Source organism: Sinohyriopsis cumingii, chromosome 19, assembly GCF_028554795.1.
Source record: "Sinohyriopsis cumingii isolate HCF-2022 chromosome 19, ASM2855479v2, whole genome shotgun sequence".
Taxonomy (NCBI): Eukaryota; Metazoa; Mollusca; class Bivalvia; order Unionida; family Unionidae; genus Sinohyriopsis; species Sinohyriopsis cumingii.
The window spans coordinates 52,998,113-53,142,291 of NC_142979.1; the positions used below are offsets into that span (position 1 = coordinate 52,998,113).

Sequence of the window (144,179 nt, forward strand, 5' to 3'; positions counted from 1 at the left end):
ATGGTTTCAGATAATTATCGTACGATATATTAAGCATGCAATTGCTATGTACAACAGTAGTCTTATAAAAAAAAATATTTTTTTTAACGATTTTGTTATTAATTTTTAATTCATTTACTTCCAATGCAGCATGAACGTAAGCCAGATAAAGTTAATAAAGATAAAGTTATATACTAAATACATTAGCATCCTTTGGAGTGAATTTTCTTGTACATGAATAAGTTCTTGAGCAGCTTTAAAATTTATTTTTATTATTTACTGAAATAAAACACAAAGGTTATTACTATACGAACTTGAACTATTATTATAAATATTGTCTATTGCAGTATTATGTATGTAACTTTGAAATTTCATATTTTTGAGAATAATACAAATCATTTTAAATAAACATATTACTTCAGCTGAAACATATTTTTTGCCAAATGCTGCGTGTTTGTTGCAGGTTAGTGTGGAGTCATGTCACGTTATTTGGTAGACGGAGCGATCTATCAACACGAGTAAGGTCAATTCCAGACACAATTACATTCCCTTCAGTTAAATGTTCACCGTTTTTTGACTCTGTCTTCCCAAACATTAGAATGGCTATGGATTTTTATTATGTCTATTAAAGAGAATTATGAGATTCTGGAAATGTTCGGGTTATAAACTTGCAGAAATTTGTATTGAAAAAAATCAAAATGTCTTAATCAGGTCAAATCGTGTTTTATTTTGTGGAATTAATGTCTCCCATACATTAGTTAAATGAAGGATTAAATAAAATATAGCCAAAGCGGATTGCTATTACAAGGGAAGAAATTATGAAAACACGGCGTATTGTGAAAAGCATCCGATATAGGGTCAGTCAGAGAAAATGTCCTATCCTCTATAGTCACACTTTGGTATATGAGAACACAACTGCATGTCAGCCGTGTGATGGTTTCAATATTAATTTACTATCTATAGATAAGTACATTTGTAGAGGTAAACCGTATACGCTCTATATGCTTTTTTTTACCTGACGAAAATGCTTACACATGACATGCACGATAAAATTGGGGAAACGTGTTAGGTCAATCGCAAGGAGAGATGATACCATATATCCCTAATCATGCCATGTATACCTGATTCATATATATTTTATCTGATGCGCGTCACGTGACTTTGAAGGGAGTAGCCTGTACTTACGTGTACAATCCTTGTTGTCTTAAATACTGTATATAATGTAATAAAACATTAAATGCAAAAGGGAATACATATACTATCAAAATAAATCGTCGTTTACTATGCGCAAATAAACCTTTGATTAACTCCAATCCAATTTAGTAACTTGGTTATTTTTTCATGCAAGCTATGGAAAAATATAATTATATGTAACAGCAGATGCATGATTTTTTACTTAAGTATTAAAGCAAACTCCGAGCGCTTGTCACATCACTAATGTAAATATATATTTCAAATAGTCGTAACGTGATTTTGAGTAACTTGTTACAAGGTTAAAATTTACGTGCCGATACACCAATATAAACAAATTATTATTTTATACGAATTCTGTTTTTTCTCTCTTCTTTTTAAACACAAAGATAGATGTATCGTTCCCTCTGTTTCAAGACATTCGTTTGAACTAGTCTGAACTTTTAGAGTACATATACATTGTACCATTAAAGACATTGTCACATCTAACGAATGCTTATTTTTTATTTTGATCCATACCGACATGGTCTTAATACGTTCTAGCTGCATCTAAATAATCAGAGTCTTTAATCAATATATTTCCCAGGTATACCAGGTATACATTCTTCCTTTCTTTTGTCAGAATTTTTTAACCGCGTATTTTAGTTTCATAAACTGACATCATTTCAAAATTGAAATAATTCCATACAAACTCAAAATGGTATTTTATAACTTTTAAAAAGCATTTACAAATTACAATTTAAAACGGTCCATAGTTGACTCTTTAATGACCTAACATCTTATCGCATAGCCCCATGATGTGCCAATTCGATCGTGTTAAGTATCGGCATCTGTTAATTCCCTGGATCGTGACAATACAATATTTTTTCTTTAAAAATCTGACTAGTAGATGTCCATGGATAATTTATTATAATGAATTCCAAAATAATTGAAATGATGGTATTATTGTTTTGTTGTTTGTACTTTTTGTACCATGTTATTACTGATTTTAATTTACAACCTTGACTTATATAACAGTCGTATGTTACGTGTTTAGGCTCTAATAAAGAGTAACAAAAGAAAGATTGAAAACAAAAAGCTTTGAAAAATATAACAAATAATTTATTTCCCTAGAAAAACGATGCAAAAATGAAGAAAAAAAAAAGAACTTACGATTTTAAGAATCGTTGTTGTTGTTGTTGTTGTAGGGTTTAACGCCATTTTTCAGCACACGATAGGCTATACATGGCGGCCAGTATTAATGGTGGAGGAAGAACCGGGAAAACCCCAGAAAGAACCACAGACCCACGAGAAGCTACTGGCAAGCTTTCTCACATACCCACATTGGCTGAATCCGAGACTCGAACCCACGCAGACAGAGGTGAGATGGCAATGATCCGTAACGGAGAGCGCTTTAGACCACTCGGCCACTCGGGGCTCCATTTTAAGAATCAAATCCAAAACTAATCCAAGAATAATCAACGAATTCAATTTTAGAAGTCCTGATAATGAAATGTTCTAATGAATTCAAGTTCGAGTCCCGACGAAAAATCCAAAATGGAAGGAGATGATATATGCTGTATCTTTTATAGTATATATGTGTCTACGGTTCTTTGCTGATTCACACACAATATTCCGGTGTTTGAATTTCCGAATAAAATTTAAAGAAATGTCTTTGTCCAAGAATCCTGTATGAGCACTCAACTATTTTCAGGAAAAGCATTAATCTTTTAGAATCCAAATAATTTGAATAAAAATTAAATATAACTCGAAACTGGTCACAGACACTTTCCAGTGTAAACTAAAAGCCCAAATGAGAAATATCTCTCTAAACATCACTATTAAATCTAACAACAGAGCAATTTCGGAAAACCCAGAATTGCGAAATAGAGGCTGTTTACATATAAAGTCACGTATTCCCAGTATGGCCTTGACAAAAAACCAATAATTTTACTCTAAGAATAAGATAAAAATAGAAAGTTGTTTAACTGACTCACTGATTTCTGAATCAAGTTCGGGAACTCGGTCAGTTTTAAGTGTTTATAACTGAACAGTCAGGTCAAACTAATTTCTGGAAAATATCAAATTCCTAGTAAACAAAATTACATTACTTTGACATGTAATGAAATTTTAAAAAAAAAACGATTTTAAAACTTACAAACAATTAAATTAATTTAAATATAAATTAAATCAATTATAGGTAACAGACAGATTCTCATATTCCATCATTTCCATATTTGTATCACTTTCCAGTTTTTATAACACTCTTTATCTTCATGTATGTATCCACTGACAGAATCGATAGTGTCTGGAAATGAAAATAGTCTCTGAGAATAAACTATTGAATTGGCTTAACTGTATGCAGACAATAATTGAAAGGAATGATTATTTACTGTGGGCAAATAAATCTCTTAACTTATAAGAGTTACTGTTTCAATACAACAGCGACGCGAGCAATTGTTTTAAATTCAAAATCTACTCGTACCATTATGTTATAGACCAGCAGATACGCGACGACAGAATACTGATGTTGATATACCAGGATCGTCAGAGAAACACAGTCGTGTACTATATGATATTGTGTTAGTTCCTGTAAGTGTTGTTGAAAGTGTGCTAACCGTGACGGAGTCAGGGACAAAACTATGTGGACTCTAGAATATGCTACAACGGTTCATTCATCTCATTAACTATTTCTGATATAAATATTTGGATTGTTGATGATCGTATCGAATGGTCAAATTTAGTTTATCTCGCAGTGTCTCGAGTCAGAAGAATATTTCAGCTGCGGAGGGTTATCATAGAATTTACAGAAAATAATAATCAAACGGATGCTGACAATAGCGATGATGTAGTAAAAAAAAATGGTTATAACGTTTGTGATAAAGAAAGTAAACGCAACATTGATTTCGATGCTGAGTTTATCATGACATTAAAACAATGACAGAATAATCATTGTGCCAGTTATAACGCAGTAATGTTGTGGCAATATTCAAATAATAATCCAAGACAAATTTCCGTAGACAGAATTAATAGTAGTCTTGGTCACACACGCGAAAATGTAATGCTAACCTGTCTTGACTGTAATCGACGTCGATGTGCTAGTTTACAAAAGTGAAATCGGTGGTAATTGTGTGTCTTCAGGAATTACTTGTAATTGTTCACGTACAAATTTACGTTGAGGAGCAGTTGAATCTAGTATGTAGATTGCAGGTCAACCCTTAGATCTTACCACGCTGAAAACTGTATATGTCGTAATGCTTCAAACATGATCATCCGCTCTTTTTTGCCACGTTCAAATTCACTGGGTTCATATAAATATCGGACAGTCACGTTATCTAGTACTGGTTGTTTTGAAAAGTAGTCATGTCGTTGTATTGGTATATGTTCTTTTTTGTAATCGTATTAACGGATTTTATAGAAATCGCACGAGTAATTTCATTATTTAATGCAACTATCACACATGGTAATCTTGCAACCCATTCGCGAGATCTCATATCTTTCTGAATTATTTACTTTGCATATTGTTATCCAAATAACCGCTCAGCAAGTGTTTAATTAATTGCCTTCCGTACTCGACTGATTCTGACATTATATTTTTTCATCAGAGATGATATTGCACCAAGAAAGTCAGTGCCATGATCAGCTAGTAATAAATGTGGCCATCGCAAGGGTCCTTGTTGATAAATTCGTTCATTTTAGTTGATAGCGGTTCTGCTTCTTTATACCTACTTGCAATGTCAACGACAGTTAAAGCGTATTTGTATGTACGTGATTGGCGTCTACCAATTTTAGTAGTATCGTGTGGTAAAAATAAAATATCTGCTTGATGAACTTCATTAGGAGTGTTGACATAAAAATGTGCATAATGATATTTTAGGTGATGGTAGATACATTTGCCATATTGCCTGTCGCGCCAACCTATTTGCGGCAACAGAACGGGTAACATTTGCTGCATCAGTGAGTTTACTAATCGCTGATCCAATATCCTCTTGGGCTATTATAAATCGATTCCATTACTGTAAAAATCGGATGATTAATTAACGGCCCCTAATAGTTGTTAATCTTTCATGGCCGATCTTATCAACCAATTAGCTAATGATTCTCTGAAAGATTTTTTTCTATGGAATTTTACGAGTGAATCAACTTCACATCTGCAAAATATCATTGTTGTAAATCCTTATGTTTATAAGCAATATCATGAACGTGGCATGCTTTAACAATCGCATTTACTGGATACTCTCCAGGTCCTGGTTGATCTCTCTCGTCATGTCGGATATCAAATCCATGACCACAATAATTATATATGGGAAGATGTTCTTCTCCTGGGTATTTAGCCCATGGAGCTCCTGTTAATGTTCATAATGAAGCAGCAATATCACCACTTGTTTTTCTTGACTTCTCAAGGGCGATAATTTATTTTTATTTGTAACACATTTTACACATTTACCTGCAGTGCACGCTTTATTTTCTATTATTATTGTTGTTAATCCAATTGTGGGGGTGGATGTTCTACATCGAACGCAATACTGATCCATATTATTTATCATATTTGTATAACATGGATGTCATTGATTTCTCAGCGACACGAAAGCAAGAACCAGAAAAACTTATTTCAGCATTACTGAATTTCATCAGAATGATAATAATAGGTCCATCTGGATCTGGTAAAACACAATTACTGCCTAATGTGATAATGAGATGGATCAAGTGGGATGAGTTATGTTTAGTGGCACCATACGTAGATGATCAGAAATGCTACGATGTGCTTAAAGATTTTAATGAAAGTACAAAATTTTTGGAAGAGGAGGGTAAAAAAGCCCCATTTGTAGATGACCTCGATGTATTTATTAACAATCTCGTAGATAACGACGATGTGATGCTGGACAAACAATCAAATCCAGCTCGGATAATTTCTCGAGGCAGACACAAAAACACCTATGTTATATATGTTACTCAGCGATATAAACAAAAACCTAAAGCGATCAGAGACAACTGTAATAATTTAGTTGTGTTTAATGGAGTCGATGAACATACTCTGTGAAACATTCATCAGACTTGGTGTAGTGGGGACATGGACATGATCAAGTTCAAAAACTTCTTTCTAAAAGCTCAATCTACCCAACACGGATTTAAAACAGTCAATTTACGTGATCATCGATCAGGATATCGTATAGGTCTTGATAAAATCTTTGGCTGAGAGACTGGTATAATAATGATTTAATTAATCACACATTACAGCAGCAGACAAGATGCGACGTAAAATGAGTGTCCGACGGGTGAACAAAACCACGCATTAAAATTTAGAAAAATACGAACCCAATTAGAGAAACTGTCGGTTTAGTTAGAAGCTTCGGTTTTGTGTTCTATTTTTCATTTTCGTAGGAGCTTTATTTTTCAAAAATGGACCTTGCAGCAAGTGGTCTGTTCACCCTCTCTGCTGATATTGGAGACACCGTTGTTGTTGTTGTACGGTTTAATGCCATTTTCAGCACAAGATAGATAATACATGGCGGCCAGTATTAATGGTGGAGGTAGAACCCCGGAAAACCCCGGAAAGAACAATCCACATTGTCCGAATCCGAGACTGGAACCCAAGCTGATAGTGGTAAGATGGCAATGATCAGTAACGGAAAGCGCTTTAGACCACTCGGGCACTCAATGCCCTTGCAGACATCGTAACTATATGATTTAAAACTGTTAAAGATAGGTTAAAAATCCAAATCACACACACACACACACACACACAATATTTTGAATGAAATCCTAAATAATCCTAATTGTCCTATCAAATATCCAAAGTTTAGAATATTCTGAATGAATTCAGGTAGTCCTTAAAGTGCAAAAATCATTTTGAATATGCTGATGACCAATTGTCTTGAATGTAATGATGTACCAATAGTCTGCAGTGATATAATTCATATTGTTCTTCAAATCTCATAAAAAAAGTTGCGATAAAGACTAAGAAAAGAAGAACAATCAGAGCATTTATACGTCTTTGATCATTAAAAAGAAAATAATGTTCTGAGATTATTGATGATGTTGCAAGCCAGAACTGGATCTATTTGCCATGCCACCGACCATGATAACGATGCAAGAATCTCACTGGGTTGGATTTCATCCTTTCTTGTGTTTGATAGCCTCAGCCTCCATCGAATTTGAAATCAAAGGACAGACCGAAGATTACATCTAAATGAATAGCACAGATGCTGCTGCTAGAGTAGCTCCAGTCAACAGTTTCATGCATTCCTGTTCGGAGAAGTGGATTCGTATTTGAAAAACAAACTGGTCAGCATGAATATTCGCCCGTACCGAACGTGCATATACAAAGTATGGACGTACGGAGAAGACGCCAAGAACACTCGTCTAGATGCTTGCGCAGTATGTAATGTTGACAAGCTGGAGAAGTTCAACAAGAGCACAGTTTAGAACTGATAGATAGATTGCATTTAAACATGTGGTTTCAAGACAAGTACCCGCTAAACGGAGTGGACACTGAATCGAAACAGAACTGCATTCCATTTGGTTACTTAAGTCAGACTCTACGTGCGGGGGATCCGCTTTGTGAGCATTCGATTTCACTCTTGACCAAAGCAGCAAGAGGTACATTTCCTCTCCTTAATATCCGATCAACTTCGTGTAGAACTGCAGTTTGCAGAAGCTCTTCTTCCTGAGAACACAGCGAACGGCATCTTGTATGCTGTAGTTGATAACATGATGGAAATCAGCAGCTTGATAGAAGCGATTCTAGACTGTTAGAAGCAATGGAAGAATATTATCCTTCTTTGGAATGCGGAGCCTCTTTGGAGATGGGCGACGAGGACGCTTTGAGCCAGAACAAGAAAAATAAAATGTTACAGAAAAAAAGGATAAAGAAACAGGCATGATGTCGAGATGGCCAGAACAAGAGAAACATTTAGTCTCCTGTTTTGATATGCGCCTGACTCAATAATTACAGCGTTAACCTAGGAACATTGTTATGGATGTCAGAACGATGATCTCGTCATATTCAGCACAATAAATGTATGGTGATAAGCCAAGAAGAAAATTTGGAGGAGTATCTGGATGACGCTTGGGGCCTCATATCGAACGAGAACTTGTTGCATCAGTGGTATAAAGACTTGCGTGACTATTTCTCATCTCCATTGACCTCTCCGGAGATCCAGCGCATCGACGATATCTTACCACAGATCGGATACGCAACATAAAACTATTTACCCGACAGAGATTTTCTAAGAACAGGTCAGGATTGAATTGATACTTATTATCACAAGTGAAAACAAAATGGATATCTGGAGACTTCATTACCTTCTGACACACAGTTAGTACACAGCTTCTTGGAATCCTGTCGTGTGCGCTTAAGATAAATTTCCTCATTGCAAACCTACATACATTCAAGCTTATGTCATCAACACCGACAACAGACATTAACATGGAACACATTGGGTGATCATCTACTTTCCCAACAATCACAGTGTCGGCTATGTTGATTCTTATGGATCCCCGCCGTTGGAAGACGACATCATCGACTTTATGAGAAGAAATGCAAAGACGACTCGATTCAATATTGTGCAATTACAAGGAACAAATTCCATGGTGTGTGAACAATATTGTGTGTCTTTCCATCATCAACACAGTCTTGGATGTCCCTTAAAACATTTAGTGTTTATTTTGAAAGTGACTATTCTAGAAACTGATATAGTAGAAATATGGTTTTGTAAATATTATAGTTATCTTTTGTCTTTAGCTAGGAAACGTAGCGTGCATCAATGGCCAAATGTTCAGTGGAAGTCAAGTTTGACTCGAAAATGTTGTCAATCATGTCTGAAAATAAATTGTTGACTTGTTAATTTGTATCTGATACGTTTCTTGTTTGAATGAAAAGGTTGCACGTTTTGAAACCTGGCGTGTGTTGTTCTTCTACTGACACTGGTATAATATGTGCTCTTTCACCTATCTCTATCCCTCTGGGTGATGGTATTAATGGCGATCCCTCAAAATCGTAGAGATGTTTTCATCGCGTCCGCGCTTCAAGCATATGGAGTGGCAAATTTTCCAGCGACTTCAAGAAGGAGCAACCGGCGCATCCAGCGAAGATAAGCGACTGGAGTACTTGCAGAAGTTCACTACCCCAAGTAATACAAATTAAGCAGAGTGGTAGCAGCCCGCCGACCAGATAACAAGAATAGATGGGCGACCATAGCATCATGCCTAGCAGCTAGCCGAGCAGATCAACAACAGTATGAGATACCGATTGCATTGAAAATTAAAACAAGGTAGGATATAAAATTTTGATAAACCTTCGGGTAAATAGTATTATGTGCTGTTTGAAATACTCCTACTTGTCTATATTAACCATATTTCTTATATATTTCTATCCTGCCCCGCATTAAGTTTTCCAGTGATACGTCTAAAATACATAATCAAATATATATTTATTAAATTATCTGCTACACAGAATTATTCCAGCACTGGTTACGCTTTACCACTCACATTGTTCTAGCTCTGGTTATGCTTAACCACCCACATTTGCTTATCATCGTTATCTAGTTTTGGCGCCAAATTCCAATATAGAATATTATAGTGAACTGAAGTATGCACATTGTGAAAAGTGGTTCCAAACTCTAAACGGGCTCAAGGAGTCAGACTAGCACTAATCTGGTCGGAATTCTTGCAGGTTAACAAGGTTCGTGTCAATTACTGTAAGAATTTTAGCCACACTAGCAAGGAACACTGCAACAGTTGCAACAATATTGAGTTCAATTAATTCACAACAGAGAGTAGAAGTACATAATTAAATTAAATAGTGTTGCATACATTAGATTAACTATCCTGGTAACTAAGTAACTATGTTAGGGAAATGTCCCAGCAAACCCAGGCATAGAAAGTCAAGGTGATACCTATCAGGCAAAACATTAGGAAAACTAATAGCATCCTTCAAAATGGCAAAAAGTTCAAGCCCAAGCAATGCAAGTAGTGGCAGTATCGACATTATTAGTAGTAACAGTAACCACACCAACCACAAACAGCCCTAGCAACACTCCAATTAGCCTTTTTCTCATGCCTTCTTTGGCCAATTCCACACCAGCTCATGTGTGAAAGAGACATTTACCCCTACCCTTTGTTTTAATGCAATTATACCATCTACATCTCACTTGCCGTCCTAAACGTTGACCCCTCTCTCCTCCTCCCCAATGACAGGTGACCCACTAATCATATTTCTTGACCACAGCTGAATCTACGGACCGGAAGTGCTAGACGATACTATACCAATGACAACAATACTCAGTTATTACGGAGGTGGAGCACACAATCGAACTGACAACAGACGACGACAGGAAACAAATGATTAATGACAACATTAACAGCACTCAAGGGCACTGCAACAACACAAGCTTAGGTGACTCCATAACGACAACAACATCGATTGCTGACACAAACGGAACACCATTAGAAGAATTCAGAACTAGACCAATCACGGAAGCAACACGACCTGAAAGAAACCAAATTATTGTTGGAAATCATTTTGAAAATCTGAATGAACTTTGGGTAACTCCCACGAAACAACCACCAATCTAGATCAGGATACCACGTCAAGAAGTAAGTAGAACTATCAAACGTACAATACACGCACACCATCACCGAGGAGATGACAGAAACATCGACTGTGATCAAAACAACCTGCAGTAGCTGTGCCTTGACAACTAGCACTTCATGCGCCGCTGTTTTACAAATCCAGAAGACTCAGCCAGTAATTGTAACCAGGACTCCTCCATCACCGTCAACTAAGAACTATTCAAACCCATTTCCAACTCAATCATAACGGGATCTTACTCAGTCAATAACTATAATTGTACATTGAGAGAGAGAGAGAGAGAGACAGAGACAGAGAAAGAATAAACTCAGACAAATAAGAATATGTCAAAGCACAGTAGGCAAAAGCAACGTCTCCAAGACAGCCATACACCAGGACCATCCAAGGTTCATCAACATATTTACCAAGAAGAACAGTTATGTAATAGACAACTTAATAGCAAGTCTAGATGAAGCTTTCTAGTAAGGTAAGAGACCAAGAAAAAACTCAGGAACATCTATAGTACAGAAAACAGCCATACCATACAAGCCTTAAACATATTCCACTAGTCAGAACCCCGTCTAAACTCCAAAACAAATAACAGCAAAAAACCAAGACAGCATAAATATGCCAACCAAAACAGAGACGACAGAATGAAGCGCTCACATCCATCTAAAGATAAAGAAAAACATGACCAGCAACATAAACAAACCTTTCATTTAATAGAACATACAATCTTTATCACTAGAAATACTACATTCATTAACGTGAGCAATCGAAGCATTGCCGGAGACCTTACCAATGCCCATGGGGTAGAATTTCAAATGAAAAAAAGGCCAATTCGAACTATCTCATCATGTTGTACAGCTAACTACTGCAAGTGGCGAAACACACGGAACTGGAGGTTATCGCAACAATTAAAGTGTATATAACTAGACACAAGTCGTTGCCAAACGGAAAACCGAAAAACTGAACAAATACTATCAAAGGATCTAGTATATAACCGAACACGAGAGAAAGCGACACCGAGAAAAAGCGATCACAATATAGAAATATATTTCCCACAACAGTCATGAAATTGAAAGAAAATCATAATCACAAAGGTATCAAAGAACTTACAGAACTCATACGAATATAGAGCCAATATATCAAAAGCGTACAGGCTTATGGGATAAAAGTGGGTATGTGACATCTACAACGCTGCTTGAATAAAAAACCAATACCATTACTTGTAAGATTAGGACCACGTAGTGGTTGTACCAAACTAGAGGATTATAAAAACATGCCACGATTTCACTGGCATGTGAGTAGTTAAGTGGGCCACTATACATACAATGGAAATTAGCATTACGGAGACCCCTGGACGAATATACGTACAATGGAAATTTAACATGGCGAAAAATCGTGGGTTAATATACGTACAAGGGGAATTAACATGGGAAAAAATTGTGGGCCGATATACGTACAAGGGGAATTTAACATGGGGAATAGAGTTTGGGGGTTGTTTAGGGACAAAGGGGAATTGAATATGGGATTTTTTTTTTTAAATTTTTTTTAAAAAGGGGTAGGCAATGGAAAGGCTATCTCTTTTCGAGAAATATGGCTGGCCCTGAAAAGGGCCTTTGGGTTTATGTTAATGTATTCATTAACATAAAGGGTACCGCATTGGTCTTCTTCTTGTCCTTAGGCTACGTCTCACTGTTGGTCCGTAAATCAGCACTCTTTTCAGGCATCCTTGTCTTTCAACGTAGATCCTACGTATCCACAGGCTGGTGTTTGTCCTGTGAACAACGGTCCACTTGGATCGGACATACATGAGCATGTCCGTCCTAAACATCATGGAAGACACAAGGGTGGATGACTCAATGAGCGGGTACAAACACAAACACACAAACACAAACACACAAACACAAACACACAAACACATACGCTAAGAAACAATAAACAAAATCCATAATCTACTATCCACACAATCGTACGTGAGCGGTTACAAAACCCAAACTATACTCTCCACATACGCTAAGAAACAATAAACAAACCCATAATCTACTATCCACACAATCGTACGTGAGCGGGTACAAACACAAACACACAAACACAAACACACAAACACATACGCTAAGAAACAATAAACAAAATCCATAATCTACTATCCACACAATCGTACGTGAGCGGTTACAAAACTCAAACTATACTCTCCACATACGCTAAGAAACAATAAACAAAATCCATAATCTACTATCCACACAATCGTACGTGAGCAGTTACAAACACAAACACACAAACACATACCCTCGCACTATGAAAAAAGAGTTAGTGTTTATAATCACACTACTCTACCTACACACACACACACACATTGGCAAATCGATCGTTATTTCTTTTCTAGAGTATTGGGTAGCCCTTAAAAGGGCTGTTTTTTTTTAACTCCAGATGCACCTATCTAATGGTTGCACCTTCCTGGCCTGGCGCCACACACGCATCTTCTTCCCCAGTCTCCATTCACCTTTCTTCTGTGGAGCGCAGAGGGAGGATGATTCGCTTCAACACCCCAATCCTCTGTCTCGGGAATATTGTACGACATCCTCTCTTCTAGTTTCTTTTCCTCCTCTTCCCTCTGTCTTCTCTCCTCCTCTTCATTCTTCATTCTTTCCTCTTCTACTATAGCCTCCGCGGCCAGTTCATTTAACAGGCGCCTGACATATTCCAGATGCATCTGGAGTTCAAGAAGTTTGCTTATTCTGCTATTCATTCTTGTGTTGAACAATCAACAAGGGTAGCTAGACTGCCCAACGAGTTTCAATTTATAGTGAAAGCGCGGACGTGATGGAAAACATCCCCCTAAAAACATAAAATTGATCTTACCTACATCATGACCAAAATACAACAACTCGCGCACCTAAAAGAAACACTCACTCGCTTTTTATGCTACCCATCACTATTTTAAAATTTTTTTATAAATCACTTCAATAGACTATCCACATACTCAAAGCAATCCAATCTAACCCCAAATTTACACCTCAAACACCAAAAAAAGACATCATTTTAATCTACTATCCATACCAACTTACTTAACCACTTACAAACACAAACACACAAACACATACCCTCACATTTATTTTAAAAAGAGTTAGTGTTTATTTTCACACTACTCTACCTACACACATTGGCAAATGGATTGTTATTTCTTTTCTAGAGTATTGGGTAGCCCTGAAAAGGGCTGTTTTTTTTGTTTGCTATGGCATTCTTTTTAAGTTTCTAAGAATGCGATGTCCTCTGAGGATAGACTTTCTGGCGATAGGTCTGCTTCTTCGGAAAGAGAAGAAGAACTCTTTGGTGTCGATACGACAATCGACAAAGCCTCTGTCAGCTTCAGGTTGCTGCTGCTGTTGTTGTTGTTGCTGCTGTTGCTGCTGTCTCTGAAGTCTGTACTTCTCCGTCCATTCTTCTTTCTCCCTGTTCTTTCTTCTCTGAAGAGCTCTTCTATCAGGTCTTCAGTGATTTTTAACATTCTCACATTCTCTATTTCTTCTGGCTTCGGTATCAGACTGTGTCTGACCCTATGCAAATTCACGTAGGCTTCGTTGAGTTTAGCTAGTTTGGAACACATCTTCTTAGGAGGATGAGTCGACAATGGATGGTTAGACTGGAAACAACTCCGGTTCTTAAAGTCAAAGCGCGGACGTGAAGGAAAACATCCCCCACACGGTTTTCGAGTCGCAACGTTTAGTGAGTGTCATGAGAGGGATAGTAAGAAATGAAAGAGCATCAATCCAACATTCTTATAGCTAAACAAACCACAAAGGCATTTTTTTTCAAAACACAACATTTTTTATTCAAAAATCACTTAACGCTAAACAACAACTCTAACATTTTTAACAATAATCCAACATGATAACATCAAACAATTTTTTTCAAAACACAACATTTTTTATTCAAAAATCACTTAACACTAAACAACAACTCTAACATTTTTAACAATAATCCAACATCATAACATCAAACAATTTTTTTCAAAACACAACATTTTTTATTCAAAAATCACTTAACGCTAAACTAACAACTCTAACATTTTTAACAATAATCCAACATGATAACATCAAACAATTTTTTTCAAAACACAACATTTTTTATTCAAAAATCACTTAACACTAAACAACTCTAACATTTTTAACAATAATCCAACATCATAACATCAAACAATTTTTTTCAAAACACAACATTTTTTCCACAGTCTCCTCACATTCCATCTTTAAAGTTTCTCCACTAGGTAAAGAGGGATAACAGTCTTCCATGGTTTCTAGTAATCTAGGATGACTTCTCTCAAACTGTTGATTTCTATGGTATTATCGAATTCTGCATACAGGATGACGTTCACCGTTTCATCAGGGTCTCGGTCTTTAAACTGAATTTCCACACGAATCTGGCCGGATTTTATAGGGTGGAAATGTCCCTCGTCGCTGCCTTGGTCTGGATTGAAATCGAAAGCCCACAAAGCGTAGCCTCCTGCATAATCCTCGTACGTAATACCGTGACTGGTATTGGTTCCTAACTGTCCGGTGGCTTCGTACAGGGACAAGTACGATCTCAAGTAATTCTTCTTGGTAAAGTCAGGTTCGAAAGGTCGGGTACACAAGGTCTTGCCATCGCGACTGACTTCGATTTTGGACACGCCAAAGTGTTGAAAGTAGAAAGGATTTTTTTCGGCAGCTCCGTTGAAGGCTGTATTCTCGACGATACCAACGATCAAACGTTTGGGTAACTGTCCTTGGAACAGATGATCTTCGATCATGGATCGCTGTCCTTTGGGAATGGTGAAGGTTTTCACTTCCACGCGTCGTATGGAATACTTGGCAGTCGTTCTGCTCAACGTCTGACTGATGTCGTTTCCCACTTTAGGTAACACTTCCACACGGCGTACGTAGAGTCTGGCTTCTAGGATTTTGGTTTTGTAACCGTCACTATCAGCCATCAAATGGAAAGCGGCACTCCTACGATTCAGTCTCAGGCGGACATCCACCCCGTTCAGCAAATACTTTTCTTGCAGCCACATGTCCAAATGCAAACGATCCATCAGTTCTAAACTTGTGTCGGCTCCCGTGATTCTCTTTCTTCGTTCTACAAATCCATCATTGTTGTCTTTCTTTTCATCAGTTTCCAATATTTCAAACTTGGTAGGTTCGTCAGCTTCCCATACCACACAGGCATTGAGATGAGTGTTCTTGACATCTATTCCGTACGTCAAGAGATTTTCCAGGTAGGCACGATAAGGGTAAGTATCCATGCTGCTACTGACCAGTTTGTTATTCAAGTACAAGTCCACCCCACTGAACAAGGAATGCATGAAATTGTTGACGGGAGCTACTGTTTCATCGTCTATAGCACCTCCAGTCTTATCTAGAATTTTGACTTTCAGGTACAAGTAACTGCTATTCAGATCGATGTAATCTTCGGGCTGTCCTTTGATTTCAAACTCGATGGGAGCGGAATCGGTCAGTGAGGAGACGGGGTGAAATTCCACCCACTGGGATTCTTGCATCGTCATCATCGTGGGGGGCATGGCAAACAGATCCAGTTCCGTCTTGGAACAAGCGCAAGATTCTCGGTGCATCATTTTTTTGTCTCTTTTCTCAATAATCGAAAACGTCTAAGTCTCGAACGGTTCTTCTTTTCTTGGCCTTTCTCGCTTGAAGTCTGGTGAAAGGGTGTTTTCTTCGTCGTCTCTTTCTGCCTTGTCCTTGCTGAATGCCCGACTCGGTAGCGTGCAGGGCATTTATAGGTGTTTCTCGTTGGCCTAAAATGTCTTTGCCCGTTTGCAGCAAGACATTTTTGCCTGCCCTCATGAAGGCTTCTTTAGGGTTTTGTTTGTCGATGATGACATTTTGGAGAAATTCTTTGCCTTGCGTCAGTGCTGCATCTTTCAAGGCGTGCAATCCGCGTGTCACCATCGGTTTCAACACCGGGGCCACCGAACGAAAGGCCGATTTTAACATGTCTCCTAAGCCGTGTCCTCGCTGTCGAGCAACCCCTCGGTACACTGGATACATGACTTACGAATCGTGAGAAAACCGTTTTCGAAAATGGAGTTTCACCGTGACTTTTCCTTTGGTGAATGGAATATTTTGTCCCAAATCTCCTTTTATAGTAATGTTGACCGTGTCCAAATACGACTTACTGACAGGCAAATAGTGAGGATGGACAAATTCGCGGTGGACGTGGTAAGTGTTTCCACCTTCCTCGTCAGTGTTCGTGGCAGAATCCACTTTGAAAGGAATGACACGCAGTAACGGTACGGAGGTGTGTCCCACCACGTTGTACTCCACCACATCGGAGTACACAAACATCAAATTCAGTCCTTGGTTCAGTTCTACCGGGGCACGAAATAACTTGCTAAAAGACTCGTTGTCGTAAACGATGGGTAATTCGCTTTTCTTCATCATGCTCATTCTCAGGTTCATGTCTCCGCCCAACATATCATACAATTCAGGACAAAATAAAATGGACAGGATTTTACTCCGTTCAAATTTCATTAAGAAGCGACGAGCTGTTTTGTGGTACTCCATGGTGACACTTTTGTTAACATGCTCCAAAGCTTTCAGAAACACGGCATTAAACCTGGAGGCTATGGTGCTGACCAAATGTTGACCACTAAAATAATAGCCTGGGGAAATGAACAAGTGATAGGTGGTGTACTTTTGTGTACGGGTTTTCTTGTCATATTTGACATTGCTATCCATCCACTGTTGCAATTGTTCGTCATGAACTTCCACATCAAAAAAATTTTGATTGGGAAGGACATTGAGGATTTGGGTCGGGTGAATCATTTCTACTAAAGCCACTTCCCAATGGGCTTCGTGATCTAAGGGGATGGCTTGAGGTAATTTGGCCGTGTAACAGCACAACGTGTTCTTGGGAAACACCTCCATGGAACTGTCACTGGGTAAGGTTAAGTAAAATTGGTTTTGGTGACTCATAATTCCAGAGTTCTGTGGCTGTCCTAGGGGTTAGTGGACGTCAGAGGCGTGTCTCCGCCCAAAATGGGGTTCTGGTTGTGGTTGGAGTGGTGACTGGCACTGGCACTGGACACAAGGTTCCCGTGGTTCCCGTTCGAGGTGAATTTCAGGGAGGGATTAGGAAGCAGGTAACCGATGCAACTGCTCAATAAAATGGTCCACAATTGTTTGTCTCCTTGTTGCAAACTCAAATTGGCGATGGCTGCCCCGATGACACAATACACCACGAAGATTTGGCAGAAAAAGACGATTTGCGTTTTAGGCACACGTTCTCCACACCACACCCACATTGTTTTTGTAAATCTTGCACAGAAGAACTAGGGGAAGGAGGAGTGGTCGACGTGGCTGCGTCTGTGTGAAAAGGCATGATGATCACTTCTTTTTATAGTCGATGACTTGCGAAGCGTCGATCCAAGAATCAAAACTGGGTGGATATCCTTTCCAACGTACTTTGACTTCTTTGACACGTCGTTTGCCCACTTTACGGGTTCTGCGTTCGAGAATGCTTTCGATGTCGTACACGTCGTCTTCTTTTTTGGTGACACGTTGTAACTCGGGCAAATAAAACGTTCCTTTGAGCACTTCTCCGTTCATGTCTTCCAATTTATAGACGGCAGGATGACGGCCATGCACTCGTCCAGTGACGCGAAACAATTCGGTCGTCCAGTTAGGTAAGTAACCTTTGTCAAAAGTGCGTTTGGTTTTGCCAATGCGCACCCAATCTCCTACGGCCAACTCTCCACTTTTCTTGGGGACAGCCCTCGTCGGGGACGTACCAAACAGGCGCTCAAACACCAACACTTCGTTGTCGGGAGTCACGTCTTGCGGGGCACGTCCAATGCTTCGATGGTAAGATTGGTTGTACGCTTGCACCAGGTGCGGTAAGATGTCGATGTACTTCAGAGTGTGGTGATGCGTAAAATATTTCCACATGCGTTCTTTCAAAGTGCGTTGAAAACGTTCCACGATGCTGGCTTTGGTTTCGGGATTCTCGGTGGTAAAAAAATGAATGTCACGTTTCTTTAATTCTTTTTGGAAAGCTTGGTTCAGAAATTCGGTGCCTTTGTCCGTTTGCCATCGAAGAGGGTGACGACCGCTTTGTTTCAGCACTCGTTGCAGGGCTCGCACTAACTCGCTGCTCGATTTGGAAGTCAAGGGTACGACCCAGGCAAATTTGGAAAAGACGTCGATGACACAAAACAAATATTTGTAGCCACGATTGTAGCTGGCCAAATGAGAGACATCGGCTAAATCGGCTTGCCATTGATGATCGATGCCTTCCACTCGGGTGTGACTTCTGGCAAACTTGCGTCGAATGGGTTTGTGTAAAGTGTAGGTAGCTTGTTCTTGTAACCATCGTTGCACTTGAGGTAAACGGAGACTTTTCAGTCGAGTTTTGGCAGCACGATACAATTTTTGAACTCCTGCATAACCTGCAGGATGGGAGGGATCGTAGTAAATGCTGGCTAAGACTTTTTCCATTTTTTGTGTTGGTTGGTGTGTTAATAAGGCACCCACTCTTGGAGGATGCTACTCTTTTTCTCTTGGGGTATTTTCTTGGATTGCAATGCTTTGCGTGTGCGACCGGCAATAGGTGTTGAAGAGGAGGAGGATGTCTGAGCGGGGGATATCGGTTCTTGTTTCACTTCTGTCTTCACTTCTGTCTTCACTTTCTTTTTCTCTTGTGATGAAGAAGGGGTGGTCATCATCTTTTTAATCCATCCAATTCTGGAGGTAGGTGGTGTTGTTAACTTGCGTACTTTTTCTGGTGGAGTTTGAAACCCTTCTTCTTCTTCTTCTTTTCCTTTTTCTGTCTTGGTCACTGGTACTGGTACTGGTACTGGTGATGGTGCTGAACTTTTCATCAAGGTCTTAAAATCTTTCAGAGTGGGTAGAGCTGTTTCGTCTAAAGCTTTCTGGTGAAAGAGTTGCAGTCGTTGCAAGAGTTGACCGTACTTTTGCGATTTTTCTGTTTCGGACAAATCTTGGCGATCCATCAAGGACTGCAGTTCGTGTTGTAACTGGGACATCTCGCTCAAATGGGGATTGGGAGGCAAATGCGGGGTGTGTTGTTCTTGCCACCGATGGTATTCCATCCATCGTTTGTAAGGCACTAAAGCTAGTTTTCGTCCTTCCATGGGGTTGTCAGCGGTCGATTCTGAGATCTTGGAACTTCCGAGGGTCTTTTTATCTTGCTCCCACCAGTCCTCCCAACATGGTTCCCAAGACTCCTTTCAGTATGGGGCCTAACAAGAGAGGTAAAATACCTCCACGTTGCACTAACATCTTCTTTTTTTGACGAATGGGAATTTTCTTTTGAACCATTTGGCGAAGAACGTGACGATGTTTGCCTAAGCATTGTTTCTGGTGTTTGGACAAAGGGATCGTGCCTTTCAAAACGTTCAAACAACATTCGCACACGGTATCGATGACCTCTTTGGAGGCTGTTTGAATGAGTTTTTTTCGTAGAGGTGGAGAAGCTTTGGACAGGACAGATAACATGTCCCCATGTTTGGCTAAACGTGGTGGCAGTCCTTTCCTTTTCTTTCCTTGGGGTTTTCTGGAGGGTGACATCTTGAGTCTTCAGGAGCACCAAAAAACACTGATACCCGACTTGGTCACAGGCCTTTTTTATACTGGAACGCGTCGCCACTGATTGTCTTGACGTCGTATTAGTTTGAGGACAGGCATGACACGTCGTGCAGGGGTACGTAACGGACTAAATCGAGCCAGTTCTTGCTTGGACAAATCCAGTAAACTTTGTAACATGCCCGATCTTTCTTGAACTTTGATTTTGGGAGAAGGTACTTTGTGAGCAGCAGCCACTGCCACTAAATTGGAAGGTCCTGCCACTGGGGAAGTTCTTTTGGGGGTCATCAACGGAGAAGTTCTTGGTGTGATCAACGTCTCCAAGTACTCTTCAGTTCTGGGTGTCATTAACGGAGAAGTGGACAAACGTGAAGCTGCCGGAGACGCAGTCACCGCCGTGGCAGGTCGTGGTTTGCGAGTGTAAGGTTGTATCCTGGCCGAAGTGCCTCTCTTGCGACTAGTTTTCTGTGGACTTTTCTTTTTCTGGGGGCTTCTTTTCTTTTTCCGGGGTGGTGGTGGTGTCTGGTCAGAGGAGGGTCCTGCCACTGGAGAAGTTCTCCTTGGGGACCTGGTCTTTTTCTTCTTGGGGCTTCGTTGGACTTTTGTCTTGGGTATAACTTTGGGGGCATTAGGATCCCATCTTAAGAGTGAGCGAATGATGACCCCTCCTAGAGTACCGCTCCCTCCAGGTTTCAAAATGATTTGTTTTTTGGTTTGAGTGTCGATGCGGGGATCGGCCAGTTGGACCATAGCGACTTTGTTTCAATCAAAAAAGCGTTTGGTTTGATGAGGAATCTGAATGATTCCTTGGAGTAATTGACGTGCCGTCACCGTGAACCATCGTAAGACTTCTTTGAGACTAGCTTCTAAGACACGAGCTCGTGTTTGTGGATCTTTTTCTCGACTGATGCCATACAAGGCACGAATCAATTTGACGGGAAGATGCGACTGAAGGGACGTCATGTTCGCACTGAGAGTGAGACAGACGAAAAAGGGTCTGAGGTTTTTATAGATTTTTTTATGTGGAGTGAAATGAAGTTGAGGACGGAGACGTGTACAGGACAGGCCCTCCGTCTTGGCACCAGTGGTGAAACAAGTGGGTACGAAATCGCAAATCCTCGGGAGTCGTAGGTTTCAAATCGACGAGTAAATAGGCGTGTGGAGTTTGAGTGGCATCGTCGTACGCCTGAGTCAGCCAAGGCGTTCCTAACTGTTTGGCTAAGACTTGCACTTGCGATTTATCTCGAGGGCTTTTAAACAAGACCACGTAATGCGCATTGAGACTGACGGTGCGATGGGCTTTACTTTGTTGAAACAAATTTTGGGTGATGTAAACGACACTGGCATTACGGTGATGCCCTTTGCGCGTGAACCACAGTTTAATTTCTTCTTCGTCTTCTCCTAACATGTCGTCGAAAATGACCAAATGGGTTAGACGGGAGTCAGAGACGATGCCATCGTCTTCTTTAGGAATGCCTTCCACAAACACGATGGAATCGCCTTGACTTTCTCGCAAGAGGCTGTACGCCGATTGCCACTCTTTGTAACACCACACGATTCGTTGAGGGGGTCGTTGTGCCATTTTACCCCACAAGCAATTTAACATCACTTTGGCAAACGATCGCCTGCCTTCGTTTTTTTCGATGTGGTCTAAAGAGATGCCTTCTTGTGCATAGTATTTCTCTTTGAATTGTATTTGGTCTTCGGGAGTGTGACACCAGGAAGGATAGCCGCTAGCTTCTTGTTTCAGTTTCAAAAAGGCATCCACGTAGTCGGCGAAAATGCCTTTCTGAGTAGGGTCACCCTTGTGGTACTGTTGTGTCTTGGGAAAGTGGCAAATTTCGTACACTTCTAACAGTTGGTATCCCATGTCCAGAGCTTTGAACAATTCCACGCTGACCCAGGTTCCCGTCAAGGCACGTTCTTCCTGGCTGTGATGGCAAGGTTGGTCCTGGTTGCACGTTTCGGCACAAGTACGGCACAAGGGAAACATCAGTTTGCCTTGACAATGGTGAGGTAAGACGGGATGGTATAGGTTCGTGGGAGGCAAAACTTTACACTTGATCAAGCCTTCGTATTGTCGAATGTTTTTCAGGTCGATGTGTTCCGTCAACAATTGCGGGTGCCCTACAGGAAAGCGACAATATTTGCACACGTAGGGATACAGCGAACACACGTCCAAGTATTTGATTTCTTCTCCTTTCTCTTCGTCGGCTTGGTACAGCAAACAGGTGGCATTGGTCCTTCCTCTGTACAAACTATCCCTCGGGTTCAGCGGGTCCATGAACTGGTAACTTTCCACGAGGCGTTTAAACTCGTGATCGGTTTTCAAACGGTGATCGTACTCGTGTTCCCACATTTCCACCACTTGGTATCCTTGCTGTTCTAACTTTAGGCGTCGCTGACAAGTGTCCTGGTACAAGTCTTCCATGGTTCGTTGCAAAAACTGATTTTTAGTGTCACGGTCAGGGTAGCAGACGGGACATCCGTGAAATAACCGTTAAACTCGTAGACGATCTTGGGGTTTTCTAAGTCCCAGCCATCGACCGAATACGTTCCGATGGTCTTTTCGCCTCCTCCGTTGCGGGCATGCTGAATCCATTTGTCTTCCTTGTCGCACAAGTAATGTAACCAACGTAGGGCTTTGACCGAGTATTGACGCTTGACATAGTGGGTCGTTTGAGGACTGATAACAGCCACGGTGTTTTCAGGCATGAATCGTTGGCGGTACACTAAGGAACACGCTTTGGCAATGGTGCAAGCTTCTTTCAAAGGATCGACCCCTCCGTGTTCCATGAACAGTTCTCGAAATTTTCCACAGCAACGCCGTAAAATGTCCACGTCGGAACGACAATACTTTAACATTTCTTCCTGAAAGTCGAAGGGGTCAGAGGAATGAGCCTGGTGCCAAGCGTAGAAAGCTTCTCGTTGTTCGGTACGCATGTTGTCGGGATCGTAATAGTGAGCCTCAGGCAAATGGGGTAGAACGGCATGTTGATTGGCTTCCGTATTGAAAAAGTGTGGAAAGTACCCTTTAGCCATTTCTGTCATTCCAAACGTTTTAGGCATTCGACTCAAAGGCATGGCCAAGTAACTCATCGAATCTTTAAACTGCACTTGTCCCACTTGCATGAAAATGATTTTGGCTCCGTTCAAAATCACTTTAGGACGTTCGGTGCCATGTTCCGTATAGTATCTGAGAAGAAACTGTCCATCGTATCCGGAGAAATTGTGAGCCATCACCGTGGCATGACGATGACAATCTCCGTAACGTTCGATGTCCTCTTGGCTCCACGTCTTGTCGATGGGGTCTAAGACCCATCGGGCAAAATCGGCTAACGTGTTCGGTCCCCGAAAGATTTTTTCACGTCCTCCAGGAATCTTGCTGCAGTGAGGGCAATGACTGAAGATAGGTTCTTGAATGCACTTCTCGCACGCTCGATGAGCCACGCAGAAATTAGGAATGTGAATGCCAGTCTCTTGCATGCATTCGAAATCGAAAAAGATGAAATTGCCTTTCTTCTTGTGACCGTCCTCTTTCTCTGGTGGGGGTTGGTATTTTTGCACGTAGCATTGGTGTTCCAAGTCCACGATGTGGTGACAAATGTGACATTTTTTCTTTCCTCGACATACGTGTGCCTTGGCATTGTTGGTACGTATGCCTTGTCTACACGTAGGGCACAATCTCAGGAGTTGACAAGCACATTTCTTCTGTGAACCTTGTGTTTTCAAATGTTGTTGGTAACAGGTAGGGCTGACAAACGTGCGCAGACAAGTCGAACAAGGCACTGGTTCTTCGCTCAGACAGGGTGGAGAGGCCAAACATCCTGGGCATTTCCATCCACAATGCTTGTGTTGCTCTCGATTATTATAACCATAGTCACATTTCTCACAGTAATATCTGTATCCCAGGAATCCGGTGATACTGGTAATGGTATCGAAATGGTCATCGTGATGATAAACATGAATGTATTTTCCGTCCTTAAAGTCTTGGCCTCGAAACAACAGAGACCCGCGCATTTCTTGAGGGTGCACTTTCAAGGTGTAGCGTGGAGCTAGGGCATCTTGCAATTTTTGCATCTCAGGAATGCCACAGGGTGTGTCTTTGGACAGGCCAGCTTGTTGCAACAGGAGTTCTGCTTCGTTTCGTTGTTTGGCTCGATCGGATCGTTGAATAATGTTCCAGGTTCTTTTCCATTCTGTCGTGTCGTTCTTGTTGGCATAGGTTCGTCCCACCACGATGGCACGGGCTAAACACATCTGGTCATGAGGATTGTGAATTTGGACAAGACTACGCTTAATGCTGCGAAGCTCGTTCACCAATAACATCTTTTTGCGTCCTGTCCCTTGAGGAAGAGAGACGTGGGCCATTTTCAGTGTGGCTTTACCATCGGTGATGTCAAACTGGTCATTAGATTGTTGTACGTGTTGAATCGTGTCCATGATTTTGGAAGGGGTTAGTTCTGCAGGTCTGCTAAACTCGATCCAAACAGGGGATTTCAAACCGTCGTGATCTATGGATAGTGTCAAGCGATCGTCTTCTTTGGGTTGACATTGTCGCTTGAGTGCGGTGAGCAAAGAATCCCACATCTCGGTGATGAACCCTTCTGCTTTCTCCAAGGGTACGTCGGCCTTGAAATCTTTAAACTTCACCGTGTAGGTGTAAGCCGTGGTTCTAAATTTTCTAGAGGAGCGCTTTTCCGTCTCTCTAATGGAATAGTATTTTTCAGGGTTGACTAAGGGTGACGAACTTGGTTTAGAGGTTTCAAATTCTGGTTCACTCATGTCCTCTTCAAAATCACTGGCATGAATTTGTGCCAAGATTTCAGCCCTGGTACGAGGCGATAGATCACGTTTCTGCCTCTTACTTTCTTCTTCTTCTTTCTTCTCGAATGAATGGGATCGTTTCATCTTGAGTGCAAAACGTCAAATGACTCAAGTTTAAACACCATAGACTAATTTATAGTCTTGGCAAACCAGCGTATATAAAAAGGGTGTGTGTCTTGTCCTTTCACTATTCATTTCACTCTCAATCCGAGCACAACGATGGAAGAGACTACCCAGATGGAACGTTTCGTCAGAGCTTTGCGAGGGGTCATTAGAAAATTCTCTTCAGACCAGCCGACGGACTACTCTCCTTCCTTTCGAGATAAAAGTCAAGATACTTGCTATATCTGTCAGAAGAAAGGGCATTGGTCTTCAGAGTGTCCAGACCATCAAAAAAGAACAAAAACAGGGACTAAAAGAGACAAAAGTCAAGATACCTGTTATTATTGTAAAGAAAAAGGACATTGGTCTCCAGATTGCCCAAAAAAGAAACAAGAGGAGTCAGAAGAAAAGAAGGATTCTTCAGAAGAAGAGAGGGATTCTTCGGAAGAAGAGAGGGATTCTTCAGAGGAAGAAGAGGAAGAAAGAAGACAATTCTATTTAAAAGAAGCAAAGAAACAGGAGAAGAAAAGAAGAAGGGAAGAAAATGAGGAAAAAAACGGTGAAGAAATTCAAAAAACAGAGAGACTAAACAAGGAGAAAGAAGAAGTCAATGAACTTTTAATTAAAGTGTTCTGTGGTGAATTGTGAATTGGATTGTAAAAAAGTGGATAAAAGAATACATGAATGATATAAGGTAAGTGTCTTTGAGTTTTGATTTTAAAATAAGAAGCTACACTCACGCACTCATACACAGACACGTACTATAAGGGTAAAATGGGTGGGGTTTATTTTTGAGTTATTGGCAAATTGAAATTGTATTTCTTTTCGAGAAATGTGGGTGGCCCTGAAAAGGGCCTTTTTATTTTGGTGTAGGGGTGAGTTTAACCAATCAACTTTAACTGCCTTAAGCCTTTGCCACGGCCAAGGCCTACTTCTGATGATTGGGTTGAAATCACTAAGGGTGGTACGACAGGCTTAGTCACAGGGTTGGCGTGTTTAGCTCGGGAAGGTCGTATTCTCTTCGGTCGTGATAGAGAAGTCTGATACATTTGGTTAACACTTCTTAACTCCGCTAAAATGTCCAACAGTACCGTGACCGTTTGATTTTCACCCTCTTGTTTCTTTGCTGCTACTTCTTCTTGCTGTTGTTGCTGTTGTTTTTTTCTTACCTCTTCTTGTTGCTGTTGCTGTTGCTGTAGGAGAAAAGCTTGTTCCGCTTCCTTTTGTCGTTGCATAAATTTCTCCAATTCTTCTTTCTGTCTCTGTCTAAAATTCTCCACTTGCGGTAATGAAGAAGGTAACGAAGGTTCCGGAACAAATTCTTGCGAGGTAAGAAAATCCACAAAATCCCAATGTACCTCTTCTGAAAGTAAGTCCGGGTTCCCTTGGGCAGTCTCCCCTGCTGGTGCACCCCAATGGATCGTTTTCTGAGTTTCCGTCATGTTGAATCACTGTCGCATAGATTGACTGCACACAAGCGCTAACGAATCTATATAGACCAACTGACGTCACAGACTACTCTCTTCGGATTGGATGCGGGCTGACTGAATTTTGTAACGCGTGTTTGGATTGGTGAATGAACTCAATCCGTTTCAATCCTTCCTGTACCTATAAATAAGCGCAGTTCACTGCATTGATTCACTTGTTCTCGTCGCTTCAAGATGTGGACCGATGTGCAATCTTCTACGCTTGTGTCTTCCATGATGTTCCGGACGGACATGCTCATGTATGTCCGATCCAAGTGGACCGTTGTCCACAGGACAAACACCAGCCTGTGGATACGTAGGATCTACGTTGAAAGACAAGGATGCCTGAAAAGAGTGCTGATTTACGGACCAACAGTGAGACGTAGCCTAAGGACAAGAAGAAGACCAATGCGGTACCCTTTATGTTAATGAATACATTAACATAAACCCAAAGGCCCTTTTCAGGGCCAGCCATATTTCTCGAAAAGAGATAGCCTTTCCATTGCCTACCCCTTTTGAAAAAAAATTTAAAAAAAAATAATCCCATATTCAATTCCCCTTTGTCCCTAAACAACCCCCAAACTCTATTCCCCATGTTAAATTCCCCTTGTACGTATATCGGCCCACAATTTTTTCCCATGTTAATTCCCCTTGTACGTATATTAACCCACGATTTTTCGCCATGTTAAATTTCCATTGTACGTATATTCGTCCAGGGGTCTCCGTAATGCTAATTTCCATTGTACGTATAGTGGCCCACTTAACTACTCATGTGTAAGTGATGGGGGCACTTTACCACATCCTGCCCACACAAACCGAGATACGATAACTGCGGTGGTCAGCTCAACGGTCGCTGTAAACTACACAACCAAAGATGTGCAAACTGCAAGGAAGGACACCACTCTTAATCAACAGAATGCATCAACTCGATCAGAGAAATTGGAATTATCCTCCTCATGGATCAATACAACTTATTCTACTACATAGCAGAATTAGCAGTCAATAATACCAATAGGGGAACGCACCTGAACAATACTGACACCGCAAAATTACTCAGCGGGAAAAGCAGCGAAAACAGCAGACCACGGACTAAGAAGATCACTGTACCAGAAGGAAAAGAATCCAATATCCCCATCATTGATCTTACAAGAACAAAAAGTAATATGAAAGTTAACAATAACTTATACAATGCCAACAAAGAATGGGAATTTGTGGAAAACAAAAGCAGTGGAAATATCAATCAAGTCTCAACAAGCAATGCAACAAGAAACATGTTGATATCCTTTTTATACCACAACATAATCGTAAAACCAGTAGCACTAAATCAATAGCAGTACTAACAATGTAACACAAGCCGTACTAGCCCAGCAGGTTAGGAAAAGTACTTCTCACTTCGTTCGTAAAACTATGCATCTAATTTTATTAAGTAAATATCATTAACAAAAGGTACTACGAACTAGAAAAACTCTGTAATCATCTGACAATGGAATTGTCGTGGATTAATTAACAATAATCCGGAATTAATTAATTATTAAAGTGCCACTAAGTATGCACCAAAAATCTCATGATTCTCGCTGAACTATTTCAAAACTAGAGAAAAATTGGAAAAATGCCTAGCTATTCATGTTAGCGACTCTATCCCAAATATATCCAGGATATTTCTAAGACAAATTCCAATAGTCTGGAATTACTCGAATATCAATCTTTTATACTTAACACCGGATGATTGCAAATCAAATTTACAATACATGATCAAGGAAGCAACAGTCTAACGTCAATATGAATCTATAGACAAATGGTAAACAACCCAACAAAATACACCATAACATGTGGTGACTTCAATGCCCATAGTGAACAATGGGGAGGTACTCTTCTAGTCAAAAGAGGGAAAATAGCAAAAAAACGGGTCGCTGAAACAAATCTTATAATATTAAACAATGGTGCTTACACGCGAGTTACCGCAGAAAACGGAACTTTATCAGCAATCTATCACTCTATTTGAGCACCCAAAGCTGGCCCAATTAGTCAAGGTGGAGGTGGATCAAATTTAGCACCTTAGGATGTGACCACTTCCCAATAAAAATTACCCTTAATCTGGCCACTCAAACAACACCCACCATCAACGAGCCTACATGGAAACCAAACAAATCCGACTGGGATGAGTTCTGGTTTATCTTTGGTGACCTATCATTGGAATACCTATACGAGGGCAACACACACACACACACACACACACACACACACACACACACACACACACACATATATATATATATATATATATATATATATATATATATATATATATATATATATATATATATTGAAAGTATCACAAGGGCACTTTCCTTTGTAGCAACCAATTTCATCTACAGAACGGGGGGGGGGCCTTATATGGTAGAATGACAAATGTAAGCAGGCACATACAGATAAAAAGAGAACATAATAAAATGAAACACTCCAATCTATTAACCAATCATTTTAAAAAGAAAAAGCAGCAAAGAAGGTCATTCGCACCACCAAAGAAACAACATGGCATAATTACTGAACGAATGTTAACATTAACTGCAATGCAAAGCAAGTATGAGACAAAATAAAGGCCACAAAAATGCAAAGCAGTGCAATCCACACCTAAATTCCCAGACGCCACTACCAACAAAGATAAAGCCAACCTATTATCCTAACGCTTCTTTGGAATGAGTAGTGATTCCAAGCACCCCTTAGGATTCCAGAAGCAATGTAGCAAGGTCACACACAAATACCCCCAACTTGTTCACTGTCCTAGGAACCAAACAATTCGGTTTAAACGTGAATTTTATTTTTCATGAATGCAAAGTGGCATTGAATAAGATAAAAACGGCCTCATCGGGAGAAGATCAACTGGGCTGCGAAAATCTATATAAAAAAATCTGCCAGAAATCACAGAACTTATAATACTAGATCTGCTCAATGGAATCTGGAAAAAAGGAAAACAATACCCAATACTGGAAGCAAGCAATTGTTATCCCGATCCCAAAACCGGGAAAAGATCAAGCAGACTTGATCGTCTACACATCGATCGCACTCATTGACAACATTTGCCAGATAATGGAATACATGATCAAAAACAGGCTAAAACACCATTTGGAGAGTAGGAACCTAATATCACAAAATCAAGGCGGCTTTCACAATGAAAGGTCTATTACAGACCAGCTATTAAGATTAGAATCAAGTGTCGATATAGCAATTAACGCCAAACGGAAGCATGACCGCCACATTGTTTATGTCTTCCTGGACGTAGAAAAAGCTTTTGGTCTATTATGGACCAAGGTCCTTATTGCAAAGCTAAACTATTACGGAATAACTGGCCACATGCACCAATGGATAACTGATTTCCAAACAGGGCGCAAAAATTAAATCAAGAATCGGAGACCAACACTCGGATATTTTCTCATTAGAAACTGGTACCCCCAAAGAAGTTTCCTTAGCCCTGTCCTATTTAAGATCATGGTAAACGGCCTACAACAGTCCATCTACCTACCATGAATAGACTTATCTCAGTTTGTCGATGATAGCGTTATCTGGACAGCAGGTGGTCCATTCAGCGAAACTCTCATTGGTGAGGTTCAAGCGATTCTTATCCTAATTGGTCGGTGGGCTGACAAGTAGGACTTTCCAATATCTCATGGAAAAATCGTGTGAATCATGTTATCACCAAGGTCTTCCAAACGAGGAGACTAATTAGTCCTAATACATGATACCAAAATATCATTCGCTAAAGTGGCCAAATTCTTGTGCATGCTGTTTGATGAACAATGAAAATGGAACGATCATATAACGGAGCTAATCCGGAGTTGCAACTTTGACCGGGACCTCCAAAGAAACTTTAATGATGCTACTTGGGCCGCCGACCAGGAAACACTCCGAACATTATACAGAGACAGGTGTACGCCTCAGCGAGTCTTATTTGCTGAAGAAACTGGATAGCGTCCAATAGAAAGCCCTAAACAGTTTGAACAAGCGAAACACCTCTTAATTTAAGAAGAAAGAATTCATATTAAGATATGCGACTCGGCTATCGATACACTCTATATTGTATCCAAAAGGAATTATCATCGAAAGATGCAATACTCCCTTTAGTCGTTGTGTACCAAATGCACCGGGGGGGGGGATGAAATACAAGATTTAATCATAAGTCCAGGCATTGGCACAATACAAGCAGACTAGATCAAATACACAAACCCAACGCTATGCGTATGTACAATTCACCGTATTAAAACACAGGCATTATAATTTGGCTCAAAAGTAGACCAACCTCACAAGCTAAGAGCAAACATACTTTCAGAAATTGAGGAGAAGTTAATAGTGGTTGTACCTGAAGAAAACATCGAACTAGGAACACGACTTGCAGACAAATTCTTAATATACACAGTATAAATTTGGGTAATAATAACAGCCCTTCAATGGATCAAAAAACAAACACTAGGAAAATGGTGATCGTTAGAAATTCCCCCTCAGTGTAATTAGATCTTTTGAATCAAGTAACTCCACCAGTTGAGACAATTTCATGAAAGAAGCTAACTTCCTACTTAAAACCGAAAGAAAACAATAGAAATTATGTGGGTGCATATTTGCACACCAGGCGATGAAAAACGAGATCAAGCAGCAAATCAAAAACTTCAGGAAACCAACCCAACATCACCTGACTACAGCGTACAGGAAATATATAGTGTCAAAAAGAAGAATTACAGATGGAAACAAGAATAAGAAACAACACATGGGACGCAAAGTGTATTCCATCCGGAGGGAAACCAACAGGAACATGAAAGCCCGAAGCTAACAAAACCAGAAAATGATCAACAGAATAAGGACGAGAAATAGAAAGTAAGCCAGCAGCTTCGAAAAATTCCTTCCAATGAATATAACGGTGGGGTGGACGAATAACTGCCAACATTGCCCAGCACATGAAAATCTACACCATGTCTTCAACATCTGTGCCAAATATCAAGAACAACGCATGATATTTGAGAGAAAGCAGAGGTCAATTGGATCATCAACCACTTACCCTGTATTTTTTTAAAACATCAATTCCAACAAATGAACAACCTACTCAAATATTTTAAGGTTTCTTAAAGGCATTGTGATACAAGGAAATATTTTTGAAATATCACGCTTTCAACGAGAGTCATATCTCGTCTTTTGACAGTTATCCCCCATGGATATTTTACTTGCCACAAATACATAATTACCGTATTTGCTATGCTCATTTACTGCCTGACCCTGTGAAAGGAAACGGACGGCAAACTGCCTGGCGAAGAACGCGAGACACCGGTCCACTTGGGTCTGGATTCGAATGTGAGCGGTCTCAGATCCAGCATCGGTTGGGATGGCATTCCTTGCCTCTTGTACTTCCAGCAGCTGAAAAGATAGTAAATATTAAGAGAAATGTACGTGGTTACTGTCATGCAAGAAGTTAATATTACCAATAATTTAGCAATACAATTAAATGGTGATCAAGTTACCCAACAATAAGAGCCCTCTATCAAGGCAATGCAAACCCTGGACCTCATTTCCATCACTGAATGGAATAAGGCTGATAAACCTTGTTATAGAACATTGTCCCGCTAAACATTATACAGTATACATTTGTATAACAGGCCCTACGGCACAGTGTGGCCAAGATTATATCCACCCGTAAAAATTGGGAAATCATTATTATTCTTTTATTTGTCCCCAATTTAGTCACATAAGGGGGTCTAACACAGCTGAGGACCAGCAGGTCCCGCTGCACAATGCGATGATTCAAAGATAAAGAACATTACGTTAAGGCCCAAAATTAGATGATATAAGTTTTCACAAGGCGGAACTAAAAGTAAATGAAGTCTTACCCATGACCCCAAGTATTAACGTATTAAATATAATTACTCTGGCATAAATTCCAAACTAATTGTCTTCACCGTTTCAACCTTTATTTGTGTCAAAACAGCACATAGTAAATCAAGTCGAAATTATGCCAAAAAGACATTTAGTTTCTGGCCACTATGGAAACAAAAACTTTAACCTCGAAGTTAACGGTACCTTCTGTGAAGTCGGTGCTGCTCTCCTGCCTCCTTCCAGCCTCACCTCGACCTGATATATCAATCGAACAGTGTGCTATGCACACATAAATGCGTAAAGAGGTGAGGTTCCCATCCCCGCTTAAGACTAATTAAACATCTCACCTTGTGGGAATTATATAGTAGTGCATGCCCAACTTAAAAATGCGTCTTTAAAGCAAGCTAAGTAAGTAACAGGCACCAACACAGAAAAACAGTCATACTTAGCGACTTCCTGAGTGTGCTAAGATCCATGGAAAACAGCAACTTGAACACCTGATCCAACATCCTATCAAAATCCAATCTTATTCTCAAAGGCTTAGAACAAGAATACCAAATAGTATGCCAATGTGGACATGTGAGAAAGCTTGCCAGTAGCTTCTCGTGGGTCGGTGGTACTTTCCGGGGTTTTCCGGGTTCTTCCTCCACCATTAATACTGGCCGCCATGTATAGCCTATCGTGCTGAAAAATGGCGTTAAACCCCACAACAACAACAACAACAACCAAATAGTATAATGTTTTATGTGGATACATCCCACATCAAGAAACCACGGAACGAAAGAGCAAAGAAGCTAGATTAAAACTAAAAAAACCAACCTACTCCAACATCGAGTACAGCATACGAAAATATACAACATAACTAGGCAACAAATTGATATTAAATAGCAAACAAACTAAAATAGCAATAACAAAGGACGAAAATTGCACAGTTCAACCAATGATTAACCGAAATAATACTAGACCTGAGCTGAGAAACAATCAAGATTTAAGAATCATTACACGAATAAGAACTGGAGAAAAAAAAAAACTCTTCTGGTAGGCGGTTTGGAAAATATCTTCCAATTAACATCGTAAGGAGAACGAGTTGCCCACATTGCCCAGAAGTAGAAGACCTCACTCATATATTCAGTGAATGCCATAACAACACCACACAGAGGTTAGGTTTTCAAGGAAACTAGTGGAAAATACAAGAACCATAATATACACGGAATTTTGGATGCCATCTTGTAAAAATATAGACCTTACCTATCTCAATATTTTGAATTTCATTACAGAGAGAGGTAAAAACGAAAAATATAGCCAACCGCCCCTTCACTGCTGATACCATTCCAAACGGGCAACCTATTACGAGCCCACTAAACACCATAGCCCTCACATTCCTATGCGCCATCACAAATAATTAACACAGAACTGTCTGACCTTCTGGGAGGGGCAAGGAGGACAGATCAGCTGACGAAGGGCAGGAGAGACTTGGTCACTTTGGTCTGGTTACGCCTGTGTGCGTATTCTGGTCCACCATTGGTTAAAACTGAACTCCCTGCCGATAGTACTTCTGGCAGGCCAAAATAAAAGTAACCAATCATGGCAATGCAACTAGCAACAAGTTTTAAGGCAACGTCATTGCCATACAAGCAAAGCAATACAAATGATGAACCCAAAACACAATGATGAAAGCAACAAAAAGCTATGTAAATAGAATTATGTCATAACTTAGCTATACAAACGAATGGACCGTTACTGTAATATAATCACAAGTCCTAACAGAGGAAAGTCTTGATAGCAGACAAGGCATATAGTAATAAGGTCAAACCAATACTTTAGTCTAAAGAATAACTAAGAATCCTAACTTACGTAATAAGTTGATTACAATCCCAAAACTATCATGCCCAGTCGCACAATGTGGCGCCATTTGAAAACAAAAAATTTAAAGTTCCGTTTCCGCGCTTGTCAAAAGTAATGATCGATAGCTTACACATTTTCAGATCTCTTTTCTGTCAACTTACCTCATCATATCATAACAATTAATGTACAGAGAATCTGTATTCGAAAATCCAGCACGTCATAAGTTAGACTTGTGTAAATGAAGCCATAATTATCACCCAAGAATAATGCATCCTGGGCGGTGGCGTATGCCCGGCTGCCGCACCCCTTTCTCCCTTTGCTCAGCCGGACATAGCAACGAAATAGAAAATAACGCTCGCACTAAGGCAGACATGGGGAGGCTCAATTACCCCTCGTGCGATAAACTAAAGATCCCACGATGTGTGAGGTTAGCCGTCTTACGGGCCTGAATGGGCGCAAGAAACATTAATTCAAAGTCAATCGGTCAGTCTGGTCATCCACCGTTGACTTGTCAACCAGTAACTTGACTTCCAAGTTAAGCCGATCTAAGCTCATGTTCATTTTCATCGTGTTATCGTGTCATGCTAAACCTAATTAGAAGGCCTCAAGACTGTCAGGATGGTAAAAATGGCTCAAAAACTGATAGAATAGATCTTCCATGAAATGGTGAAGCAAAAAGAGGAAAGGTGGTGATTTTCCAAATCGCCATTACGTTTTCAATATTTGAATTATGGTACTTGTGATCGTTGTATTTTTGCAAGAACATACTCAAACGCTTCGGTAGCGATAGCAGATGCAAGAAGACAACGAAAGTTTTGTTCATAGTCTTCTAATACCGCAAGAATGTCAGCTTTTACTGTATCCCCTGGTATTCAGATATTATGCTCACGTGAAAAATTGTCTTAGTTGCTATACCGTTCTTTTATTTACAATTTTAGTTATTGTTGTTGCAGTTGCAACTGGTGGTGGTGGATTCAATGTAATTATGGGTCTCATTAAATTAGGTATGTCAGCCTTTCACATACTATTGGTATGTAAATTACCTGTTGCCATGGAGTTGTTTTAGCTGTGGCACATTTGTCATATTTATACTAAGAGGAGGGTGAAGCATCTTTCTAATTGGGAAAGTATGTCGATGGCTTGTTTTATTGTTTGTATTTTATCAGGATCAAACTGCAATCGCTTCAATCCTGGTTATTATGATCGTTTTCTTTTTTGTTTTATATGTTGTATCTGCCTATGCTTGTGCAGTCACGGGCGTTTGTGGTGTCGATTTATTTCTGCGCGATTTATGGTACTCACGAACAGATCCACATGGCTGGCAACGTTGATTATGCGACCCAGATGCCAATTTGAGGTATGGTCGTGCACCTATAACATTACGGAAAGCCTGTGTACCTGTTTTACGGTACTCTTAATGGCATGTTGTGCCAAAGAATTCGTATTTGCATTTGTTGCATGCTAATGCCATGGAAACTCCTATGCATGCACGCAAGCGTTTTATCTAATTGGTGGAAACACTGCTACATTTCTTAGTTTTATTCTGTTATAAGCTTCTTATTGAAAAACCAGTGTATCTGCCGTTAGCAGAAGTAACACAAACCTGTAAATCGGTCTTTGTGGAACAACTAAGTACGCCTACGTTAGGGTTCTCATAGCGAAATTCTTTGCGGGCGCTAAATAAAATATTTTTGAGAACAAATTCGCCTCTATAACCTCAAATGACCATCAATGAGTACAACACCAATATGAACGTTGTCAGGCTGATCTACGTACCCAATAATATCAAACGTCTTGTAAATTTCATTCACAGTTTTGGGTGGTGGAAATTTGATGATATTATTCGGTAACTTTCTTATACATTTGTGCCGTCTCTCTACTGCTTCGTGATATATTGCTCTGAAAGCTAAATACTGTTGATTCGTGAGTTCGGATTCTATTCTTATACTTGGGGCCTGAAGCATTTGTTTAATTGCCCTGCTCTTGAACATCCTCGTCACTCAGACCTTATCAAAAACGTCACTCGCTTCAGACGCTGTGGGAGAGTTATTTTTATTTTGCGGATGTACTCTTGTATGCACAATATTCGGCAGATTCTTTTCGGTTTTATTTGCCTCAAAAATCTGCCCAAGCTTATTTCGTTCTATTTCTAAAGTCACTCCTCTGTTAACCAATTTATCAATGTGTTCCGTTGAATTTCAGAGAATGCATACATCTTCTTGGCCTCTTTAATAAACACGTATCATGCATTCAAACAATACAGCGATCTCAGTTTCTCTGTCACAATTGTTGATACCCCAGTCATTTGGCATGTTATTCCGTTATTAGAGACCTCCATAAATTCCTTCCATATACTTTGGAAGTCAATGGCCTGGCTACTGATAAACATTTGTTTATAAACCACCGCAAAGATTTCTTCAATTAGACAATATTCACAGCTCAACTATACATTTCTTTTTTGCCAGTACAAAATTATTAGAAATGCTATAGAAACTGTGCAAGCATTTCTGCTGAGAAAAATCAAAACAAAGATTTTTTTGATGCAAAATAGTTACAATCAGTAATACAATCCTGTCTGTAAATCATTATTGATCGAAAACACATTAACTGACACGGTAGATTTATTCACTGCGCTGATCTCACACTGTGTTTATTAATAGGAACGATATGCTTGCCTGACTAAGTACATTCCACAAGATTGTCTACAATCACAGAGTAGTATGTACAAAAGGCTGTTGTTTTGTCCCTATGGGTGTTCTTGGTGCACTTCCATCTGGACGAAACTCTACCACTAACTCCAAGACTGGCTCACGTGACGTGTGCGGACAAAATTAAAAGTGACAAACATGCAACGGGCAAATATGGGCTAAATACCCCACGGGAGTTGAATTGAGGATGCGTGGAACGAACATAAAAGGGGCCAGAAGGGCAAAACACCTATTTATATACTACTTGCAGTTTGTGTTTCGTCCTAGCCGACAGTCTCATGTCTAAAGTAACCTCCCTATTGAAAATAAGACTGCAAGACTTTAATTGGTCATCTTTAGATAGGTCATCATATTTGTATGTATTATTTACTAATTTATTACACTTTGTTTAATCTGTTTTCGTAAACCACAATTAGGGCTTGCGTGAAATGTGATATTGAATGTTTTTACTAAGAAATTATTATTTTAAAATTGTACTATGGTCTCTTACTACGAAACTAATTTCATCAATATCTATCAATCTATATGATTTAAATAATAATGGCGATGTTATATATATATATATATATATATATATATATATATATATATATATATATATATATATATATATATATATTCCCACTATGAAAACAAAGTCATAAGGACAGCATTCTTTTGCATACCAGGGCCCAGCAACGTGGAATGAATTGCCCACTAAACTTAGACACAAAGACACAGTGATCACATTCAAGAATGCTCTCAAAACTCAATTATTTCGACTGCAAGAACAAACTTAAAAACATAATAATGTTTCCCACCTTAAATATTCTCAGCATGTTTTTTGTTTTCTAATTTCATGGTGTTTGTGTGTGTAATCGTATTATTATATGTTTTTTTATCTTATAGGTGTGTCTAATGTTGTAAAGCACTTAGAGCTTCTAAAGATTAAGCGCTATACAAAGTCCTCATTATTATATATATATATATATTCATGAACGTTTTGGTAATAGCGTATATGTTAATCAGTCCAGAATAGAATACAGCTAATACGTAATAAAGCTATCGCTCAATGCATGTTTGGAATGTCTTACATATTTTCATCAATGAGTGATCGACGTGTACACCTAAAATTATATGTGATTTCAGTCACGTGTCAGCATAGTGATATTATGACTGCGTCAGACATTGCTTGTTCCTGGATATATTGCCGTTGAAGGTAGTTTCAACTATAAAATGCCATGAGACATTTTCTTTAGCAGACTGAAAAATGAAATAAATTGGGGTGCTTGCATGGTGATATCGTTCACAGTATCGAAACCTGCTATGAAAAATCGTTTTTTGCCAGTAGATCTGTACAATCGTTCCTTTGTTGATGACAATCAAAGGAAGAAAAAAAACCCGGATACAATTCAAAGAAATAAGACAAATCTGGCGCACAGTGTACTGAAATAAGGCAAAAAATCAGCAGCTAACGTTAACAGTTGGCGCATAGGTTATGAGGAATAAAAACAAAAACACACCGCCCCATTTATTGTTGCGTACGGTATTCAATACTGTTTTATCTGTGTTACAAAACTGCTTATTTATAAACGAATCATGAATGAAAGTGTTCCACTAACAAAGAGTACAGAACGAGCACCTGCATCGATGGCGGAAATTTGTAATGACAGCATAATGATATAGCCAGTTTTGTTGTTTTTTTTAAGCGATGAAGCATTAAGCGGATTTAAACCTGTGATAATGAAATGAAGCTTGAAATATATAATCATTGTATTTGTGAGCACCATAGAGTATGGGCAACAATAACCACAAAATTCCCCTGAGGAAAACTCAATCGGTACCAGATACCCAGGTACTGACTCATTCATTCAATGAATCCGTCATCGTTTTATATTGTCGTCTTGATAAATATATACCGTATAAGTTATTCGGAAAAAATACACGAGGTACTGCAGATCTGAAGGCGAATGAAGCTGACATCAATAAAAATGGCATGTAATATCAGGGCAAGATGGAAGTTTTATGGATATGATAAATATAGTCTTAGATAACCTTTAGTACTCAAATAATACCTGTTATACTGCTTCTTGGATATGTAATTAAGATAAAATAATCTAGGATAATTACTCACTTGCTTAGTCTTTTTCTTTTGTACTTGGCATGGCTCAACTGCTTATGCAACCTTTCATGGTATAGTCTTTTTACTGACATAATCACTTGGTCACCTGTCGATGATGGAATTTACTGGTGGTGTTTTAGTCATTTCAAAACAAGTTAAAAAAGTATAAGACATTGCATTTCTTTCATATACAATGTGTGTTCTCTGTTTTGAAGTATGCCTTCTATTTCCCAGTGTTCATATTTGCATTTAACATTGGATTTAAGCAATACTTTAGAAGTAGAAAATTTTCTGAGTTATTTTGGCCATATGACTCTAAAAGAAAACATTGTTACGGATCACTGCCATCTCACCTCTGTCTGCGTGGGTCGAGTCTAGGATTTGGCCAATGTGGGTATGTGAGAAAGCTTGCCAGTAGCTTCTCATGGGTCGGTGGTTCTTCCCAGGCTTTTCCCATGTTCTTCCTCCACCATTAATACTGGCCGCCATGCATAGCCTATCATGCTGAAAAATGGCGTTAAGCTCAACAACAGCAACAACAACCAAGATTAATTCATTTTTGTTCTATAGAGCCTATGTTAAAATCCCACCTTTATTCTTGTGTCACCTCTTAAGGCATTTAACACTGTTTATAGTAATTAACATTTATTTTGAGTTAGTTTTTGGCATGCAGTTGGTAAAATTGTTTCATTCTTTCTTTGTTTTATTTATATACAGTGCATTGTAATACCAGGTGTTTATCAGCTTATCTTTGTATATACACAGTGTAGTGTAATGCCAGGTGTTTATCTGTTTAAGTTTCTTTGGTGGAATGGAGATGTTATTTTACTTGTAGAAGAAATTACACATCATTCTTGAGATTGAAGCTGTTGATGATTTTGGTTTAGTTTTTATTTTAATGCTGTTGCAGGAGTAAACATTTTAAATAAATTTACATGTACAGTGTTGAAACTTACCATTCTATTTACTAAAACGTGTTTTTTTGTATTGTCGTATTAATGGCTAAGAATTCATTCATGATTTGTATTAAAATAATGAGCATGTGCATTATCCTTTCTATTGATTTGAAAGTGAAGGACTCCAGAGTTCATGACACAGACTCTCAGAAATAGGCTGGGGACTGACTTCGGATTTCATGACACAGACTCTCAGAAATAGGCTGGGAACTTATGAGTTGCATTATTAAAGGGAACAGGACTCATCCTGAAACTGTTGAGAACCCTGATAAATGAGGAGGGTGTCTCTGTTTAAGATCCCAACATTTAATATATCCCAGTCTGTCTGAGTGCACTTCAGCCACATATGCTTCACAGTATTCAGTTGTTAATGTCAACCATTCAGGTAAAAAATAGAGCATCACCCTGACTCAGGGAACTAAGCACAGTATGTGCTGATACTGTTTTCACACAGAAATATACAACAGTAGAATTACAAAGGTGAATTGGGTACAGTGCCTGAAAGAGCATTTGTTTTCTTTTGAATTTGTCTATCTGTTGAAATCTTTTGTGTATACTTAAACCCTGCAGTAACAAAAATAGTTTGAAATACAGTCATCATATCGTGCAGAAATTGTTTTGTCAACAAGGCTAGTGAGGTATCTTTGGATTAGAGCACATCAGTACTTTGACTTCTGTTCCTCAATATTTTCTAGCTTTGTGTCTAAAGAGACATCATTTCTGATGTACAAATTTTCAGCCACTTTCACAGTGTAGTCAAAATTCAGAATGTACACAAGAGAGATAAACTTAAAGCTGCTCATGGTTAACATACAAGTATAGAAAGATAGTTAAAGGATATTTATAAATTATGCAGTAAAAAAGGCACAATACTAAAACATTTCTTTTTAAGACTTGATTGCATTTTGGATTGAACCAACAACCAAAAGTAATGATTATGAATGAAGTGTGATTATCATGCCTTTATTGTATGATATCTCTGTTAGCACTTTGTTGTTTACTGACTGTGAATGAGGTGTGATAATTACACCTTTGTTAGACAGCACCTTTGATGGTATGCCTTTGTTATTTAAATGACTGCAATTGTTTATCTGGTTTTGGTCTGTCCATGATAAAAGTGTTATTATTGAGTTCATTTCCTTGGTGGACCACACTAATACAGTGCTATAACTAGTTAAATGTAAGAAAGGAATTTTGTATCAAAGCCTTTGGAATACGTAGTAATTAGTAATTTGGCAAGGGTAGACATACTGAAATATTCTAACAGAGGAAACTGTGTTTCCAAGAATGTAACAAAAGTCTTTACTGCAATAACATTCTCTATTTACAGTTTATGGGATCTGACCTTGACACTGACTTTAACAAGAACAAATCCAAGAGTACCTGGTTACTGCCTAGGGAAAAATCCACCGATGAACTTGACAAGGTTGATGGTTCATCAAGTCCCAGGATTCCTAAAGTGCAAGTTCCTGTGCCTCTACAGGAGGCCCTCTTTCTGCCAGACTTCCCCAAAAGGGGTGACATAGAGGAACAAGATTTTGAGGTGAGACCTTATGTTCAGATTTTATGTATTGCTACAGCAAAGATTGCTCTGCTTAATTTAAAGGACCAAAATAGAAAAATATCATGGGGTTATACCCATAATAGTCTGACCGAAAAATATTGTGTGGTTATACCCATAATAGTCTAACACAGAAAAATATCATGGGGTTATACCCATAATAGTCTAACACAGAAAAATATCATGGGGTTATACCCATAATAGTCTGACAGAAAAATAGCATGGGGTTATACCCATAATAGTCTGACACAGAAAAATATCATGGGGTTATACATATAATAGTCTGACACAGAAAAATATCACGTGGTTATACCCATAATTGGCTGACACAAAAAAATATCATGGGGTTATGCGCATAATAGTCTGACAGAAAAATATCATGTGGTTATACCCATAATAGTCTGACACAGAAAAATATCATGGGGTTATGCACATAATAGTCTGACAGAAAAATATCATGTGGTTATACCCATAATAGTCTGACACAAAAAAATATGGTGTTATACCCATAATAATCTAACACAAAAAAGTATCATGGGGTTATACCCAAAATAATCTAACAGAGAAAAATATCATGGGGTTATGCGCATAATAGTCTGACAGAAAAATATCATGTGGTTATACCCATAATTGGCTGACACAGAAAAATATCATGGGGTTATGCGCATAATAGTCTGACAGAAAAATATCATGTGGTTATACCCATAATAGTCTGACACAGAAAAATATGGTGTTATACCCATAATAATCTAACACAAAAAAGTATCATGGGGTTATACCCAAAATAATCTAACAGAGAAAAATATCATGGGGTTATGCGCATAATAGTCTGACAGAAAAATATCATGTGGTTATACCCATAATTGGCTGACACAGAAAAATATCATGGGGTTATGTGCATAATAGTCTGACAGAAAAATATCATGTGGTTATACCCATAATAGTCTGACACAGAAAAATATGGTGTTATACCCATAATAATCTAACACAAAAAAGTATCATGGGGTTATACCCAAAATAATCTAACAGAGAAAAATATCATGGGGTTATACCCATAATAGTCTGACACAGAAAAATATCATGGGGTTATACCCATAATAAACTAACACAGAAAATAACTTTTTGTAATTCTTCAGGCACACTATGCTATAACTTACGTTTGGTTCAGAATACTTATAATTTGAATGCCAGACATAATCTGTATTGATATGAACTATAACTTGATGTATTTTAGTTAAAGCCTGGCATAAACTATATTGAAATGAACTATAACTTGATGTATTGCATTTTATTTAATGCCGGGCATAAACTGTGTTCATGTAAAGCATAACACCATATAATAAAGCCCTTAAACTGTATTGATATGAACTATAAAACCATGTACTTCACTTAAAGCTTGGTGTTAACTTTATTGATATGAACTATAACACAATGTACTTTAGTTAAACCCTGGCATAACATGTATTGATATGAACTATAACACCATGTACTTTAGTTACAATGTCTCAGTTACAGGTTTCATCAGTGAAGGAAAATAGTTATTTACTTTCCCTTGAAACAGGTGTAAGGGGACAGAAATTGTGTGCATTAATCCTTTAAATCTTGTTTTCTTATAATTCTTCCCCCCCCCACCCCAAACTGTGCATGAAATAAATTTTGACTAGAATTTACTGTAATGCATTTATCGGTTTTGTGTGGGTTGTTTGGGGGAGGGGAGTTTAAAGAAAACAAAGATATTTTCATCTGTAGTTAAATTTGTACATATTTTTCTAATGTTAGATGGATCCTGTTTTTGTCTGAGCTGAATGTTTTGACATTTACTCTTGCTAAAGACATACTGTCTAAACTTGCTTATAAGTCGAGTCCAACTGTGAACAATGTAGATGCCAATCTACCATCATCTAAGGTGCTGGAAGATCGTGGTCTATGTTGTCTGTTCTTCTGATCACTTATGATAAACTGCATAGATCCAGACATGGCAGCACATTATATGATTGCAGATCTGGGTCTGTAAAGTATGAAGTTGGACTCTAGTTATAAACAATTTTTAAAAAAATGTAAATTCGATTAATAAACTTTATAATGGTGAACAACTAGAGAAAATCTTGGACTTTGGTGGGAATGTGGTTTATATTTTAAAAAATTGACCTAATACTTGAAATATTTTATATTTTTATCTTTGTCTTTTGCTTGATACAGAATTGAACACCTTTACCGCATATCATTTGTTTTATTGTAGTACATTTTTAAATTTATTTGGAAAAGAGTTTTTTTAATATTTTTGGAACCCAGCTTGTTAAAATTGGAATTATATAGCCAGTAAGGTGAGGACACATTGTTAACCCTTTACATACATACATACATACATACATACATACATACATACAGACAGACAGACAGAGAGACATACATACATACATACATACATACATACATACATACATACATACATACATACACACTAACTTACTTAGTTACTTACGGTAAGCAAGCTATTGTTTTTCTTTTGTGGGGCAGATTGTTGACATCATAGCGAAGGGAGCCTTTGGAAATGTTGTAAAGGTGCAGAGGGAAGATGATAAGAAATTTTATGCCATGAAGGTATGGTACTGAGTATCTCTTAATGTTCATCTGTCTTTCTTTCTGTTTGAAGGTATAATATTAAAACAAAGCTTCCTAGTTATGTGTGTGTGTGTGTTTAATGTGGGGGTGACCGAGAAAAGTGGGCTATTGTGCTGTTTTGCTATGTATTTACTATGTCTTGACTTCCATTGTCTGAAGTTGACAAATAACAAGATATGTGTTTAGCTAAAATGCATTTACATGTTTGTTTTTGTTTAAATATTACCTGAAAAATTGCTTATAATCTCACAGATCAAGAATGAATTTTATTTTCACTTGCTGTGTTCTTATTTGACCTCTTGAGTGACTTGAATAGAATTTATTGTTTATCAATGAAATTTTAGATTGCTCTGGTGGCCAGGTGGTTAGAGCTTCTGCCTCGAATGCTGAAGGTTGCGGGTTCGAACCCTGGTCAATCCATATCAAAGAATTGTAAAAATGGTATTAGCTGCTGCCTCACTTGATGCTCAGCATTAAGAGATAAGTGTTAGGACTGGTTGGCCTGGTGTCAGGATAATGTGACTGGAAGGAACATGATGCTACATGTCTGCAGCATGATGCCCCAGTGCTAACTGCACTGCAGCACTGCAGGCATCATAGCAATATGGCTGAAAGCTTTTAAAGCTACATTAAAAAAACAAATCGCAAACACATATTCAGTGAAACTTTGATTTAAAAAACATGTTCACCAAAAATCTCAGGTTAGTGCAAGTGGTGACCCAGTTTCTCAGAGGTTAGCAGGTCATAATGTTTGTGTATACATGCATGATGCTGTTCAGGTAAATATAAAACTGACTACTTCAGATTTGCATGACTCTGATTGTTACAACATAGTTGTAACACCACATACATCATAGTTACCTTATGTACTTGCACATAAGTTGAGTCCAACTGCAGCCTACGTAGACCCAGATCTCTCATCCCATAATGCATTTGGAGATTAGGGTCTACGTTGTTTGTGCTACTGATTACTCCTAAAAAACAGTAGAAACCTAGAGCTGATGGTGCATTGTTAGTCTGCAGATATAGGATCTGTGAAATTTTCAGTTGGACTCATTAGTAAATATATATGGTAGGCTTGCATTTTTGACCAGAATTTACTCCTGTCTGACCACTGATCGAATTGCCATGCTTTTATTTAATGCAATGATTAACTGCATTTTAAAACTAACCTTCTCTTGAAATGAACATTGTAGTTTTAAAAAACATAATTTTGGAAGTGCTTCCGGTATGAGTCAGCGTTTTGTAAATTGTTCAGTAGATAAAGGAAACAGGAGAACTGTGAAGGATATACTGTCCAAAAACAGTAAGTGAAAGGATGTATTATGGATTTATTGCAAAGTTTTGGGTTTTGGATCATACGCTATAAATATTCTTATTGTTTATGTATTTTAGGTGCTCGTTAAGACACAAATCATTGTGGAAAGTGCAATACAGCAAGTGAAAGATGAAGCAGCAATACAGGTAAAATAACAATTTACTAGGATATACTAACTTATATACTTGCATATACATTGTGTGGAAAAGCAAACTGGATAGACCCAAATCTGCTGTCATATTGATGCTGCTGGTACATTATATGACAGCAGATCTAGGTTTGTGCAATTTTTTAGGAGTAATCAGTAGAATAGACAACCCAGACCTATGAGTTTATTATGTATGGCAGATCAGGGTCCATGTTGTTTGCAGGTGGATGTGACTTACAAGCAAGTATATATGGTACCTTGTGATATGAACTTTTTAGTATGTTGCACAGAGTAGGGTACAGCTTATGTTAGAAATGTAATAAAAGCATTTTCTTTTGTTGTCACCATTTATGAATTAAAAGATTTTGTGTTTGTATCCAAACCACTTGCACATATGCTGACAGAAAAGTTTGAATGTTGTATTTTGCAAGGATAAATATTGTATCAAAAAGGTGACTGTGACATACTTGTCACATGCATGCTGTTAAGCCACATGAGTCTGTTCATCACAGAAGATTAATTGACTATCATGTGAATTAAAATTAAAACTTGTGCAATAAAGCCTGAACCTCCCAAAATATATATGATGCATGAATAATTTAAATGGAGTCTAGCAGCATGTTGCTGTGTATAGGGTTGTCTTTTTTGGTTGTGGTAACCAAGGTAATTTTTTGTGTGTTTTGTGGTGGCCTTATTCATGCGTGTTTCACATTACCTGCACACCTAAGCACACACTGTATTGTGGTGGCCTTATTCATGCGTGTTTCACACTACCTGCACACCTAAGCACGCTCTGTATTGTGGTGGCCTTATTCATGTGTGTTTCACATTACCTGCACACCTATGCACACTGTTATGTGGTGGCCTTATTCATGTGTTTCATACTACCTGCACACCTGTGCACACTCTGTATTTTCCATATTTTGTACCAAAAAAGTAGCAAATATGACTTTCAAGTGCCAATCTGATTTTGTGTGAGGTAAAAATACAGAATCTTTGTATTTAGCAAGTACAAAAATAAAGAAAATGAATTACAAAAGCAGCCTGCCTTGGTTAGCTCTGTATTGAATTGATGGGTTGTGTGCAAAACACTCTGCAACAGTACATGTGTAGGGTTTCTTTGTCTTCTGTAAGTAGTGTAAACAAAATCATGGTTGAGAGGGATTCATAAGATGAATTTGAAATGACGTCTATGAGGATGAGAGTTGGCTGAGGAAGAATAAAAAACTACAACAAAAGACGTGAAGAAACAAGTACAGCAGTTTATCACAGCAAACAGCAAGACTTGGCAGACAAGTACAGCAGTTTATCACATCAAACAGCAAGACTTGGCTGTTCATTTCTGCTAGCAGAAAGGGTAATTGTTGTACCTTTGGCAGACTATGTGAAATTAATATTTCAGTTGGGGTGGTAGCAGGAATGTCATCTCTTGCCACATAGAATTGAAGAAGCATAAAGAGATTGACAAGGCAAGGAGAATGACTGTACTTACATCATTTTGTTTAGCTTACAAGATGGTATAAAGATGTGTTGGTGGGCCTGCACTGACTAATTATGGTGGCCATCCTGTGTAACCCATCATCACATGTATACCAATATACTTTCTATGGTGATCAATGCATCAGTAGTCAGTACTAGTCTAGAATGAGATGTAAGTAACCTCGCATCTTGTCCACACCACTGTCAGCATTGCCTTAATTTATGTCAGTCTTCTGGTCATATCCAGTCCAGGGCACAAGATGTAGAAAAAGTGCCCAGCACACAGTTGCTATTTTTAGAGCCTGAGTCTTGATGTAGATGCAAAAGGCACTGGATTTGGTGATCAGTACTCCCAGGATATTCATTGCCAGACATCTGAAGGTATTACCGACTGGCTCCATTGTGACCCACTACAAGCTATGGTGATTTTCCTTTCCCAGATATTTAGTACCCATCCCAATCTCAGAGCCAGCACTTGTAGATTTCCAAGCCACATTTAATTTCCTTGTTACTCTGCCCAATTGTAGATACCATAACAAGATGTTTCTTTGTCACTTCACAACTTGGACTTTGAAGATGTATGTTCAAATCCATTCTTGTATCATTGATCAAACAAGGCCCAGGAAAAATGTAACATTTCACAAATTCACTTCAGAAATCTTCTGGCTTTTGTCTCTTGAGTTCTGTTGACCTTCTGGTCCATTAATGACAACTTATAGAATTCCTGAACCCATTGATTTTATAACCATGAAAGACCGGCTTTCTTTGAAACACTGCAATGTGGTTGAGCCAGTGACATCTTGTACTGCATGAAAAGGCTGCTTAAGGACCCAAGTGTTGACAGGCCTGTCTTCATGCAGTGACCACTCCCATCCGACTTTGATCTGGTCTTTTAGAAACATTCTTCCACAGTGCAGTCCCAGTCTTTGACAGAGATCTTTGAATGCATATACCATATTTGCCAGCCTATAAGATGATACTTTTTGACCAGAAAATCTTAGCTTCCTCTTTTACTCCAAATCGACTTATATATGGATTTTATCATCCAAATTGCTTTATCGTATGTCACATCATTTTTTGTATAGAAAAATATTCTCCAAAAGTATGAAAAAAAAGTGTGCAAAATTTCATTTTGGGGAAGAGATCGTGTATGAAAAAATATAGGACTCCACATTGAGGATTTGAAACAGTTTCTTGATCATCAATATTAAATATGAGATGCAGTTGCAGTAAAGCAGTATGCATTAGTAATATATGTTGTTTGTAATACATTGTTTAAATTTGATACAGGTGCGTTAGAATCAAAAAGTTAGAAGACGAATAACCATGAAAGAGACATATTGCATCGCAATTTTTTTACTGCATCTTATGATCAAATAAAAATGATGCCCCATTAAGAGAGAAAGAGAGATGTATTTACGATTGTACGGTAATCTTTTATTGTTCACTTACTTGATAACTGTGATCATACCAATTAATACCACAAGGTAAGCAATTCCTTCTAGTTTTATCTATCACTTACGTTGTTCACTAATCACGTGGCTTTGTAGTGGTATGTACATTCTAATTAAATATGCAACAGCTGTAGTCAGGTTTTCCAAAGATAACACCTGTCTGAGGGCAAGATTTGGCAGACCAGATCAGATTAGTGAGGCTACCAATAGGGGAATGAGGCTAGCCATGGGTATTATGAATATGGTACCACATAATGAAAGGAAATGCCAGGTGTTACTCATGTAAATTCCTCAACCAGTGACATCTTTTGAACTGGTCGATAGGACTGACAGCAATTTAAAGTAACATATAAGCATAAGCAAAGATCAAAAACAATTGCCGCCTAAGTACAGGAAGAGTCCATGCTCTTGAAAAAAGTAATCTTATTTGTTGGGAATGGAGATCTTGTTATACTTGCAAAGAAAATTAGATGAAATGTGAAGTGGTCATTCTTGGGATTTAATCAAGTAAATGGAGTCTTTATGGATATGACTATTGTGAATATTCAAACCCTGAAGGGGTATGGTATGTATTCTCATAGTTTACATTTACTATTTAATTTATTATTTTTTCTCTCTTTGACAAAAGCTCCAGCTAAACAGGGGCAGTAAGGCGAAGAACAAAAACCCACAAAGATCTGGAATCTCTCTCTCTCTCTCTCTCATATATATTGGGCCATATTTTATTTTGCTCATGAGTGCAGGAAGAAAAATGCAAGGGAATATATATGTATCTCTCTCTGTATCTCTCTCTGTATCTCTCTTCCCCCTGCCCAAAAAAACAAAAATGTGGAAAAAGTATTTCAGCAATTATGCCATTTCCCTTTTGCTGGTAATCTGAAATAGCATACATTGATACTTTTAATATTTATGAAACCAGAAGTTATTATAGTTATATTCCTCACAGCATTGCAAATTTTATCCTATCTGTGACTCAATTCATTTTCAGGTCAGTGTCATTATATGTAGCTAAAAGTACATAATACATTTAAAATATTTTGTTTGAAACAAATTAGGTACTTTGAGTTACATTTATTGATCCAGATGAGAAAGGTTACTGAGTTACAGATAGGAAAAACTTTGTGGTGCTGTGAGGAACAAAGTTAAAAAGATGAAGCAGAGGTATTGATCTGGCCTTGTCTTTTATTTACTATCGACTTATATATGGATGAAGGATGGAAAATTTGCTAAATTTGTTCATTCGACTTATACTCTGCATTGACTTAAATGTTGGCAAATAAGGTACTAGACACAGTTCATCATAATTAACTACTGGTTCTCATTGTCATAGCCAATGCGGGGGCCCAGAGTGGCTGAGTGGTCTAAAGCACTCACTGTTCTGGATCACTGCCATCACGCCTCTGTCTGCGTGGGTTTGAGTCTTATGCCTGGCTAGTGTGGGTATGTGAGAAAGCCTGCCAGTAGCTTCTTGTGGGTCGGTGGTTCTTCCCGTGGTTTTCCAGGGTTCTTCCTCCACCAGTTATACTGGCTGCCATGTATAGCCCATCTTGTGCTGAAAAATGGCATTAAACACTTCAACAGTGACAACATAGCCAATGCCTCCATGCTTAATCTTGTCATCTTTGCTATCTTTGAGCAAGCCTAGGTTCTGCTTTTGAGACTTCTCACAGTAAGCATGCATAGAAATCCATGTTGTGCATGATGGATGTACTCAACAGCTCAGCCCAACATTTAATTTGCCAATTCTATAGCTGCATCTGTTAACCTCAAACCCATGCATATGCATAACTGTACACATATGCCCTGATAGAAGGAAACCATCAGAGATAAGATTATGTCTTCCAAACTTCTATTACATGGCCATATAGATCAGGTAAGGAAATGGTTTGCCAAAGCAGTGACCCATTTGCATGCTTAACAGCCTAGAGCCCCACCTTTATTTCCCAAGGGAGACTAGATGAATAGAAAGAATCTCGCTAGGGCACTTGCAGTGGGAAGCCCTCCTCAACACCATTCACTTTGTCAAAGGCCCAGATTTCCAGAGCATGGGGCAACACAGCACAGTGAAAAAAAAGCAGAACTGATTATAGTGCCTCAGGATTTACATTCATTGCATGAACATGTTTGGATGATGTATTTGATGGAGAAACTCATTTTTGGTGTAAAATATGTTTCTTTGATAATACAGTCACACCTGTCCTGATGGTTACCTGTATTCAGCAGTCACCTGGTCACAACAGCCATTTTGATTTCCCCACAGCAAATATCCTATATAAATGTCCTCTTTTAATGGTCACCTGCCTTCATTGGTTAGATGCAAGGTGTTTCCTAACCAAGCAATGGTTTCATCTTGGTTTAAGCAGTCACTATAGCATAACAGCAGTGACCACTGAAAGTAGGCAGATTTAAAGTTCTTTTGTTTAATGAGCAAGGCATTGCTTTGATAAAGGAATATCATACAAATTGATATTTAAGCATTTCATATCTCAGTTGAACTTATCATACTCCAGTTACACTGTCAAACTCAAAGGTGTCAACATGTGGGCTTTGAAAGCATGGCACTTTTTATCTACTTTAAATATAAGATCAAAGCAATTCATTTGCTGGATGGTGGGAAAAATAGTTGGGTCTCTGCATCAGAAATGGAAATCACCTTTTGTGTCTGTATGACAGGTATTTGTCTGGGAATGAAAGCTATTCCTGAAGAAAAGCTTTCATCTTTGAGAAGAGATATGAGTTACATCCCTTTTCATTAGGGTCAGGTATCATTCCGTATTCAAAATGCATCTGTAAAGGCAGGTAAATTTCATTTCATGGCTCACCATGAATAGCCATATACAGCCTCGTTTTATTTTCTGTTCATCACAGGTGTCTCAGGTAAGTCGACTGTCTTTTAATCTTGGTGAGTTGAGCAATTAATTAAGATATTCATTTTTTTATAGCATAAACAACCTAAGATCAATGTATATTTTTTAAGTCAGTGATGATTTTATTTCTGAGATGGATTAAAGTGAACAGAATACAGTAATCTATTGTGGAAATATAAATTTGGGACAGAACAACGTATATCCATAATTATGATTTTGTTGTAGGGTGTACATAAACAATATTGATAATGTAATGATAATAATGATGATGATAGTAATAACAATATTAGGTGCATGGTATTTGTTCAAAAATCAATTTTAAAAGGTGAACCTTTGCACAGTGGTCACCTGTGTGCAACAGCCAGTTATTGACTACTATTGACAGGTTTAACTGTACTTGTCTGATCACAGTGATGGCACTCTCTCCCAAGTCCTCTCCATAGTTACCTACTTGAAATGTATATGCACTTGCACTTTTATTGCCAAAACAATTCAAAAGACATGATTAACATTATTTTGGAGTGTTTTATGAGCTAATGGATATATTCCTAAAATGTTATGTTGAGCTGAGTACTGTTAAAGGGACATTTTTGCTGTAAAAATTGGTGTATCATCCTACACCTTTTTATGTTGTATCTTGAACTCATACTAATATGGATATGTGTTCAGAGTAGTATGATTTGTTTTAGCAAACTAGGTCACTAGGTCAACCAAACCAAATTTGTATGGCCTAGTTTTGGGGTCATGTTACATTTGGAGTCAAATCATAACTGTCAGAAGTGTTATGTTTGGGCCAAAGAAATGTTTTTATTTTGGTTCAGTGATTTTTCTTGCCAGTACTAGTAGTCTTAAGTGGTCTCCATTAGATGGATTTAACTACTTGTACTAGTAGTCTTGGGTGATCTCAGTTATATGAATTGAACCACTTGTACTAGTAATCTTAGATGATCTCAGATGAATTTAACCACTTGTACTAGTAGTCACAGTTGATCTCAGATGAATTTAACCAATTGTTTAGTCTAGTAGTCTTAGTTGAACTCAATGAGATGGATTTAACAACTTGTACTAGTAGTCTTAGGTGGTCTTATTTGGATGGATTTAACCACTTGTACTAGTAGTCTTAGGTGGTCTCATTTGGATGGATTTAACCACTTGTACTAGTAGTCTTAGGTGGTCTCATTTGGATGGATTTAACCATCTATACTAGCAGTCTTAGTTAGTATCAATTTCATGGACTCAGCCATATCATGTAAACAAGTCCACCTTATTAATATAGCCCAGAAGATGACATAAACAATGTAATAAATTATGAAGTTGAGTAAATCAAGTTACTGGTAGTTTGATCCACAGGGAAACTTTTAAAAGTTTTCCACATAAAGAAACCTTTAAAAGTTTTCCGCTCAACTGATGCAAGGGAAAATGTATCATAGTTATTAGTTCCAATTTGAGTCTGTTAAAGTTTTAAACAAGCTAAGTGTCATGGGAGTTTCACTGTTGATGTTGCAGATCTGCAGAAGCTGACAGTAACAGTAAACTGACGTTGCCAGCATTGTTATTTTATCTATCAGTTTACAATGTAAAGTAGAGGAGAGAGAAAATGAACATACAATTTTGGAAGATGAGATTTGATTTAAAGAAATCTTAATCTTAAGTGACTTCACGAAGTCATTAAACACTTAGATTACATAGACAGAAAAGAAAAGAAGTTGGCATCTTTTTTGTTTAAAATTACACATCCTACATGAGAGACAGATAATTAAATTTAATACATTACCAGTATCCATGTTTAGGTGATTGGGCCAAGTATAATTTTTATTTTTGACCAGACAAAAGCATTTTTCACATTGAAAGGTAAAGGTTTGTGCCAAATGTAAATCATTGAGTGATTCAGTGAAGAGTTGTGTATTGTTATGAAGGTTAGGCATGAAAATATAACCAATCTTATGTTTAAATCTTAGGCATGAAAATATAACCAATCTTATGCTTAAAGTTTAGACATGAAAATATAACCAATCTTATGATTAAAGTTTAGACATGAAAATATAACCAATCTTATGATTAAAGTTTAAGTATGAAAATATAACCAATCTTATGTTTAAATCTTAGGCATGAAAATATAACCGATCTTATGATAGACATGAAAATATAACCAATCTTATGATTAAAGTTTAGGCATGAAAATATAACCAGTCTTATGTTTAAATCTTAGGCATGAAAATATAACCAATCTTATGATTAAAGTTTAGACATGAAAATATAACCAATCTTATGTTTAAATCTTAGGCATGAAAATATAACCAATCTTATGTTTAAATCTTAGGCATGAAAATATAACCAATCTTATGTTTAAATCTTAGGCATGAAAATATAACCAATCTTGTGCTTAAAGTTTAGGCATGAAAATATAACCAATCTTATGCTTAAAGTGACATTAAATACCAACCAACCATGTCCATGTTTGAATACTTACACTGATCATAATGATAAACAAATTATTATAATTATAAGACATCTTTTATTTCTTTGGCACATTTAAGCAATAGTTAAGATATCTATTGATGATTTTGGTCACCTGGTTCATGCATGGTACATGTACTTTTTGATGTGGTATTCTGGATTGACCTACATTATCTGTCTGCTTTAACCTTTAATTGAAATGGTTCTTCTTGCAATATCCAACATAAATATCTAGCAGTGTGCATGCACTGTGCGTGGTTTATATAATCAAGGTAATTCTGTTATACTGTAGCGTGGTTTATGTAATCAAGGTAATTCTGCCATACTGTAGCGTGGTTAATGTAATCAAGGTAATTCTGTCATACTGTAGCATGGTTTATGTAATCAGGGTAATTCTGCCATACTGTAGCGTGGTTTTTGTAATCAAGGTAATTCTGCCATACTATAGCGTGATTAATGTAATCAAGGTAATTCTGCCATACTGTAGCGTGGTTTATGTAATCAAGGTAATTCTGCCATACTGTAGCGTGGTTTATGTAAACAAGGTAATTCTGCCATACTGTAGCATGGTTTATATAATCAAGGTAATTTTGCCGTACTGTAGCATGGTTTATGTAATCAAGGTAATTCTGCCATACTGTAGTATGATTTACGTAAACAAGGTAATTCTGCCATACTGTAGTATGGTTTATGTAAACAAGGTAATTCTGCCATACTGTAGCATAGTTTACATAATCAAGGTAATTCTGCCATACTGTAGCATGGTTTATGTAATCAAGGTACATCTGCCATACTGTAGCGTGGTTTATGTAATCAAGGTAATTCTGCCATACTGTAGCATGGTTTATATAATCAAGGTAATTTTGCCATACTGTAGCATGGTTTATGTAATCAGGGTAATTCTGCCATACTGTAGCGTGGTTTTTGTAATCAAGGTAATTCTGCCATACTATAGCGTGATTAATGTAATCAAGGTAATTCTGCCATACTGTAGTGTGGTTTATGTAATCAAGGTAATTCTGCCATACTGTAGCGTGGTTTATGTAATCAAGGTAATTCTGCCATACTGTAGCATGGTTTATATAATCAAGGTAATTTTGCCATACTGTAGCATGGTTTATGTAATCAAGGTAATTCTGCCATACTGTAGTGTGGTTTATGTAAACAAGGTAATTCTGCCATACTGTAGTATGGTTTATGTAAACAAGGTAATTCTGCCATACTGTAGCATAGTTTACATAATCAAGGTAATTCTGCCATACTGTAGCATGGTTTATGTAATCAAGGTAATTCTACCATACTGTAATGTGGTTTATGTAAACAAGGTAATTCTGCCATATGATTAATGCTTAACAATAACTATTTTCGGTTAAAGCTGAAATGGACAGGTCATTCAGTTTGACAGCTAATTTGTTTTCTACTTGTATGTAAACAGAGGGTTAATAAAATTAGTGCTGAAAAGGATTTTTAAAAACTCATCTTGTTTTTTGTTACTCAGCATTTTATATGTTCTCAGCTGAAACATGTCCAAGAATAGGAGGATTGTTATAAACATCACGTGCATAAAATTACTAATCAGAGCCATTGGAATATATGACCTGTCATTTTATTATATTTGTCTCATTGCCTAGTTTTGGAATATATGACATGCCATTTTATTAATTTTGTCTTGTCACATTGTTAACATATTTATAAGGGCAGATATTTTCATTTTAAATCTGTATTTTTGTGATGGGATTTAGAGAGAGATACCTATGTGCAGATTTTACTATCTTCGGATATTGATTATTTGGCAGATTATCTAATATCACAGTAATAATTTGATTTTAGCATGGATATGCTATATGCTGTGTTGATTATTTGGTAGATTATCTAATATCACAATAATAATTCATGATAGCAGTTAGCACAGATATGCTATATGCTCTGTTGATTATATGGTAGATATCCTAATATCACAGTAATAATTCATAATAGCAGTTAGCACAGATATGCTATATGCTCTGTTGATCAGGAAAAAAACTTTTTATCAGATGCATATTTCTGAGTAACTTAGCTTCTTGGAATATTATGGACTACTTTCTGTCTTGCTAGCACTTGAAAGTAGCAGTTCAACATCTTTGTATTTGTAAACATCCATTAAGATCTTTTGCCAAGAACATGCTAGTGGAGAGAGAGCAGTCACTTGTCTGTGGCCAGGGTTTTGGTTGCAGCTTTTTAGCAATGCTTAGATTGTGTTCTTGGCATGCAGTCCCTGGCCTTCTATAATGTTGATGTTTTTCATAATCATACAATAAAATCATGTGACTGGTTAATGACAGATCTTTAGTCCTTTGCTTTAAGCTTATCTATGAAATAATTTCACTTTTCTTTTCAGTCCATTTTAGGAGATCATCCATTTATTGTAAAATGTCAGGAATATTGGCAATCAAGGAAGCATGTGTATATAGGTGAGTATCACAAACACTGCTGTCTTAATTTGAATAGATAGCTCAGTGAGTACAGAATTTAGTTCATCTCACAGAGATCTTTTGGTTTAATTTGGTGAGAACATAATGTCTGTTCTACATCCCAGAGCCTGCTAGGGGTAGTTCTAGGTTTGAATTCTTGACCTGCATTCCCAAAAGCTTCATTAATTTAATCAGTTGTATCAACTTGAATATAAATATGGTGAGTTGTTTAACAGTTAAAATCTATGTAGATAATAATGAAATCACTAAATTTCTTGCTTAAGTCATTTCTTGTATCACATGACATGCTTTCAGAGTTACATGTATTTTATTGCTGTTAGAAGCATTTTACAGCACAGCATGCTAACAATTCATTTTTCTTTACAAAACGTGGAATTGTTTATTACATTGTTATGGCTGCTGTAAAAAATCTATCAATATATCAAAAATTGCTTAGAAAATATGTATCCCCTTTCATCCTGGTCAGCTTTGTTGAGTTAGATTTCAACTGTGTAGGAATTATTGTGAATAAGCATGAAAAAATGTCCATTGGTTACATTTATTTAATATGTGTAGGCATTTATTTAACTAGTATTGATGTGCAAAGAGAGAGGCTTTCACAAACTCATAATAAATTGATTCGTATTTTCAGTGTTAGAATATGTACCTCATGGAGACATGTTTACCTTGTGGACCTACCACGGATATTTCCCCGAGAGTTTGGTCAAACTTTATGTTGCTGAAATGGCCATGGTTCTAGGTAGGTAACAAGGAGCAAAACACAATTATATTGATTCCAGAAATTAGAGACCATGAAAATGTGTTCTACAGTTTACAATTCATACAGGAAAAAGGTGGAAGTGGTAATATTGCAACATTTTCATTGTCAGGGTTATTAAAGATAATAATTCTTGAATTCTTTTGAATTCTTCTAGTTAGACTAGTAGGTATCAGGTCTTGACCTTATTGAGTCAAACTTGGTTTGGGGTCATCGTGTTATGTAACTTATTGTACAATGTGGAAGGTGTCAGTCAAGTTAGGATATGTTAATATTTATCCTTTGAACTCTACAGTATGGTGGGTGAAGGTGCATGTTTGGCATATTCTCATTTGAGTACATTCCCCAATCACATTATTGTTAGGAAATTAAACTCCGCTACCTCTTGAATACAGTCATACCAAAAGATGAAAATTGAATCTTTTCTGTGTATATACTTTATACATGAAGATAATAAACTCACTTTGGCTACTCTACTTTCAGCAAGGTCCTGAAGACCTCCAAAAATTCTTTGAATGTCTTTATGATTTCAAATGATCAGAGTCAGTTTATCAGATGATAGTAAGCTTTTTACAGCATGTTATAAATATTATTTTCGAATTTTGATCAATATTTATGTGAATTATTTGCACAATGTGGACATCTTTAATTGTGACTTTGTGCTCCATCTTGTTATTGTTGGTATGTGTTTGTTGGGTTTTCTTAGCATGCACTGTATATATATTTCTCCTTTGAATTCTTTCCCCAGTCACATTAACATTTGTGATAGAAGTCTGCTACATCCTGAATCCAGCCCTACTGAGAAATTTTTTTCTTTTCTGTAATGTAGTCAAAGGGCAATAACACTTGCCCATTACTTCCCCTGCCATCACTAAGCATCAGTTTTTCAGTTTAGTATCCATACAAGATACCTCTTGTTAATCCACACCAAATCTGTGTTAAATTGGAACCATCCTAACAGGATTTTGGGTTTATTTGGATTAATATTCAATCCTAAAGTGCTTAATATATATTTTCTTTTAATTTTGCATATATTTTTTTAAGTTGGTCACTTTTTCAGACTTGGTTAATTTGGCCTAGTAAGTAACAGGTGTTGTTTTAGGAAATTATTAACATGTTATATTGTATATTTATATACAGTTTTGTTGTGTTATGTGGTGTCTTGTTGTTTCAGTGACACCTGTCAATGAAGTATAATAAATAAAACAAGTACAAATCCAAGGAATATATGCATGAGTCATGCCTTGCATGTACAAAATGTACTTTGTCACTATCACGCAGTGTGTATGAAAGATCAGCCGAGAGTGTATGGACTATAGTTTTGCAGAAGTCGACCAAGACAAAGAAAGATAGTGATGACAACACAGATTTTAAATTCCTACAAGTAAATATGAGTGGGGTAATTTGCTCCCATTTATAGATAGCCAACGTGGCATAAGTACCACTGCACATGTCGAAACATGACCTTCATGTCTGTAAATCCGGGTGCAGTGGGTTTATAACAGATTCAGTGGATCTATCCTAATTACCTTATCAACGCCTGGAGCCATTTCTTATCATCTGACCAACTGAGCTGACCATTCAGCCTGTTCAACCATCTCAATTGGGATCTTACTCTAAGATCTGTCTGTCTCACCATCTTAGTTATACATCTGTCCATCTACCATGCTGCAGATATCTTACTGAAAGATCTCTCTCACCATCTTAGTGATATATCTGTCCATCTGCCATGCTGCAGATATCTTACTGAAAGATCTCTCTCACCATCTTAGTGATATATCTGTCCATCTGCAATGCTGTGGATATCTTAGTGATAGATCTTTCTGTTGCACCATTTTAGTGATACATCTGTCCATCTACCTTGCTATAACTATCTTAGTGATAGATCTATCTTGCCAGGTCTATGAGTTCACCTCAATACAGTTATGGAGATCTTTATGGCAGATCTGTCTATCCTAATGTGTGTACAACTACATACAGTTAAAATAGATCCATCAATGTCACCAGACATTTGGCTACACAGAAATATTATGATGGAGATTTTAGTGATAGATACATCCAGCCAGCCATGACCATGGCACATCCAGTACCTGCACCAACTGGACCACTTTCCACACAAACGGTAACCATACCAAACATACTTCATGTGAACCAGCTGTCCATATCAGTAGAACTAAATTGTCTATTGGAACTGACTTTTCCAGTTTTCACTGCTTACCTTTAGAATATTGTTTATGAATTATATAGAGACCATGTCATTCCATCATTGTTTGCACAGGGAATATTGGCCATGAATTACATAGAGACTATATCATTCCATCATTGTTTCCACAGGGAATATTGGCCATGAATTATATAGAGACTATATCATTCCATCATTGTTTCCATAGGGAATATTGGCCATGAATTATATAGAGACTACATCATTCCATCATTGTTTCCACAGGGATTATTGACCATAAATTATATTCAGACTACGTCATTCCATCATTGTTTCCACAGGGAATATTGTCCATGAATTATATAGAGACTATGTCATTCCATCATTGTTTCCACAGGGAATATTATCCATGAATTATGTAGAGACTCTGTCATTCCATCATTTTTTCCACAGGGAATATTGTCCATGAATTATATAGAGACTACATCATTCCATCATTGTTTCCACAGGGAATATTGTCCATGAATTATATAGAGACTATGTCATTCCATCATTGTTTCCACAGGGAATATTGTCCATGAATTATATAGAGCATATGTCATTTCATCGTTTCCACAGGGAATATTGTCCATGAATTATATAGAGACTATGTCATTTCATCGTTTCCACAGGGAATATTGGCCATGAATTATATAGAGACTACATCATTCCATCATTGTTTCCACAGGGAATATTGGCCATGAATTATACAGAGACTACGTCATTCCATCATTGTTTCCACAGGGAATCATTTTTTCTGAAATGGAAGCAGAGCATAAGCATAAGATGAGACATCACACAGTGGGTTCGGAATGCCCCCCACCCCCTACCACCATGCATGATTATTGACAATGGAGAAATCTCTTTCCTTTTGGCTGTCTCCCCAGTCAACAAATTTCAAGGAGATTACAAATTTTGTCACAATGACACAAGACACATTCCACCACCTACCATACTGAATTCTGGGTGTTAGATAAAAATTTAACAGCAACTAACATGTCTGCTCCACTGTTTATGATGTTACATCTCAAATTTAGTGTTTACAAATAATTTAATTATCAGAATTAATATATAAAAACTTTAAGAACTTAGAGTGGTATGAACTGAATCCAGTACAGTTCTAAAAGCCCTGAAGTATTGAATGCTATGAGTGTATGTATGACAGGGTATTGTCCATATCTTTCTTGGAATGTATGGTATGATGGCATTGTCCAGGTACTGGAATGCATGTATGAGAAGGCATTGTCAAGATCCTGGAATGTATGTATGACAGGGTATTGTCAAGATCCTGGAATGTATGTATGATAGGGCATTGTCCATGTCTTTCTTGGAATGTATGGTATGATGGCATTGTCCAGGTACTGGAATGCATGTATGAGAAGGCATTGTCAAGATCCTGGAATGTATGTATGACAGGGTATTGTCAAGATCCTGGAATGTATGTATGATAGGGCATTGTCCATATCTTTCTTGGAATGTATGGTATGATGGCATTGTCCAGGTACTGGAATGCATAAATGACAAGGCATTGTCAAGATCCTGGAATGTATGTATGACAGGACATTGTCAAGATCCTGGAATGTATGGTATGATGGCATTGTCCAGGTCATGGAATGCATGTATGAGAAGGCATTGTCAGGATCCTGGAATATATGTATGACAGGGCATTGTCAAGATCCTGGAATGTACGTATGACAGGGCATTGTCAAGATCCTGGAATGTATGTATGACAGGGCATTGTCAAGATCCTGGAATGTATGTATGACAGGGCATTGTCAAGATCCTGGAATGTATGTATGACAGGGCATTGTCCAGAACTCCTTTGATAATTTCCATTAGTCACAGAATAATATTTTAGTCCAATAGTTTGTAATTCCATTGTATAATCCAGACAAATGTTTCCTCACAAATACTATATAACACAATATTAAATATGTCTAAAGACTGATGCTTCAACAAGAACATAAGAAATAAGGCTCTGAAATAGGAGTGAATCCAAAATAGGATTGATTGCTCAGTTCTCTCCTTATGTACACCTCCAAGAGTCTGTTTTGACTATATGTCACAATATACCCACATGATAGATCTTACTACTCATATATTTCACAATACCTATTCATGTGACCTAATCCAGTCAATGAGAAATTACCCTAAACTTGTCAGCAGGTTTTTAATTAGAAACTTTACATTATTGATAGATCCTATGTAATTTACAGGCACTCTTAAAGGTCACCGGTCATACTCTAACGTTTTTCTTTTTACATCAGATTTGCAATTCATGATTGAAAGTACTCGCACAAAAAGAATTAAAAAATTGTCATGTGTAAAAAAGAAATAATAATTTAATTACTCAAAATAGAAGTATATATAGGTGTTACTTCCCCATAGCTACAATTTTCTACTGGAAATGACATACGTTTATCCCCACGAGATGAAGTACATGCTTTTTGCTGTAAAAAAATAAAACACTATAAACTATGGATAGGGAAAATTTAGAATAAAACTATTGAAAACTGATTAACCATTCAGCTGTATATTGATTGCTTGCATAACACACTAGATTGTGTTGCTTTAAAACTGTTCTATTGTTTCAATTTATTTTCAAAATTTCCGTTAATACAGGTAACAAGGAATCATTGTTGGCTTCCCTATTTTGGTCGAGTTTGTAAAAACAAAATAAATCAGCACACTTAAAAGAATCCAAAGGAACCAAAGTTGGCTTCCTTGTGTCGGCCAACTTAAAAAAAATAATCAGTACACTTAAAAGAATCCAAAGTCAGTTTCTGGGGTCAGCATGCTTTGTAATAAAAAACCGTTTGTATTTGATATCCTGTCATTCAGTTTAAGCAAGAAGTTTATTGCTTGCTGCAAGTTGTGTTTATTCATCACCAAGGCTTCTGTTTGTTTGCTTTATGTAATCATAATTGGTGTTTGCAGGATAAATAGAACGGCATTAACTTGCTTAGTAATACTTTCGTAACCCATGCTAGAGAAAAGATTATCATTTGCACTCACAGTGAATAATTTAAATAACGATTTTTATTTGCGAGATACCGTCGTATAGTTAACCTGGATACAATACAATCTTGGTCATTTTACACTTTATAACTTATGTGTGAATGGCAGGTGCCTTAAAGCAGTCAGGTGATATTCTCGTGGTGGTGTCCAATGATAGACCTTTTTCCGACAAGGTGGTATGACAGTCTGCTGACCTTTCTCTTGTTAGGAGAGCAGGCTATCCTTCATATAGATAATACAGCCGTCCTTCCTTCAGAGGGTACCTGGGGTTAAAGTTGGATATGTAGCATGCTCTCTTCCTTTTTTTTATGTTTCTTAGTGAATACATACCCAATCACATTATGATCACCCTCCCCAACCTCCACACTAATGTGATTATCCTAAGATGATGTTTCAGTCAGTTTACAAATGGCAACACTGTGGTGGTCAAAAGGATGTAATGGATAAGAGTTTCATCCCTTTGCATGTTTGTCATATAGAATGAAGATGATTTTCTTTTTTTTTTAAGTGGGTTGGAATTTTTTTTCCTAATATTAATGTGATCAGGTAAGTATTCTCAAAGACAGATAATTTCCTAAGAAGTTTCCTTTTTAAAAAGTGCTTGAATTTTGATGGTGACCTTGAGAAGTACTTGAATTTGCGGTCAGCTGTAGAAAGTATTGGAAAAGTGCTTGAAAACATTCAGTAAGACTTGAGAAGTGCTTGAAAACAGTCAGTAACCCTTGACAAGTGCTTGAAAACACTAAGTAATCCTTTAGAAGTGTTTGCATTTCAAAACAAACGTATTTCATTTGAAAAATATTAATGTACTAACATAAATGTCGAAAAAAAAAAGAAGTTAGTTTTAAAAAGTTAGAAACAGATCTTCCTGTAATTTTGAATCCCATGATGGAATCACTTACATATAAAGTATGATTTCTGGTTGGGTCACTCACATGCTCATCAGTACTCAATCTCATTTGGGATTTTAGTCGCCTCATGATGCAGATGAATAGACTGGTGATTTGTTTTATAAAAGTGATCTGTGATGGAAGGTGTAGTTTCAAACAAGATTGCTTTAGACATGCTGTATATAGGTAAGGCCAAGTTTATTGGATTTGTCAAAAGATATTGGATCAATGGTGGCTGAGGTCCACTTAAGTAATACTGATTAAGGACACATCACCATCAAATTACATACTATTCAGTCACCTCTGTCTGCGCCGGTTCAAGTCTCGGATTCAGCCAATGTGGGTATGTGAGAAAGCTTGCCAGTAACTTCTTGTGGGTAGGTGGTTCTTTCCTGGGTTTTCCCCTGGTTCTTCCTCCACCATTGATACTGGCTGCCATGTATAACCTGTCGTGTGCTGAAAAATGGCGTTAAACCCCACAACAACAACAACAACAACAACAACAACATACTACTCAGTATAATGCAAATAATATAACAAATCTTGAAATGTTATACTTCTGGCCTTGTTGCACCTAAAATCCCTGGAAACAAGTAGTTTTGCCTGTAGAATACAGTATTTTTTTTAATTTAGTTAAAATTGATAAAGAAATACTATAGAGCTAGCATCAAGTACAAAACCATCATCTCTGCAGAAAATGTTTATGCATATGACCTTAGCTCTAGAGTCCCCATCATTGGTATAATTAAGAATTTGTAGAGCTAAAGTTCCCATCATTGGTATAATTAAGGAACTTGTAGAGCTAAAGTCCCCATCATTGGTATAATTGGGAACTTTGTAGAGCTAAAGTTACGTCAGCTAGATCATAGATTAGTGTGCTTTTGAGTCTCATGGCAAGAATGAAAGGCATGAAATAAATGACATATCAACAAAAGGAATTAAAGACAACCTTTTTGTTAACATGTAAGAATTCCAAGTGTTAGGAAATCTAGCAAAAAAGACTGCAAAGAACCCAGACTGATTTAGATGAAAATATTGCACATTGAACTCTAAAACCTCTTGAGCTACAGTGTCTTCTCCTTGGCCTGATTTAACTGAAAATGTTTGGAGTTCTTGTTTAAGGATGATGACTCACCATAATCGGTGTTCTCAGTTATTTGCATTTAATTACATTGCTCTAAAATTAAATTTTGGTATTTGAAAATGCCTTAAAACATTAATTTCCTTATGTGTGTGTGTGTGCATGTGATTTGGATTTTTAACGTAGCTTTTACAATTTTTCAGTCAAATCGGTACAGTATCTGCAGTATGGCAATTTATAGAGCTGTCTAACACTGGGGTGTCATGCCACAGACATGTAGGATGATGTCCCACCCAGTCACATTATCCTAACACCAGACTTACCAGTCCTAACACTAACCTCTTAATGCTGAGCGCCTAGCGAGGCAGCTGTTAGTACAATTTTTATAAGTCTTTGGTATGACTCGTCAGGGGTTCAAACCCGCGACCTCCCACATCCAAGGTGAACGCTCTAACCAGTTGGCCACCAGAGCATTATGATTTTCCTAATGAACCATGCAGTGAGATAATGATGGTGCATATATATGGGCTTCATTGGTGCATGTACCAACAATTACTGGTTTAAAATGATCCATATTAAGAGAGAAATGGTGAAGAAATATATAATGTTTGATTTTCTGCAGAAAACCATACATTGGTACAAACATGTATAAGAAACTTCGCAACTGAAATGTTTTAGTGACCACAACAGTAAATCCATAAACATTTATTAAAAATTTGCACAAAGAAGCACAAGTTGGAATCATTCCGGGATGGTCCATGATATATTTGAATTCATTAAACTGATGAAGAAATACCATGCAGCCATTTTATTGCATGAAATGATCATGACAGATATGTAGCTTTATGACTGGTCATTATTGTCATCTGACTTCACATCATCTTCACCTGACTTCACATTATCTTCACCAATTGATTGTGTTATGAATATTTAGTTTGCATTGTGTGCTTGGCCTCCATGATTGAGGATAGAGTTTTAGTAAATTTTTTCTTGTTTGTAAGTTATAAATAAATGTTTACTTGGGTTAGAGTTCAAGACTCAGCCTTCATTATGGCCTTATAAGTTTATAGAAATGAACTTGTTTACAGTTTGGGGTGATATTCCATTAAAATTACTGAGTTTTTTTTCAGAAAATGCTGTTGAGTCACAAGGTCAAGAGGGGATGTATATAAGGTTGAGATCAAGAAGGTTATTCATTCCTCCATTAGGTTCAGTCTCTATAATTATTTACTGTTGTGTTTAGATATGATTTGAGAGGAACCATTTGTTTAAAACTATTCATTGGAATTAAAAAGTGCTAATTGACATTTTGGACAAAATCACTATTTTGGAATTATTATGAATTCATTCAAGGATATTCTGGATTATAGCATTGTGATACATCAAGACTGTCGGAACATCAAACTAATTAAGGCTATTGGTGCATGAGCACATTCAAGATTAGAATTCATTTGGAACGCTCTATACTTTTGGACTTGTAATATAACTTTTAGGATTATTTGGGATTTAATTCACAACACTATAGGTTCCTATTAAATTTTCATTTTATACTTAAGAGAATTCAATTATTCGTTGAATTTTACAGAACATGTTGGTATTGTTTTTTCTGTTACTTAGTTTAAGACCGTAGATTTGGAACAATTCTGTCTTAAATTCTCAGAAATATGCTTAATAAAATGTGTGGAAAATATAAGTAAATGTGGACTGAATTGTTTCTGGAAATTATCTGAACACAAAAATGTCTGAAAGTGTTCAGTTAGTTCTGCTATTAACATTTCTGGAAAAACTTGTAAAATACAGTTGAAAATACGAACAAGCCTATCAGAGTTACTGCTTGAAATATTCACTGGCCATGTGAAATAAATGCTGACCTTGAAAGTAATTGGTGAAAAGGTTAGAATTTGTCAAAAAAGCCACATAAGAACCTTGTTATATCTGAATTAGTTTTGTAATAAAGCACTGTATAATGGTGTTCCCATGTATGTAACTCTAGTTTTTATTTTAGAAATTTTCTAATTGATTAGATATATTTGTCTCCATTGTATTCCTGGTAACCATTACTTGATTCATAGAATTTGACTGGAAAAACCTGAAAATATTTTATGTAGTTTTGTACTCATTATTGATCCTTGGTAGTTAAGATGTTGAAAATTGGAGGAAAAAGTCTTCAAAGGGGACCAAAAAATGACAGCTTTAAAACTGTGTAAAAAGGCACAACCACCTGCTGGCATATTTGCTAGTTTTAATTGTTAATGCTAGCCAAAGAAAGGTTTTGTGCTTAACCACCACTGAATCCACTATCTGTCCTAAAGAGGAGTTCTTGTATTTTATACACATTGTACCAATAAAATAAAATAATGTGAAAAATTACACTTTTATTTCAAGCTTGGTAATTTTTCAAAATATGTCAGTAACTGAAGTGTAGAATTAAGCTTAAAAAAAGTTATTTGTGTTTGACCTTGGCTACAAAGGCACAAATCAGTATTGAAGGGGCCTTGAAAGCAAAATTAAGCTGATCCTTCTATAAGCAAACATGTACATTTGATAGTCACACTTCGCTTCTTGTGAATTTTGTTTTGAAATGCATTCATTTTTTCTTACAGATTATCTGCACAAGTCGGGTGTAATTTACAGAGATATCAAGGTAAATGCACAATTCAGTAAATTTGTTCATCTGCCTCCTAGCCTGCCACACACACTCACACACACAGATTGCCAGCATTTCTGTCAGACAGGGATTTGCTGCCACCCTTACACTGTCATTCTCCTCATAGTGGGTTACCTTCCGTTGTTAGGATAATGTCACAGTCATAGTGCAGTAAATTGGGTGGCATGTTGACACAAAGACAAAACAGCACCCTTTAATAACCTTATGACACCAAATTTAGATTTCATTTACTGTAATCTTTTCTCTTACCTGTCTCTGGTGCAGTTATCTGAAGACTGTAAATACAACTGAGATGCCATGTTTGCAGTCATAGTAAACAAGGCTGCTGGCTTTTTAATGTAGCATGTGAGCAAATATCATAATATACCAGTAACATCACTATCTAATTCTTTGAGCTGCTACATTTAATCTGGTCTCTTTTCCTTCTTTATTTTATTGGGTTTCAAAATGCACATCAAGGGGATGATAGTAGGCCCCATTCATGGTTCTTAAGTATGAATCCATAGATATGATTAACTGTGACCCAGTTGAGTCAGATCATTGCTATGGCAGTGATGTAATCTGAAAGAGTATGAGCTGTGATGATATTTTACACATTGTAAGTTTCATATTGCAGAATCTCAAATTTCCAGATTCTGTTATGTAATCAGTCTGATTATAGATGGTAAGGCCTGTCAATTTACGAGGTCAGCTGGTTTCAGATATTAGAATTTAATATACTGATTGAGTTTAAGAAAATTAAAAAGTATTATTGGATGATCAATTACTTTGATTCAGTAAAAATTTATCCTGCAAGGGTTGCTCAGTTCAAACATGTGCTTGAAATCTGGGAAAGAAATTGCACAGCTTTGCCTTTGAGCTGTCAAAGTTAGTTTGATCCCTATATTATCGTTGCCTCTGGCAATGTATTTTGTATCACTGAAAATTCTGTCATCAAATTATTGCTGTTGTTGGCCTTTTTGTCAGCTTTAAAATGTTATTCAGCATCAGAGTTGATAAGTGTATTATACATTATATGACTAGTGTAATTATTTCAATATTGTGTGTACATAGTGCAGATATCCCATAGCTATTATGAATAACCTTTCTGAACCACAAGAAACAACCATGCATAGATCATTTTCTTATAATGAACTCCTTGACTGTTGTTAATAGTTCGTTGGTTCAAATGTGTTTTTATATCCAGGGAATTATAATTGAAGTAATCTGTCTGCACTAGGTCCAATAACTCTGTATATCCAGGGAATTATATTGGAAGTAATCTGTCTGCACTAGGTCCAATAACTCTGTATATCCAGGGAATTATATTGGAAGTAATCTGTCTGCACTAGGTCCAATAACTCTGTATATCCAGGGAATTATAATGGAAGTAATATGTCTGCACTAGGTCCAATAACTCTGTATATCCAGGGAATTATATTGGAAGTAATCTGTCTGCACTAGGTCCAATAACTCTGTATATCCAGGGAATTATAATGGAAGTAATATGTCTGCACTAGGTCCAATAACTCTGTATATCCAGGGAATTATATTGGAAGTAATCTGTCTGCACTAGGTCCAATAACTCTGTATATCCAGGGAATTATATTGGAAGTAATCTGTCTGCACTAGGTCCAATAACTCTGTATATCCAGGGAATTATATTGGAAGTAATCTGTCTGCACTAGGTCCAATAACTCTGTATATCCAGGGAATTATAATGGAAGTAATATGTCTGCACTAGGTCCAATAACTCTGTATATCCAGGGAATTATAATGGAAGTAATATGTCTGCACTAGGTCCAATAACTCTGTATGTCCAGTACTCCTATGCTGAATAGGAATCACACTCAGTTTGATTGTCTACTGTAGAAGCATATACAAGAAATATATAATGCCTGCCTGTTATAAATTATCTGTCTTTATTTTTTGCAGATGGAGAATATTTTGTTTGATGCTAATGGTAAGATGATTCATTGTATAATAATCAGTGTACAGTACATCTATTTTTATGACAGTGACAATGCTGGTATGACTAGTTCAGATCCATGTCTCTCACACTTACGGCTCTATAAAAATTAATGTGTGAATAGGTCCAGTTGACTTACTTCATACACTTCTGTCCTTTGCTTGGAGGAAATTATTTTGGATGCAAACATGCTTTTTTTTTTAATTTAATAACTAAATGATTTGCCATTCACATCATACCATATTTTGTCTTTTACAACTCTGTGGTCTTAAACTAAGTAACATTAAAGATTGGAAACCAGCAAGTTTTGTAAAACACAACAAATAATTTATTTCCCTTGAATACAAAGTGAAAATTTTAAAAGGAACTAAGATTGTTATGAATTTAATCCTGAATAGACCTAAAAGCTATACCACTGGTCCAAATCTATACGTTCCAACTGAATTCTAGTGGTATTTCAATTAAATTCCTATATTGAATGTGTTGATATGCCTGTTGTCTCTAATGTATAAATGTGCCAGTGGCCTGGATTGTGATGATGTGCTGACAGTCGTTTGATGTATTACATAATATAATCAAGAATGTTCTTATCTGAATTCACTATAATTCCAAATTAATGTTTCAGTCCAAGAGTATTATTGATGAGCACCTTGTATTTCAAATGACTAATAATTTGAATAAATAAATCCACCAAAATGAAAAACTGAACATAACAATAAGACTGATTCTGCTTCAAGATGTTAGGTCAAGAATGAGCAATTTTTCAAATAAACAATATTATATAAAAAGCTAAGACACAGTAAAAGAGCCAGGATGTATGTAAGCCTCATCTTTAAAATGTTAAAAGTTGTCAACATGTTTAGGAATTTCCAAGTGAAAAACTATGTCATAGACTCAGATTATAATAAACATGTTTGCCTCCAAATATAATGATCTGAATATTTAATCTATACTCCTAGAGAAATATTAGCTATGTATTATGTTGCTTACAAAATAAATGTCACTGGTCAGGAACAACATGAATTTGATTTTGGACAAGACTGAGTACAAAATATGGATCAACATAACATACAATGATTAAGAAAAGCCAACAAATAATACAAGTTAAATATACATAACAGCACAAAAATACAGATCAATACTAGCTGGCACCAAATTGTCAGTTCTGTATTGTATGCTATTTAGAACAAATATAAATCCTAGCTGGCGCCGAGTCATCAGTTCTGTGCAGTATGCTGATTTTGGAGAAAAAAAATACCGGCAATTCCTAAGTGATTCCATGTGGTCAGTTTTGTGCCATATGCTGTTTTCGGACAAATATACAGACAAATCCTAGCTTGCACTATGTCATCAGTTCTGCACTGTATGCAGTTTGTTCGCAATATTTGAGGATTTTTATCTGGTTTCATTTGTTGAGTTATGTTTTCAGGCCAAAATGCAAACAAATCCTAGATGGCACCACGTAAATTATGTATTCTATATTTTGTGCTGATTTTGAGAAAAATAAAGGGAAATCCTTGCTGGTACCAAGTGGTCAGTGTTTTGCTGTATGCTGCTTTTGTATAAAAAAAATACAGACAAATCCTAACTTGTTTCATGTGGTCAGTTCAGACCTGTATGCTCTTTTTAGACAAAAATACAAATCCTAGCTGGTACCAAGTGGTCAGTTCTGAGCTTTTTGCTCTTTTTAGACAAAAGTACAAATCCTAGCTGGCACTAAGTGGTCAGTTCTGAGCTGTATACTGGTTTTGTAAAACAAGTAAAAAAATCCTAGCTACTGTGAAGTGATCAGTTTTGTGCTGTATGCTGTTTTTTGGGACAAGAATACAAATCCTAGCTTATATCAAGTGGTCAGTACTATGTTGTATGATGATTTTGTACATAAATACAACTCAATCCTAGCTTATGTCAGGTGGTCAGTACTGTGTTGTATGCTGATTTTGTACATAAATACAGCTCAATCCTAGCTTGTATTAAAAGTGGTTATTACTATGTTGTATGCTGATTTTGTACATAAATACAGCTCAATCGTAGCTTGTATCAAGTGCTTAGTACTGTCTTGTGTGCTGATTTTGTACATAAATACAGCTTAATCCTAGCTTATATCAGGTGGTCAGTACTGTGTTGTATACTGGTTTTGTACAGTAATACCTCGAACATTCGCGAGGTTAGGTTCCAGAACCAGTCGCGGATCAGGAGGAATCGCAAATGTTTGGTACGAGTCACTAAAAATGCTAATAAATGCTTATTTCTAGGGTTTAAACCCTAAATATGACCCAAATCATGCTCCCAAAGCACTTTAATTTCATTTAAAAGTTAGCTTAATACATTACCCTTAAAAAGAGAAATAAATGGTTGACGTAAAAATAGAGTACAGTATCGCCTAATGGGTATTTGCCACACTAGCGCATTTACAGTACGGTACATGTATACTAATATTACCCCATTACTAATTCATTGGCTGCCGTTTTCTTTCGCACTCACAGTAAGGTAAAACCAAGTAACAAATGGGACTGTAAACTTAATGACTGACGTTTTCTTTGTCATTGTCAGGAAGGTAAACTAGGTAAACTTCATATGTCACAGAAGTCATAACGAAAGTACAATTCAATAAAATAAAGAAAACATGTACGTAGAGGGTACCAATGAAGATTTCGCGAATCCGTGAATTCGCGAATCCAGATACACGAGGTATTACTGTACATAAATACAGCTCAATCCTAACTTGTATCAGTTGGTTATTACTGTGTTGTATGCTGATTTTGTACATAAATATAGCTCAGTCCTGGCTTGTATCTAGTGGTTAGTACTGTGTTGCATGCTGATTTTGTGCATAAATACATCTCGATCCTAACTTGTATCAGTTGGTTATTACTGTGTTGTGCGCTGATTTTGTACATAAACACAGCCCAATCCTAGCTTGTATCAAGTGGTCAGTACTGTGTTGTATGCTGATTTTGTACATAAATACAGCCCAATCCTAGCTTGTATCAAGTGGTCAGTACTGTGTTGTATGCTAATTTTGTACATAAATATAGCTCAATCCTAGCTTGTATCTAGTGGTTAGTACTGTGTTGCATGCTGATTTTGTGCATAAGTACATCTCGATCCTAACTTGTATCAGTTAGTTATTACTGTGTTGTGTGCTGATTTTGTACATGAATATAGCTCAATCCTAGCTTGTATCTAGTGGTTATTACTGTGTTTTGTGCTGTGTTTGGACATAAATACAGCTCATGTACGGTATGATTTATAATTTAAGAAGAATGGTCTCAGTGGTTTGCTAATACTGGACCTTGCAGGAAAGTATTGGGACCTCAAGCTTTGTGTTAATTTACCATATTTGTCGGCCTATAAGTTGATGCAGAGTATAAGTCGAATCAGCAAATTTGGCAAACTTTCCATCCTTCATCCTTTTATAAGTCAATGCTGTGTCTAAGATGAGGCCAGATCAATACTTCTGTTTGCTTTTTTTCACTTCGTTCTACACAGTATCACATCATTTATCTAACTCAGTAACCCTTCCAGTCAGGATCATTAAATGTAACTAAAAGTACCTATTTTGTTTCACATGAAGTATTTAAAATGTATTATGTACTTTTAGCTACATATAACGACTCAGATCCAAAAATATATTGAGTTACAGATAGGATAAAACTCGCGTTACTGTGTGGAATTAAATTATAATAACTTTGGTTTCGTAAATATTAAAGTATCAATGTATGCTATTTCAGATTACAGCAATAGGGACATTGCATCAGTAAAACAAAAATGCATTTTCCGGGAGTTGGGGGAGGGGGGATGGGGTGGAGGGGAAGAGAGACACAGAGAGAAGGATGCATATGTATTCCATGGCATTTGTCTTTTTGCACCTCATGATCAAAATAAAATATTGTCCGATATGAGAGAGAGAGAGAGAGTTCAGCTCTCTCTTTGTGGATTTTTTAAAAAACTTATTGCTCCATGGTTGCTGAAGCTTTTGTCAAAGAGAGAAACCACTAATAAATGAAACAGTAAATGTAAACTATGAAAATACATGCCACACTCCTTCAGGATTTAAATATTCACAGTAGTTATATCCATATAGCCTCCATTAGGTTAAATCCCAAGAATGACCATTTTGCATGCTGTCTAATTTTCTTTGCAAGTATAATAACCTATCCATTACCAACAATTATGATTTTGTTATAAAGTACATGTACTCTTCCAGTACTTAGGTGGCAACTGTTTTTTATCTTTGCTCATGCTAGATGTAGTTTTAAATTGGTGCTGGTTCCATTGGCAAGTTCAAAAATGTCACTGGCTGTTAAATTTACAATAGTAACCACTTGGCATTTCCGTTAACTATATGGTACGGTATTCATAATACCCATGGGTAGCCTCATTTTCCTATTGGTAGCCTCACTAATCTAATCAGGTCTGTTGAATCTTGACCTCAGATAGGTGTTAGCTTGGAATGACTGAATACAGCCATAGCATATTTAATTAGCATGTAAATACAACTACAAAGCCCTGTGATTATTTGAATAATGAAGTGGAAACAAAAATTAAAAGGAATTGCTTACCTAGTGGTATTGATTGATAATGGAATATGGTACTGCACTTGTACACAAGTAAAATAGGTCATTAGGTAAATGAACGATACAGATTTACAATCGTGAAGACATCTCTGTTTGTCTCTTTCTCTCTTTGATCCTTAGGTGCAGGAAGAAAATTGTGATGGAATATGTCTTTGAAATGGTTATTCCTCTTCTAACTTGTAAATTCTAATGCACATCTATGTAATTAAATTTAAGCAATGTATATTACAAACAACGTACTATACTGGTGCATGCTGCTTTAGCACAATTACATCTGATCTCTTAATTATTTTTAATATTGACAATCATGTAATTGTTTAAAATACTAAACGTGAGATCCTTTATTTGTTGTTATACGATCTCTTCCCCAAAATTACATTTTTTACTCATTTTTTTTCATACTCTTGAAGAATTATTTTCGATATGAAAAATATGATAAAGCATTTTGGATGACATAATCCATATATAAGTCGATTTGGAGTATAAGACGAAGCTAAGATTTTCTGGTCAAAAGTATCATCTTATAGGCCGGCAAATACAGTATATAGTTTTCCCCTATATTCTGGCGAAAGCTTGAACTTTGCATATTTTGCAGTATATGTATGTATCCAGTAATGTGTATTTGTGTGCAGACTTGGATTTTTAATGTGGCTTTTAAATTAATAATTTTTCAGTCATATCGCTACAATGTCTGCAGTATGGCAGTTTACAGTGATGACTAGCACTGGGGCATCATGCCTCACTTAGTCACATTATCCTGGCACCAGGCCAACCAGTCCTAACACTAGCCTCTTAATGCTGAGAACCAAGCAAAACAGCTGCTTGTACCATTTTTATAAGTCTTTGGTATGTCTCAGCTGGGGTTCAAACCCACAAACTCCTGCATCTGAGGAGGGCACTCTAACCAATGTGTATTTCTCTTGCAGGTGTGGATGAATTGAAAATGACATAAAATTACCCCATAATTGGATGCTAAGTTGGTTACTATTCCTCTTTTTTATGCGTCCAGATGCTTGCAGCAAGGGGTTCCAAATTTGGTCCTGTCCCTTCATCCCAAAAATCTCATTAGCATGATTGTGCACACAAAAAAACCTGAATATAAAGAACAATCAAACTTTATATGCATATTTTTATGCATCTGTAGATGACCATGTTAGATTTTGAAGCTATGAAAGTGTTTTCTTCCTCTTTCCAAGGTAAGAGTCCCATAGAACCCCCTGGGTTACATGTATTTAAAATTTGCTCTTCTTACTTTCATGTGTCCAGCCTGTTATTTCATCATATATAATGTACTGTGCTTTTCACAATACAACTATTACAGATACTTATATTGTGTTAAATTCCTTTCAAGTACATTAAAACGATGAATTCCTTTTCATGCTAACATATTGTGAGAATGTGTTTCATGTTCTTATTAAAGACAGAAAGTCTACAGATCAGAATTGAAATAAGTTTGTGTCCACACAGAACTCCGTACAGACTTAAGGTGACATATAAGAATAAAACCACACGCGTGGACTGCAGTAACTACAAAGGCATCTCCTTGCTCTCCATAGCTGGCAAAATACTTGCTCGCATCATTCTCAAAACGATTATTGAATGAGTGTCAGAAGATAACCTCCCCCAAGTCTCAGTGTGGTTTTTGCCCAGACCGCAGCACCATTGACATGATCTTCACAATGAGACAAGTCCAAGATAAGTGCCTGGAGCAGAACATGAATCTGTATGCCATCTTCATGGACCTGACAATGCCTTTTGATTCAGTCAGTAGAGATGTACTATGGGTAGTACTCAAGAAGCTTAGTTGTTCTCAGAAGTTTACCAACAGCATCTGGCTCTTCCACGATGACATGACTGGAGAGATTCTCTCAGACGGTGAACACTCTGAGAAATTCCCCATGTCTAATGGTGTCAAACAAGGCTGTGTACTCACTCTGGTACGAATCTTCACATGACCTTAACCTTGGTATCTACATTAGATATCACCTGGATTCATCCATATTTGATCTCCGTTGCCTTGCTGCAAAAACCAAGATGCTAGACAGACTCATCATTGAAGCACTCTTTGCAGATGACTGCCCTCATATCCCATGAAGAGACTCACTACAGGCAATCATGGACAGGTTCTCTGAAACCTCCAATCTATTTGGACTCACAATTAGCTTAGGAAAGACAGAAGTCCTCTTCTAGCCTGCCTCAAACACTGTCCTCTCACAACCCTGCATCACCATTGGTGACACACAGCTGAAGAATGTGGACAGTTTCAGATACCTTGGCAGCACAATATCCAGTGATGGCTCCCTGGACAAAGAGATCACTGCGAGGATCCAGAAAGCCAGTCAAGCGCTCAGACAACTCTGAACCAAGGTCTTGCAGCACAAGGACAATATGCCTGTCAACAATGATGTAAGTGTACAATGCAGTTGTCCTCATGTCTCTCTTGTATGGCTGTGAAACGTGGACTGTCTACCAAAGGCACATCAGTCAGTTCCACCAGCACTCCCTAAAATCCATCATGTGGATCAAGTGGCAGGACTGAACCACCAACCAGGAAGTCCTCGATAGAGCCAACACAGCAAGCATCGAAGCCAAACTAATCCAGGCCCAGCTTCGTTGGACTGGCCATGTCATCTCCATGAATCAAAACAGAATCCCAAAGCAGCTGTTCTTTGGCGAGCTAGCATTAGGGCAACTGAAACCAAGGCTGCCCTCACAAGAGGTACAAAGACAATCTCAAGACACACATTAAATGGATAGACCTTCAACCCCACCATCTCAAGCTCACTGCCTCAGACAGAAGTCACTGGCAAACCAAGACCAGAAAATCCTGTTCCACCTTCGAGGTTGACCGCTGCCAGCATATTGCTGCAGCTCATGAGAGACGTCACAGAGCTGTATCCCAGCCACCCCCAACCACCGGTGTCCCATGACCCACCTGCAACCACCTGTGTGCATCAGAATTTTAACTCCAGAGCCACATGCACGTCCGCTGTTGATGATATCGCACAACATATCTTCCTTGGCTTGAGAGGCTGCAAAGATAGAGAGATGTTTGTTCATCTGTTTTGTAAGGTGAATGGATGTGATCCATGCCCATCAGAACTGGTTGGAGATGTCATTGAACCTTCTTCATTGTTGGATTTGCCCTCAATGGCACCTTTCAGATTCAGTGGAGACACCTGGCAATAGCCATGTTTTGGAGGCGACAGCCAGGATTGATAGGGTCATTGACTATTGCTGGTTACCATACCATGGCCAGACTTTGACAGCTTTGGCCAATGTTCTCCTCATATGATGTGTCGCATGTCTGCGATCCACATCTTTCAAACCTTGTCATACTCTCCTTTTCCAGACGACCTTGGTTGGGTCACTTTTGCTTTGGAGGAACAGTAGAGGAAGTTTAGAAGCAGGCAACTCAGGAACTGCCCCTCCACCTTTCTGCTTAACCCACATGGGTATATGGAACCACTCAGGCCCTGCAAGTGTGATGGAATGTTAAGTGGCCACAGGGCATGAAATCTTATCTGTTACATGTACACCAACATCAATCCATAGGAGCAGTCATGCAGAGGTGGTAAGAACCAAATTTTGGGCTCACTGGGTCTCCCTATTCCTTAAGACCAGGGGTGGGTGCCATCAATGTCATTCAGAGGAGCTGCGGGTTTCATTCATCAACAATCCTGTACACCTCTCCCCTCTTCATGGAGGCACTGTCAGATCAGGAGAAGGATACCTTTCTACAACAGGAGATACAGCCGATCATCAATAAAAATAGAGGCAGTGGAGCTTGTTCAAAGACCACAATCCCTGGAGTTTTATTGAAGGCTGTTTCTTTTTCCAAAAGCAAACAGCAAGTTGAGATCCATTGTCGACCGGAGTCACCTCAACCAATTCATGATTTCAACAGTTGAGTTTAGTCTGCCTCTCTATTCAATGGGTTGAGCATGCCATCAGTCTTGATGTTACTGACACCTACTTTCACATCCCTATCCAGCCCGTTTCACATCCCTATCCAGCCCGTGTCATAATTTTTTTTTTGTTTATGCATAATGCAACAGTTTATCAGTTCAAATTGATTTCAAGTTTCATGTGAGCATCACTCCTGTAAAATATGAAGTTCAGACATTAAGAAGCAATTTTTCCAATTTTTATAACATTTAGGAAATTTGTTGTTATTGAATAGTCTTGAGCATAGTGTTTTCACAAGGATCATTTTAGGGCATGTTAACATCCTTCAAAAGAAGGGACTTATAATGGATATGACTAGGTCAAAAAAACACAGTATTTATCACAAATTATTAGTGTCATTATTATTATGAGGTTCGATCTCCGGCCTAGTCATACCAGAGACTTATAAAAATGGTACTAACTGCTGCCTCGCTTGGCGCTCAGCATTAAAAGGTTAGTGTTAAAACTGGTTGGCCTGGTGTCAGGATAATGTGACTGGGTGGGACATGATACCCCATTGCTAGATATCACTATCAACTGCCACACTGTAGACATCATAGTGATATCAGACCTGCCAACTCTTATGATTTTGCCGTAAGTCTTACGAAAATTACCCTTAAAATACAGACTTACGGCATACAAGCAAAAACTATGGAAAAATGATCATTGCCAAAAAATCTGGATAATTGGTTCATCTGTGTTTTATTTGGATCCAGGTTTCATATTAGACTTAGTGAAATTAGTTAAGGAACCAGACTAACTTTACAGCAGCACCCAAAATGCTTTAAACTGCACTTATTTGTTCATGCAAAGCATCTGCATGATCAAACTCTTGATTGTAGAATTATGTTTTAAATGGTGTCCCAAAAGTGATGTTTAAGACAAAAGGGAAGATAAGCCTCTAGAAAAGTTTTAATAATCAACACAGAAGAGTAAAAAAGGAATATTCACATCTTTCAGAAAAAATCAGCTGTCTTACTGAGGCAGACTCATTGGGGTTGGCAGGTCTGTGATATGACTGAAAAATTGTTAAAGCTACGTTAACAATCCAAATCACACACACAAGTACACACATTATTATTATTGTTATTATTGTTATTATTACTGCTACTGCTGCTCTCATAATAGAGAGGGAAAGAAAGAGGCACTAAAAGATGAGAATGGGCAAAATGGCATTGCCACAGAAATCAATCAGAAGTGTTTGTTGTCTTTGCACTTTTTAATGTATGTTCATCCATCTATCTGTTTGTATCAACATGTCCTAAACTGCTGAACAGAAATTCATGAAACTTTGTTATTTTTGGGGTGACTGTGCAAAAAGTGACATTCTTGGCTCCTTCCTCATGGGTTATGTTGGAGGGGGTCAAAGGTCTGAAGTTTAAGTTAAATTTATATTTTAAATATTTTCTGGCCATTATGCAGTAATAACTGGAAGACACATTATACATGTGATGGATTTTGCTTTATGATCTACACTGGGTTGAGCACAATGGAGATATGGTGGTATGGAGGTGGGGGTTGGAGAAAAACGTGGTGATTTACAAGCTATTGCAATAACTCTAGTCTGTGAATGTTTTCAGCACAAAAGACATACGAATTTGTTTCATATATGAAGATGTGAAGAAATACATGGTGCAGCCACCAACAATATTAGCAGGAAGTTTGCTTTTGAAGGAATGTTAAGTCAGTAGAAAAAAATGGCATGAGCGGAAACCAAAACTGACCACATGCAAGACAAAACTGTTCAAGAGAGATAATTATTAAGTGAGATCAGATTCTAAGTATATTGTAGGATTGTAAAGGTTCTAAATTTTGACTATTATATTTCAGGTCATATAAAATTAACAGACTTCGGTTTAGCTAAATGGCTTGGAAGAGGTGAGAAGACTCGTACAATATGTGGAACATTACTTTACATGGGTGAGTTACTATGGTTGACAAATTAATCAAGTTCAGTTCCTGGTCATGACGTATTATTGCCTTAGATTTCATATGGAGGCTCATCTGGCTCTCAGCTGCCTAGATGAGGATTTCTTTCAGCCATTGTGAGAGATGAATCTGGGTGACATTCGAAGATGAATGTCAAAGTGAGGTTGGAGGAGTGTACCTGTTGAGGTTTATGAAGCTACTCAATAACCAGCCCAGCTGGTTTGCATTGTTAAGTCTACAGTTATGTACATCTCACTGAGACAAACTGAGTTTGATTCTCATCCATGACAGTTAGACTTTGTATCACCTTCTGTTAAACTATTGATTTTTTCACCCATGTGGCAGATAAATCTCACAAATTTCCAATTCAGATTGAAGAAGTCCACAAACAAGCCATCAAGGAGGCATATTTTCCTCCCTCCCACAACCACAATATCGATACAGGGATCATACAGGAAGTCCACAAAAGGATCCAAGAGCCATTCATTGGACACTAAACCTCTGAAAGCCATTCTATGGAAGTTCCACCCAGTGAAAGCCACAGTTCCACCCAGCGAAAGCCAATATAGCACTGAAAGAGTCCTATTCCAAACTGTTCCTGGTCCCAGTATTAGTGCATCTGGCCATCAGCCTAAGTGCTCTCAATCAATTCATCCATGCCTCTTGGTTCTCAGTGGAAACACCATGCTGCATGATCGCCAACAGTGTGGATTTAAGTGGCAAACACCTTCATGTCCCTTTTTACAAGGCTTCCTGCGATTCGCCTTCTACATCATATACCAATTCAAGGCACTCCCACTGGGCTCAACATCTGACCCCGGATCTTCACTCATCTGATGAATCGAGTAATGGCTCATGTCTAGACCATTTCTATGGCAGCAACATTAAATTACCTGGACCTCATCTTGTAGAAACATCAATGAGTTAGATTTTATAAAACATGATAAACCTTGTTATCATTCTGAACTTCTCGTCAGCAAGGAAAATTCTGACCTAGTACCATCTCAACCGTTTGATCATCTATTTATGGAGTTCAATACACAGGAAACAGATTTCGTCTCCCTCGGTATCAGGGATTGAGATTCAAACCATGGTAGCACCTTTACTTTCGAAGAAATTATCTCCACAATGTAATTCCTTCACCTACTAGGCTTGTTCACAACAGCAGACCTCATGGTCCTAGGTCACCTTCCTATGCTCCCATTGTAAACGATTCTTCTACTCAAATGGGGGCATAAAGTTAGCTTACTGGACCATCCTCTCACCATTAGAACACAACTGAGGCACCATCTGCGGAATTGGGTCAACCTACCTTTGCTCATGGCGGGTATTCACAGTCTGTACTGATGCAGATACGGAAGGCTGGGGAGCCCATCTGTTACCGTCCTTTCATGAAGCCAGTGGTGCATTCTTTCCCCAGGAATGACATCTTCATATCAGTAAATTCTGGAGATGATGGTCATTTTGAAAACCTTTCACATGTGGCAAGAACATTTGCATGGCAAGGGAGTTTTCATTCTGTCTGACAACTCTAGTGACTTATCTCAAATGACAAGGAGGAACTAAGTCCCATGACCTTTGCGTCCTGGTATGGGACTTTCTAATTTGGTGTTGTCAACAACAAATCCACATATAATGTTCACCATATCCCAGGATTCATAACATTCTAGCCAAAGCTTCGTCCCAGAACAATCAACTAATGCAGACAGAATGGTCTCTTCATCCCTCAGTTTTCATTCTTATGTGTACCCGGTGGGCCTGACCATTGGTGGACCTGTTTGTGACATGGTGGAATACAAACTCCCAACCATTGTGTCTTCAGTCCCTGACTAAAAAACAGGCAGTCGATGTCCTGTCTAAAAATTGGAAATGGCCTGGATGCATACGCGTACCCTCCAACACTTCTGATTTCAACAGTGATACAGAAAGCAAGAGAATAAGATTGTTGCCCTATCCTCATTACACCACTCGGATGGGAGAAGTCGTGGATCGACAACCGCATCAATCTCACAACTGGAATACCTCCGAGACTTGAAACTTTCCCTCCTCTACTCAAACACCCATGATGGCAGTTGTTTCATTCCAACCCAAACACCCATGATGGCAGTTGTTTCATTCCTACTCAAACACCCATGATGGCAGTTGTTTCATGCCTACTCAAACACCCATGATGGCAGTTGTTTCATTCCTACTCAAACACACATGATGGCAGTTGTTTCATTCCTACTCAGAGCTGTAGAACCTGCATATCTGGATCAAATGAAACAGGACCTCAGAAATAAACTCACAACCAGTCATGGAGAGACTCGCTTTAGCAAGACGGTACTCCTTTCTGAAAGCAGACAAAGGCACATGGCATGTTTTCTACCAGTGGTGCACAAACGAACACATCGTATCTCTCCAGGCATTTGTACTGCATATAGCTAACTTCCTCTGGCTCTTTGTAGAAGGTTCATGCTGAGTATGAGAAAAGGTTACCACTCCACGATTACTGACACCTTTCGTCATAATGGAGGAGAGGATATGAGAAAAAACAAATACTTATCTGACCTACTCACCAACTTCTTCAGTATTCAAGACCATAAACGTTAGTCTTATGCCCAGTGTGGGTTCTGTCTTGGGTATTAACTGGCTCAACAAGACATATTTGAACCACTTTCAAGGGCATCTCTGGCACACCTTTCATACAAGATCTGCTTCCTCAGTGATTACAGGCAGAATTAGTGAAAGACATTCCCTATCTTGAGACCAGAATTATATATATTTCAGACAAGACAGGTCAGTCTTACTCATGATGGCAGCCTCTTTTCATGGATAACCAGACTTTTGTCAGGAAACCTCTATCTTGTCTGGACACATCAGCTGAAGGCCACCTACAAGAGCCAGTTTTCAAGTGTTAACTCAGTAGAACAGAACAGTTACATTAAGGGAGAAGATGCCTCTTTCTTTTTCTCAAGGAAGGAGGATATATCAAAACTGACTATCTCATCCTGGATTAAGTGGGTTTTTCTCTTGGCATATAGAGCAATAACCTCAACTCAAATGAATTTATTACGCATTTCGGCACACAAGTTTAGAGCTGTTGCCACTGGTCTAGCATTCAACCAGGACAGTTCTTTAACCAATACCATTCAGGCTGTGGGATGGAGATTGAACTCCACATTCTCTCACTTTTATCTCCAAGATCTGTCCTCCCAAAGGGTCCAGTTTAATCTGGTAGGACCTATATTCGCAGCTTAACAGGTTACCCTTGTAGGTCAATCGACAACTGCTTTACAACTTCTGCTGGATTTGCAAGGGGTGGGAGAATTTCCCTATTTGAAGCCATGCCTAGACAGATGGAATCCCCCTCCAGTCGGGTTACCTAGAAGCTGTCTCACATATCTTAGGGGACTGAAGATGGTATCTCCTGGGTAAGGGGATATACCTCCCTCCACCTCTTACCTATTCTCCTAAGGTATTGTGATTGGGTCACATATTTTCCTAGTAAAGTATGTTTCTTTGAGAATACTTACCCAATCATAATGCACATACACCCTCCCAACCTCCGAACAGTTACATCCATAGAGAGCATGCCTTCCACTCCTGTAGTAATTGATGTATTCTTGTAATTTGCTGCCAGATCTTTTATGTAAGATTAGGTAAGTATTCTTTTACTAGGAAAAATTGGTGTCATGATGTTTGACATGGGTGAGGAAAACAATATAGGTGTTTGGTAGCTAGAAAAGGAAATCATGGTCTCAGATGTATATCACTAGTTTTTTACTTGGCAAAGCTTGCTGAAAACATATAATCAAACCCCTCAACTGGAGTTTTCTTGTCTTGGTGCCTACACAGTTATGTCATTTTTTCAGGTTGTAGGTGGAGTTTCTTTTTAGAAGGCCTGCATCTCTCTCTGTCCACCCTTCTGTCTGTAACTCTCTCTTCCAAAACAGTTAAATGGAAATTCATCACACTTACCCATGTAGTAACCATCTCTGAGAGAGGTGTGATTTCTTAACCCTTCTTCTGAGATCACTGGGAGGAGGTCAGATGTCAGATGTACAAATATTGCAATTTCTAATATTTTTTTTAATTTAAACTTTGTTGATGTGTTTGTTGCAGAAGGTCACATGTGTCATGTCCTGGAGGAAGGGTTGGAATGCAGACATCAAAAGAAGTGTTAGGGATTTGCCATGGCAGCCATTGAAGTACTGTACCTTCTCTTTGAGATGGCAAGGATAATTAAAGAAATGTTTTGTTTTTCTTCTCCTGCTGTGCCAATTCAAAATAAATTGTCAATATTTTTTTAACAGAAGCAACCAGGATTGCATGACAATCATATATTAAGAGTTAAAAAAATGAAGTCTGTATTAGATTTTGTTGTTAGAGAAAAACTTAAAATGAAAAGCAGCATTTCAGATACGTCAGAATTTCCTAAATGTACAAAATATTTAAAACCTCTTTTACATGCAGCAAAATTGTTTGTAAACTTTTTATGATTGAAATGATTTCAACATTTATTTCAGCCCCAGAAATACTAGCTGTATACCCATATGGTCATACTGCAGACTGGTGGTCACTAGGGATACTGATGTATGCAATGCTAGTTGGCAAGGTAAGGGTTCAATTCAGGTATAAGAAATAATTCAGGTCGATTACAAGGATGGTCCTGGCTTTTAAAAAGTTGTCGCCCAAAAAATCTCCAACCTCAATATTTTGTCACCAATTTTCAAAAAATGTTGCTAGAACAAGTAGTGAATATTTTTCCAAGTCTATTAATATAATAGGTAATGAAAATTGAAAAAGATGGGATAGTTATTACTTTATTGACAACAAGCAATACAGCCATAATATTACAAAATAAATCATTACATGACTGTTTTGCACTACTTCCATGGATGGTCTTTTTGCATCCCGCATCACCGTTAATGCATAGATGTCACTGTTGTCACCTGAAATAAATGCATTATCAATGTAAAATATCTACTTTCCTGACACCTACAGTCTATCTTTTTTTTAATAGAAACATCAGGTGTTAAACAAATCTATATTATTATATTATTTTCTAAATAATAGGTTTGTACGGAACTTTTGTTAATGACATTTTAATACTAAAACCCTATGATCGTACTCTGCAATGTAAGATAAGTGACGTATAATGCAATGGTCGATTTCATGCATTCAGGAATTAAATGCCCCCCTCCTTTCATGGCTAGCTTCATAAAGTACATCTCCATTAACCAGGAGTTCATAAATTTATTTTTGCTGCGCTTTACATGCTTTTCTTGTAGTGAATTGCTTCCTAAATCCTAAGAATGATCACTGAATGCTGTAGATTTTTTCTCGTCAAGCAAACTAGAATCGCCATTCCCACCAATGAAATAGTTATCATAAAAGAGTTGCTTCCAGATAGCACTAGATTCAGCTTGCAAAGTGTATTACCTGCATACACTTTCTGGAGATCCAAACTACATGCAATTATATTTTGTTATCTCAGTCATACCAATGATGCAACGTGGCTTTATGTCTATGAACAGGTTACCATCTATAGGCAATACAAAAAATCTATTTGCCCTCTCTCTTCCCAGTATGTACACTCAGATGCTTTCTGAGGCACACAGTGAAAGTCGTCTGCAGCAGGCATCAGAGGTCCTAAAGGTTAAGGTAGGAAAGCAAGACACCATCTGTCTATTTGGCTAAAGTGGGTTATTAGATCAGCATACTGTTTTCATGAGTCTGGACTTTGAAAGTCATGTCTCAATTCGACATAGTGGAGTCAGTTGACTGACATACCTAGTCAACTTTTGCAATTTCTGTTACATGACATGGCCTAATACAGGAGAGAGCTGAATCTTGTCTGGTTTTTAGTAGCTGCCCAGATATTGACCACACCCCATTCATGACATCACAACCTCCGCCCCCAGACATGACCTTATAACTTTCTCAGGATTCACACATAAACTCTTAAACATATGGTGATAGCCAGGTGTAGGATCAAGCTTTGGTCCTCTTACCTATTTTCCATATTTGATATGATTGGCTAATGAATTTGATGAAGAACGGACATTATTTTAGTAAATTATGTTTCTCTGAACATACTTATATGATCACTTAACTATGAATTCCTCCCACCCATTCCAGCAAATGTGAGCACCCTGTTGTATGCTTCACTTAAGCTTAAAAAGGTAAACATCTAGTATATAGGTAGCGACCTAGTGGGGGCATTGGGAGTTAATCTTTAAGAGTTACTTCCCTTAATCTATTTGATATATATATATATATATATATATATATATATATATATATATATATATATATATATATACACATGTGGAAAATAATCAGGTAAATATTTGCTGAGATACATCATTTACTAAGACAATATTTTTGCATACAAAGTTTTTATTTCATAGATATTTTTGTTTTAACTGATAAAACATACTTGTTTAAGCCATGTAGGTTAACATGATACGACACAGTTTGAATAGCTATGGGTCTTAGGAGCTTCATTGATTATTGGTGTAATATTTCTGAGACAAACATATAAATCACAACATTTCCACAAGCTAAAGATTAGCAAATTTAGTATCTTATCTGCTTATATGTCATTAGATTCAGAATGATATATCTATGTTTCATGGCACCCCAGCACAAAGTGGCTGTATGGTGTGACTAAAGGTACAATTAAAAGAAACTGGACATGGACTTTAGAAACAACTATTTCAAATAAATGTAAACATGAAATGCAAGAAGATAAAATATAAAAGTCAAAATGTTACAGTTCTGTAAAAGCTTCATAACATAAAAGATAAAGGTAACACAAAACAATACATATATGCAAATTTCATTGAATGTAATTATGATTACATTATATGTAATACTGTGTAAGAATTATTTTAAAAATGTAAGAAAAAATAAGCCTGATACAGAAATATCACAAGAGGAAGAAACTTAGTTTTGAAAGGATTTTTAAAAAATGGACTTAGTGGAAACGATCCTCGGCTGAGTCATACCAAAGACTTACAGAAATGGTACTTACAGCTGCCTCACTTGGCACTCAGCATTAAGAGGTTAGTGTTAGGACTGGTCAGCCTAGTGTCAGGATAATGTGACTGGGTGGGACATCATAAAACATGTCTGCAACATGATGCCCCAGTGCTAGACATCACTATAAACTGCCACACTGCAGATATCATAGCGATATGACAGAAAAATTGTTAAAGCTACGTGAAAAATCCAAATCACACACACACACAAACACACTTAGTGGAAAAGTACATGCACATTTTTCATGTAAAACTAAATTGCTGACAATTAAGATTTTCAGATATAAGTTTATATTCTTCTGGAATTGGGTGACATAATGTCTCTGACAACTATAATTGCATTAAAATGATATGAATTTCAGGGAGCAAAATGTTAGTGACAGAAAGAAAATACAATTTAAAAGAGAAAACCCTCCCACCACATAGACAAGTGGTAATGAAATATCTAGAATTAAACTGCAGATGAATTTAAACATTTATGGAACATTTGTTGAAGTAAGATTTCATTGTTTGAAATGTTTATAATAAAGGGTGGGAGTTTTTTTCTTAGTTGCACTATGGCAATTTAGAGGGCTCAAGAATCCAAATGTAACTGACTTGTACCTTACTCCAACAGAAAAACAGACCATATACCGTATATACTTATAAATTTAGCCCAACTGCAAACAACAGTGACCTTGATTTTCTGTTGCATAATACCCTGGCAGATCAAGGTCTATGTTTTTGTACAGGTTACATAGACCCAGATGTGCCAGAGCATTTTGCGATGCCGGATCTGTGTCTTAGATATCTGCAGTTCAATCTGACTTCATAAGTGAGTACATATGGTACACAGAAGTCCTGCAGAGCTGTACACTCCTCACAAATCAGATCATTGCCCTTTTTACCCATGCCTATCACATGTCATAAGGATTTGAGTAAAACTCTAAACTTGTCATTGTGCAGACACTCATGGGCATGCTTGACAGATTGAAAGGCATGAAATGTGCACACTCTCTTAAACAAGCTAGCTTTTATCAGAACTCCTAATTTGTATTCCAGTATCCAGTGGATGGTGCTAAAGACCATGTGGAGATGGCTCAGAAAGTGCTGGAATGTGACTACCTTTGTCCTTCATTTGTCTCTGACAAAATGCAAGATATTGTAAATAAGGTAATGAGATGAGAACATTATCAGTAAAATATTAAAGGGGGGTACTTGAACTAGCATGACTGTGGATAATTACCAACAAGGCTTCCAACGCCAATTTGAAAAAAATATCTACCCACTACAGTATTATAAGTGATTGCTTGATGCATTTATTGACTGAGACCATACTGTAGTTCCCTAATCCATGTTAGTATACCTATTACTTGACTTAGATCTGTTGTTGTTTTCCATTTTATCTTCAGCCCATCTGATTCTGTTTCCATTTTTTTCTATTTCAATTTTATTTCTGTTTACATGTTTGTATGCTTGTTTGACCTGCATCTTTTTTTTAAAGCTATATAATTAGTAATTAAAAAGGACTATACATAGTGATCACAATATCAGTCAGGATCAACTTTTTATGTAAAAGTTTCTCCTTTGAATATATTCCCCAATCACATTATGCTAGGAATATTAACCAGCTACCTTGTCAATCCCACCCTACTTAAAGATGAAAATCATCTTTTTCAAATTTATTTCAGTAGACAAAAGGCGACAACTCTTGCCCATTACTTCCCCTTGGCACCACCAGGTGTCACTAGTATTTAGGATTATTAACTGATTCATCCAACATTCCTTTTAGATTTATTATGCCAATTAATCATTCTGCTGCAGATTGTATACATTCCTTTTACAATTTATGCAAAATTTGAGTGATTTTGTCACCTTTAGGGACTTTGCCCTTTAAGACAACATCACACCATGCTATCGTTGACCTCTGCAAGGCCATTAAGAGTTAGCATGACTTTGACTTTTTATGCTTGCTTCATTTGTAACAGAGTTGGTTTTTAGCAAGTTTTAACATTGCTGCATTGCTAATTTATGCTTTGTTTTTCCCTTGTTTAGTTTCAGTGTAAAGGTCAACTAAATACTTGAAATGCATAAGTTCAAAGCATAGTCTATAAGTTTCTAATGTGACTCTGACTTTTTTGTTTCATTCATTATTAATGGGAATATATTTATATTAGTGAGTTATTAACTTGTTGAACTTCATGCTTTGCTTTCTCTTCTTGTGTCGTTTCAGCAGAATGTCATTTAAATGCTATTTATGCAACTTCAGAGCATGAAAGTCTACTATGACTTGTTTTGTTTATACTATACGTTAGCAATATACAGCATCTGTAATATGTGTTCCAAGGAAGTCTGGGCTACCATATTAGTTAGTCACTCACATACTCATTTGCTACTCTATCCTTTGTTCTCTTATGTCATTTCAATAGAAATGTTTACTAATTGCATGAAATGCATGTTCAAAGCCATAGTCCATTCTGCATTGACGGGAAGGAAATATGGAATAAGTCAAGGAAGACAATCTACAGTTCATTGTTGGAAATACCAATTCATTGGGGAATAATTCCAATTTTAGGCAGCCGAATGGGCATAAGTCCCCCCATATGTCTGAGCATGGCCTTCAGGCCTGTAATTCAGGATGCATGGGGTTCATATTAGATAGTTGAATCCACTTCCTTATACAACTGCGATGTTACTGGCAATCCACCCATCACCAACCATACAGCTGTCACCAACTGTCCAGCATGGGAGACCTTTTGAGAAGATTGCCCACTCAAGTGTGACTCAATGGGCCAATGTTTGTTAATTTTAGGCAGCCCAATGGGCATAAGTCCCCCTGCATGTTTGAGCATGGTCATTAGGCCTATAAGTCCAAACGGTTATGATCATAGCTTGGCCTTATAGTGAACCTTATGGAAGGTGGCAGTGGAAAGCAGTGCATCTCCATGACCCATACAGAGCCCATGGCTACTACACTCTGTAAATTTCCTGCATTTTGTAACTGGAGAGCCCATTGTTGATTTATCTCCCTTATCCATCAAGACTTCCTACACTAAGGTCATGTCAGCATGTAGGCTTATAGTGTCTGTATCCTTATTCATGCATTTCTATTCTTTGCCCATGGTCTAATTTGTAAGACAATTGCAGCAGAATGTATAAAATGTTGTTCTGGACCTGTCTTACTATTGAACAGAAGAACAGTGCAGAGCTATGCCATATATCTTTACCTGGAAAATAGTAAACGAATATAATAAAGCAATGAAGCATCCAGCTGAAAACCGAAATAATTAACCATACTACCTTGAGAGGTTCAAGGACAACCCATACAGGTAAATGCAATAAAGCATGGTGTCCAGATGCCAAATGTGTTAACAGAGAAAACTCATCTGTATGTAGCCAGTCATTGTGGAATATATGTATGATAAGAGTTTTCTGTAGGTCTCAAGGACTTGCATATTAACATGATTAAAAGTACAGTCCAGACTTTTCTAAAGTTGCATTGGCTACATGTGCAAGTACCTAAGTACAATTAAACATGTAAAGATGACGTGTGGCTAATATTGTAAAGGCAGAATATTGTCCACATAGAAAGACAAGTTGGAAATATAGATGGAGTATACTTTCTTTATGAAGTGATAATTCCATCAGCTTGTATCAGCACTGATATTAACCACTCAGTGGCCTAGTGGTTAGAGTGTCCACCCCAGATGTGTGAGGCTGCTTGTTCGAACCCCAGCCAAGTCATACCTAAGACTCATAAGAAACAGTATGTGCTGTCTCGCTAGATGCTCAGTATGAAGAGGTTAGTGTTAGTATTAATCGGCCTGGTGTCAGGATAATGTAACTGGGTGAAAGTGTGCTTCTCAGCACAAGCAGAAGTAGTAACTGAGATATTCATGGGCTTTGCTGTTAATCCCTTTATCAAAGGGAGATCACTCTGCCCAACTGCCTCCTAGGTGGGCAGATAACTTTTAGCTTCATTTGGTTAAAAGTTGTATCTGAGACGGCTGGTTTTGCAAGGTAGTAGTAGTTCTTCTAAGGTATAATGATTGGGTAAATATTTGCAAGGAAAGTTATTTAACTCAAATTAATATTCTCTTCAGTGACCTTTCGTCTGGTTTACAGCCTATAACAAATGAAAGGTTTTGCATGACCTGTAGAATGTTGGAAACCAGTAGCAACCTTCATTTATTGTAATATTTTTTTTTGCTTAAAAGTTTTTGCTTTTTAAATGGTCATGGTTACAAAGGATTCAGTAACTGTGTTTTTTCATTAGTTTTTGTAGTAATTTCATTCTTTGCAGCATTCTTTATATCATTCTGCACTCTGCCTGAAGATCCTCCTATCAGATTAATATGGTCTTTCACAGCAGTGTCAAAATGTATATTTTGTGTAAGGTTGCATGTTCGAACTCTGGCCAAGTCATACCTAAGACTCATAAAAAATGGTATGTGCTAAAAAATGTATATTTTGCCACAAAATTATGGTAGATTGTTGCATTCTGCAGGTGGTTTGTTATAACAATGAATTTAAATAATAAAATTGATTCATGCATTATGATTGTGGTCATATATAACATGTGGCTGATCAGCAGAGGTCACTCAAGACAAGTTTTTCAGTATAATATTTAAAAAATAAAATTTCTACAACTTCAGTGCCTTTTAACCAATTTTGAAATTTTTTCACTTTGAACCAAAAATGACTTTGAAATAAAGTGGTTAAATTTTAAAAATAATTTCTTAGTTCTTATCTAAATATGTAACCTGATCAATGTATGTTTGGAATACTTTCAGCGCCTTTGCAAATTCAGCCCCAATCCAAAACTAGGTAAGATGTTAAATTGTCTTTGGCGTGGTTAGCAACAGTGGTGCTATATTATTTTATGCTTGCCTAGAAAGCGAGTCAAACAAGAGTAGTCTCCCTGTGGATATAGGAATGGGCACACACCCTATAGTCTTGGATATTGTGCTTGTTCATGCTGGTGTGCACGAGGACCTTACACATTCCACTTCTTGCCATGCCATTCCAGTGTTGGAGAAAAGGTTTCTTTCTGTCGGGAACTATACTTAATGTGTTTTCTACCTTTTGCTTGCTGTATTTTATTCAAGATGAATAATTCATAACCTCTTTTGTTAACTTCATCTTACAATGATTTATTTGGTGCCATCTTAACTGCCTACCCTGGGGTTGTGAGTACTTGTTATTTATCATTATGTATTTATAATTTACTTTATATAGTTCAGAGACCACTCCGGTGGCCTAGTGGTTAGAGCATCTGCCCCGGATGTGGGAGGTTGTGGGTTCAAACCCCAGCTGATTCATACCATAGATTTCTAAAATTGGTACTAACACCTGCCTCGCTTGGTGCTCAGCATTAAGAGGTTAGTGTTAGGACTGGTCGGCCTGGTGTCAGAATAATGTAACTGGGTGGGACATCATGCTACATGTCTGCGGCATGATGCCCCATTGCTAGACATCATTTTAGCTGTCACACTGCAGACATGGTAGTGATATGACTGGAAAATTGCTAAAGCTATGTTAAAGATCTAAATCACACACATACACACACACACACACACACACACACACACACATACACACACACACACACACACAAACACACATATAGTTCAGAATATAGTGTTCTGAACAAACAGTTGGTGTTTTCATCTACACAGGTAGCTTAGGCATTGTTTGACTGAGTTTCACCTGTAAATGTCTTTGTTTTGTTCTCATTAATTACAGGTGCCATGTGCAATGGGCAAAAGCATGTATGGTGAGTCAAAAGCAGTTTAAACTGGCAGTAAACAATCACCCAACTGGTATCTTTTGTATGAGATACAATTTGGACCATGTGCGATATATTTGTGCTTAGTGAATAGATTATAGTAACACAAACTTTTTCGGTCAAACAGCACTCTTAGGAGAATTGAGTGAGCAAAGAAATGAATAATTATAGACTCTAATGCTGTTAGTATTGCTGACAGCTCTGTCTTGATGTAATTCCAGAAGGCAGAAAGTTTGTATTTAAAGAAGCAAATCACCTTGTGTCCTTTCTGTATGCCTCTTACACAGCACAAACATGACCATCACCCCTGGTGATGCAGCCAGAATTTCATAGTAAAGTGGATTGACTTGAAAATAACATCTGACAGTCTTTAAGACAAAGGTTCCAGTCATTGACAGTGACTTTGCAGAACTGGCAATGAAGAAATCCATTTCAGTGTGCAAATCTTTTTTAAACACACAGCAACAGATATGGAAGAACATGATGATTGGTTCCATGCTTAAATTAGTGATTGTAGCCATTTTTTAGCAGTCCAATCAAAGCTTCAATCTTCCAAGGGAGAACCCTACTGGAAAAATATCCATAAATCAGTGTCCTGAATAACACAAGTTCTTATGTAATCAGCACCCTCCAAGAATATAATAACCTTCATGAACATACAGCCAATGGAATGGGATGTCCTTCTAAAGGCCATCATAAGGCAATTCTCAGATTGCAGCCACTCTAGTAAAATCTTCTCTTCGACTTCCAGATCGAGGTAGTCACAAGACAGGTTGGCAGAGAGGCAAATCTCTAACAGACTTAGCATTAGAGACCCCAGACGTCTTTCCCAGGAGAGAACAGAGGAACAGGGAGGACCTTTTAAGCTATGACAGTAGAGAACCCTTTTCCATGCCCATTGCTTGCCAAGAACTAAGAGCCTGCAGACAACCTACTCCAGAAAGACAATGGTTTCATACAGATCCCTCTTCCCAATAGCCATCTAAAAGGAAATGATAACCTGCTCATGCTGCCATTATCAGACATCCTGGTTAGGAGAAGACTTAAGCATTTCATTGTATAATGGGAACACTGCAATGACAATCAATGGTCCTATCAGACTATTATAGAATGACTTCAAATTACATTCAACTCCACTCTTCCATTGGCAAGAACCTCATTTGCTACAGACATTCAAAGAGACCCATGAGTGCCAAAATGCTGTGTGAGAAATCATTCCTCTTCTCTCTGAAAGGGTGATTGAAGTCTAATGTCACCATTCAGTCTGTAATGGATCTCAGTCAGCTCAGTCAGTTTGTATATTCCCCACTTTTCATAAAGAAGTAACATAAATCGATTTTCATTGCATTTTAGGAGGAGGATTTCACTGACAGTCTTGATCATCAAGTCGTGTAGTTCAGTGTTCCCGTACATGAATCATCTCAGTTATTCCCAATGGTTTCTTTATAGGTTCCAGGAGTTGCCTGAACATGATCTCATGTGTCTTAATAAGCATTGTAGATAGTATCATGTACATGACCTTCATATACCTGGAAAAACACCACTCTGCATCAAACATGAAATTCCTCATAACACTTTTACTAAATCTTGATTTCGTTGTCAATAGGGACTAATTTGATCTCACTCCATCTCATCACATCATTCAGTTTGGAATGGAATTTAGTATCCTTTTAAATTTGATGACTCTTTCTCAAGCATATGCACTGAGCCTCATCAGAATGATGACTCCTATTCACTGAGAGTCAGATCTCAGCCCAAACATTACTGCTTCACCTATGCTTTCTCATTGCTGCAGCAGACCTCATTGTCCTAGCCTATTTATTTCTGAGATCATTTTAAATTATCCACCTTTAACAGCGTCAGTCGGAGGTCTGCCCACTGGATCAATCAGTCAGTTTTGGATGTCATGAAGTCCTATCCTAGTAAATGTGAGGACTTCACTTGGCTTATGACTGGCATTCCACAGTGAGACCAGCCACCAGAAATAACAATTTGTACAGATGCCAGATTATTAGGTTGGTGCACCCAACTCCAGACCTCCTTCTTAACACATTAACCCCTGCCGACGAGTTAACGTGGCAGGAGGTAGTAGCCCACTGCCGAGCTCTGTAGCGTCATGGTCATGCATGATACACTAAAGTGGGTGGTATTATAGAAAAGTAGACAGATGTAGCTCTATAATGATAACAATTAATCTGAAGTTCTAGCTGCACTACAAAATACATGGAAAAACCACATTTTTTTTACCTGATTTTGTTTCAACCCAAAATTTGCCCGTGGTCGGAATGCGATTTTGTGTTCGGATTTTAGATTTTTTGGTCTCAGATCAAAGGCAGACTGGTATGAACTGCAAACAGACAGATGAAACTTTGCAAACAGTAGGATAAGATGGGTATTTGGAATTTAAAAAAAAGAACTCCAACTTTTACCCTTTTGCTCATGCATGAGCCAAATAGCCAATGAAAAAACAATGTTTCTAACACAACTAGGCATTAGGTTGTTTGAAAATCACCTGGAAGTTGATGTATTAGGATGTATTCAGAAATAGCATTCAAAATTTGTTTCCTACTTGAATTTCAGGCGAAAATGACAAAAACCTCCAGGGGTTAATAATAATAATGAGGACTTTGTACAGCACCTAATCTTTAGAAGCTCTAAGCGCTTTACAACATTAGACAACCCTTTAAGATAAAAAACATATGATGATATGATTACAAAAACACCATAAAATTAAAAAACATTAAAAACATGCTGAAAATATTTAAGGTAGGAAAGATTATTAGGTCTTTAAGTTTGTTCTTGCAGTCAAAATAAGTGAGTTTTGAGAGCACTCTTGAATATGATTACTGTGTCTTTGTGTCGAAGTTCAGTGGGCAATTCATTCCACATTGCTGGACCCTGGTATGCAAAAGAATGCTGTCCATATGACTTTGTTTTCATAGTGGGAATAATGAGTATACGATTGTCAGAAGAGGTGCGTAAGTATCTTGCTGGTGTGTACACATGGGTAAGGTCGGATAGGTATGTTGGACAGGAGTCCGTCAGTGAAACGTAGCACAGAGAACAAATTTTGTGTTTGATTCTAGATCGAATGGATAGCCAGTGTAGGGTACAGAGCAGCAGGGAGGTGTGCTCTGATCATGGTTTCTCTAAGTATGATCCGAGCAGCTGTTTTTTGACGTTTCTGGAGTAGATATTGAGATGAACCAGACAGAATTGAGTTACAATAGTCCAGTCTTGAAAGTACTAATGAACACACAAGTGTTTTAGTGGCATCAACTGAAATATATTTGCGAATGGAGCTGATGCGTCTTAGCTCAAGACATGCAGCCTTGCATATGTTAATGACATGTTGGTGCAATGTGAGAGTACTGTCCAGAGTAGAACCTATGTTTCGTACTGATTGTGTGAATTTAATGTTAGTGTTGCTGATATTTATTGTTTGAGGTAAAGGATGTGAATGAGAAAGTTTTTGTGTTGTGATCAGAATGGCCCCAGTTTTATCATCATTCATCTGCAGGTTGTTACATGTCATCCATGATTTCACATCAGAAATGCACCTACCCCTTGAATGGTAGCATCAACTTCAGTTGGGTGGCTAGATTTGTATATTTGGGTGTCGTCAGTGTACAATTGGTGAGACACTGGATGATGATCTATGACACTTGAGAGTAGCTGAGTGTATAGAATGAAGAGAACAGGTCCAAAAACAGACCCCTGTGGAACACCACAACATAGAGTCAACTGGGCTGGAGTGTATTCCATTTGCAGACACAATTTGTGTCCTGTTGACCAAGTAGGACTTGAACCACAGAAAGGCTGTATCATGAATGCCAAATACATGCTGGAGACGGTGAAGAAATATATCATGGTCTGTTGTGTCAAATGCTGCAGACAAATCAAGGAGGGTTAGGACTGTAATCTTTCTGCTATTCAAAGCAGAGAGAATGTCATTAACTACTTTTAGAAGAGTAGTTGCAGTACTGTGGCAAGGGCGATATGCAGATTGTACATTGCTAAAAGGACTTTTAATTCAGATGAGATACAAGCTGGGATAAAACAACCTTTTCTAAGATTTTTGATATGAACGGGAGATAAGAAACTGGGCGGTAGTTCTTTAAATCGTTATGGTCTAATGTTGGTTTCTTCAGCAGAGGCTTTACAATGGCAGTTTTAAAAAATGATGGGAATTCCCCTTATGAGAGAGAGGTATTAATAACATTAGTTAGTGAAGACAATACTGGATCTAAGCACTCAAGCATCAGTGATGTTGGAATTGGATCAGTTCACATGACTTTGGTGCACTCTTCATCAGGATTGTGCATACGAAATCCATAGAGACAGGTTAAAATGCTGCTAAAGGTTGCTGCCCAAATTCTGTATCCCAACTGCATGGTGACAACGAGTCAATTGAAATTGTGGTGTCAAGCTTATCTCTGATGGTTTGTACTTTGTCATGGAAGAAATTTGCAAACATGTCTGGAAGGTCGACTGGAGAGAAGGTAGTTGGAAGTGGTGTACATTTGTTCCTTGACATTAGCTTGTTAGTAATCTCGAAGAGCTCTTTGCAGCTGGAACATTCCATGATCTTAGCAGTGTAGTGGGATGATTTCGCTGCATGGACTATATTTGTGACATTCTTCTTAGCGACTTCATAGATTTGCTTATGAATAGTGAGTCTGGTGGAAAGCCAAAGCCTCTCAGCTTTACGGCGGTCTCTTTTAGCAGTGCAAAGCTGGTCCCTAACACTGCTATACCATGGAGAACACTTGGTAGCTGGGGCATGTTTGTCGAGCAATGAACGTAGGCAGTTATCGAGTTGTTCTGCTGTAGGAGGTAAGCAAGTTGTTAGGTTTGCTTGGATGTCATGCATTAGTTTGTTTCTATTTATCATAGGGAGGTTTTTCTTAGTAGCAGATAAAGGTGGAGGGTTAGGGACTGATACGTCAAGATGGTATATAATGCAGAGGTGATCTGATGCAAGTTCATGGGATACGAGGGAGGACCGTAGGTCTTTGAAGAATCCAGTCTAAAATGTGACCATGTTTATGGGTGGGTTGGTTAACTGACTGTTTGAGGTTGAAAATATTAATGGAATCTAGGAGTTTTGATGTGTTTGGGTTTCCGGGACAGTCAAAGTGAAAGTTGAAATGTGTTAAAAGTGAGTGGGGCATGGCTTTGTTGGGAGATCTCATTGCATATCAGCCTTCTGGAGTTGAAAGCCACCAGGAATGCCTTGCACCTATGGCAGGATACATTGTACCTATGGCAGGATAACTTGCACCTATGGCATGATGTATTGTATGGCTGGACATTTTTGTTCTATCAGATAATTCAGCAGGCAAGAGGGTACTAAATCCTGGACCACGGCCACCAGGTTTGGGATTGTCACATGTGGTGTCATTGTCTGAAATCCACCACCAAAACATCCCGGGTAGACTCATTGCCCAAGCAGGCTTGCTTTCAGGGCAGAATCAGGCAATTCATGCAAAATGCTCCAATCACCTCTTTCTTCAGCTGAACCTGTACCAGCTGGAGTCAACCTCACATAGACAAAGGTAACAGTATAGAATGCCAAGGTCCTGATCTCTGGCACTCCCATACTAGGTCCAGAAGCCTGTGACATTGATCCCCTTTTCATGGACTGAAACAGTTTCATGATGTGTTACCTTCCTACCAATCTCTTTGATCCACATATCTTGTAATAAGGGATGGAATTGAAGTGCCACCTGATCCTAACTGCTCCACAAAAGTGGGGAAAGTCATGGATCAACTGCCTTCTGAATGTAGAGGCAGAAAATCCAATGAAAATCTTGCCATTGCCTTGCATGCTCAAACCATAAATGCAAGCTTTTTTAAAAACTGAATCCAGGGTTGCTCAACCTGTATGCATGGCTCATATCAAGCAAAGCCTGAGAAAAAAGTCTTCTCAGAGTAATCAGTGGACAGGATCACTAGAGTTAAATGGCCTACCACTAGCCATGGTTCTGATCACCCTGTCTACACCTTTGTGGATTGAACAGCTATATTCAGAGTTCCCACGCTACTGGGAAATCGGGAAAAAGTGTGGGAAAAAGATAACTTTTTCCAGTCCGTGAAAAGTCCTTGAATTTTGCAAATATTAATGAAAGTAGGGAAAAACCAGTGAATTTTTCTCCACAACTTGACACCAGAAACAATTATTTAATTGTAACTGAACTGATCGTGAGTTAAATTTATCGAGTCCTAACCAGAATATTAGGAGGTTGCAGTATGAATCATTTAGGTGCTTGCCATAAATATATTTGTTGAGACAATCCAAACGCTCATTGGATAAGTTTCATCTAGTAGACTTTTTGTTTCACAGCTCAATATCCGTACTTTATTAATTTTTATGGAAATTATGAAAACCAGTCTAGCATCACATGGTGGTGTTAAAGCATAGCCGCTGGTAAGCTATCTTACGGTGGCAGCAGATTCCAAATTTTTTATATGTAATTGCTATGAACTTACACTTCATCCTAAATGTCCATATATGAAAAATGGGGTTGGAATATTCGGAGGAAAAGCGGATTAGAAAAATGTCGAATCTCTGAGCTGATCTTCGGTGCGAAATTATTACACAGTGACTTGTAGCTTGAAGCATTGGTTTCAGATCTTAAATGGACCGCAGGAGAAATGGGAAATTGTCGTCCCTTTTATTATATATTAAGAAATGATAAGAGCCCATGTATCAATACAGGTTTGGGGACTGGTTTATTGAAGTACAAAAAGACAAGTTGATTTTACAGAAATTTCAGCCCTTGTTTATACAACAATATATACTTTTGAAGGTCTTTTGTCAAAATTTAAATCAACCCTTTTGTAAATGTCTTTGAATAATGGAATTTTTAACCAAATCGTCTTAAGGAGTTTTGGTTGCTTGAAAAATCTTGTTTGAGATTTTATTGGCACACACAAATTCAGGGTTAAAATTTTCGTTACAAGATAAGATTCTAATACTTTGCAGTTATTGGTTTTTTTTTTTCATACTGTGATAGGAAATGCTTACTTTGTATAACATGCACATATATTGCTCTAGAATTCTTTAGAATTAAAGGTTTGAAAGGAAACAAAATAATTTATCCTCATTATGTGGTTTCCATGTAGCAACATAATGCAGGTCAGCAAAGTAAAGTTAGAATTTGTATTCTGTATATTGAAATGGCTTTAAATGCCAATTTATAGGAATATAGTCAGATTTGTTTCGTGTGACTCATTTTGCGATTTTGTACATGATCATTTCTTTTCTGACATATATGTTTTGGAGAGTCTTGAAAGAGAAACATCTTCAGATTTGGAAAATGCATGTTTTATAATCCAAAATGTTCTTTAATTCCATTCAGTAATGGTCATATGTTAACCTTGAAAAAATTAATTTCATTCTATAAAAAAAACTGGAAAAGACCTGACAATTTATATTTAGAAAAGCGTGGGAACCATGTATACTGGTGTTTTGTCCTAGTGACATCTGTTGGATTTCATGTGTTGCCTCCCTTAGCATATAATGCCAACTAACCATCAGCATTGTAGACTGTACATTGGCCAAAAAATAGGGGTGTCAGTTGACCTAAAAGGGATACTTTTTAGGTTTAACATCGAAAGTTTAACTGTCTATAAGAGTGAAACCATTACAGTTGTATTTGAGTGAAAGGTATTTGTGCAAAGCAAACAAGCACTGGAAAATTGCTTTTTTATCAGTGCATTTAAGTTGTGTGCTCCCATTGTCTCGAACATGTAGGAGCAGTGTTCAAATTTGAACAACTTAATTTTGATTGGATGCGGTGGCTTGCTGCCGCATCCAATGAAATTCACAAACCCAAAGCACAGAAATATCTGCTCGATATGCCAAGGTGTAGAGAGGGTTATCGGAACCTTGGCTAGGGGAGATGACCACTCTGGAAGTTTACAAAGTAGAGTGTCTGGTTTTATTCCATTGATATGAATGAAAGCATTTCAACTCTTCCAAAGCCCCAATATCATAAATAGTTACTTTCTTTTCTTGTTATTAAAAGATAGAAAACTAATCTCCATCACTATCAAGGGTTATTGTTCCATGATATTGGACACATTCAGACATCACAATAGGGAGGACACGAGACAGAACAATTACCTTTCTGACCTTTTGGTCGACTTCAATTTCTTGCAGTTGGTAAAAAACCCACCTTTTGTATCAGAAATTATTGTTTGCATTTTGGGATCTGAATTCTTATGCCATGCTAAGTCACCAGATCACGTGCATTTTGAAACTGGGATATCCATGAGACAAGACCTGTGAACTGTGGAAAATTGTACAAAACTTGTACTGATCTAACTAGGGATATCCATAAGACAAGACCTGTGAATTGGGGAAAATTATACTGATCTAACTATGCATCTGCCCCTTCATATGGCAGAGGGTGAAAGGGGGTTTTCAGCCCAGGTCACTTCATACACAGATACGGAACAGATTTGGTTTAGAAACAGTCAGTAGATTAGGCTTGGAAACAGTCAACAGATTTATACTGAGAAATGGTAACAGAGTAAGGTTTAGAAATGGTAAATAGATTAGCCTTAGAAACAGTCAACAGATTAAGGTTTAGAAACAGTCAACAGATTAAGGCTTAGGAACGGTCAGCAGAGTAAGACTTTGAAACAGTCAACAGAGTAAGGCTTAGAAATGGTCAGCAGATTAGGTTTAGAAACAGTCAGCAGATTAAGGCTTAGAAATGGTCAACAGAGTAAGTCTTAGAAATGGTCAAGAGAGTAAGGCTTAGAAATGGTCAACAGAGTAAGGCTAGAAATGGTCAACAGATTAGACTTAGAAACAGTCAGCAGATTAAGGCTTAGATATGGTCAACAGTGTAAGTCTTAGAAATGGACAACAGATTAGACTTAGAAACAGTCAGCAGCGTAAGTCTTAGAAATGGTCAACAGAGTAAGGCTTAGAAACAGTCAACAGATTAGGCTTAGAAACAGTAAACAGATTAAGATTTAGAAATGGACAACAGAGTAAGGCTTAGAAATGATCAACAGATTAGGTTTTTAAAAATGATCAACAGTTAAAGCTTAGAAATGGTCAGTACATTAAGGCTTAGAAATGGTCAGCAGATTAATACTTAGAAATGGTCAGCAGATTAATACTTAGAAATGATCAGCAGATTAATACTTAGAAAAGGTCAGCAGATTAATACTTAGAAAAGGTCTACAGATTAGGCTTAGAAACAGTCGACAGATCATGCTTAGAAATGGTCAACAGATGAAGGCTGAGAAATGAGCAACAGAAGATGAACGTTTATACAACTGAAATGGGAATCTTATAAGGATTTTCATTTCAAAAGACTAAATAGAATGGAAGAAAGACGTGGAATTTTAAGTACTGGGTTAATATTGAATTATGGCAATTCCCATTCCCCCTCTCCAGTTTTTTTGCCTACTCCCATTTCTTTTAGTGACATAGTGGTGTGGGGGGACATCTACTTTAAGATACATTCCTGGCTGCATCTCTGGTTTCTATCTGGACCTGTTTCAGAAGCTACGGTAGCTCATTACTTTTGATGAAACTGCATTCTATTTGCCCTTTACTATACATTCTATTTGCCCTTTACTATACATTCTATTTGCCCTTACTACAACAAGCAGAATAAGCAAGCTTCATGCTCTTTCAATCAACCTGAACTGTATACATTTAATTCAGTTTCTGTCATGAAGTCATGGTTGTAGCCATGATCAAGCATTCAAGGGGCACTGCTTCTTTATCTCTGTTTTACAAGTTTTGAATTGGTGGTTAGGATCAACCTTTTCTAGTTTTTACATCTAAGACCTTTCAGTCCAAAGAACTCTGTTCAACCTAGTGGTCTAATAGTGGAAGTGAAACTAGCAACTTACCCAGGTCTGTTAGAAGTCTTGTAGGAATCTGACTTCCACTGAATTTGCAAGAGCAAAACATATTCCTATTACATGACATATATTCCTGGGGCTAACCATAATCTGTAGGTTATCCATCTGAAGCTGCCTCATACATGTTAGGAAACTGGAGTCTTGCCCAGACTTGGGCAAAGGGGATGTAATTCCCTCACCCCTTGCCTGTTCTCCTTATGTGTTATGATTGGGTAATGTATTTGAAGAAGAAACCAATTTTTTAGAAGAACAAATTGGTTTCTTGGATAATATATCACTGATCATAATATGTGTACATTCTCCCAAGACACACACACACAGTTACATTCCTGTAGATCATGCACCTCCACTTCAATAATAAGTGATGACTAGGTGGTATATGGCATAACTATCCAATGGGAGACTACTCTTGTCTGACTACCATTTTAGGCTAGCAGACAACAGTTTAGTACCATTGTTGCTAACAAAACCAAGGATTGTTTTAACAGTTTTTTAGTTTTCTAAGGATTTGTGAGGTTGTGGCATACATCTAATATTGTGATCAGGCTGTTATTATCAAAATTGGTAATTTAAAGACATTACTGTGCTAATTAGTAGGCATGGTTATCTCTAAATTAGTAACAAAGCATATATCCACTGGCATTTCAAGTCAGTGTTATATGGCAATTGAGGCAACTCAAATAAATGATGGCAGTAATCCCTCCAGACATGTCAGATGGTAATGTATAAGTCATTTAAAGAAAAGAAACATTTAGAATGAACAAAATATTTTTTATTTATTGGGATTCATCAAAATTGTAAAACAGTTTGCCAATCAGAAAAGTAACTTTTGTACCAATCATTGATCATGCATTTGATGTCTGCTGCCAGAAAGAAATTTTGTCTTTGTGATCTCTGTTGATGTTTAGAATCTAGGAATAAAGGAGGTGGATAACTGAATCTGCAGATTTTTTTGCCAAACTGCATTTTTTATCATGCAAAAATGACAATTTATATTTTCAGTTATTAATGAAGAGTCCCAGTCGACGGGTAGTTGATCTGTTCTCCTTTCAGAATACTCCTTTGTATCAGAAGTTTGATTTCACCTCATTAATTGAGAAAAAGGTACAACACTTTATATTAGGAAGTTGGAAAAAAAATAAATCTGTCTTCAGCTATGTTCTTAATTGTTGTAAAAGGTATCTAATCTGTATATTTCAGTTTCAGTAAATGTTCAGCAGTGTTTGTGGATATCATTTTGTTACTTTTTGATTACATTTTTGTATATTTCTTCTAATTACATTCGAATATTTATTGTTTAAGTATCAAAGTATTATTAAAACTTACTTTTTGCCCAATAATTAAAACTTGCCTTTTAAAATACTTTCCTTTTTAAAATAGGTGGAATATTTTATGTTGTCCTTCCATTTGTTACCAGTTTGGTTTCTGTGCTATAAGTTGAGTTTTTCACTACCAATCTTTGGGGGTAACTTGCTCTCATGGAAAGGAGGAATTCTGTGGATTTTGGAATCCAAAGGTGAAAGGTCAAGGTCACTGTGACTGGAAGATGAAAAATGGTTCTGCACAATAACTCAAGTTCATGTCCATATAACAGTTATTAAGCTTTGTCAATGGCTTGCCTTTGGAGCCAGAAAAAGCTAAATTGATTTTGACCATAATAGGTCATGGTCAGTCTACAAAATGACTTGAGGTCTCAGCTGTGGGCAGAACCCTGTCAACTTTAGAGACAAAAGGTCACAGGACAAGGTCAGTGTGACTGAATAAATAAAAATAGTGTCTGCAAAATAACATCTGTTCTACATTAAGTAAATATTTCATCCAAATTTTGTGGATGGCTTCTGCTTAGGGGTAGAAAAGAAACCTATTTATTTGGGGGCATTATATATATATATATATATATATATATATATATATATATATATAAACTTTTGTACATATTTTACAAAAATCACCTTAGTAAGAGGACCCATGACATTTTATCTGTTATGCAATTATACCAAATACGACCGATTTTACTAACAATAGAAACAACAGAATTTGTCGGAAAGCATGTTTAAATGAAGGCCTTTTAAGTTTTTCATTGATGCGAATTGGCTTCCAGTATGGTTGATTTTACTAGAATATAAACTTTCTTCAATGAGGTCTCAAAAACCTTTGGCTGTACCCATGGGTACAGGCAAAATCATATTGGTTTTGGTACTGCTTGATATAAGGTCAGAGTCAGTGTAGCTTAAAATGGTGTTTTGCTTTCTGCATGGTGTCAAATTTCCATGACCAAATGTTTATCAGATTTCATTGGTAGAGAATCCTCGGGCAAACACAGGAGACAGTATTGTGATATTTGGTGATTTTGCCCAATAGGTTGAGCTTCCTGGACCCAGTTTTCATCAAAGTTCAAAAGTCATATGTATTAGGGCAGATAGACCTCTCTGTTGATTTTTTGGTCTAGAGTTCAAAGGTCAAGGTCACTGAAGCAAAAGTTCTAAGCTTTTGTGACTAAAATAAGTATATTATTTATGATCAGTATTTTAAGTTATGCATCATTGTATTATTCTTGGAAATAAATAATTATTAATTACTTACATCCATTATATTTCTAAGTTGTACAACCTTTTCCAACAAAGTATCAATTAATATAGTAGTCAGTTGAATTGAATAGGTAGAACTGAACTTATTGGAACGTAATGTGATCATATTAAAGGTGTTTTCCTAATGCCGAATGTCATTAAAATTTTGGATATTGCAGATTTCTCCACGAAACGTTGTACCAGAAGATTTTTTTCCCATGACAGGAGTTAGCTACAGCTATGCTCAAGATGGAAGACAAATTTATCCACAAGATGGAAGACATAATGATCTCGATGATGACAGTTTCCCTGATGTAAGATAATCTTCTTCCCTGTAAATGGGTCTCTGTTGTATTGTATAACCTGTTATTGTTTCAAGGGGGTATAGCTTTTGCTATATTAACAATCAGTTAGTGTTACATGGAAGTGAATGTCTGTGAAAATTTCATAAATATTAAGACCAGACATATTATAATATCCAATGGATTACAATGCAAAATCAAAATGTCTTAAAAGTAGAAGTGTTGGCACTGTGGTAATATTCCACTATTCATTCATCAGGCCCTTTGTTTTTCCACCCAACCATATTTGTCAGCTGTATATATCATCAACTGAATATTCCTTGATACAGTCTGGCATGTCAACTTTCTAAAATCTGTTTAATTATCGTCAGCATAGCTAAACCCTTTTCCTTTTCTGGAAAAAGTACTTCACCAAATTAGAATAATGACCACAAAGGCTTGAGAAAATAAGTGCTTTGTGATTTTGAGCATGTAATGTTTAATGTTTAATTTAATGTTTAATTCTGTAGCTGATGATGACTAATGCAGAAATTACTTTACAAATTTGCTATTTTTTGTGATCATTTATGTCTTTGTGAGTAATTTGTTTCAGGCATTGTGGGTGAAACTGGTACTGTATTATAATTTTACTAGTGTACTCCCTTTATCAATAAATGTTGAGAACCAAACAATACCAGTCATACCTAAAATATAAAATTACCCATAATAACTTGTTTAGCTGTAACTACTTTTTACTTGAATTTCTGTTACGTAGATCTTTGTTTGCTAAAGGTTATACATCCAGCTTACATTGACATTTTATTTACCTGTTCAAAGTAACAGTTTTTCTGTTGTCAGGGATTATAGTTATAATTTAATTTTGAGGTACTTTTCAGAAAAACTGGAAGGATATACCCACTCAAACATGTTGTGTTATATTATTGATACTGATACTCTTTACACTGTTAAATTTCTTTTCCAATGGCAAGTTATTTCTCATGAACTTGAAAAGTATTGATTTCCTGGCTTCAGATTCTTGTATGCATGTAGATATGTATTGATTACTTATTTCAAATGAACCTTCATTTAACCCTTTACCTCACAGTGTAAGCAGTTGATATACATGTACCAAAGTTACACAGTGCAGTGTGCTATAAATAAAAGACGCTACCTGTTTGACACATAGGTCTGCCTGTTGACTGTTACGAGAGTGTATTATATGTTACATTCAGCATCTGTTATAATCAAGTTACATATTTTTTACACATCTATTATGTACAGAAAGATTTAAGAGTAAAATCTGATTGTTATAGCTGTATAATTATTTTTCACAGAAGAATTCTTTATGTGCTTTAAAATCTTGAGAGAACTCATTCATCGCCAAGCCAGTGAAGCCATGTGACCAGCCATAGCTGCCATTTCTCATACTCAAAATTTACCAGTCCTTTTTCTACATCTACATCACTAAATCACCTGAATTTGATAAATTATAAAAACTCAATGATGCCTACATCAATATCAGAACCTTTACCTAAGTTATTGAAGCTTTTATAGTAGTGATTCTAATTGTGCAACTCCAGAAAATATGTACTGAACTAAACCCGTGACCTTCATTTTGGAGAGTTGAGAATTTGACCCAGTTACTTTAAATAGTAGATTGCAACTAGAGCTTAAACAGCGACTATGTGATCAGACGTAATGGTCATTCACTTAAATGAATGTAATATCTAAATGGGGGATGTCCACGAATATGGCGCTATGAAAACTGTTTCAGAATGGATGATGTTTACAGCAGGCATCCAAACTCACTTCCATGCAAATGGGGTAGAGGCATCCAAAGCAGACCTGCCAACCCTTATGATTATGCCGTAAGTCTTACGAAAGTCACCCTTAAAATTTGGACCTATGGCATACAAGCAAAAAGTATGGAAAAATTACCATTGCTAAATTTGTTCCTCCGTGTTTGATTTGGATTTGGGTTTCATATTAGAATTAGTGGAATTAATCAGGGAACCAGACTGACTTTACATCAGTACCTAAGATGCTTTAAACTGCATCCATTTGTTCATGCAAAGCGCCTGCATGATCACACTGTTGATTATTGAGTTGTTTTTTTTTAAAAATGGTGTCCAGCAAGCGATGCTTATTTAAGATAAAAAGGAAAATAAGCCTCTTGAAAAGTGTTAATAATCAACACAGAAGAATAAAAAGGAATATTCTGATCCTTGTGAATTAAAGGAGGAAAGGACACAGTTACGTTTATAGGACATCACTGGTCAATTTGAGTATGTCTCATGGTGAGAGATGTGATTGCCATCATACTGTGAGATGGAAAAAGAATTTCCAAGAATTACATCAAGTTAAGAGATAGCAACCAGGAAAATTGAATGACTTAAGTAGGCCTTTTTGTTTTGTCAGATGTACACTGGAGAAAACAATGGTGTTATTTCTAGATTTAGAGAATCACAGACATGGCTTGTAGGAATACATTGTCATGCTCATCGTTTGGAATTGGCTTACAAAGCTGCCATTGCAAAATAGCCTATCCATGCAAAAGTTGAGGAGCTGTTAACAGGACTTTACTATTTTTAGCAGAATAGCCCTTTAAAAAGAAGTGATTTATTAAGTGCATGTGAGGTGCTGGGAATCACCAAGATAGTCCCTACTCATGTTTGTGGAACTAGATGGTTGGCACATTGGCAGAGGGATTTGGACAATTTGACGAAATCATATCCAGCACTAGTCAGCCACCTCCAGACATTGACTAAAACTGATCGGCCTTCACCTAGAAGACCTGAAGCTACTAGGAAAGCAGCTGGCTATCTGAAAATGTTGCTAGATCTGCATCTTGTTAATTATTTCCACTGCTTCACAGACGTCATAAATTTACTGTCCAAGTTGTCATTGTTTCCTCAAAATGAGTCTTGTTTGGTGACTGAAGTGTACCTGAGAGTTCTTGCAACTATTGGTGTCTTGGAAGAGTTGAAATTAAGAAATGGACCTAGGTTAAGAATGTTTCTGCAGGATATTGGTAATGGACCTATAAAAGAATTTCATGGTTTTGGAGTAAAAGAGCCAAGTTCCCTAACATCAGTGCAGTTATCACTTCATGCTAGAGAGGACATGAATAACAGTTTAGCAGAACACTTGGATACCCGATTTGACAAACAGCATGGTGATGTATTGAAAGCCAATCATTTTGCAGATTTTCATTCATGGCCAATAGACTCAAATCATATTGGATTTGGTGATGTGGATGTTACTACTCTGCTGGAACATTTTTCCCCAGTCATGACAATGGCAGGCTTCTATCCAGACAAGGTTGAAGAGGAGTGGCAACTCTTGAAAAGTTTAATTTATGCTTTTGGATGTCAGGTAGAGAACTTACAATGGTGTGATGTTAACAAGAGATTTCAAGAAGGTCCCACTAACATTCTGGTGGATATTGTGTTGACCCTTCCATCCTCGTCTGCAGATGCAGAGTGGGGATTCAGTGAATTGAAAATGACGAAATCTGATTTTAAATGCAGATTGCGCAGCAGTGTATTGAATGATTTGTTAACGATTCACTTTTTAAGTGAAGACATTGCTTATTATGATACAGTGTCAGCTATATATATATATATTTATGGAACTCTTGTGGGCCAAGACCACTGTATATGGAGGACTATTCAGAATCGGATGGAGAAGATTATGATTTGGGACAAACTGATGGCAAATCAATATAATTTATATCTTGTATAAATCTTTATTGTTGTGTAAAGTACATGTATTTTGAGGACTAATGGATTTTGCTGTGGACTAGTATGTCTTTTGTCCTGTTAGTCCGCTTGACTAGTTAATAAGAGTTAGTTTTGAACCCTGTATCAGATACCAATACTGAGAGTGACAGTTTGGCTGATAAGCTTCGAGAATGCAGAGTAAATTGGATTCATTATGATTCCAGATAAAAATGTTGGCTTCATATTGACCAAAACAAGAAATAAGACTTCATTTTTTGTAAAACTAAAACAATTTAAATAAAATGTTTATGATGGCCTTTTGTGTGCACACTGTATTATGTCACTTATTATAGGTTCTTTTCACTAAGAGCTTATGAAACTAATTTTGTGATAATATCAGGGCTGTTCCTGTAAAACATACATGGGACCCAGGGAAGGCACTTTTAATGTAGGGTATGCGCCCATATATGCAATTGAGAATTTTCTTCTGATTTTAATATGAACTCTCTGAAACCAGAGTACCCTGGCATATATTTTAAGAAAACTGCCTTCCCTGGGTACCATGTATGTTTAAATGGAACAGCCCTCAGTGAGAAATACTAGTATTAATGCAATAGTTTTAAGGAATTTAATGTAAATATTCATGGTTGTGGTGATACTAAAGTAATAGGCATGTGATAAGTTCATGTTATATTGGTAATAAGCATGTAATAAGTTCATAATGTCAAAGTAATAAGCATGTAATAAGTTCACAGTAAATGTTGCATAATAGGCATAGTCACCAGAAAGTTAGAAGAGATGCATAGATCTGATTCTAAGGGGTCTTTTTAACACACTGGTTTATGAAAGGGCCTCTAAGGGTCCTTTTTAACATAGTGGTGCATTAAAGGGCCTTTAAGGGCCCTTTTTGACAACACTGGTTTATCTAAGGGCCTTTGAGGGTCCTTCTTGACAATAATGGTTGATTGAGTACTTCCTATTAAAGGCAATGACTCAAATTTGACATGAATCAGAGTTTCTAAAAATATATACATTTAACTTGTTAATGTTTTTTTAAAAGTCTTTCAGAGCAAGGTAATTGTACTATATATAGCATTTTTCAATAGCTTGCGTTGGACTTGATGCATACTATTTCCAGGCAGCACTGAAGATTTCTATAATAGATTATTATTTGAGTTGGGTATTGCAACCTGACACATGTCAAAGATTTTACATAATTAGTGGATGACAGTTTCCTGGCCCAACTTGCTGGACATCTAAAAATCATTGTTTTGCAAGTGAAATTCATGAAGTATCACAGTTTTAACATTTTTCCCAAACTATCGATGAAGGGCAAGTAAATCTAAATTGAAAGTGTCAACTCCAGATAATGCACCCTTGAAAAGAGTTGCTTTTAAATTTAATCACCAGAAGTGAAGGTTGATGCACTGACATTTCTAGTAATTTGGCAAGACATTTCATATTCCTTTTAGATGATCTACCTGGGAAGCAGATCCAGAACTTGGCGGGTGATATAACATATTTTATTTGGATCAGTACACTTTTAACTTGTCAACATGAACATATACAAGAGTGGCCTTCCATTGTGCTCAGCATGACTTTGTCCTGAGTGATGTAAAGATTTTGCATAATGGTCCACACTTGTTTATGAACACCTGGAAATTGTTATTTGGATACATTCTGGGAGTCCATATACAACTGTACCCAGATGATATCAGACTGCTTTGCATGCTTCAGTTATGACCTGGTTTTATTCATACATTGCTTTCAATTAATACAGCTCATAAGCTTGTCCTAGTGTAATTTAATTTTGTAACTTTCACAAGACATATTTCATTTATATTTCAGTTTGAATTTGTATGGAATCTCCCAGACGACACTGAACCAGTTTATGTGTGACCCATGTTTGTGATGACACTGAACCAGTTTATGTGTGACCTATGTTTGTGATGACACTGAACCAGTTGACGTGTGACCTATGTTTGCGATGACACTGAACCAATGTATATATGACCTGTGTATGTTATAGATGATGCAAGGATATAATGGATTACCATTCAGTATTATCATGAAATAAGCATTCAAGAATTCTCTTTTAGTAAAATTCTAACTGTATCAAACATTTTGCTAAATAAAGACAGAATCATTACATGTGGATTCTTCAGCAGGGATGGAATTTGTGGCAGTGCAAGAATTCTCCCAAAATGTGATATTTACAGCATGGATTTCAGGTGTATAAGGATGGTACCAAAGCACAGGATTGTGACCCAGTTAAGATCCCAGACTTAAAATCAAGGAAGCTGAGTCTTAATAGAGATGAAGAACCAATTACAGAATTAGCTTAGGGAATTGCAGACTATCGATCAGAGTAATTGGGACATAGAGTCATATGCTGTCAGGGCCAAAACAATTGAACAGAAACTTAATATTCCATAATTTGAATGTTAAATTCTAATTCCTTAATTGGCATCTGAAATGAGATGATTCCTTTATTGCAACTGGACTTGGAAGATTCCTTAATTAGCACTGGACATATGTAGTCTTTTGATGTAACTGAAATTGTGCAACATTGTGAAGCAAAGATTATTGTGTTTAATTAAAAATTTTAATAAATTTATTGTTATTGCCAGTGAAGATGTTGATATAGTTATTTTGGGATTTAGGCATTTTTTGACTAAAATTTATTTTCCCATTCAAAGGTTAGTTTTTGGATTTAAATGTTTCTTTCTTTGGCAAAATAGATATAGAATTTATTCAGTAAGAAAAGAATCACAGTGTCCAAATAAGGATGTATTATTGTTCCTGGTCAAATGGCTGGGTCAAGGAAGATCTGTATAAGACACAACATGATCAGGCTTTTATGATTTTAGTTACAATGATCCTAAAGTGTAATCCTGCACTAATTCTTGGATATAAATGATTCATATCTTGAAATATGCCATATCAAAACAGAAAGCACTTGTTATTGGAGAAATAATGATGTCATCTTGTTCATTTGTTTATCCAAATCTATTTTCTTTTCTTTTGAAAATGTGGTTGCACTGGAGACCTATCCTGTGGTCTCATGAAATCTCAAACAAATAGAAACCGAGAATGTTTGGGTCAAAACGATGGAATTTGGTTTTGTTAGTTCTAATGGCCCTTTTAAGACATTGGCTGTATCATGGAAACACCAATGCCGTTGACCCAGGCTGGCCTGGGTGGTTGTTGAATTTGGGACTCTTGGATTACGGGTCAGATGCTCTACCATTTGAGCTACTGCAGCCAGTTTTGTATGGCATTTAGGATTAATCAGAATCTCAGCATTTTGCTTCTAATGTGGATTATTTGATATTAGTACAGGATTCAAGGAATATTTAAGTCTGACTTTTTAGAGTGCATAATCCATAAAGCAGTATATTTATTCTTTTGCACCATTTTGGTTTGTGTTGCACCACTGCACATGATATACAGTCTTTGCATTAAGACAATAGAAGAACTTTAATTTCATGAAATTTGAAGAAGTCAGGGGTCATTACAATAGATATCTGTTCATTTGCATGGAAATTGTAGAATGTGCTCTTGAACTTTTCTCATTGAGTGGAAGTTGTACAGTGTGCTCATGAACTCTTATTGAATGGAAGTTGTACATTGTGCTCATGAACTCTTATTGAATGGAAGTTGTACATTGTGCTCATGAACTCTTATTGAATGGAAGTTGTACAGTGTGCTCATGAACTCTTATTGAATGGAAGTTGTACATTGTGCTCATGAACTCTTATTGAATGGAAGTTGTACATTGTGCTCATGAACTCTTATTGAATGGAAGTTGTACAGTGTGCTCATGAACTCTTATTGAGTGGAAGTTGTACAGTGTGCTCATGAACTCTTGTTGAATGGAAGTTGTACATTGTGCTCATGAATTTTCTCATTTGCATGGAAATTGTACAATATGCTCATGAACTTTTCTAACTGAATGAGAGTTGTACAATGTGCTCATGAACTTTTCTCATTGGATGGACATTGTACATTGTGCTCATAAATTTTCTCATTACATGGAAATTGTACAATATGCTCATGAACTTTTCTAACTGAATGAGAGTTGTACAATGTGCTCATTAACTTTTCTCATTGGATGGACATTGTACATTGTGCTCATAAATTTTCTCATTGCATGGAAATTGTACAATATGCTCATGAACTTTTCTAATTGAATGAATGTTGTACAATGTGCTCATGAACTTTTCTCACTGGATGGACATTGTTTCTTTTATTGTAAAGTCATTGTGTATACACATTGCTTATTTCTCTCAGTCTATGCCAACAAAAGTTATGAACTTATGTAGTTAGTTTATGTTTTCTGATTGCTCATTCATTCATTATCCATTTTATTTTTTGTTATCCCATCAATATGTTTGACCCCATTTCATCTAAACTTACCATAATTGGTATATGAATGCATCTCAGGTAGAGTAACTTAGTCGTACCATAACTAGGTCACTGTGGACTCATTTGCAGGTTGGACTGGCTTTTTTTATTTTCAGTCGTTTGTTGCACCAAAAATATCTTAAACTCTATTTTATCTACACTTATAAAATTGGTATTTAGGTACATCTGGATGAAAGTTACTCAAGCATGAAAGCTAGGTCAGTGTGATCTATTTTGCATGATTAAGTGGCATTGGTATTTTCTATTGTTTGTTCATTACACTGAATATCTTGGACCCTATTTCACCTACAGTCATGCAAATTGGTATATAGACACATCTATTTCACCTACACTCATACAAAATGGTATGTAAACACATCTATTTCATGTACACTCATGCAAATTGGTATGTAGACACATCTATTTCACGTACACTCATGCAAATTGGTATGTAGACACGTCTATTTCATGTACACTCGTGCAAATTGGTATGTAGACACATCTATTTCATGTACACTCATGCAAATTGGTATGTAGACACATCTATTTCACGTACACTAGTGCAAATTGGTATGTAGACACATCTAGTTCACCTACATGTCTAAATCGGTATGTAGATACATCTATTTTACCTATACTCATGCAGTTTGGTATGTAGACACAACTATTTCACGTACACTCGTGCAAATTTGTATGTAGACATCTATTTCACCTACACTCGTGCAAATTAATTCGTATGTAGATACATCTTGAGAAAGTCACTCAGTCATACCAAAACTAGGCTGTTTTGACCAGTTTGAGTGGCTTGCATTTTTGGCCTGCTGTTTGTTACATGCACAATATCTTGGACTCTGTTTCACCTGCACTAATCAGAATTGGTATGTAGTTAAATATGGGCAAAAGGTAACAGCCACACCAAAGCTAGGTCACTGTGGCATAATTTGCTTGTTTGAGTGACTTTTTTTATTTTCAACACTTGTTTATAATAACCACAATATCTTGGACTATATTCACTACTACTCATGAAATTTGATGTCTAGATAAATCATATATTAGAAAGGGGATTCATATTGAAAATTACATGCAGTTTCTATTTTTAGAAACATATAAGGCACTTTTCTCAGGTTTAAAAGTTAATGATTTTATTTGCAATCTCCTTATACCATAAGAAAGAATATGCAACTGCAATTATCTATTGTACAAGTATCAGTAGGGAAGAGTTGAACGGAAGACAGAATCAGTAAGATATTATTAGATTTCTAATAATACCACCAGCAATAATTCTATATAATTTGTGATAGTTATATGAAAGTTTACTTGCCAAACAGGAAGTTTTAGCACACCTGGCCATAAGGCCAAGGAAGTTTATGGTTTGACCCTGAGTTTGGCATTCGTGTCATTTATCCATCAGCAATTTTCTTTTCAGCTTCTCAATAACAACTGGGTCATTCTGATCAAATATAGTGAGAATGTTTCTTATGATGTGGTCTGCCAAATATTATGTTATGGGTGGCTCCTATAACAGTTGTATGGCTTCCATAGCATCCAAAATGGAAAACCCATTTTTTACTACTTTGGAAACAACTGAGCAAACTTTTGATCAGAACTGATTGGAATTTTTCTTAGTTGTATATGTCCAGGATGGTTTCCCTTGTATTGGTATGGCTTCCTTTGCCTCCAGTTGGAAAACATATTTTTTTTAGTTCTTTTCAAGGGTGGCTGAGCCCAATTCAGTCAAACTTGGTAAAACGTTCCAAGTAACAGCATAACTTCCAAAAATATTTGGAAAACCTGTATTCAGGTTCTCCAAAACAGCTGACTCGGAGCCAGTTTTGATAAAATTTGGTAGAACTGTTTCGCTATCAAAATTGTCTTATGTGGCACCCAGAGAAATGGCACAGCTTCCTTTGCAACCAGGTGGAAAACCTATTTTCAATCTCTTCCCAAAGAATGCCTAATCCAGGTGTTTCTTAGGATATGCATTATGAAAATTTATGTCTGTCATAGAATTTCTAGAAGTGACATGGCTTCCAGAGCAAACCTAAACTTAACTTCTTCTCCAGAATGGCAGAGCCATTTCTTATACATCTTGGCAGTAATGTTTTTAGGACATGCTGTATAAATTTTTTAACACATTTTACTTTCATGCAAAATGTGCCAGTTATCCAGATAGTTTGATATTATCTTGACATTAGTGTCTTTCAGCTCAAGATCTCTGCCTTACTAGTACGCTTCTGTGTTAGACCTTAATTTGCCAGGTGAGTATTATCAGGCTATAGGAATTATCATATTCTGAATATATTAAAATAAAGGTATGGGAAAATTCAGCCATTTAGGAGTAATTTTCATCAGGCAGTCACACTGCAGTGTTGTACTCTTGTTCCTCCCATAAAAATACCAAAGAGATGAAAAAATTATTTCCTTCTGCAGGTTTCAAAAATTATATTGTAATTTAAAATGCAAAAGGTAAAGAATCAGATATTTCAGACAAAATAATTTTTGCAAAATACTTGAGCATGCATTAGATAGTTTCTTCAAAGCTATTTCAGTTTGTTATTAAGCATAAATGTACCGGGTATGTATTATGTTTATTATTTCTCTAAAGATGTGTCTGAATGAAATTCATTATTATATAATCTTAATTTGTATGCCCTTTTTGTTACATTAAGATATTTTTCATTATTAATGCTTAACGGAGCTTGGTACAGATTTTGATTTCCTTATTGATTAACAAGTGTCTCGAGTCAGACAAATATTTATGTGGAAGGATGTAATTTAGTAGTCTTATGATCAAAATAGATTCTTACTGTTAGGAGTTATGAATAGTTTCTTTTCAGTATAAATAGTTTTGTATCTGTTTGTACCTGCTTTCACTTTATACAGGATATTGTCATTAATTGTTCCCATATTTCTTAATTTTTTTCTCATACTATGTACAATTTTTGTATGTTGTAAATATCTTGATATTTAAGATAATTACTAAATTTAGTATGCTCTTTTATATGCGACTAGATAATTAAAAGCCATGGCAAGTAAAAGAAATATATATGCTGATGATGTCTTTTATTTGTGTGTATGTAACTAATGTTAGCAAACATTCAAAGATATTGTGCACACTGATATATTTGCTAATATTATTTTCACTCAGCAGTGTTAGGGGTATTGTGAAACCCTTGGCCAACCATTCTGGTGGCCTAGTGGTTAGAGCGTCTGCCTCTGATGCGGTAGGGCGTGGGTTTGATCCCAGGCTGAGTCATACCAAAGACTTACAAAAATGGTACTAACAGCTGCCTTGCTTAGCGCTCAGTATCAAGAGGTTAGTGTTAGGACTGGTCGGCCTGGTGTCAGGATAATGTGACTAGGTGGGACATCATGCTATATGTCTGCAGCATGAGGCCTCAGTGCTAGACATCACTATAAACTGTCACACTGCAGACATTGTAGCGAGATGACTGAAAAATTGTTAAAGCTACATTAAAAATTCAAATCACAAACACACACACACAAACCCTTGGTCTGTCATCCATCCAGCAGGCCTTTACCTCATCTCCTGAACTACTGGCTGAAAATTCCCAAAACTTGATTGCTACATAGTACACTTAACTCAGTAACCACCTGAAAGAGGAGTGTCAGTGTATGCATCCACCTCTGAAGTCCTTGGAATGGGGTCGGAGGTCAATTGTTTTAGGGGCAAGTCTTGCACATTATTGGCTATGTTATGCTGAGTAAATGGTATGTTAGTGCCTTTCCCAATAACACGCCAAGGCAACCATACCAAAAATATGTTTCATATATTTTCTGACCAAATTTCATATATGCCATCTTTGCACAAAGATACATCATATGTGTGACAGATTTTGCATTAGGACTCAACAGGAGAGTGTGGAGAGGGCAAGCAGTTGGTTGTTGTTTGTTGTTAAGAGTCTGATTTACTATATTAAACTATTGCAGTTGCTTTAATTAAAATTTAGAAAATGTTTGATACAGATCCATATATAAACTTGTAGTGGGAAGTAAAACATCATGTAAAGATTTCGTAGTTTTGTTCTCAAGGGCAAGGCAAGTTACATCAGGGACCCCAAGAAGTGCATTTTTGTGTTCAGAGATGTACTTGTCTGTCATGATATTGTGTGATTGTAATCTGCAAGGGTTAACATTATACTATACACAGCCCTGTGAAATAATAACTAATTTTAGTTGGACACCATTTGTGATAATATGTTGAATTATGGGCTGGAGATTTGGAAGTTCAAGTCTTATATGCTTGTTGTAATAATAGCCATAACAACATCAACAACAACAATAAGAATAATATTGAGGGTAACACAGTGTACACTAAGTGTCCCTGTCATAAAACAGAAAAATAATGGCTATGACACATATATATTTTCTTCATATGTTTCAAATAGCATTCACAACTCAATCACAAAGGTGAAGAGTTCTTTATGCCATCATGCATGGGGGGGGGGAATTGGTTGTATTTAGTTTTTAACTTTTTCTCTCTAATACATTTCATGTTAGGGTGATGAAATTTGGTATTAATCAGATGCAGCTTCTTTTTACTTGAATGGGTCACTGTGGCCTATATTTTATATTGTACATACTGTACAGACTTTGGTTTATTTCATTTTAAATAATGTCTCAGGTATCATTCATGCAAGTGTTATGAAACATGTTAAGAAGGTGCATTTATGTCAAAATTACAGCAAAGGTAGGTCATTGTAACCTATATTTCCCACCAGTATGGCTAGTTGCCTTTTGTGATCAGGAATTCTTTTTTGATGTTTTATGACACTTGGTTGGGGATGCATATCTCTTCAATAGAGATTGGGATAGATATATTTTCTTAGCCAGTGTCTTTAACTACTGGAAATATTTAATAGCCTGGGATTGTCAGGGAAATATTTTATAGCATAGGATTGTCAGGGAACTATTTTATAGCCTGGATTTGTCAGGGAACTATTTTATAGCCTGGGATTGTCAGGGAACTATTTAATAGCCTGTGATTGTCAGGGAACTATTTTATATCCTGGGATTGTCAGGGAACTATTTTTAAAGTATAGCCTGAGATTGTCAGGGAAATATTTTATAGCTTGGAATTGTCAGGGAACCTGTGTCCATCCAAGTATCTGAACTGCTACCTCTAAATCATAGCTTGTACATTTCTGGAATAGTGTGATAGTAGGACAGGAGAAAAAAGAATTAAAGTGATGGAAAAACAAAATACAAAAGATGTAACAAGTGTTTCCATGCAATGGCATGTTTATTACATATGGGAAATCATTACACACTGAAATGTAAGTGTGATATGACATCATTTTATTATTCTAAATGTATTGCATATTGAAAGATAATCAAAGGTCCATGGAACTTGTAAAATGGAAAACGGAATTGAGAATAGCAGAAAGGAATACATGCAAAAGAGAGATAAAGAAATTAAATAACATCTACACAAATTGTTTGTAGATGAAGAAGACAAGAAACAAGAGTAATAACAATTATCAAATTAATGATAATTGCATTATTGCATCATAGACAAAGGGATATTTTGCATGCTCAGCAACACTTATCACTATGCATGTAAAACACTGTGTTGTTGTGTGAGTGGTACTTGTATATGGGAGCTGTTCTGGTGAGCCATGTACAATATAAATCACACTGGTTGTGATCCTGTCACGTCAAAACTTCTGGCTGATTCAGAGAGCGTTTCTAATGAATAAGCAGTACGTGAAAATTTAGTGCAACTTTTTCACTACATCTGCTGTTAAATGTGATATGGTTGATGATTTAGGGGATGTATAAGAAACTGTGTTTGATAATGAGATTTTAAAAATTAACAGTCACTGAACTGTAACCTTGTACTTCATCAGTGTTTAATGCTACAATAAATCAAGAGACTGAGACATTTAAAATGAAAAATCTGCTAGACTGTAAAAGATTATTTTGACAACTACACTTCAAAATTTGAAAGTGTCAGATACAGAGAACTGTGTGAAATATGCAGAATGAACTTAATTGTGTAGTATGGATAGCAACACCATGTTTTGAGATTTTCTGATGGCATTTGACAGATCAAAGTATAGGAAACTTTGTAAAATCAGTTCGTACATTTTTATGTTTTTTTTCAGTTAGCAACCTGTTGTTTGACTGTTCAGTACCTTTACCTGGTGAACATGCTTTCAATGCAAACAATAAAAGCATAAACATGAAACAATTTAACATAATCTTTGATAATTTTAATATTTTCCAAGACTTGATGAAAATAAGAGATTGATATTAGAATATGAAGAATTACTTAGCTTCCAATAATGATGGAAATTGCAACTGACAAGAGACGCCATGCTGAGGGTAGTGGTTAAATGGAATTGGATATGAAAAAGTTGAGTAATTTTTGTCTAGCCCACATTAGTGGAAAGTGAGACATAGCAGTCAATTTTTGTCCAGCCAATGTTAGTTGAAACCTGAGACATGAGATATCAGTGACCTTTTGTCAAACCCACGTTAGTGGGAAATTGTGATATAGCATTCATTTTCTCTCAAGATCACATTAGTGGGAAAGTGTGGTAAATCAGTCACTTTTTACAGTCACTTTTTGTCTAGCCCATGTTGGTGGGAAAGTGTGATATAGCCGTCACCTTTTGTCAGTCTCATGTTAGTGGAAAGTGAGACAGTATTATTTTGCTGTACTGTTCATAGACCAGACCAGCTTTTGGGATGGTCCGTTGACCATCATTTGTCATCCTATGCCCATCCATCCATTAGATCAAGTTTGTTATAGCTTCTTTTCCTAAACTACTTGGAATGCATAATTGCCATGAAACTTTACACACACATTCATCCCATGGTATAATTGGTCATAGGTAAAAATGGTACTACTCACAAATCCACTATTATAATTATCTTCAAAGTCTCCTTATAGCTACTTCACCATGGAGTTTTCACTTAAAGACTTCTCATAACGGTCCTAAAAATAAAGACAGTGCCAATCTGAGGACCGATTAGACTTTTATTGACATCTACTTTGTCCAAAATGAAAATGGTGCCAAGCTAGTATCCCATATCTGCACTGGAGATAATTTGAAAATATTGTTATTGCTGAAGAATATGAGAGATGGTTTCATTATTCTGCAGTTCATAGTAAGAAATGGTCCTTATTCCAGGAATAATTTTGCAACCAGTAGAGAATAATAACCTTTGAGGAACACATGTTTTATACTTGGGATGAATTATTACAAAGCTAAGGCAATTCATTTTATGATGTGTTCCCTTTACCTTTTGAAGTAGTGGTTTTAGAGCAGTGCTTTGAATTTACGAGCCTGATATTCAGGCACTGACCTTTTTACAGTAGGATGATTAAAATGGACGAGAAAGAAGAATGGACTTGCATTTTACTCGATAGTAATGGTTTGACAAAAGAAGAAATAGCAAGATTAAATTGATGTATTGGGTCTGATATAATATGCAATTTGGGATACAAGGTTCAAAACAGAACATTTATTATACTGTTTCAGATGACTGCTCCATTGGCCTAGTGGTAAGAGCGTCCGCCTTGGAAGCAAGAGGTCCTGGGTTCGAACCCCGGCCAAGTCATACCAAAGACTTACAAAAATGGTACTAACATCTGACTCACTAGACACTCAGCATTAAGAGGTTAGTGTTGTCGGCCTGGTGTCAGAATAATGTGACTGGGTGGGACATAATGCTACATGTCTGCATCATGATGCCCCAGTACTAGACATCACTATAAAACTGCCACACTGCAGACATCATAGCAATATGACTGAAAAATTGTTAAAGCTACATTAAAAATCCTAATCACACACACACACACACACACACACACACACACTGTTTCAAATGTTCATGACTCTTAAAAGATGTGTTGAGAATTTAGGTTTAGTAAAACAAGGTTATGACTGAGATGAAAATTTTATACCTAGATTTTAAAAGTATGAATCAGTTTCAAGAGTAAGACTTGACTATTATTACAACTCTCTGGTCTTTAACTTGGAAATATAAAAGAGCAAAAACCAAAAAGTTTTCTAATATTCAACAAATAATTTATTTCCTTAGAATACATATTGAAAATTTAAAAAGAACTTAACATTATTGCGATTTAAATCCTAAATAGTCCAAAAAGTTCTATCACCAGTCCTAATGAATAAAGTTCTTAATAAGTTCCTGTAGTGTTCAAAATGAATGTGTTAATATGCCTTTAGTAGTCTTTGTGTGGAAATGTGCCAACAGTCTTTTGATGAATCACAGTAATACAATCGAAGATGTCCTTGTCTGAATTCATTTTAATTCCAAGTTAATGTTTTTGTCCTAGAATGTTATTGAAGAGCACTTTGTATTTCCAATGAATAATAATTTGAATAAATTATTCCCCCCAGATCAATATCTGAACACAACATTTAAGATTCTCCAAGATGTTAAGACAAGAATGAGTAATTTCTCAGTTAAACAAGATTATATTAAAACCTAGAGACACAAGAAGAGCCAAGATGTTGGTTTAAAGTTCATTTCTAGAAAATTCTAAGTTGTAAACATAAAATCTGTTATTAAAATTATAGTAAAGAATATGGTAAACATCAGATACAAAAGGTTATTCATGGAGAATACCGATGTCCTAGACCCAGACCCAAATAAATATGTATACCTCTATTGATAATGATCCTAATATTTAACTCACATTCAAAGAGAAAATATTAGCTATGTAGTATTTGTCTACCAAAATAAAAGCTTCTGGTCAGGTAGACAGTGAACTTGATTCTGGAAAAGGTTAAGTCCAAATTACAGTATTACATAGCATATAATCTTGGAGGAAAAAGGTAACAAATACAAATTAAATACACAAAACACTATGCTGTTGATGGTGACAGTATATTTTTATTGCTGATATGGTGACGAAAACAAGTAGCATTTTTGCTTCAGTAGCAACTTGAAGTCACATGATGATCGATCCCTAAAGAAAAATGGATCTGGTATGGTCTTCAGTATGACTGCCTTTGCTGACCTATTGAAAATCTTATTATCGCTACTCCAAGATGGATGGTCATATCGACACGAAGTTTTCGCCAAATTATTTCTTAGTTGGTCCCATATTAAAATGGTATCAATCTGACATTAAGTTTGGCCACCATATCAATCCTCTTGAAAATCTTGTTATTTCTACTGCTAAATGGAAAGGCATAAAAAGATTTCTTACGATGTATAATGTATTGTTGAGCTTAAATGAAATTGTGATCTGACATCAAATTGCCGCCATGGCAGCCATCTTTTAAATCATATGACTACTCTTCCGGAATGGATGGACATAAGAACATGGGGTTTACTTTCACAAGCCATGATATCTAGTTAGTTCTAAACGAAAATGGCGCCAATCGTACATCCAATATGGTTGCAGTGACTGCCATGTTGAAATCTTGTTCATTTACTTCAGATGAATGGATGGTCCAATTGTCACAAGGTTTTAACCAAATATATTCTAGTGATATCTAGTTTGTCCAAGATGAAAATGGCGTGGATCTGACATATAATATGTATGCTACACCGGCCAATTTTAAAACCTTGCTTATTAATATCAGAGATTGTTTCAACACTGACCATTTAAATTAAGAAGTGATCAAATCTTTGATTCCTGGAAATTATTTTCGTGCAGTAGTGTCACTCCCTTCGAGGAACATTTGTTAATGTTCACAAGTTTAGTGTTGTATTTCTGATTCTACAGGTTTTTTAATCAACCTCTATTGGAACATTTACGTTGTTTTTCTTCTGTATTTTCTCGAATTGTGTTTAATATATGTTGAAATTCACGTGTTATTGACAATGTAGAAAGTACACAATCTCCACGGTTAGTAATATTTGCCATTGATCTATTTTTTCAAAATGAATTAAGAATACTTAATTCAATAAAATAGGCAACTGGCCCAAATTACATATATACATACATAAAACAAACATGTGATGTGAGTGTAAGAAGTGCAAGTTCAGTAAGTGTAGGTACTTAGACTGGTGTAATAGTTTTCTTTCTCCGTGCTAACGAGAGCAAACATGCAAATTGATACAATATTTTCTCTGATTACTTCAGAAGGCATCAAAACATTTGTCCTCATGTGGGTTTAAACACAGAAGCGGGGGGGTGGGGGGTGGGTGGGTAAATACTTCAAATGATTATCTGTAAATGTTGGACAACAGCAAAAATATTATAAAACGATATTCTGTTTCCATTATATTAAGATCGCAGCATGGACAGTCTGTCTTCATATTTCAGTTTCTCAATGCAACCTAATTAACCTTAACATCAAATAACCCGCCTCTCATTTTACAGTATGTATTCCTAAAATTAGGCTTGTCTAAGCAGATCAAATAATCTTCAACGGACAAATATGTCTTTAATATCCTATATAGTCTCAGCCTGTCCATGCTTTTCACCTCTGCATGCTGATGTTGTGTATCTTTACATCAAGCCTTTGTTATGCTCATACACATGTCGTTGTTCCCACTCCTTGTTATACCATGCCTTACAAAGACCATAACTCGTCAAAGATTTCTTAACATTATGAGCGCAAATTCTAGAGCTACTACCTGCACCCTGAAGCCGAGAGAGTTGCGTTTTATAATACAATTTGGGCACCTGACATTTCAATTAGTTTCAACCAATGCTTGATTGGTCTGACAATAGACTGGTATACAGATTTGATTGGTCTGGCAATATACCGGTATACAGATTTGATTGGCAATATATGGGCATACAGATTTGATTGGTCTGGCAATATGCCGTTATACAGATTTAATTGGTCTGGGAATATACCGGTATACATATTTGATTGGCAATATAGCGGCATCCAGAGTTGATTGGTCTGGCAATATACCAGTATCCAGATTTAAGAGTTACATCCTGATTCTCCTTGCACAAAACAGGACTCGATTTGCCCAACTGTAAGACACATTTACATGATTTATCATGCATTCTTTCTACATCATGGGCTTCACTAAGTCAAAATGTGCAAAATTGCAATGTCAAAACTTCCAAATAAAATACAAATAACCTTCATGGTCATAGGTCGAGGTCACTCTAGATAGTAATTATTTTCTGCACGATACTATATGTTTGTCAATACCTTTTGAAGATTACTAAATGCTTCTTTGAACGAGTTCTGTAATATGTAATTATATTCTGTTTTAAAATAGGCACAGGACGTACGAACGGATTTAGAATTCACAAGTGTTGATGAGAAAGTCCCCTTCTCGACCTTTTTATAAAATAAAAAAGAATTGCTGCAAACTGACACCCTTGCTCTTCGTCCATTTTATACAAGTAACTATTGATATGCAAATGAGGCACCCAGTCATGCTTGAAATCCCAAGATCAAAGAAACACGAACGAACACTGTCCATCCAAAGTCCAACTTTTACTAACTTTTTCCCAGCACAATAACTAGAGTTCTCCACCATCTACATTTACTAATGTTTGTTGATAGGTTGCACTTGGACTAAGGACAAATGTCAAAGATCATGGTCGCTGGGATTGAAAGTATAAAATGGTGTTTACGCACAGTGATATTATTTCTGCAACGCGTACACTTTTTTTGTAGTGGAAGTCATCCTGTGTTGGACTTTCCAGCTGAGAAGGAAATAGCATTTTTAAAAGAGACATGTTAATATAAAGATCTCTAGATTTAAGGTATTTTACTCTTTGTTTACCTTTATTTTGAATGCAAACGTTCGTATACCTAAACTTACTGGGTACCTTAAAGCCATGATGGTACTGATGTGCTGTTATGCATACTGGGCGGCTTGCACATAAGGGAAGGAAGATCTCAATCGATTTTGAGGTCAGAAGGTCAAATTTTATGGTCACTGTGACTGCAAGAAGAAAAATGGTTTCTGCACAGTAACATTATTTCTACATCACAGACAGAGACCAAATTTTACATTTTACTTGCAATTGGGTTAAGGAATAAGCCTTTCGATTTTTGGGTCAAAACTTCAATGTCAAGATCACTATAACTGAAAGAATAAAAATCGTGTCGGCAAAATTTATTAGTCAACCGCCATGTATCTTTACTTATATTTCTGGATAACCTACATGTTGAGAAAGAAAGAAGCCTATAGATTTGGGTCAAAAGGTCAGAGTAAGGTCACTGACTAAAAGTCGAAAAATGTTTTCGGATTGATAGGCTTATATCTAGACCACATACCTTGACCACGCTTCTTTTGGAGTTTGCAATTAAGGTACGCCTGTTGTTTTTGGCGTCAAGAAATAAAAGGTAGCTATCACTGTGACTAAGAGATAAAATAGTTTGCAGAATAAAGTTTTTTTCCAGAGCAAGTTAATTAACCACACTTTTTGGATGACGTGCAATTAGGATGATATAGAAACCGACATAGAGCTCTCGCATTTAGTAACTCGAATCAGAAAATAATGGTTTATATGAAGTAAATATTTTTCATGTACATTTAACAGTAAATTTAATTTCGCGTACTTTGACCAAAGGGTCAATTCATTGAGACTCGTTAGACAATTATCTAGAGGAGTCAGCTATGTTCTACTAATGCCTTAATTGGTGGCTGTTACATTGTAAGACTATTATGCATCCTGTGTCTGTTACATTGCAAGACTATTATGACATCCTGTGTCTGTTACATTGCAAGACTATTATGCATCCTGTGTCTGTTACATTGCAAGACTATTATGCATCCTGTGTCTGTTATATTGCAAGACTATTATGACATCCTGTGTCTGTTACATTTCAAAACAATTATGACATCCTGTGTCTGTTATATTGCAAGATTATTATGACATCCTGTATCTGTTACATTGCAAGACTATTATGCATCCTGTGGCTGTTACATTGTAAGACTATTATGACATCCTATGTCTGTTACATTGCAAGACTATTATGACATCCTGTGTCTGTTACATTGCAAAACAATTATGACATCCTGTGTCTGTTACATTGCAAGACTATTATGACATCCTGTATCTGTTACATTGCAAGACTATTATGCATCCTGTGTCTGTTACATTGCAAGACTATTATGCATCCTGTGTCTGTTACATTGCAAGACTATTATGACATCCTGTGTCTGTTACATTTCAAAACAATTATGACATCCTGTGTCTGTTATATTGCAAGACTATTATGACATCCTGTATCTGTTACATTGCAAGACTATTATGACATCCTATGTCTGTTACATTGCAAGACTGTTATGCATCCTGTGCCTGTTACATTGTAAGACTATTATGACATCCTATGTCTGTTACATTGCAAGACTATTATGACATCCTGTGTCTGTTTCATTGCAAAACAATTATGACATCCTGTGCCTGTTACATTGCAAGACTATTATGACATCCTGTATCTGTTACATTGCAAGACTATTATGCATCCTGTGTCTGTTACATTGCAAAACTATTATGCATCCTGTGCCTGTCACATTGCAAAACAATTATAACATCCTGTGTCTGTTACATTGCAAGACTATTATGATATCATGTATCTGTTACATTGCAAGACTATTATGCATCCTGTGTCTGTTACATTGCAAGACTATTATGCATCCTGTGCCTGTTACATTGCAAAACAATTATAACATCCTGTGTCTGTTACATTACAAGACTATTATGACATCCTGTATCTGTTACATTGCAAGACTATTATGCATCCTGTGTCTGTTACAAAGCAGATTATTATGGCATCCTGTGTCTGTGTGAAGAATTTGTTGATAACCCACCTCTGCCTAAAAAGAATCAATAATCCACTACTCGTTTAGCATTCATAAGAAATCAACATAACTGTTAAACCTACCAAGTATTAGTTCGGTAGCGATAGATAACACTTTCACATGAAAACTGACCCTTCATGTAAAAAACTTTGGGACACAACGCCATGGCATAACTAATTTTCTAGACATTTATTACAAAGCGCAATAAGAAACATTTTGCACAAATTTGAATTCTCTTATGTCAGCGAATTATACCGGCGTTAAATCAAAGTATCCCGAACACCAACTGTTATTATGACCCATATATGAAGTCGGAACAAATGCATACTGTATTAGACATGTAAAAATACCATGAAAATCATGAAATCTAGACACCGTATATAATGATATGCTATAAAAATTAAAGATGCTCACAAACGATGCTATGAAGCCCATGACAACAACACATATTTACAAATCTATGCTATCCATGATCCAAAAATGCATACTGTAGGACGCCAACAACATTGACATGACGCTCACACGTCTAAGTGTTAGGCGGAGATTATTTGCTAAAATGACTCGATAAAGTACAAATTTAGCACTTGGAGAAGAGAAAACAAAATCACATTTTAAGAATATGGCCGACTCCTCTAATTAGTCGACCATTAAAATCAAATGACTCCGACCCCACCCCTACCCTACCACCGCCAAACTCCCGTATATGAACCAAATAAGTCTAATTTGTACATGCACACAGATGTCGTACATTTACGTATTACGCGGCGTACATACTCTTAAAAACATACTCTTAAAAACAGTCTGGGCAAATACGTTACCGTCTACTTTACCACTGGTACGTATGAAAGAGGTTTCTAAAGGCGAAATTTGATGTTTACATTTTTTTCTTTTTCTTATTCGTAAATAAAATGAAGAAAAAAAGTTGCTTTACACTGAATCAATAGAAAGTGAAAGGATATATGTACATCTTGACATATGTTCTTAGGATTTATGTTTGAAAATGAATCTACAACATAGAATCTATCAAAAAATGTCATCAAATGTGAGCTGTTACATCTTGGCAAAAATGGGACTGGATTGAATAAAGTGAGGGGATTGAATAGGGTGAAAAGGTATTTAAATAAATAAATGTAACACCATGACATTTTCCAGTGACCGTACAATGTGTACCAGTATATGTTTCCTCATTTCAAGGTCCAACAGAAGCAGAGCGGTTTACAAATTCACCTGCCATTGTTTGATGCGCCAATTTTAAATCATCTGAAGGGGGTCATTTTCGTCACATCGTTTACAAATATAAATGTACTTTTCTAGTTGATGTTAATCCGTTGATAAGTGGCATATTTTCACCCACTCGATCAAATATATCCGTTATTAACTCGATACACAAAAAAGTTAATCTACATTTTCTTGAGTAGATACATATATATATATATATATATATATATATATATATATATATATATATATATATATATATATATATATATTTCATTTCACTGTTGAAGTGGAAACATTTGACAGTACATTATGTTTCCACTTCATGAGTGAAATATTTCCAATTTCTGCGTAAAACGTAGATTTTTTTTATCATGTATTTTAAAGGCAGAAACGTTCGATTTGCGTGGATTTGTTTCATCATTTTGTGCGATTAACGGATGCCTTAGTGCATAGATAAAAAGAAAATCGAAAATTTTATTCTAATTTGACGACTGCGACCTTTGCAAATTATGACTGTTCATGTAATGCTTCAAATTGCGTATTTTGGCAAATTAATGATTATTTTCATGCGAAAATGAAGAGACTTTTTATTTTTGGTAACATCTATTGCATGTGCGGATTGATACAGTGAACATGGCTGATGTTAATGTACTATAGCAACATGACAACGTTCAGACTGAATTCGGGGCGTAGAATTATTAAATAACAGATTTTACTGATTGTGAGGTAACCAGTTTATTTTTATTGTCACTTACATTCGGTTTCTAATCGACACTAATTGATGCCTTTTTTCTCCATCGTTTTCAGGCATAATTTATTGTATCACAGTTAAAATTCCTACTTAAACAATTTTATTACTATTCGTAATTAAGAGGTTTATACAAATATTACCGTTTATCAAAGAGCGTAACAGATATAATGCGTGCGTTTATTTATTGACAAAATATATCGAATAAGAACAGGTCATGTAAGTTTAGTCACTGACAATTTGCATGATTCGTGTGGAGCACTAATCAACTAACTGCGATGTGTTTTTTTTTTTTGGTTTCACTGGTATGCATTCTTGACGGCGCCTTTTCACTGAGTTCATAAATATATGCTAAAGAGTCAACAATCTCTGCACATTTTAAGATACTTCCATCCTGATGGGAAGAGAGGGGGAGGGTGTGTGTGTGTGTGTGAGTGTGTGTGTGTGTGTGTGTGTGTGTGTGTGTGTTTGTGTGTGTGTGTGTGTGAGAGAGAGAGAGAGAGAGAGAGAGAGAGAGAGAGAGAGAGAGAGAGAGAATAAGCCTAAATTTGGAAATACAGGTCTGAATAACATATATAAGGGCAGATTTACTTCATTCATGGAAAAATAATTCAGTTTCGAAAGTGATATCACCATTGTGGCGATTAAGGTGGTATCGCCACTGTGGCGATATACTTTTTTCTTCTGATATATTTCAATATCTTATTATGTAATATATAATTTAGGCATATATTCTCTTCATAATTATTTTAACAAAATAACGCATAGCGTGATATACAAATCAGGTACTATACTATGATATGCACGTTGCCATAATTCTAATTACAGTTTAGGCTTACCCGTATATGGCTGACATCATGTGAGCATGACGGGGCTTCAATTATACTTTTCTGTGTGATCCACATGTACAAATCAGGTGAGCTGCTGAAAGAGCGACGCTACCTGCTTCATGAAATGCTGCATAATCATTTGTCCTCTTAATTCCAAATCTAAAATCTGAAGGAAAGATAAGTGTCAACGAGGATATGGGCAATACATGTTGTGGGTGTCTCCTAGGCGAGAAAGTAAGCATAACGTCAACATACACACACAGATATATTATTTATTTTTGATGAACTTTAAACTGATATAAAGGTATATGCTGTTTTTTCTTTTATATATTGGCAGCGTTGCTTTAATTGTACGAAGTCAGAAAACAGAGGATCGCGCGATTATTATTGACAGAATTATTGCCATGTTCATTAGCATACATTTTATTTTAAAAGTGTTGATATTAGAGACAGTTTTCACAATTTTAGAAGAAAAAAATACCATTGCTATGGAAGAATAATAATGTACTCGCTTCTTATAAGTAGAATCCAAACTGCAAACTAATATCGGCCGTCTCATAATGCGTTGGCACATCTGGGTCTATGCAGTTTGTTAAAGGTAATCAGTAGAACATACAACATAAACCATGATATCTCGGCGTATTCTGCCACCGCATATCAGAGTCTATGATCTTCGAAGTTGGACCCGACTTGTAAGCGTGGCTATACAGAAACTGTTTCATATAGACCGTTATATACACGATTCTTCACGACCACTCTGGTGGCATAGTGGTTAGAGCGTCCGCCTTGGATACGGGAGGTCGTGGGTTCGATCCCCGGCCGAGTCATACCAAAGACTTACAAAAATGGTACTCACAGCTGCCTCGCTTGGCGCTCACCATTAAGATGTTAGTGCCCCGGTGCTAGACATCACTATAAATTGCCACACTGCAGACATCGTAGCGATATGATTGAAAAATTGTTAAAGCAAAGTTAAAAATCCAAATCACACACACACGATTCTTCCCATATTGCATAGTACACTCATGTCTGAGGGTAGGCTATGATATCCCCATTTGCGTAAAACAATCAGGTCGTAGGGTTGGCTGTGGAAATATTAATTTTTCCGCGATTTGTAGGCCATTTATTCGTTTATTGCTCCCGTCACATTTTGTTTACAATCATCTTCACCTTCTGTCATGTACAAACTGGTACATGCTGACTGTTATCTCTAAAACCCTATTTTGAGGATTTCTACCACTCTTTTGGTATGATATTGCTCATACTCATTGTGCAGTTGGTTTATAACCACTCTTCTGTAAAGTGTATCCACTGTCAATGCTTTCAGTAATGCAATTTTTAAACATATATCCTCTTAATTTTAAACAACATATAAAACCGATGCATTGTCTTGAGTACTAATCTCTGCCCTATCTCCGCATTTTGAATAGCTATCAAGGTCTCTACATGTAGTGTCATTGCAATGCATAATATTTCGGGATAGCTTTGTGCAAACACTACACGTGTATATGACTGATTTGATAAAACTCAAGTCCTATCTCAATGAAAATGCCAAGGGTTGATAAACATTTATTTTATAGTGAGGGATCGAGAGAGTTGCGGAATGTTTAGAACATTTACTCCTTCTGCACACGCTCCCCATCCCTTCTGCACACACCCAATCTCACCTGCTTAAATATGCTTTTTCGTACAACATCATAATTTATAAAAACTTAATACAAAATCTTAGTATAAAAATAAGGATGCTTTACGTAAAAGTATCTTTATTAAACAGGTGAGGTAAGCCTAGAAAGTAACTCAGTATTTATCTGTCGGCCTATATAGTGTGTGTCAGTTCTCTCTCTCTCTCTCTCTCTCTGTCTCTCAGAATCTGTCAGCATACCAAAACTGAAGTCATCTGCGTGGTTGCAAACTATATATAGCAAGGTATAAGTAGAAGTTTTCGAAAAAGGGATTTCCATTGTACCGATAATTTAATGAATATATTAACATCGGCAGCAGGTGGACATGCTAATGGACTATTCTAGTAAAATTCTAAATCATTTGCTGCCGTTGTAAGATGATATTAATGTACAGTATATGGATTCACAATACAAATTTTGGACTCTTTGATGGTGTTCTAATATAACATTCTACAGATGTCGTTTTAGTTTACTTTTGAGTTTTGTTGAAAATGCAACTTTCAATCCTATCACCTAACGTTTGAATTGTGCATTTTGGTCGTTTTGATGAGAAATAGAGCAGACTGCAGCAGTATAAAGGCTTGGATCGGAATAATCAGACATAATGAATACATAAAAAACGGATTATTTAACCCCCACGATGTACCCATGCAGTGGCTTGGGAAGAAATTAAGCCCCCTTCCTGCAAAATGTAATTCTGGGACCCCTTCGCCACAGCTGCGAGAATTGCTTGGGCGACAATGCCCACTGTATCCACATCTTCTGATAGAAAGGATTTATGTACCTTTTTGCTGTCACACGTGCTCGCATCCGTTAACTCCGACTTTTTTATACGGGCAAGTAGTTGATGCATTGAGACAGCTAGAACAGCAACAAATAAGATCTTATAGAAATGTGTAACTAAATAATGATGAAGATATTATTTTTATTCCACCCTTCTCAATTACTCAACTACTCTAGCATGATCAATTGTAATCTCTCTCTCTCTCTCTCTCTCTCTCTCTCTCTCTCTCACAAGACCAAGATAAGGCCTGATTTAAATTTCATAAGTGTTCTAGGACACACGCACACACAACACCTACATGCGTGCCCTAGCACATCAGCTAAGCTGGCACACTTGTGATATTTAAATCAGGACGATCTTTTTCCCCATAATGAATGAAAATAATCACACTTAAAAGTAATAGTTCACCGCTATGGATATCTATATCTTATATTGTTAGTACAAACCATTTAATATATACGGCTAGCATAACGGTTTCAAAAAAATCAATAGGGTATGCATGACTGAAATGCTGCTTCTTTATGCTTGGTATATGAGTTTTTTTATTGCATCGTACATTTTTTCCGAGCTAAATACGATATATAACCTTCTATTAAATACCTATACTGATTTTCATTACTACTGTACATAAGCTTTGTTCACGTACAATAGATAAGAAAATAATATACCGACACCAACACTGTTTACACACCGCTATAGCACAGTCATTACTATCGTGCTAGTGAAATTCTACTACTACAAAAATGTACTTATTAAAGTGTAGTGATCTCGCAACAGTGCGTGTGTGTGCTTTATATTTTTAACGTAGCTTTAACAATTTTAGTCGTATTGCTATAATGTTTGCAATATGGCAGTTGATAGTGATGTCAAACACTGGGCATCATGCCGCAGACATGTGGCATAGCGTCCCATCCACTCACATTATCCTGACACCGGGCCGACCACTCCTAGCACTAACCTCACAATGCTGAACGCCAAGAGTACCATTTTTATAAGTCTTTGGTATACCACGGCCGGGGTTTGAGCATGCGATCTTCCTTATTCGTGGAGGACGCTCTAACCACTTAGGCCACCAGAGCGGTCCTACAACAATGCAATAAAATTTAATACAGTGCACTAGCACAAGCAGTCAGCAATGTCAAGGTAAGCGAGTTGTAATTCAAGGCCAGAAGTATGCGGTTTGATTCTTACCCTCAGAGTATTGTTTTCTTTATAATTAAGAACCACCGTTACTGTATTTAGAAAAGCTGAAACAAAGCTGCAAATCGAATGCATATTTCGAGAGTTAAAAAAATCTATAAGTTTCAGTGTGGCTTAGGAAAGATACATTTGTGTGACAAATGAGTTGCCAACACAAAAGAAACGTAACACAGTCTCTCGTGCACATAAAAAACTCACTAGGAAGACGCATGTAAAAATAAATAAGGCAGCTCAAATAATGAAAGAAATATAATTATATCTTACATACAAGAAACGTGACACAGTCTCTGGTGTAAGCAACACTCAGAGCATTGCGCTCCCAGAACATTATTAAAATATCTGCGATTTCAACAAAAATATGTCCTCTGGTTTAGTTCTGATATAACTACCTTCAGAGACAGACTCGACAGACAACCAGGTGAATATTTTGCGATCATTTATCACACAACTTAAATATAACATTTTGTCTACGTTTGTCATTAAATACTTTGAACTATTTAAATTTAAATAAACGAAGATTCCTTAAATCGCTCAACAGATTCCAAAGCATGATGTACAGAGTTTACAAAACATGTAATACGTGCACAAACTTGAAGTATGTAGACTTTAAAAACATTAACACTTAAATACATAGAAATTCACTTGAAAGAAATGTAAATAAGTGGTAAATATTTACGGCGTGTGTGTGTGTGTGTGTGTGTGTGTGTGTGAGAGAGAGAGAGAGAGAGATTTGGATTTTTAACGTAGCGTGAACAATTTTTCAGTCATATCGCAACGATGTCTGCAGTGTGGCAGTTTATAGTGACGTCTAGCACTGGGGCGTCATGCCGCTGACATGTATCATGATGTCCCACCCAGTCACATTATCCTGACACTTGGCCGACCCGTCCTAACACTAACCTCTTAATGCTGAGCGCCAAGCGAGACAACTGTGAGTGCCATTTTTATAAGTCTTTGGTTTTTCTCGGCTGGGGATCGAACCCACGACCTCCCGCATCCGAGGCGGACGCTCTAACCACTAGGCCACCGGAGCGGTCACATATGTGTGTATACTATTGTATCACAAAACATTCCACTAAATATATTGAACAAAAGTGCAATAGTTGATGTCACGGTATGTTTTTTTTTTTTTTTTTTTTTTAAAAAAAACGTTTGTATGCCAAATATAGACACGAATTAAGCGAAAACAAGATTGACTTAATGATCAGACACAGGAGCAGTCTACTCAGAATTACAACAAAAAAGAATAATTGAATACGTGTACACACATTTTTAATTTATTATAAAATCACGGGGTATTTTGAACAAAGGTTAATGTTTGCTAGAAATGACATTGCGCATTGATAAATACGAACTGGTCAGAAGAAATTCTCTGTGTGTCTGTCTGTCTCTCTCTCTCTCTCTCTCTCTCTCTCTCTCTCACACACACACACACACACACACACACACACACACACACACACCGACAGCGATATGGAAACTTGATTCAACCGGTTAGATTTAGACGATTAGAGTAGCTGAGATAGAGATTGTCGGGCATGTTGATATGTTAAGACAATTTCAATGCGGTGGTCTTAATGATAACAAGTACGAAAGATATTATTAGTTGAATTAACGGAAAATATATATCATGTAGAAAATATGTATGTAAACAATGCATGAATTTGATTAATGTACTCAGAAAAAAAAATACCGGGAAACTCAATAGATACAAATAGAGACTTTTGCTGATTGAGGTCAATTCGGGACTGACTATGATGAGAATAATGTATGCCAGTGCATTAACTGTGTGATTACAATTAAAGTATAATTCAAGATGTACAGGGAATGCTTATCTAATAATAAGGAACATCGTCAAACATTAAATTTGCTAAAAGCTTAAAATCACGAGATATATTGCTTTAACATGAACAAAGAGGCATTGCCATGTAATGACGACAATCGTGTGTTGATTGACAACATATATTACCTTATGAACACGTGAGCACTCTAAAGGCCCTTAAGTTTTTATTAATACCTTCAGTCGCATTTTTGGCACGAATTTAGTACTTTCACTTATAAAATGGCGCGTCTCTGATAGATATGCGATAGCCCTTGCCCTCAGTATGCTTTTTCTATGCTATTTTTATATACTCCAGAGAGTTGTTGTTGTTGTAGGGTTTAACGCCATTTTTCAGCACAAGATAGGCTATACATGGCGGCCAGTATAATTGGTGGAGGAAGAACCCTGGAAAACCCCGGGAAGAACCACCGACCCACGAGAAGCTTACTCCAGAGAGTACTGGTCTTTGTCTGAACCATTCCTTTACCGAACATTTCTCCTAAATAAGAACAACTAGAATCTCCTAAATAACTGTTTAAATGATTGAATGGTATTTTCAATAATGCGTCTCTGACGTTTGTTGAGTACATTCCAAATATCATTTTCAGTCATTTGCTTGTTTGAGAGTTTCTTAGTAAAGTCGTCCACATTGTTCACTTTATCATCTCTAATTTCAAACAGACGAAACAGCTGCTTTAATTCGTCCACAAAGAAATCTAATAAACAAAAACATAAAGCATCTACATGAGTGTGTGTAACAACCCATATACGGTATTAGGACTAATACGGTAGAAAGGTAGACATTTACATTTTGAATGGTTCACGAGCCCTCAAGTCAGCAGTGGCGACAACCTCAATACATGAAAAAACCCCAAAAGTAAAATATAACAATATAATCAATATTTATGATAAATAAATTATTCAAACAATTCCCGGATAAAATATTTCACTGACGCTCCACTCATGAATGCATTAATCTGGGCTCTTGACAAATGCCTTATTACATCATACGAGAATTAATGTCCTAATGTGAGAGAGTCTCCTTTCAGTGAGTAGTCCCTTGTACTCATCTGTACCGATTCTCCTTTTTCCCCTTCTCCTTCCCTACTGTCTTCCTGTGCCGCTCCTTATGGTACTCTTTCTCCAGCACCCTTCCTTTGCTACTCCTTGTAATCCAATACTCCATGTACTTGTTACGTGTATTTGATTTAATTTATATTTTATTTAATTTAATTGTTTGTAAGTTTTAAAATCTTTTATTTTTAATTTCATTAGGCCTACTTGTCAAAGTAAGGTACTTTTGTTTACTAGGAATTTGATACTTTCCAGAAAAATCATTTTGACCTGACCTTTTTATAAATACCTAATAATAGAAACACTGTTTCTATTTTTGACTTAGTTCCCAAACTTGATTCAGAAATCACTGAGACAAGTAAACAACTTTTTATTTCTATTTTATTCTTGGAGTAAAATGATTGGTTTTTATGAAGGTTATACTAGGAGTACATGATTTTTTATATGTAAACAGCCTCTATTTCGCAATTCTGGATTTTCCGAAATTGCGCATTAGTTAGTTTTAATAGTGATGCTTAGAGATATGTTTCTCGGTTTGGGTTTTTACTTTATACTGGAAAGTGTATGTGACCAGTTTGAAGTTACATTTTAATTTTTATTCAGATTATTTGAATTCGAAAGGAAAATTCTTTTTCATGGGAATATTTGTGTGCTCATACAGAATGTTTGGACAATGACATTTATTTAAATTTTATTTGGAAATTAAAACACCGGAGTATTGTCTGTGGATATAAAAAGACCGGTAGACACATATGTACAATAAAGGCTACAATATACGACATCGCCTTCCACTTTTGATTTTTCGTCTGGATTCGAACTTGAGTTCATTAGAACATTTCATTTCTAAAACTTCTAAAATTTAATTCATGGATTATTCTTGGATTATTTATGCATTTGATTCTCAAAAACGTAAGTTCTTTTTTTCTTCATTTTTACAGTTCGTTTCCAAGGAAATAAATAATTTGTTATATTTTTGTTGTTTTCACTTTCTTTTGTTACTGTTTATTAGAGCCTAAACACGTAACGTAAGAATTGGTGGCTCATCTGGGATTTATTTAATTTTGGCTAAAATATTTCAAAAACTTTGTTTATTGAAATTTCAGTTCTCCGTGTTTTTGAAATAATTAGTGAAATCGGCAAGCTTTTCTAAAATCTCATCAATAGTGGAAACCTTTCTTTCAAGTCCTATACAGGACCATAATTAGACCTTTTAAAAAGAGATGAATTAACTCAATTTGCCAGAAAATATGATCTTTCTCAGGTAAAAGATTCCTTAACGAAGCATGAAATAAAAATATTGTGGTCCAGTACTTGGTAGAAAAAATGTTTTGGATAAAATTGCTTTGGTTTCGATCAGCAAGTCTGTATCAGACTCTGACATAAAAGTAAAGGAATTATAATTAAAATGCAAAATGGAATTGGAGTTAAGGAAGCTGGAACTTCAGAAAGATAAAGAAGAAAAAGAAATGCAGTTGCAGTTGGAGAAAGAGGAGAGAGAGACAGGAAAGAGAGAAAGAAAAACAGTTACAGTTTGAGAAAGAGAAGAGAGAGAGAGAGAGAGTTACAGGAAAGAGAGAAAGAAAACAAATGCAATTAGATAAAGAAGAGAAAGAAAGACAAATGCAATTACGAGAAAAACAAATTGTTTTGTACCTGTATACTTAAAATACATATTTACTTGATATGATAATTTGATTTAGTTTAGTTATTAACTCATCTGTAAATCTACTGCTATTTTGCAAAAATAAGTATATGAAGTTACTATTTTCGTCATTGCCATAGAGTTGCTTACATCAGTTTACGTTATTCTCCGGCATTGCACAGTGCCTGCCCAACGTTGTAATTATATTTGTCAGAAGCTAGTGCAACAGCGGGTGTTGTTGTTGTGGACCTTAACGCCATTTCTCAGAAAAAGGTTATACATGGTGGCCAATGTAACTGGTGGAGGAAGAAACTGGAAAAACCCCGTTAAGAACCATCGACCCACGGGAAGCTACTGGCATCTTTCTCATATACCAACACTGGCCGAGCCCGAGATTCCATCCCACGCGGAGAGTGGTGAGAATGCAGTGATCGGCGAAGGTGAGCTCTTTAGACCACTCGGCTAGCCTGGGCTCCTGGTGTACAGTTCTGTGTTCTTCTTGCCCATTATCATCGAGTATTTTTTTTTTTCTTCCTTTGAGGCATATCAAGTCTTGCAGCTTGAGAATTTTAAATTTGTTGCATATCAAATTAAACTGTTACATATTTAATGCTATTACTATTTCATCTTTCTAACGTTTAAACGAAATTCTGTTCAGTTTTGATGACTCTGCAAAAATATCATCACATTGAGATCTGTATCTTTTCATAAAGTCATCACTGATAAATTTTAAAAAGCAGCTGCCAGAAATGTTCATAGGTTTATATGCAAAGAACTATTTCACTGTAATATATATTAACTTGTGAAATGTATTGCTGTGTTCACTTGGATAAGGTGATTTAACCATTTACACACATTTAAGTGAGGTGCTGTGCAGTCGTAAGGTTCTTTACGAGTATGTTTGTTTTCAATATAAATGCTATCCTTGGAAGGGAGGTATTCCGCAGTGCGAGGGCATTACCAGTTTAGTCTTTTATTTGGACTGGATTCCTCTAACGTTGTCGCTTATGTTAGGGCCTACAGTACAAATTGTGACTGCTTCTATGAATGAAGCTTGGTAAGGTCACTTATCTACAATAGTGTGAAGTGTGAAAACTGAACCTTAAAAATCTATATATCTACACAGTGTTAAAGGCGTATTGGAGTTTCATCGTCCAGATAAGTTGCTGTTTATGTTAGTAGCACGTCTACAGGACAACCATCTACAACATGAACTTTATTGCCATCAATTTGCAACTTTTCTACGATCCGTTAAAACGTATAAATGAATCAAGATTTACGTTATATTTTGCCGTAGCTGTGGTAGAAATTTAAAACTGCTACTTTGTATACGAAATCACCACCTGCAATTTCAAATCGAGCACTATTTTGCATAAATTCTGTATCTGATTTTGTCTAGTAGTTGTAGATTGACCTTGAAAATGTACTGGATCTACAAGCTGGACGTAATAATGTAGATGAATACACTTAGGGTGAGACACTTACCATTTATATATATATATATATATATATATATATATATATATATATATATATATATATATATATATATATATATATATATATAAAGTTCTTCAATTTTGATATTTCAGGATTCTTATAGCTACGAATCTAATAGCAGAACTCCGCTTCTGTGGTCACAGGTCTCTACTACCGAATCAAGGGCCACTACGACTGATAATGTTTCATCTGCCCGACGTTACCGCCCTCCAGAGGACAGCCGTCAGTTTGGTAGGATCATTTGAAAGTTAAAAGAACCAACTTTACGGATATATCTATTATACATATTCAGTATTTCATTTAGTATAGAGGTGCTGTAGGGCCGGATTAAGCCTTTTTAGGGCCCTGGGCATTGCCATCCTAGGGGCTCATAGCTAGCTATCCTGCCTTGTCCATAGATATGGTTACAGTACTATTAACAACACCCCTGTAAAATCAGACGAGCCGTTGGGACCCTGCCTGTGAAATCAGAAGATAATATATTGTGCCTCTTGAGCCTTGGGGCCCTGCCTGTGAAATCAGACGATAAAAAATCCCGGGCCCCTTGAGCTCAGGGGCCCTAGGCACGTTGTCCATTTTGTCCTATGGTTAATTTGGCCCTGACCTGCTGGTGCAGTCATTAGAGTGATAGGCTTGTGACCAGAGGTTGTAGGTTCGAATACTACCATTGAATCAGTCCCAGTAAACTACAGTGGAGTACACCTGGGCAATGCACTTAACTCTAATTTCCTCGATACGAGAACCCTTATATGTTGTTATGCTGTTAAGCAGAAAACCCAACCCAACCAAACCAAACCAAAGCGTTCAATTTATTTAGCCTCCCTACCCGCCTCCCAACCTAAATATAAACAAACAAAAAATAAAACTCCCTCAAAAACGAATGTTTTAAGTCATGTTAATTTGTGTGTCATATTAAAAGAGTGGATTCCTGTTGATCATAAATATCTACAGGTCCTTCCTGTATTAAAGTCGGATTTCACACTATCCATCAAAATCTTTACTGATCCGCTCTGAATTAACGTCGGAGTGCAGTATGATCACAATCGCTTCTTCTGATCCTTTTGAAATAAATTTCGAACATAAAGGTCTACATTTTTTGGGAAAATCAGCATTGCCATATTTTCTCGTCCTTCAAACCAGTATTTAGCGAAATAGTTTATTGTTGTCTTTTTTATTTGACACCTAAGTAAACGAGTCTGTCGAGAAAGAAAAATGTAGACTATTGTTATTTTTTATCATTAAGTACTTTTCACTGCTGTATTTAATACGTCCATTGCTTCTCAGCCTAAAAAACACTCATGCACCGTAAAGCTGTACTTCGATAGGTATCATGAGGTCTTACTGGACTGCCCTGACTTGTTTCTAACACCAGAACATGCTACCATGCTACCACAAATAAAAGACGAAAAGACAAAAGAAATCGAAAAGGTATACAAATATTTTGGCATCCAGCATTTTTCTCTCTATTTATGATGGAGGTTGACTAAACCTACTATTTGTGACTAAACCTGTTACTGTTTCTTCGTAATGTGACCATTAATTACATCCAAGGTTTGTTTATAAATTCGTCATTCTCACTTTCCAGAGAGTTCAATAGAGGCGGTAACTACAATCAAAACGTTACCTGTTCCGGTCTCATCAGTGGATAAAACGTTTAAAGTAAGAGAGCTGAAAGAATGAACGAAACTAAGCCTAACTGTATTTAAAAAAAACGAACAAGGGTTTTATTGTCACATTTTAATATTGCTACATATTAGGTGTAAAACATATGCTCTTAAAGATCTAATAAACCATTTCATTTTGCGACCATATTCCTTTTTTGCAGACATCGTAGCGATATGACTGAAAAATTGTTAAAGCTACGTAAAAAATTCAAATCACAACCACAATCCTTTTTTTAGGTTTGTATTAAGTAAATCATAAATCTGCAGATTCTGGCTGTAAATCCAAAATGTAATGATTTTTTAAAACTATATTTTTTCTGATAGTATATTAATCATTAGTTCCAAATCAATGAATTGATTATGCGGACGAAGACTGCATGCATATTATAGTACATTATATTTCATGGTTTCTTGAGGACCAAGCCAACCGGTACAACGACCTAGTAGAAACTTACAGTAACCTTCGAGCAGAGATCCACAACTTAAAGACCTATTTCGAAGTAGAAACATCAGGGATTCCTGTGCTGCAGGAGTGTTTTAGAATCCTTGTCCGCAGATGTGGTAAAAAAAACCTTTTAATATGAGGATAAGTTTTGGCCCCATGCTGTTGGTACTTTATGCGGTAGGAATTTGTTAAAATGATGTCCACTTATATTTCCACCAAAATGTTCAGTAGAAACTAGTAAATTGGTGTAAGATGCCATCATAATTGAAATACCAATGCCTTATCTCCAGACAAAATCTTTTTGATAATAAAACATAAAATCATAATAAAGTTACTAGTCAGACAATAATGCGATAACTTTAGTCAGTTATATTTATTATGTACATATGGACCTTTCAACGATTCATCCCCAAGTCCGATATAATTGTCAAAGGAGTGTAATCTCACCTGCACCGGCAATTGAGAGTCATTTGTTTCTACCAGGAATTCGATCATATCTAGTAAATGTTCATTTTTTTGTGAAAACTTATCGTCGAGAAAGAATTGATACTGCTGCAAATTTCATTTGCAAGAAAAATAATCTTTATGGGACTAAACAAATTTAAATGTCTTCTCTTTCATCAAGATAACTATCATCATGGCGTGGCATTTGCAATATTATTCATTGTCCTTATTATTTCAGTACTTTTGTTTTACTTTACGACAAAAAAATCAATTAAATATAGTTAGAATACCAGTGAAATCTCAGTTTGAATGGTTAAAATCAACCAGTTGTTTCAAACTGTAATACTTTCGGGAGAAAGATGCAACATCTATCCTTTGTGCAGTTGGTTCCTTTATCAGATTATTTTCTCTTTTACTACAGGCGATGCCAAGATAACGATTGAAAGAAAGTCTAAGACATTCCTGTATGTATCTTACAATCCAAAAGATGTTTCAGAGAAGTGTGCAGTCTCTCCTGAACAAGTCCTTAAACCACTGGAGCACTACAAAAACGCGTGCAAGCACGCTGGAGATGTGCTTCAGCATGCACCACATATTAACGACAGCATTTCCATCATCATTAATGATGAAACGGCAATGCGAAGGGAAATAACAAAAGCTGATCTTCCGGGAGACAAAGGAGTCGATGCCATGAAGTCGGTTATGTCGAATATTACAAAATTAAAACAAATGAATGCAAATATGGATACCATACAGAAATATACGGAGCTAACTTTTAAAGAATTGTTAGAAGCTTCCAAGCTTTTCTTTGCTTCCAATTGCTGATTATTAGTGCAAATAAGGATAATTTAAGATGCACATTTGTACCACAATGCCATAACGTACTGGAACGTTGCGTTAAAGGAAATATAGTCTTATTGTATGTATGTATGTATGTATGTATGTATGTATGTATGTATGTATGTGTGTGTGTGTGTGTGTGTGTGTGTGTTTTATGTATGCGTTACGCTATTTTGTTCTTAAAGTAAATAACAGAAAAGAGCGAAAACCAACTAATTTTGCATGCGTGTGTGATTTAGATTTTTAACGTAGCTTTGTTAAGTTTTCAGACATATCGCTACGATGTCTGCAGAGTGGTAGTTCATAATGATGTCAAGCACTGGGCTTCATGCTGCAAACATGTGGCATCATGTCGCAGCGACTCACATTATACTTTCACAAGGCCAACCATTCCAAACGCTTACCTCAATGCTGAGCACCATCCGAGGCTGCTGCTACGTATAGTTTTCATATGACTTTGAAATGACTCGGCTCGGGTTAAAACTCGCGACCGGCAGCATCCTAGGCGGACGCGCTATCCACTGTCGCGACAGGAGCAGTCAACAAATTTGGTAAAATTAAGCAAATAAATTAATTTCCCAAGAATAAAAAATTAAAGTTAAAAACAAATTTTCATGTTTTGTGAATTAAATTTCAAATAGTCCTAAACATTCTATCACAAGTCTAAAAGTACAGAATATTCGCAATGAATTCCAGTGGTGTTCCCGAATGAATTCCAATGTTGAATGTGCCAAGATACCACTAATTTCGAATGTGCTAACGTGCTAACAGACTCGATATATCACATTGATCTAATTCAAAATGCCGTTGAATCAATTCACAAAAATCCTAAGATAATGTTTTTGTTCGAAATTCCAAATAATAATTTAAATGAATAAACCTCCTTAAATATTAAGTTAAAGACAACTAAACTTGATTCCTTTGAAGACTGGTGTTAAAATAGGAATGAGTAGTTCTAATATCAAACTTAATATAAACTCTAAGACACAATTTGAGAACCAGGATGAGGGTCAAACATTCATTTACATAAAATTCTAAGCTATAAACGATCTTATATTGCTCTCCATTACTCTGTCATCTTAATGGAAATTTCTATCAAGCTGTAAACAAAATTTGGTTCTAGACACCTCTTAGGTCAGAATCAAGGCAGTATTTAGAGATCAAACTTTGTAAACATGTATATCCTGCGTGACCTTAGATATGTAGGTCCAACTCGTACCCTAAAGTATGGATAAAAGTAAAAAACTGTATGTATGTATGTATGTATGTATGTATGTATGTATGTATGTATGCATGCATGCATG

At 36.9% G+C, this 144,179-nt stretch overlaps 2 protein-coding genes across 2 annotated transcripts in view; both read left to right on the plus strand.

Annotated features, from left to right (window-relative positions):
* The first annotated feature begins 38,591 nt into the window (after positions 1 to 38,591).
* Positions 38,592 to 116,299, plus strand: LOC149775711 (ribosomal protein S6 kinase-related protein-like). Its single transcript, XM_089942941.1, has 14 exons — positions 38,592 to 38,957; positions 41,511 to 41,723; positions 44,259 to 44,342; positions 45,759 to 45,827; positions 56,464 to 56,536; positions 57,189 to 57,296; positions 67,107 to 67,147; positions 69,086 to 69,113; positions 79,478 to 79,567; positions 84,085 to 84,173; positions 87,646 to 87,756; positions 103,271 to 103,372; positions 105,015 to 105,149; positions 110,687 to 116,299. Exons 1-14 carry the CDS (start codon positions 38,898 to 38,900, stop codon positions 110,735 to 110,737), a joined length of 1,254 nt encoding a protein of 417 aa, XP_089799067.1. The 5' UTR covers positions 38,592 to 38,897; the 3' UTR covers positions 110,738 to 116,299.
* A 13,493-nt stretch (positions 116,300 to 129,792) lies between these two features.
* Positions 129,793 to 144,179, plus strand: part of LOC149775712 (uncharacterized) — a 16,384-nt gene continuing 1,997 nt past the window's right edge. Inside the window, exons 1-5 of the mRNA XM_089943129.1 lie at positions 129,793 to 130,012; positions 139,575 to 139,713; positions 141,068 to 141,141; positions 141,563 to 141,707; positions 142,457 to 144,179. The exon at positions 142,457 to 144,179 is cut by the window's right edge and continues 1,997 nt beyond it. Coding sequence (XP_089799255.1) covers positions 129,974 to 130,012; positions 139,575 to 139,713; positions 141,068 to 141,141; positions 141,563 to 141,707; positions 142,457 to 142,860 — 801 coding nt within the window. The 5' untranslated portion in view covers positions 129,793 to 129,973 and the 3' untranslated portion in view covers positions 142,861 to 144,179. The remainder of the gene's footprint in view (positions 130,013 to 139,574; positions 139,714 to 141,067; positions 141,142 to 141,562; positions 141,708 to 142,456) is intronic.

Bases quoted from the DNA above. Each gene is read 5' to 3' on its own strand.
- LOC149775711 (XM_089942941.1), top strand. From the start codon at position 38,898: ATGGGCAACAATAACCACAAAATTCCCCTGAGGAAAACTCAATCGGTA. The intron at 56,537-57,188 runs GTGAGTATCACA...TCGTATTTTCAG, and splicing joins AAGGAAGCATGTGTATATAG to TGTTAGAATATGTACCTCAT. The intron at 69,114-79,477 runs GTAAGATGATTC...ATTATATTTCAG, and splicing joins TATTTTGTTTGATGCTAATG to GTCATATAAAATTAACAGAC.